A 117,136-nucleotide genomic window follows, 5' to 3' on the forward strand; every position below is an offset into this window, starting at 1 on the left:
TTTAATATTGTTATGGAATATTCAACTGAGCCTAAATATTTTAATATTGTTATGGAATATTTAACTGAGCCTAAATATTTTAATATTGTTATGGAATATTTAACTGAGTCTAAATACTTTAATATTGTTATGGAATATTTAACTGAGCTTAAATATTTTAATATTGTTATGGAATATTTAACTGAGCCTGAATTGCATGCAGCAGTGATAGTGAGTTTGGTCCTGGAGGTGGCACCCATGAGGTCTTCACAAGCATCCCTTCCCAGCCCATATTTGATGACCACAAGCCTGATGAGCGCGACCGCAACGAAGCCTTGGACGACTACAACCGTATCACTGAGAGTGAGTGTGAATGCCTCAACTCAAACTTGTTTTCAACCGTATCACTGAGAGTGAGTGTGAATGCCTCAACTCAAACTTGTTTTCAACCGTATTACTGAGAGTGAGTGTGAATGCCTCAACTCAAACTTGTTTTCAACCGTATTTTGTATTTTTGTAACTTGTTTTCAACCGTTTTTTTTTTCAACCGTAAATTTTGTAAAGCCTGAGAGTGAGTGTGAATGCCTCAACTCAACTTGTGTCAGTTACCGAGAAAAATACATGTGTGAGCACTAAGATTCAAGATCCTGATTTGATTTATTTTTGAGACCACATAATGCGGTGACCATAGATTTTTCAAAAAGGTATTCATTTTAGAAACTTTTTCTCTATTTACAATTCCAAAAATTCTTCAACAATTTTTTTTGCTTCAAAAATTTTTATTTTCATTTTTTAACAGTTGATAAGATCAAGTAATGCAAATCAAGCTTCTTCCTTGGATTTGTGTTGCAGGTCATTATTTTTCAACTATACTATACCTAGTTAAAGTAGTTTTGTTGAGTGTTAATGTTTAATTTGTTGCTAACCTTTTTGTCTTATGTGCTTTTTATTTTATTTACATTAGTTCATAAAATTTGAATTTTGCTTGTTTGCAAATTTTCATTCATTATTCACTTCAATTCATTAACTTTATTATAACAAAAGTACCTATGCTTAGTTTCAGGGCGTCTCAAAATGATTTACACCTTTTTATAAAAATATATGCATCATATTCCTGAATCCACAAACAGATTTATAAATATATTCATATAAATGTCTGCATTATACCCCTATCACCTAAGTATGTTTGCAAATTTCTTTATAGGTATAAAAGCTTACATTAAATCGCTGGCTCCTGACACAGGCTTGTCTGAGTACACGGAGCCATCTCTGAGCTCTACACAGACGCCTGTGAGCACATACGACGAGCGGCGGCGTCTCAACAGAGAGGAATACGTCGCGAAAGTCATGCAGAGGAACAGGGGCAGCGTGTCTGGTGTGTTATACGTATTTAAGTTTCGTGTAATAAATATATCCTTGGTATTTGTTTCTGTCGTAGCAGTCCCAGTCTCTGATGGATCGCCGCCTCTAATTATTATCGCTCATCCGCCCTCATTTGGGCCAGCTGATGCACGATGCTGTTGCTTGCTTCTCGCCGCTATACTAAATTCTTCTCTTATTTTAAGTCAGCCAGAGTGAAGGCACTCTAATTGCTTGTTATTTTTTGTTGAAACGAAATTAATCTATGAATTGTGTTAAAAATCTAAATAAAATTGATACCGTTCGAGATTGCAAACGTGCGAAGTCGTCAATATGTATGTAATCTCCTAACAGAAAGTGCTAAATATGATCAATCAATCTAGTGTTAGGTTCTATTTATTTAGTATTTAATAATGCAGTAGTAGTTATAATTTCGCAACACGTCTATTTCAAACTGCTGCACAATTAGGTTAATTCCTAAGGCTATTGACTTATCTGCTATCTTGTTGCCATGAGTTCTCCTAATTATTGGTTTCATTATATAATGAAATTAACAAACTCGAAAACTACAATAATTATATTAATTGACCTGTTGAAGCTATGACGGTTTTACTTATTACTAACGAGTATAATTATATTGAAAATTATCATTTATTCATGCAGAGCTTCGTCAAGAGCTTCCCAGACCCCCCATCAGCAGCGGTTCAACCTCCGTCAGCAGCGGTTCTACCCCAGTCGCTCGTAGGAACCAATATGGCGACTTGGTCTATGATGAATGAAGAACAACATCTCTGATGTCTTTAGTTAACAAATATTTGTAGCGAGGAATCTGTGGGAGAGAACAAGGAGTCTTTTCACTTCACAACGTATAGACATTGTATGTAATATCAAAAGAAATGTTGCGACTTAACCTCCCTGATGCGATATACATTTGTATGTCTATTCTGCTTATCTGGACTACAAACCAATTTTGCAGGGAAAAATTCAAGACAGAACGTGGTTTGGGGCATTTTTTCCGAGTGCATTACATTTATCTCCAACTGTACGTAATGGTAACCGACGCACACGTGTTAAAATCTTCATAATTTTAATTATGCACCAATTAGCTGGTATTATCTGGTGAGAAAATGTCGCCTTACTGCCCCTGGATACTCTGGGGCCGTACTGTCGAGACGAGCTTAAGCGCCTGCAGCGGCCAATTTCTCAATTTCTTCAATGAAATTGCGGCGAATTTCAGCGGTGTGATTAGTAACTTTAGGTTGAATAGCGGTCGTTGATTGGCTGCTGGATTTACAAAATTCCTAACTGATTTTAATAGGAACATTAAGTGGACCTCAATTGTTTTGTAATCTGTCGCCAAGTGATATGAAGTTACTTCTATTCACTCGGTTGCTTCCTCAATTTCATTCGTTTCTTGTATCTCTGAACATTATGAAGACTGCTATTTATGGCTCCAAATTTTTGTGTCCGTGATATATAGAATCAAAATGAATAATTTTCCATTCAATGCTAACACATAATATTTTAAGTAAAGAGTTTTAATAAATTTTAAATTCTTCGAGCTCATGTTTATTAGGAGCTATTTGATACAAATTTGTAACATTTACATCTAGAAAGTGTATCTTCCTTTATCTTGGGTAATCCAAATTTTTATTAATGTTTTGAATTTATTTATTTTATATTCTTTCAAAATTATTATTTTCTGCTTAATTGTTGCGTCCGAATAAACAAACCTGGAACTGGTCACTTGACGTATAATTCTAGGTTGTATTCCGAGTATCTGCATGTCAATTTCTTGACCAATCGCTGTGATATCTCACTTCCATGTATCCGGCAGCAGAATAACATACTATCAATGCAGTTCAAAGACGTGAGACACATGCACATCCTTTACGTGTCTCGCGTGTCTTATTCAAATAAATATGTGAAACCAATTTAGAGCCGTTGAAGAAATTTGTAATTTCGCGTAGTTCAAATTTCAAGATAGTATGGAACTTGTTGGGGACATAGGCAATGATTTTTCTTTGATTCTTAGCAATAAAGTATAGAGACCTCTGTATAATTATCAGTGTGGGAGACTAGACATGCCTTATGTTGCGGCATATCCCTTATATAATGGCATGTTTATGCATTACGACATGTTTTTACATGTCTCACGGCATGTTTTTACGTGCCTTATGTAGTGGCATCTATTTACATGCCTTATGTTACGGCATATTCCTTATGTAACGGCATGTTGTGCCATTACTTACTTATGTTGTGGCATGTTATTACATGCCTTGTGCTGCGGTTGTCATCTTCTCCTTAAATGTTGTGATAATACCAACCATTGTAAATACAAAATAATAATGAAAATAACAACGCATATTTCCCCTGGATCTGAACACAAGAGTAATTACTGACTCAAATTGCGTGTGTGTAGAAGGGTTTCGCTCTGGGTTGACGGAAAAAGTTCCTTTTCACGCAATTCTGTGATATTTACCGTAGATTTTTAACAAACTTGTTGCAATACTCGTCGTAATTTGATGCAATAAACTTTTTTCGTCTGTAAAGACAGATATGCTAATACCTGTTTTAAGGGTATGAAGCACCTGTTTTGAGGGTATGAAACACCTGTTTTGAGGGTATGAAGCACCTGTTTTGAGGGTATGAAGCACCTGTTTGANCTTGTTGATCACGAAAAGCATAGACTTGGAATCTCGCGATCTAGCTTGGATCATGATCGATGTTAGAACTTTAACCCAAGTTTTTTGTGATAAACTTGATCACTTGAATAAGCTTGTTGATCACGAAAAGCATAGACTTGGACTCTCGTGATCTAGTTTCGATCATGATCAAAGTTGGAACTTCAACCTAAGTTTTTTGTGATAAACTTGATCACTTACATTAGCTTGTTGATCACGAAAAGCATAGACTTGGAATCTCGCGATCTAGCCTGGATCATGATCGATGTTAGAACTTTAACCCAAGTTTTTTTTTGTGTCAAAACCCTTCAGCGAGTTGATCACAAAAAAGATAGACTTAAGATTATTGTGATCTAGCTTCGATTGTGACCGAAGTTGGAACTTCAACCTAAGTTTTTCGTGATAAACCCTTCAGCTTATTGATTACGAAAAGGATAGACTTAGGATTATTGTGATCGAATTTCGATCATGAGCAAAGTTTGCACTTATCCTAAGTTTTTTGTGATAAACCCTTCAGTGAGTTGATTACGAAAAGGATAGACTTAGGATTATTGTGATCTAGCTTCGATCATGATCAAAGTTGGAACTTCAACCTAAGTTTTTTGTGATAAACCCTTCAGTGAGTTGATCACGAAAAGGATAGACTTAGGATTATTGTGATCTAGATTAGATTGTGACCGAAGCTGGCAGTTGTTTTAGTGACTCATCAGTCTGAGGTTCCCAAGTTGTAACCGTGACCGTAAGGCTCTGTTCAGTGAAGCAGAAGTTTTCAGCTACAAACTTTACTTGTTTGAAGTATCATACTAAATAGGGTAAAGGGATCGATACTAGGAGCTACTTGAATGAAACTATAATAATAAATAATAGCGGTTTCAGCGTTTATTAGGCCGTAGGCCTGTCGCCGATTCTTAACATCGCAGAACAATCGCAGCATTTTGAGGTCTCGAACTCGCAACGCACTGCTACAATTCTGCTGTGCTTAACCGCCCGGCCTCCTTGCCGATTCTGACCAGAAACTGGCGCACGTACAGAGCTGGGATCGAACCCGCGCCTCTCTAGTGCGTCAATCTTGGTACTCTGAACTTTAACCACTGGGCCACCCTGCCCATTCGATGGGCAGTCTTACTTGATTTACGATGGGCAGTCTTGAATTATATGTCAGTCTTACTTGGTATTAAACGTAAAATCGAAGTCGGTATCAAGGCTATTGCCGAAAAAATGTATCATTACTCACTGCAGTGAGTGACAGAGAGCGCATTTTCTCGTTGCCGAGTATCATGGATACTCGGCAACGTGAAGTCACAGACGGACGGCCGGACATGACGAGCACAATATCGTTTTTTTCATAAATGAGAAAATACGCTAAAAAGAGTTATGCGACATTTTTTTAATAAAAAGCGATGAGACACATGATCAGTTGATCTACTTTTCTGTCATTCATGCATTAGATATAGCAGCTCAAGTTGTAATTATATGTTAGTCTTCTCCTATATTGAAACCTGAACCATGATGTTTCTGGCTCACTTAACCATGCGACACCTCATCCTGGCGTGCATTACCTCCATATTGTTCTACATCTGTTGTCATCTCATCTACTTCTCCTGTCAAAACCAAGTGAGTTATTACATTCCTATTATGTTGTATCTTGTAATTTTTATTTATATTTATTTAATATCTAAACATTACTCGACACTTGATTACTCTTACTTCGATTGTCTGTTTTTTTAATATATTAGCAATGATCGGGCTGGGAAAGAAATACCGATAATTGTTCATTAAATTTTCTTACATGTTTGGTAAGCTGGGCTCCGCGTTTGTTCGTTTGGAATATATTAGCCTTTATATGGGTAGAAAAGAAACCCTGATAATTCTTCATCAAGTCTCCCCTAAAGCGCCATTTTTTTGCTCCCTTGTTAAGCTGGGCTCCGCGTTTTTCAGTTTGGAATAAATTAGCCTCTAATTAGGTAGAAAATAAACCCTGATAATTATTTATCTAGTCTTCCCTAAAGCGCCATTTTTCGCACGCTTGGTAAGTTGAGCTCAGCGTTTGTCGGTTAGGATAAATTAAGCCTTTAATTAGCCTTTATATGGGTAGAAAAGAAACCCTAATAATTCTTCCTAATAACTTAATTACTTCTAAAAATTCTTCTAATAACTTCTAATAACTAGAAATTCTTCTAATAACTTAAAGCGCCATTTTTTCGCACGGTTGTTAAGCTGAGCTCGGCGTTTGTCGACAACGAAGACAACGAAGTTCTCCGCTCGGCGCCTGACGACCTCGACATCGCAACCCGCGGCTACTCGCACCCTGGCTGCCCCTGCATCAGGTATGATGCGGTTATGTTATTATACGTATTAGTTATAGAAGTTACAACTGATTATATATCATAACTTATTGAATTGTTATTAAATGATTATACATCATAACTGAGTGTATTGTTACTAAATGCATCATAACTTGATCCATCATTACTAAATACATCATAACCTGATACATCACCGGTCTCAGGTTCGGTTACGACCTAGCAGCTCTTAACAAGACTCGGGACTTAGCGTTGCGAGACCGACGCTCTCAGCCGCCCTGGTTCCTCGGCCGCTACCCGGAGACCTTCACGTCCACCTGCTCCCACTACTCCAGCCAGCGCGGCGTGGGGCAGAAGGTCTTGTCATACTCGTACTACGTGCCCACGGGAGTAGCACGAGAAGGTGATGTTCTTACGTTAATTAGTGATAAAAGGTGATGTTCTTACGTTAGTTAGTGATAAAAGGTGATATTATTGAGTTGGTTTGTACTAGAACGTCGTGTCCTACTCGTACTATGTGCCCAAGGAAGTAGCTCAAGAAGGGGATGTTCCTACGTTAATTCTGCTAGAAGGTGATCTTATTACGTCGGCAGAGAGGCCGACAATATTGTAAAACTGCCGCCAATTTTTAAATTATAACTTAATTTTGAATAGAAATGTTTGTTCGAGTAAATAATTTTATTGGTTTAAAATAAATAATAAAAGATGTATTAATAACAATTTATTACATCTTCCGCATATTCCATAATTTGTCCGTCGTTTGTATCGCTCTAAAGATAATAACGAGCGCTATTAAGCGATAATTTGCAATAAAAATCATAATTATTTTACTGCCACATTAATTAATATAATTCTGATGCAGATTCTGAAGGCACTAAGCGGTTCCTGAAGCAGATGTATCCTCGCGCCCGTAGGATCGCCCTCGTGTATCCTGGTCAGTCCTGATCACAACTACGGGAAACGAGCTCATTAAATAATTTGGAGGCCTACAAATATAGGTATTTATAGGCTTAGGCTTGGGTCATATTTTCCATCGAAAAATTTCAAATACATACATGGGCTTGAGTTATTTCCTTTACTTGATTATCAAATTAAAAGCTCGGGATTTAAGTCCTGACGATAACGCAGACTTCGCCTTTGAACTTCAGTAAAAATGATATATTTTATTATTCTTATGCATTCACTTATTATATTTTATACAATTGGCTTCGTAGAAATCTTGGGGTTTTAGCGTGATAGAAAATAACCAAAGCCGTCATATCCATTTTTCCATTTTAAGAAAAAAATCACATATGCTCTCAAAAATTAAATTTTGTTTTTTTAAGATTGTTCAATTGTATCAATATTAAATTATGCCACATATTTATCATTGGTAATAATCTCAATAATTAACACATTATTATTTATTTTAAGCATAACTGTTTTACAGGCTGGCTGATGCGCGTGTATCACAACGTGTCCACTGATGACGTCCTCTCAACGCGTTATATTTGCAAACTCTTCTGTGACATGACTCATGTCGACTTATGTCATGTCAAGGATCTGCCAACGCTTGGTGAGACTCATGTCGACTTATGTCATGTCAAGGACCTGCCAACGCTTGGTGAGACAACGCTTGGTGAGACCCATGTCGACTTATGTCATGTCAAGGACCTGCCAACGCTTGGTGAGACTCATGTCGACTTATGTCATGTCAAGGACCTGCCGTCATTCTATGAGTTGCCGTCACTTTATCGCACAGGCCATGAAATTTTATATTTCCTAATATACTCTTAGCTCTCCCTGAATAATATGGTTTAGGAAATGACTGCGTGAAATCTTCATGATTCTTCATGAAGAATCGTGATTCTTGTAAAGAATTTGATAGTACCTACCGATATCCTAATTATGCACACAGCGCCTTATTTTCACGTCTCCTATTCATTTCATCTAGCATCCTACTTATGCACCTAGTGCGTTTCTTATATAAGTATATTTATAAATTCGCGCGTTATGTGTTAGTAACAGCACTGTTGTTAATGTTTGAAGTTTTTCTCTTTAGGTATTAATTTAGTTGAATAAGTTAGTTTATAATTAATAATTTGGTTGAATAATTGGTAATAATTTAGTTGAATAAAGCCAAATGCTGTTTTAAACCTTAACGATATTTGCAAAACTTCTTCCCATATTTCCCCTAGCAACGTATGCAAGAGTTTGTTGTGCCTACAGGTGACCTAGAGGCTCGGATGCCTGTAGGCAGAACCTGGCGCTTCTCTGTACTCGGTGACCCCACAGTCAGCTGGTTCATGTCACGAGACCTGGACAGGTGAGATACATGGACATGACAGGTGAGATACGTGGACATGGCAGGTGAGATGCGTGGACATGACAGGTGAGATACGTAAACATGACAGGTGAGATACGTGGACATGACGGGTGAGATACGTGGACATGACAGGTGAGATACGTGGACATGACAGGTGAGATACGTGGACATGACTGGTGAGATACGTGGACATGACAGGTGAGATACGTGGACATGACAGGTGAGATACGTGGACATGAAAGGTGAGATACGTGGACATGACAGGTGAGATATGTGGACATGACAGGTGAGATACGTGGACATGACGGGTGAGATACGTAAATTCAAAATTATAGCTAAAAGTAAATTTTATTATCTGATTTTACATGCAATATGATAAGTGTCACATCTTCATATATAATATTTATTTATAACTATTATATTGGGTCACAGCAAGATCCTTGACTGCGAGGTTTCCAATTTTACATGCAACATGAGGTGAGATACATAAATCCACAAGGTTATTTACAACCAAATTATAGTTTCTGATTTTACATGCAATATGATAAGTGTCACATCTTCATATATAATATTTATTCACTAATATTATATTGGGTGACAGCAAGATCCTGGACCGGGAGGTGGAGGCAGTGAGGCAGTGGAGGAGGTCTGGTCGCGGCTACCACGTCATGCGGGACCATCCCCACCACAAGGCTGCGGTCCTTGCAGGTGCCTTTATTACCTTTATCATTCATATTATTATTGTATATTTGTAATAATAGTATTGTTATTGTATATATAATAAGGTAGAATTGTAGGTGCCTTCATACCTTCATCATTCACATTGTTATGATATATTTGTAATAATAGTATTGTTATGGTATGTGTATTAACATAAAATCGTTTTAGTATTTTGTATAATAATTGTATTCTTTTGGTATATATAATAACAGAATAATTATAGTATTTTATAATAATAGTATTGTTATTATATAAATAACACCGTAGTAAAATAAAATTATATAGATAAACATAGTTTTAGTATAATATATTGTTATAGCTTTATCTTGCTAGCTCAATTCAGCCACTATTCTGCATAATTTGTTCCATAAATAACAATACTATTATTTATTAACAATACAATAACAATACTATTATTACAAATATACATCTTCCTTCTATTCATCGCTTCCGGTGATTTATTCCACGACTTATGCACAAGACAAAGTATTGTGTAGTTAAATTGATTATATTTGTATCAGACTCATTTTCTTAAATGTAGAATTTGTTGCTCTTGGGCACAAAGTGCTCTTACATTTCTTTATAGTTCTATAATCATTATGATAATACAATACAATTGTCACTAATCTCGTCAGTTATTTTTTCCGTATATCGCATCGTGTTGATACCCTTGATGATGAAAAATGTTAACTTATTTAACAAGATCAACGAAGAATTAACGGTTTATTGACAGGAAAGATAAACAATTTATTTGCTTCAATAATGAAAATTATATTAAAAATTACCAAATTTACGGTAGAAATGATAAATATTATTATACATCATAGTAATGTATATTATAATAATATACATTATTTTATATTATTTAATATTATAATGTATATTATATTATACATTATTATACAAGTTTATGGTACAAGTAAATAAATATTAATAAATAACTGGCGACCGTCAGGGCTGTGGGGTGCCCACAACAAATACCCTGCCAAGATGGCGGCCGCGCGCGACGCCATCTTTGCTGCTCCTGTGAACCTGACGGAGAAATACGACCAGATCCTCCTGCAGCAGCACCTCTGGCCCCTCATGCAGGTACTGCTGGCCCCTCATGCAGGTACTGCTGGCCCCTCATGCAGGTACTGCTGGTCCCTCATGCAGGTACTGCTGCTGGCCCCTCATGCAGGTACTGCTGGCCCCTCATGCAGGTACTGCTGGTCCCTCATGCAGGTACTGCTGNCGTGCCAGGGTGACCTGGTGGAGCACGACTCGTATCACTGTGAAGATTCCAGCTATAACCTTAACTCTGTTTTCATGATACCGTGCCAGGGTGACCTGGTGGAGCACGACTCGTATCACTGTGAAGATTCCAGCTATAACCTTAACTCTGTTTTCATGATACCGTGCCAGGGTGACCTGGTGGAGCACGACTCGTATAACTGTGAAGATTCCAGCTATAACCTTAACTCTGTTTTCATGATACCGTGCCAGGGTGACCTGGTGGAGCACGACTCGTATCACTGTGAAGATCACCCCGGCAGCATACCGTTCCCGACGCAGCGGCAGGAGTGGCAGTACTGCGGCTGGGGGGCGTACAAGGCGGTCGAGCGCAACGTGGTCTTCAGGACGCGCTGTCCCAAGGCCTGCCGTCCTAAGGACCATCCGCGTTGGATATGGTGCTAGCCGTTATAGTGTTATAGAATATAATAGAAGTGTCGGCACTGAAGAAATAGGCCCATGACCTGTTGCCGATTCTTGAATTTTTCGTGACTTGATTCACAAGGGATCCGGCCTTTGGAACCCGATCTTTCCATAATTGAGGATTGATTATGATGCATTTATTTAGAAGTAATGGTTTAAGGATAATTTATGTGACATTTTTACGAGATGAATTATTTAAATGCATCGCATCCGCGTGTTCCGCGTTGCCCCAAACCATGTGGAGTTTCCAATACGATATTTTTTTCTCCTGGTGATAGCAAAAGTGACAGAAAGAACCGTGTCGCTTCATTTGCAAAATTTAAGTTGTATTAGTGTGCGATGTTCATGACATAATTTGATAATAATAAATATTTCTTTGATAAAAATTGCTTATTATTCGTCAAGTTGATTACTTGATTCGGTATCAATTTTTCATGCACGCAATTCATTCTGATATTTCTCCACAATTTATTTGCAAGTCCCGTTTCATTAGACAATGCAGGTTTTTATTATAGCAGCACTCGCTCTGTCCTCTTAGCGTAGCGAATATAAAGGCAGATTTGGCTCGTCCATATCTCTAATCTTATCGCATTGATCGCGCCGGGGGCTTTAGTTTTATCGAACCCTCTCACTAAAGCGCATATTTACCCTTGTTTTTTTAGCTTTATCGCGATCGCGAAAACAAATATCTATCACCTACCGTATTATCAACTTCTGCAGTTACTTTCCGCATCGTACATGATAAAAATAAATGATACATTTACGTTTTAAGTAAATAAATAAATATATAAATACGTGATTTCGTTTTATTAATAAGCTTTTATTTGCTGAATGGATTAATTTTGCTCACATCTAGTCATCTTAATACTAGTCGCTCCCACTGAAACTTACGCCAGGGAGAAAATGCGTATTCCTAGCATACGCATTAATCAGGTACGCATGCATATAAATTATATTATTCAAGTATGCCTGAAGTCGTTAATTCAATGACTACTTTGTCATTATCAAATAATAAGTATATCAATATTTATATTAATAACGTTTTTATTTGCAATTCAAATGATGGAAATAACAGGAATGACTCGCACATGTTGAAACACTCGCGTGTTCACTTTTTAACACTAGTGTTTGCAAACACAAATGATTACAAATAATGATTTGTGTGTTGACAGCTGAGATTAATTGGACGGATCAATTATGATTATTCAAGAATTTGAAACACACTGCTACTGCAGCGCAGTGGTTGCGGCACCGATATGAGATAACTTGCAATTTCAGGCTATTACTGTTTATAACTAATCGATTATAAACGATTTCATACGATTAGTGTTTATAACTAATCGATTATAAACGATTTCATACGATTAGTGTTTATAACATTTCATACGATTATTGTTTATAACGAATCGATTGTAAAAGATTTCATACGATTACTGTTTATAACGAATCGATTAGAAACGATTTCATACGATTACTGTTTATAACGAATCGATTAGAAACGATTTCATACGATAATTGTTTATAACGAATCGATCATAAATGATTTAAGACTATTCCTGTTGATTTTAACGAGGTATGTGTGCAGTTAACTTGGGAATTTCTACACACTCTTGATACTTGCATTGACTCGAGATATCTAGGGTAGTCTGTGATGTTATATTTCCCTCATCTCCATCTTCTTTGACAGCTAGCATTCAATAGTCGCTTAAATGAACCGAGGTAGATTATGTGATTTGATGAGTGACCGGCGATTGATTGTTTTGTGAGGAACAAAAGCTTTATAGTTTTGGTTATGAGCGTCCCCAATTGCTTTGACTTATGTTGCCCTGTCGCAATAAATTTGTATTAAAAATAGTCAATTCTATTTGCAATTTTAATTAACCGGTGTTTGACAAAAATAATGTAAAATGATTCGTCTTGTTAGACACTAAAATCTAAAGTTTCGAATATGCAAAACTAACTCTTCTACAAACTCGTGTGATGTCACAGTTCATCCTACAATATAGTAGACGCGGAAAACTTGTCATTATCCTTTCAATTTGAGGTGAAGCATTTGGGCCTTGCCAGGAATTATTTATAATCACTTTAATCTTGCCGATTTACATCTGTCACATGTTATCAGCTTCGAGAGAAGGTAACAGCCATGAGGTTCCACTTGTACCCATCAAGCTCCTCTTACGTCGAGATAAGATTTAGGCGAGGGACTGAGACTAGTACTAACTGAAGCAAACGACTTGTCTTGAGGGGGCACTTATTCCTGTTCTAGTCAAATTTTGGTGTGGATTAGGATTCTCTGATTTAAATCGAGTCAATCATGTGAATTTTAAGGGTTTCAAAAGAATTGTTGTATCGGGAAATTTTTCTTAGTGAAAGAGTATAACTTTATAAATTATTTCACAATTTTATGTTTTCTTCAACTTCACCAGCAGGACTCGCGACCGCAAAAATTTGTTTGGAGGTATTATGCACACAGTCTGTAGGGGCGAGTTTCAAACGAACAGCAAACGAATTTGATAAATTTATTTAAAAACATGAATAGAAATAGACACGTAGATGCATCATAGTGCAATAATTCTTTATTATCTAGCTGCTGTTTATGAATCGGCTTCTGTGTGCACCCTTACCACCATCTTCGCCGACACCTCATCACGCCGCTGCGGAGGCGGCAAGTCTTTGGCAGCTACCGACCTCTGCTATGCTGGCTTGCTGTCACAACCTATTTCAAGCCTAACCCAATTTAACAGCATGACTCAAGAAATGATTAAAAATCGTGGGTACACATAAGAAATTTACATAGACAGTCTCATATTGATGATATTAATGTATAGTAAGCCTCATGCAGCAAGGAAAATTTCCGGGCCGTGCACAAAGCGATGATGTCGTGCTCAATGGAAGCTCTCAATGCTTATATATCAAAATAAACCCACAAATTAAATGTCGATCAATTTTTCTCAATAAATGGAGGCATTGATCATTATAAATGTAATTTAAATACTGAAAATAATAGGAGCAATCGACCAACTTCCATAGCTTAGATCGAGGTGGTCAACCATAAAAAAATTCCCTAGGGATGAGCTATCGGTTATATACTGCATTTTAATATCATATATTTTATGAATGAAGTCAATAATTTGAATTCAACTTTACTTCTGAGCTAGAATTCGGAGTTAATTTTTCTCAAGGTAACAGTTCTATTTCCGTAGGTAATTCTGCCTCATCCCGGGAATGTTTTGGGTTGCGAGTTGGCTGCTAGCCCAGTGCTGTGCCGCTCGTCGCCTATGCAGGGTGGATCTTACGCTTTGTGTGTGTTGTGATCGCGTCTTCCCGCCGCATCTAGTGTTACTTAATTCGAATAAAATATGCAACATACGACCACGACAACTACCGTGGAATATACTGACGGTGAAACAGTCTACATGGAGCAAGAAGATGAATGGGAGCGGGAGGGACTCCTCGACCCTGCATGGGAAAAACAACAGAAAAAGGTGCGTGGCTTCAGTTTTTCCTAGGCTACCATGCCATTGAAATTGGAAAACGTGTAGTGTGGCTTAAAAACCAGAACAAATTTTAGTTTTTGCTTTCCATCTCCAGATATTGTGTGTGAATTCACATTAGAGATGGCACGAGTTCATTAGTCTTTCCGTGATAAAGCGTTCACTCAATTTGATTGAAGTTTTAATTTGGAACTTAATTTGCAATATTACCTTCCATGGTCAGGAAGATGTGCCAGGTGCGCGGGAATTTATTTTGTCATTTTAACGACCTGCGCAGTGCGCTGTACTACGTTGGTAAAAAAATGCGCCATGTGCCGTACTTTAGAAAGCTAAAATAGTTCTACTATTTTAGTTGACAATATACGCGAGTATATTGACTACGCGAGTCGAACTGACAATAATAAAATGTAACTTTGTAAGACATGTCCGGGTTACTTCTGACTCTTCCGGTTGTCCGCCTTGTCGGATACGGAACGTATGGTAATCGTAAACTGCGGCTGTTATACATACGAAATGTAAACAGACGGTGTTCAGTGTTGCCATATGACTTTGGAGAAAATGTCTTCTAAACTAAAGATGGCCAGGATTGCTCAAACACGTGCGCGAAGATAATCAATTTTCATTACATTGCGCCAACTGTGCACAGCAATAGCTTAAAAAAAGTGAAAATGCGCGGGAAAATTCACCAAAAACATACATCATCCTGAGCATGGATTACCTTCGTACACTGATACAGTAGGCCTAGCCTAGCTGCCTAATACTAATGCATCACTAGCAGCAGACACTACAATGTTAGTGTACCTAGTTACTATATTTAGATTCTGTACTCATTAACTCAAAACTCATAGGGCCCAATATTTCAAATTTTCATTGAGGATGTCAAGATCTTGCTATGAAAGAAAGCCAACACAGTCATGAATTGTTCAGAACTTCAGTTCAAGTTCTTGCAAATTTTGACTGCTGAGTGCTGACACAGTGTGGACTGTGGAATATTTTGGTTGCTGCCGCAGGCCGCTGCTTACACAAGCTTGAACATTTTGACTGCTACCGCCTATCACGCTGATACCATCAAAAATATTATGCTTGTGTAAATATATTTTCAAAATATTCTGTAGAGTGAATTTTTATGTTGGTGGTTTTGGATATTATCTCATTGTTATGCTATTTTAAACAATAGCTAATCATTTTATAAATTAGTTGAAACTTGAAAGAGTATGGGTATGCATTAAATCACTTTAGGCATGGGTGATGTTGGCACAGTCGGCCCGTCGGGCGTCGGGAGATGAATTTTGTCTAGTAATTCATTTTGGCTTTTGAATGCTTTGATTAAAAATTATTTCCTACAGATGATTAACATTTTAAAGTGTTGTATGTCAATTAAATATGTCTAAATCTCACATAATTGTTACATTTCAAGGTTCACCTTTCATTAAAAATGCTTTTTATAAAGTTGTCCTTTGAATTTTTACATTACCGTATAAGTTTTTAATCTCTAATTGCTATGTCCTAGAAAATGCATGCAACATGTCTAGCCTAGATCAGACATAGCATAGATATTTCAGAGAAGCATAGATATTTAGTTCAAATTGTGTGAATCTTCTATCATATTAAACTATACTACTTATATTTACTTGAGATGGATGGGATCTAGGATAAAATCCTTCATGACTCAATCTCAATCATCAATGAATTAAGTTAATGAATTCACTTGAGAAGAGACTTAGCTATTGAGTGCATTTAATTTCTTGTAAAAATCCAAAATAATAGTGTCCCTTTCTGGCATGATCATGGGCGTTCATAATGTGAGCATAAGCTTACTTAATCACCAACCACATTGTTATCTAAAAACAATCACTTTGTTCTGAGTTAGCAGTTAGCATATCAGTGCATCCTTGTGCATTGTTTGCTGATTGTTTATCTTCTCAGTGATGTATATACAGGATGTGCTAGGGCACGCACATTCTGATAGAGACACAAGATATGGCACCAAGTGGGCTCTATTTTCTGTGCTAATCTTCTAGAAATAGACTCTTTTTTAGCAATCTGTAAAAAATATTATTATTTAGGATGATAGGTACATAATTCTTGTAGCTGGTGTCTTGTCATAAGTACATAATTAAGTAGATAAAAAAAATACTTCTGTAAGAATTGTGACTCAAGGCAAGGTCTGGAATTATTTCTTGATACAACTTTTTGTCTCATCAAGGAGAACAAGATATGGTTCTCATTGTTCAGGATACCAGGATCTACTTTTATGTCATCCTTGTATGGTACATGTGATCACACTGGATGAGAATAAAATAGGATGATGATTATCATATGAGTATTTATATTTCACTAGTGTCTGTAGACTAATCATTTCATAATGATGGGGTTGGTCAATGAGGCGTTATTTTTTGGTGACTAGATTTATTCTCCATTTATGGATAGGTAGCAGCAATATTATAAAAACTTTGTTAAATAACAAATAAGTTTTCATGTAACATATTGCTTGTCATAATTGAGAAAAACTGTAGTCTACGGTTCTCAGTGCATTCCGATTGTAGCTGAAATTAGTCATTTTATTATGTTACACAACCGTTGTTAGCAAACCAACACTCCATACTATCGAGCCCAAGGTGTTTCATGTGTGCAATCACTTGCATTCATTTCTGATATGGAACGCAAGTGTGTGTTTCCGATAGCTTATTTCCGATCCCTAACGCGTCCGGCGCGGCGGCTTGACCCAAGAAGGCGCGTGATGCAAGATGCCGTTTCCTACTCTGAACTCTCCGCATTTTTGGTTCTTCCTATTGGTGTGTTAGTCCTACATCGCATAAAGCCTACGCAAATCCGGCTGGTATAATCAGGACCTCAGAAATCACTCCAGTTTGTATACAATCTTGAAATGAAAATGCGTGTTGCTATTAATTGAAATTGAAAATACTGTGTAAAATTTGGTAAGATTTTACATTAAATGACATGCACGAACTAAAACTGAGGAATCTTTATACATATGTTTAGTGCTGAATAAAGCAAACAATGTTATTAGTAGGTATATCTGATGTTCAAACACCCCATATAATATGCATACTATTTAATTGGGTGTCAGAAGCACCCAATTCTGCAGATTACAACGACCGTTCTGTTCTGCAGTATCTTTCCTAATCTCCTGAGCCATTTCGCTTGCGGCGTCGTTTTGTATTTATGACCGTAATCGTCAACTGTGAAGAGTAAAGTGAAAGTGTCGGTTCGTTTAGTTTCGTTAGGACTTCTTATTAGCTCTCTTGCGTCACGATAAGAAGAAACTCAGAGCCGCTATCAGGCGCTCATGTAACCACTTCCTTCCTCCGTGCCGCTGCAGTCGGCAGAGCTCGGCCCAGCTAGGATGCTCGTGACGTTGCGCTCGAGTCTTAACCTTTCACTTGCCCCGAGACCAAAGAAGTTGTCGACTGGTCCACATGAAAATTTTGTATGAAATGTTAATGGAAATGTTGATGGGATTTCTTTCGGTGTGGCAGCGCCGTTATCTGAAATGAGCAGTTGATTTGCGCTAACTGAGTCATAATGTTTCACTATAAGACCGAAAACAGAGAAGTTGTCAGCTGTTCCATAAGAAAATTTAAGTAGATCATTGTGGAAACATCAATATATGTATTACTGTCTGTTTGAAAGTGCTGCCATCTGAAATATGCGGTTGATATTTGCCTTAGATCTGTTCACACCGTAATATTGCTGTAATCCTCAGTTAATCGCTCACTGCAAGCTTCATGCTCCTCCATCTCCCCAAGAGTTTGTCGCGGCACGTAGCCGTTGATATTACCTTGTAGTGCCACGCTGCCGACCTTCGTAATCATGGGCACTAAAACTTTCATATCACACTCATTTAGAAGTTTGGTTTTGACAATTTCTTCATTTAAAATACCCTAAGTCTCTTGTTTCGTCTATATTATGTAAGCAAAAGCAGCACTACCTACCTACTATCTTTTCTTAATCACCTGTCAACCAGTTTCTCACTAGCAAGCACCTCGACTGTTTTTTTTTTTTAGTGATACGCGCACGAGCCGTTAATTTTTCATTAACACTACGCGGTCACTTTTTTTCACTGGGGCTGTTTTTGTTTTCATACTAGCATGAACACGGGCCCGTCATTTTTTTTCACAATTAAGCACATACGCGTTCCTTCCTTTTTGCCTGGGCCGTACCCGTATTTTTAAAATTCCAGTACGTACACGGGCCCCTTTTGTTTTTCATTAGCACGTACACGGGCTCGTTTTATTTGTCATTGGAACGTATATATACGTACGGGCTCGTTTTATTTTTCATTATCACGCATACGGGCTCGTTTTATTTTTCATTGGGACGCATATATACGTACGGGCTCGTTTTATTTTTCATTAGCATACATACGGGCTCGTTTTATTTTTCATTGGCACGCATAAATACGAGCTCGTTTTATTTATCATTAGCACGCATTCGGACTCGTTTTATTTATCATCATCACGCACACGGTCTCAGTTTCTAGCATGCACGACACGGCCGCTGTAAGCGTCACTCTGCCCTCGAGTGCTCGCGCTGCCCTCGATGTGTGTAACGGTGATGCGTTTTTTGCTTCCTCCGTGATTAATGATTCAAAATCCGTGATCACTTAAAGGAAAAGTTGATGAGTTTCAAGTTTTACGTCGAATCTAATATTCAGAATCCGTGATCACTTAAAGGAAAAGTTGATGAGTTTCAAGTTTTACTTCGAATCTATATTCAGAATCCGTGATCACTTATGTAAACGAAAAGTCGATACGTTATTACGTTTCAAGTTTTACGTCGAATCTTATATTCAGAAGTCGTGATCACTTATATAAATGAAAATGATCACTTATATAAATGAAAAGTTTTTACGTTTCAAGTTTTACGTCGAATCTAATATTCAGAATCCGTGATCACATACATAAATGAAAAGTTGAAACTTTTAGAGTTCTATTTATGTCGAATCTAATAGCACTAGTTTTTGTGAGGCGTTCTGTATATGGCTTTGTTGAGCTTCTTTAGTCTGAGTTGTCGGTGGAAACGTATTCGAAGGTACGAGATATGTTACGAAATACATTTACAAAAATTATTGCTCTGTGTATATTTCGAACCCTTTTATATTCTCATGTTTTGATAACGGAATGACTTGTAATATCTCTTCGTTGAAGCGGTTTTGCGTAAAATATTCGTGATGAAAAAAAAATGTGCGAAATAGAATATTTGAACTTCTCTCTTTTATTGATTACCCTTCCGCTTCAAAAATATTGATAGAGACTTATATTTTCAGGATAATGAATATTCGAGTTCAGTTATTAATAGTTATTAATGCCAAGCATTCGTGTCACGAATTGGTTTTTAGAAGCTTTTTTGATGTATCAAATATTGATTATTGGAGTTCAGCCTTGCATTTGTTATTTTATGTAATTTAATCTTTACTAAATATCCCTTGATCTGCCCAATGAATTAAAATGCTGTCAAGAGACCGCGTAGGTTGGATCTGCAGTCGATCCCAGCGTGAAGAATACCAGTGCATAAATAATAAAGTCTGTTCCGCCTTTTTCATATCGCAAAAATAACTTAATCTGCTGGGCATTCGGGTGGTTATTGCGTGAAATATCATCGTAATACGGGAAATAACTGTCGATTATAAGGCTACAACATGGAATTTCCTGCTTTGCCTTGAATGGTAACAACTGGAATAACCTGGACTGCTTAAAAAAAGGACTGCTCAACAGTCGCAACGGGAATAATTTGCTACTGATAAACTTGCATAGAACTGAGGAATATGTTCGTCCAGAGAAGAAAAATCTGTTGCTTATAGAACCCATGATAGTGTAAACCGGAGTGACCTCGCCTGCCTCGAATATGACTGTGCAATGGTCTCAGCTGTCATGTACTGTCGCTGATGAGGCTAACGTAAAACAGGAATAAAATGATGCTAATAAGGCCGCTTATAGTCCCATAGAAAAAATCTGCTGCCGATGAGACCGCTGATAGTCCCACAGGAATAACCTGCTGCCGATGAGACCGCTGATAGTCCCACAGGAATAACCTGCTGCTGATGAGACCGCTGATAGTCCCACAGGAATAACCTGCTGCCGATGAGACCGCTGATAGTCCCACAGGAATAACCTGCTGCCGATGAGACCGCTGATAGTCCCACAGGAATAACCTGCTGCCGATGAGACCGCTGATAGTCCCACAGGAATAACCTGCTGCTGATGAGACCGCTGATAGTTCCAATAGGAATTACATGCTGCTGATGAGACCGCTGATAGTTCCAATAGGAATTACATGCTGCTGATGAGACCGCTGATAGTTCCAATAGGAATTATCGCTGCTGATGACTCTCCGGTTAAGGCTAGCCCGGAAAAGGACACAGAGCTGGCTTTAAAACGCCTCAGCAATTCACAGTTAGCAGTTAATAATGTGACGGCAAGGCCATCCGAGACGAGTCTATTGTTTGCAGACGTGTTGAGGTCGTCACGATATTGACAGGCACTTGATAAGCCATCATCGCTTAGTTCCGCTTTGCACTCACACCGATCGAGGAAACGGTATCAGCATAACCCGGAAAACCAGTTTAGTTTAGTTATTAGTTACCAGATTTTGCAGTAAACCAGCTGGCGTTTTTAGTCCTTTAACCGTTGTCGTTTGTTAATTTACTTGAGAATTTCATTACAGTATCTTTCACGTAATGTATCATGAAATTCGCGTTAAAATTTTCACTAACTGTATATTCGGAAAGTCAGTTTTTCTGCAAATTTTTTCGTGGCTCAGCATCTACTGTTGCAGTTTTTCCAAATATTTTTTAAGTTCTTTCGTAATGAGCAAATCTCAGCCATCTGATCTGTACAACATGGTCGTTGATGTGGGTAATTCGACTTTATATATGGTACTTCTTGGTGGTAATTATTAAGCTCTCATGACGTGTCTCTAAACAAAATATAAATAAGATATTTATCATCTTTGATGACGTGTTGACGGGATGCAAATTTGTGATCCTCACGTATGAACTTGCACATCACTGATAACACCAATGACTTTTTTTTCGTTGTTAGCACCGGATAAGGCTATTTATTGATCCGATGTAGGAGATATATTTAAGAATATAATTTGGATCATTCGCATATGTTAAGAAAATATTGGTTTCAATTCAGTCAACCTACACAAAGAATACAAATTGTTCATACGATCTAGGTTGTTATATTGACCTGATATACACGCATGCAAGAACCACCGATCGAACGAGCGTCCGGCGCTAAGTTGTGATGAACCATCATTGTGTGAACGATAATTAAATGACTCGCAACAGACCTTCACTGTTGATATGAGGTCAGCTTGTTTGTTGCTTCACTATTTGTCGCTCCAAAAACGCGTGCAATTTGCTGCAATGAACCACAGCTTATTAACCTGTTCGTAGGTATGTCAGCTACTGCGTGATGTAGCTACTGTGTCAGCTACTGGTGGAATTGAGGCGCAGTTAATTAATATTTTCAAAAATATTTATTAATTTAATATTTCGGTAATGTAACACGAAAAAGTGCACTAGGCCTAATATTCTCAACAAATTAATGCCTCGAGTTATTCGTCTGAATTCTGGAGTTTTGAAGTTACATAAAACCAAAACCATTCATTTTGGTTTCGTGTAATAACAACACAAAATTGCCCAGAGACCATAAGTTTTGTCTGAACTTGTAAGAGTTAATAAATAATTATATATGGTTTTATTTGAGGTTTTCGTAAGGATTATGATGAGTTTTGTTGGGTTTTGGTTTGTGTGGAGAGCAGCACTCTGCTGTGTGTGGCAGCGCTGCGCGGTGTTCGTTAAAATAGAACCTGGCTGCTGCCACCTCGACTAGCGCATTCCTCCTCTCCCTACTCACTTTCTTGTCTTCTTTTACACGTGAAACTGAAATTTAATCAATTTTCTTAATTTATGACCATTTATTACACTTTATTGGGCATCTCTTGTTGGAAATCAAGATGGAAGCGGAAGTGTTGGAAAAATGTTCATCTACATTTTACCAGGGCAGTTGTACGAATGTAACCATTGTTGATGATATTCTCTGCATAAAAAGATTTTAATGATATTCTCTATATGAAATAAAGGCCTTCCTAATTCTTCTGGTGAAATATTGTATCGATGAATTTCTTGAATTTGGTCTTTACAGAATTTTTTTATCAGGCTAAAACCATTATTCATCTTTATTTTGGTTTGTTATTTTTTATAACGTTCTTTTATGTGCTTCAATCATACTAACACAATAATCTGAAAGTTTTCATCTGGCATTTTTAGATTTTTATTATTCGTATTTTACGTACCTACTTTTAATTTGCTCGAACATGGTCAAATTTTTAGTTATTTTCTAAAGGGGAATTAGGATTATCAGTACGTATGTGCTGTATTTTGATTCATAGAAGTAGTCCTGTATAGCAAACGCCGTTTGCAAATGCAACCTTCTTAAAGCAATCTCGTGTGAAAAATAATCTGATTCTCCCTTATATTATGAAGTCGTTTTTCTTAAAAATCAACGTTATTTGAGACCTCGTATTTCCATTGATTATTTCTTATCTTCTTGCCTTGCACGGAATATTCTGAATCGCCGCTCATTTCGTATATTTTCGTGCATTTTTTAGTTTCTTATATATTTAATTTGGTTACGTTTCAGAAAAAACGTTGGCGTTAATTTGTTACTTCGAGAAAACATCTGATCACGTTGTTGTGCCTATACATATATTTAATTTGCGTATAGTTACTTACGTAACTTCCTCAGTTATTGCCTGAGAAGAACAACTATATATATCAAGTAAATGATAACCATTTACGAATAATCGACATGGTTACCGTTTTTACGGTCGTTTCTTAAAATATAACGACCCCGGAAGTTAATTTTTTTAAATGAGTGTCTGAAAAGCATTGTAATCGGGCATGTGCCGAGTGTCACGAAGCAGAGTAGCGCTCTGCTAAAACCAGCTCGAGACGAAAGGCTGGACTGCAGCCAAATCTGCTGCTTCTGATATCTTTTCTAACCTATGCTGCTGTTGTTTCATCAATTGAGATACGAGTAGCCTTCATCGATAGAGTATTGATCTATGTTGTGGTGCACCAATGCTGCTACTGTCCTGTGTAATCGAGATACAAGTAATCTTCATTGATTGAGTACATGATCTATGTTGTGTCGCACCAATGCTGCTACTGTCCTGTATAATCGAGATACAAGGAACCTTCATCGATAGAGAATTAATCTAGGTATGTTGTGTCGTACTTATGCTGTTCTACTGTTCTATATAATTAAGATACTAGCACCCTTCATCACTAGGGACTCCTGCATGTCAGGATATTGTATTAGCTACTTTTGTCTGAATATTGATGCTTTCCCTAAACCTTAATTAACATTCTATCAGACTATGTTTAATTTCGGGAGTACGATTTAAATATATATATTTTGTCGTTATTTCACAAGGTTCATTCGTCATCCACCTGTAGACCAGTGTGTAGTTTTTTAAATAGTTCGAGCAAGCCTCGGGGAGGATAAGCTGCCGCGTTTCGCAGAAAAAATCTGCCTTTCGGGAGGGGCTGCACTTATGGCCTGATTGTTTCCCGCAAAAAAAAAATATAGACTAGCCTTCCTGCAGTTCTGAGTGCTGGATATAAGAACCACTCATCCTATCTAATACATACCTTTTTTTCTTATTAGTTGATGTGACAAGTTGAAGTGGTCATTAGAGTATAGAGCTCAACTGCTGTTTAATTTCTTTGAATGGTGAATGTGTGAAGTACACTTGCAAAAACTTTTAGCTATACGTTCGTTCTTTACTGTTCTATTCATATAAATGTAGTTTTTTTGTAGTAAGTTTGCCAACCAGTATTTTCAATTCGAATAATTTGAGATGTGTTCAGTCGATAAAACTGAATTAACTATCGTTGAACTTTGCGGATTCTTGGCTTCATTGTTGCTTTGAATGGTCATCTATATTATATATTATGTGTTAAATAATTTTGTAGCCATCATGTTGGGCTGGCAAAACAATGTATTTCCGATGGTCAATGTAGGAATATCAGAACATTTGTACAGTGACAAAAACAATCTTTCAGAGATGAGGAGTGCATAATTATTTCATTTTTCGAATTCTACGACAGTTTCATATTGGTTGTGTCGCCAATCAATGCGAAGTGTACATGAAATCTTCAAAGGGCCTCTGTTCAAGATATTTGGTTTTTGCAGGTAAAGTATTAAACTTCTTGAACACAAAAATCTGAAATCATGTGGCTAATTTTCATGTATAAATTTTATCATCGTTAGGTACTGGAAATGAGTTACGATAATTTTAACGACAGTTGTTAATTGAAAATATGTGAATCAGGCACATTCAACTCAGCAGAATATGCCCAAATTAAAACTAAGTACCTCTATTTCCGTTGTGTCTTGGTGTAAAACGAGTCCCTTCACCTACAGTCGTATAATAAGCGGATGTTTGGGTGTCTTTTCTAGTTTTTAAATTGCCTCATTAGTAATGTAAATACGCTAATGGAGCTAAAACGCTCTTAAAAGGGCGCCCTTCACTCCCCCCTTCCCGATGTGTAAAGAGCGGATGTTTGGGCGATATCTGGCGTTGAGACGCAGAGCAATGTTTGTGTACAGACTTGTGTGACCACCCGGTCGTCTGGGGAACCTGTGTACCTCCAGCAGGAACAAGCTGTCCTGTCAACACTTGCTCAGACTTTACTCACCATGCAGTTACCTTTTTTTCTGGTATACATATCCAGAATTTATTGCCTAAATTATGGCAAAATTTTCTCTGATCTTAATTAATCTTAATTAATAACTGATCTTAATTTATATGATAATCGTTGCTTTAATATTTACGTCTGTGATTTGTTTGTTAAGGCATAAGAATGTTTGCGGAGATGGCTCATGATTTCGAAGCGGAAATGGGTGATCAAGTCGACTCCAATTTCTTCCGTATTTGTTTATCGGGTGGAGGGATTCGTGTTCTATGGCATCCACAAACATCCACAGAAGCGTATAAACTAGTGCTTATGTCTACCAATGGTTTTAGGGCGCCTCGATCACCAAGAAGTTATGGTTTCCCGATGTCGAGCAGGAATTGGGTGGCAAGCTTCCTAAAAAGCGTGGACATCCTAAGAGCTCAAACTTCTATTGCTTTGGCCAGAATAATGCCGTATGATACCGTCAGCACGCAGCACAGATACCGACACACATGGTGCCGTATGATGGCCCGTATTTACGGTAATCACTTGGTAGATAAGCGGCGCTCAGTGCAGCACAACGTCGCGTCTGTTACCGGCTTATCGCACAGCGTGCGTGCGGTGCGTTTGCCCACGCATCTCTGTGTTGCTGTATATGCTGTGGTGATTTTCCTCTGCTGTTTCTGTTCTCCCGTCTTTTTACTGCCATCTTTGCTACTAATTTTTTCTTGCCGTTTTTGCTAAGTTTTACCTATCCGTCTTTGCTGCTAAATTACCTAACCGGCTTTGCTGCTAAATTTTACCTAACCGTCTTTGCTGCTAAATTTATGTTGCGTGTCAACTTCTGTTTTCCTGTCTTCTTTTGTGACCTCTACTTTACCGCTGCTCTTTAACACGTTTTGCTTACAGTGTTTTCTCTACTGTTTTCAAAGAGTTTCTCTGATTCTTTGTTTCTTCTTAAATATTTTAGGTAGATTTTCCTTGCCTAATTTTTATTTTTGTTCGCTCAATGCAAGACAAAAACGTCCACGTTAGAATGAGACTTGTTTTATGATTTGCCTCTCTTTGAACATCGACCACGAAGCTTATACCTGTGCGTGTATTCTTTTATAATTTTACTCCGAAGGGACAAAAAAAATCGAAGGAGAGAGCTTTGCAATAGAATGCAAGCTTTTTTCTTAGCAGAGTTGCATCATTCTTGCAAAATTTTGTCTTATAAATATCATGAATTATTAATCGGTATAAGCGAAGCATGCCTGGGACTACATTACCCATTACCCACACTCAGACTCAGTCACTCTAGCATGATGTTCACGTCATTTACCCTGTTATTGTCGTGCAAATCAAGCGATGCACAAGTCAGTATAAATGTACCCCTAAATAAAATAAAAGATCCCTGTGTTGTATTGCTCGCGACTACTTGCCCAACTTTAACTCAATTATGTGTGTTCATATAAGAGGTGCGTGAACAGTTCATCATTGATACGATGCACCGCACGGGATTGAAGCTTCCGTGCATTTATTTGCTTCCTCATAAATACGTTCGGACGCGAACGTATTCAAGGTATATATATTTTATAATGAAGTGGACCATCAACCACTCTATACGAACCAGTCAGGTTCAAACATCGCCTTCTGATTTGGGTTCCTGCTTTTTAAAGATACTTGGAAGGAATTTCTTTTTGCGGATAATGTATTACTTTACGAATGAATTTTTTTGCGGTTAAAGTAGTACTTTACGAATTACTTTTTTACGAGTAAGGAATTACTTTACGAATTATTTCTTCGCGTCTTGTGTAGGTTATGGTAACGTAAGGTACGGCTATAAGACCTGATAAGTAAGACCTGCTCCGTGAGGTTGGTTGCGTGTATACCTCATCGCCATGTAGCTCTTGCATGGCAGTTACGAGAGCCTCAACGGTCGCCACGGCGCGGCCGTTATAACGCATAACCAAGCCATGCTCGAGGTCATGCTTCACTGCTCTGCCGTGTCTTGCTTGTCTCCTTCACTTCCCTGGCGCATGCTCTTGCTACACCAAACTTCAAAAACTATTTACATGTTATATATAGTAAGTACTCAAGCTCATATTTTTAGCATGAAGTCTACATATCGTTGTATCATTGTATCGACTTCAGTCCTTAACAGGTCTCTTACAGTTGCTCTCATTCTTTACATATTATGAGCTTGGCCTTCTCAATAGATGACGTTTACACCAACATCTTATCTTTGTATTATTGATGTTCCCCGCGGTGATTTTTGGTACATTTTGTGCACTGAAGACATCGATATTTTGATAGTCCTTGACATTGAATTTGTCTTCTTCTTTGTTTGAACTCTTACATTGCTCCTCAAATTATTATAGAATTATGTCTATACAATTCAGAGTCAAGCTTTTGGATCTCTACAGTGAAGGCTGGATAAAATAAGATTAATGGCTTAAATGGATTTCCAATAATATAGTTGCCTAAATTGCCCATTAAACTTTTAAAGGTCCGCAATTTCCGACAATAAGGGCAGCTAAATATGTACGAGTCTATTGAAATGGCTTAATATGTAAAAGTATCATGAACTGTTGGTTTAGGAAAAATTGGATAAGGAAACGTAAAGTATTCATTTAGTGTTTGACGGCGTTGATTGAAATACCTATGTAATAGTGTACTGAACTGTCAATTAGGGAAAAGTTGAATAAGGAAACGTAAAGTATTCATAAAGCGTTTAACGGCGTTGATTAAAATATGTAATAGTATACTGAACTGTCAGTAAGGGAAAAACTGAAAAAAGGAAACTTGAAGAATTGATTTGTTAAGGAAAGATGTTAACGGCAAGCTCCACCTTGGCCTGCTTGTGTTGAGCTCTGCGACACCTGTTGCACCGCTGCTCTCATTCCGACCACTGCCTCTGCTCGCGTCTCAGTCTAGTTTTCTTATTGGCTTAGTGCTTAGAATATTTGCATGTTGGCAGCAAGTGCGGTTAACTGGAAAATTTATTGTTTGTGGGACATTGGTATTGATTTTTTTCTATTTCAAAACAGCGCGCTTCTTCATGTTGAAGAAGAAAGCCGTTACTTGATTTCGTGGACACGAACGTTGATAAAAAGATACCATTCCCTTATCTGGAATTTATGCTCTTCACTATGTCTGAAATTTTGTATTCTATGTTACCAGGATATAAGTTCAGAAATTAATGTTAGCTTGATTCTTCCATGTATTTTATTTTCGCTCAAGCAAACTCCTTAAGGCGTTCAGATTCTTAGTAGTAAAATTGGGAATCAAATAAGTATATGAGATGCATTATCACACTTGCTTTGTCCACTAGTTTTGCTCATTATCCACTTGCTTTGTTTTGCTTTGTCCACTAGTTACATTAATGACGATCTGCTCATAATGATGATCAGCGATATTCTCTCTAACTGAACTGAACCTGCTGATTGAAGTCAATAATTTGCCTCGCCTCTCCTAAATGTCATGAAGGAAGCTCTCTTGATGCTTGAATACAACGCATGGCTTGAGCGACTGACCTTGGAGCGGCAACACGGCGCGTTATTGTCAACAAGAATCAAACTCAACTCTCCATGTTTAGTGATTAAGTTGTAGAATCTTGTATATTTGATATTGCCGCCTTATTTGTATTGAACTGAACACTTCAATACAGCGTATGAATTGTATTGCATTGAATTCAACGTTTGTATGTAATTGATACCACAATTCAACGCAGAGTGTTGAATTTGCGGTTAAGGTCTATTATGTTACTTTATAATGAAGTTACTTACTTTACTGCTTAGTTACTGATGTACGTTACTTGCTATACGTATAGTAATAGTTATTATACGTCGTGTACGCTTACATTGGTTTGACTTTAAGTGTTCATTGGCTTTTTCCTTGAAGATTCTAAAACATTATTCAATGTTTTTCTTTACAAAGTTCAAGTTAGGAAAAATTTATTTGTAAATGCAATCTAATTATAGCATAATAGTGAATCTGTGTAGAAAATAAAGCAAGGATTTCATTATAGTTCGGAGCGTTCGTTGTGCCCGATGCTCTTTGTTATCGTTCTCGATGCGCCCATTGAGTTTCTTTTGTTTATTATTTGTGTGGATGCCGGACGTGTATCGTCCTGAGCCAATATATCCTTTAATATAACCCAATATAAATGAAGCCTTTCTCTCTCCTCAATGAACGTCTCGAGTTTTTGCTTGGTCGTTGCTACTCAACTTTTCCTGTTTAGTTTTCGAGTGTTTTTAGATTAAGGTGAAGCTTCAAGTTGATGTGTAAACTAAGCTGTGATTACGAGTTTTTTCACAACATACGTGTAGTAATGTATGTATAGTTCAGTATAGGTTTAATGATCGTTGAGAAAAGTAGTTGCGCACGATTCATTTATATATCGGCTTAGAAATAGGTTGGTTTTCACTACAAGTCGACTATTTATTCGAGCAACTGTAAATTTCAGAGTTAATGTTACTTGATAAAATGAAATCAAAAGCTAGGCTTGAGGTTCTCCTGTGAATGAATTTTGACGTAATTCCCTAAATTCTTCACTTGCAGTCAACCAATTGCTATCTATGGTGCTGTGCTTGTGTCTTTAGTGGCGAAAGTTCGTTGCTCTTCATCTGTCTGTCTTTCTTGACTGGAACTTGCATGTTTTTCCTCAGACTTTGACTAGTGGAGCGATTCTCTACCGGTGTTCTTCTCAACCGTCCTTTTCGTCTTGAAAAAATGTCTTTATATAGGCGCTTTACTTGATCCTTTTGGTGCACGCCATTTTACTTCCTCCAACACGCTTTGATCGACTTTTATATTATTAACGATAAAATGACAGATTTGGTTAACCATCGAATGAACTCGTGCATGACTGTAAACCTTTTCGGGATTAGAATGATGATGATCCGTAATAATGTCAAAATGATAGTATTTACTCGTCGCTTGAAAACTGGAAAATCCCGTTATTTTTTTTTATACAGGCAATTACGGAATGCTTAGTTTAATAGATACATATATTTTCAATTATATTTTTTGTCATTAACTAATGCTGAGTAAAATGGTACGGTATGGAGTCACTGTCGGAGCATATACCATGAGCAAGTACAGGCTGGAACGTAAGTGTGTATGACATGCAGTGGCTGTTGAGACTGTACCGGCATGCACGTGCATGTGTTGGCTGGTCACCTGCGGCGATATATTCACTCCTCAGCGACCCTAGCTCCGTGTAGCAGCGACTGGTGCTCTATAAACCGGTCTCTTGCCGCTGCTCTCGTTCTTTACATATGATTATGAGCTTGGCCTTCTCAAGAGATGTCGTTTCTATGCAGTGAGAATAATATGGAGAAAAGATATCAACAACCGCTACTGCCGCCAGATTATCTGTTTTGAGATACGAGCTTGAGATATTCATGTTATTTAACCTATGCTGCTGCACTTTTACGCACATATCCTTGATGCTAATTCACCCACCGGCACCTGTGCGAATCGAGTGAAAATCACCAAAAAGAATGATGAAGGTCGAGTGTGACCGACTTATCGGATTTAGCTCCTTTACGTTGCTCCTTATGTTCAATTTAATGCTTGCTTTTTGTCTTTTTTCTTGAAAGTGCTTTCTCCCATCGGTTCGCTGGTTTCATATCGCCGTTAAACATTTTCCCTTAGAAATACTAAATAAATTTACTGAAGTCGTTGCTTGACTGAGCACAATTAAAGAAACTACGTACTGCATTACTTGGTCAGCTTTTAACCGCTTGAGGATAATCTCTTCAATCAGGCAGTTTAGTTCCCTCCATATGCTCTTTGTTCTTGTGCTGATCGGTGCTGTGCGTGGCTTACATTGTTGTTGCTGAAATTCCCCATGGCTTTCTTCGGACGATTGCTTGTGAGACTCGGCGCCCGGGCGTGAAGGCGTTTACGTTGAGATACGCTGCGGTTCCTTCTTAGCTCTTTGTTCTGGCTCTCCTTGCGAACTGTCTTTGTGACGCCATAGCTTGCCATAACACATTTTAGAACTTGAACATAGCTTGCCATATTTGTGAAATGCGTTCTGATTTTCTGTCTTAAATTAGTGGATAATGAATGCATGGTAGGCAACCAATGCATAACATTTTATTATGTTGAAACAGACTTTTTACTTAAAGGCAAGATGTTGAATACGGTAATTAGCCTTTATAACTATATCTATGGAAATCCACCAATAAATTTCCTTGGTTTTAAGCCTACGACTATCAAATGTTCACAGTTGCTTACTGCGACGATTATTACTGTGGAAATGATTTGATTTTAATAATAACCGTCTTTTAAGCACTGGGCTGTGGAAAACGCCTCTGTTTGCTCCTAGGATGACAATAGAGATCCATATCACCTAAACATAATAGCTGTAACTAGCGTTCAACCTTCAGCTCGATAGTTTAATGATAGATACCTGCGCGTGATATATAGCTATGGTTGTTTCCTTGTCAAGTCCCGTTAACCCTTTAGTGGGCTACAACCAAAAAAAGCCATTCTCGTGCCTTGCTTTGGCTATAAGGATATATAAAGCTATATATACGTATATAAGGCTATAGGTATACGTTACCACTCTTCTATCGATCACAAATCGCCTGCCAATTGTTCCTTGCACCGCCGCTGTCACGCTTATGAATTAAAATTTGGGCACATAAAGAAGAGTCATGGTTCACACTCTCCTATATTGGCGTTATAAACTTCAATTAATGTCAGTTTTCTGGACGATTTTGGAATGTATTGAAGGTAGATAGTTCTTTTATAATTAGGCTCAGAAGATTACACGATTCCGATTACAGTGAGCGTCCATGTTTTATAAATTGATTCAGTGCGATTTACACCTTCAGTATGCTAAAAAAAAAAGTCTATATAAACAACGATATCTTAGAATTGATTATATATCCTCGAACAAGCATCAGAAATTCGAAGCTCTTTAAATTTCTGTCTGCCCACTATAAAGTTAATTGATTAGCAATCGCTAACTGCTACGTAGTCGAGCTAAGATTGTTGCATTCACTCGCGGTGCGCGACTTCTGCCTTGTCATCGCCTATATATATAGACCCATGATGTCCTGATCCAAATTTCCTATTGAAAAGTACGAATATATATCGCGAGGAGAAATTATTGGGACAAATATGAACATAATATTGAGCTACTACTGCATATAATTTTTTAACAATATAAAGAAAAATGGAATGACTTCGGTATATAAACGCGCAGATTACAAACTCGTACATATAATTAAATATGTGCGAGAAAAATTTTGTTCTGCAAAAGCCACAACTCGCTCCATGTTCATTGATTAGATACGAATTCTTTGCTGGAGCACAATTAATGGTTTGACTTCAACATATTTCTTTTGGTGATTTGGAAAAAAATGAATAAACTTGCATTATGAAGTTTTGCTGTTTAAATCGTGTTGGCTCCTACATTTTTTTGCATGAGACACGAGTGTGTATGAAATTACGTGTGTGACAATTGGGACTTGATTCCCTTCTGACCGCCAAGCGATCCCTTGGTGTGACAACCGATTTTTAGGCTGAGGTAACTGTAAAAATTCAATTAAATTAATTATGGGCATAATTTTTAGCAGATCTTTATTAAAATTTATCTCTTTTCTTTATATTATGAGTGTTTTATGTTCTCGATCATTCATTCATAGATGAATGGGCGAGGAGTCATCTATGCAGCCGCATATAACGCGCGAGTTTATTTATTCACCTTCACATTCAACTTGATTAATTTTTCGTTTTAGCTTCGATTATTCATAAGCCTGAACACTTCAAGTCCAGTTATCTTTAATTTAAACTTTTGTTTCAGGTGGGTTTCGTTGATCCTATAAGGATGATTGGAACTTCTGCTTTCAATTTTCATGGTAAGTTTTCGGATCATTTATATATTGCAAGCTGAAAAATTTTACATTCAAGAGTGACGCTTTTGAAGAGAATTTTCTGGTCACTGAACGCTCTGGGTGCGGAAAGCATAATTTGCTGAACTTTCTTCTGGCATGACGAATGCACGGAACGTGACTTCGTGGTTTGTTGTCACGTGTAAGTGTACACGTCACCTGCACTTCGCTTGTTATATGCAGATCAGGGTTACTTTACTGTATTTTCCACGAACGCCTGAACTTATAATGGAATTCCACAATTTTATCTGCCTCAAAATTCCTTAAAGAAGTTCAACATTATAGGAAAAATTATATTTTGCGAGAACCAAATTTGAGTATACCGTACTACGCATATTGCTTGGTAATTGAACGATGATGGAACGCCGATTATCCACGGCTGGACCATTTTATATGGAGTAATTTCTTTTACGGTAATTGCTGTTTGTGACGCCTATTTTTCTGTTTTGTTCTATAACTGCTCTCGATGTTTTTATATCGAATTTTCGCAAAAGCACGTTCAGCCTTCGATATTTGTATGGATGAAGCCGCTCATCCGTCGTGCACTCCAGAGAAACCAGCTCATGCTTTATAATTGCAGTAGGAAGTTGCGATCGCGCGTGCGGCTTTCCCTTAATAACTGCCAAGCATCTTTCAATTTCTTCGTAATTAGCTCCTTTCGCTTGCTGTGCAAGATCTGCACGTCTTCACTCGTTGCGTGGTCTGTGAGCAACGTCTAGCATTTAATCGTAACTAATTTTGTTTCGTTTGTACAGTTTTCGTTGTGGGCGGAGTATTTTAACTGCAAATTATGTACAATTAACTGTAGTACCTGCACTGTTAAAAAAAATTACCGTTAACGGTATTACCGGCGTTTCAGTGGCCGGTCGGCACGTGAAAAGAAACACCGTGTCGCCGTTTTATTCTAATTTACACTCGAAATCCGTAAAACATCTGATAAAAACGGCGAAACAGTTTATTTTCACTGGGCGACCGGCCACTACAATGCCAGTGGGACCGTTTTTTCACAGTTTTTTCCTAACAGTGTGGGGCTACTTATTAGTGATTCTTTGAGTTTATTTTTCGCATTCATCGCCTCAAATGATCACGGCAGAGGCTCACCGTGTTATGCCCATCACTAATGGTATACGAATGCTTTGGTAGACGAGAAATTTTCAGTCAATAATTAATTTTTTGCTTCACAAAAGTACACACGATCATTATTAGCGCAATGATTGAAACAAAATGCTTCTAATGTTACATGTTGGCAGTACAAATAGAGTGGTACACGACGAGTAACTGTTGGTACGCGATGACTGTACGAAGCTTTCAGGTTGTCCTCGATCCGAACAAGTTAAAGCTTTAGTGCCCAATAACGCTTCATTATGCAATTCTTCACTAATTTCCCCACTTACAATAACTTACAATATCTCAGGGGTATATGATGAGTATAGTACTAATCTCGAAATTTCTGAAGTAGTTGTATTCTACCGACCAATTTAATTCCAAATAACCTGGATTGCCATTGACTGAGGTGTTCTAGCTTCCTAGCTCACGTATCATTCCCTGCATTGCATGCGTTGAATGCGTATATAAGAGCCTTTACGCCAGGGCGTTGACAGTTGCTAACGGTAAATGCTTGCCAGAGCTCATTCCTATACGCACTTGTATATATCATCGATGGCCGCTCAAAGGCCGACTGTTAGACGTCCAAGATACAACCGTCCATATTACAACCTTACACTATGCACATACATGGATTGGGTCTGAATCTAACCATTGTCACCTGCTCCCACGTTTTTAGTGTGAATCATTGTTTTGTATTGGCTACTCACCCTTGAAAAAATATAATGGCTCCATTTTTGTGGCGTATCGCATATATAAGTTATCCCTTCACTGTGCTGATTGCTTCATTAGTTTCATCAGGCATTGCATGGTTATTATAACTTCATTTCTGCTCGTAATACTAAAGTTAGTTTCGAATCAAGAATTTGAGTGACTGTGAAATTTGATCAATCGTGTAAATATGATGGAAAAATAATAGTAACTGAAATGCACGACTTCTAATGTACTACCAGCATTGGTTCTCACTCACCTGAGTTGTGGTACTCAAGAGAGTACTGCAGTACAGCAGAGTACTGTCGTACAGCAGAGTACTGCAGTACAGCAGAGTACTGCAGTACAGCAGAGTACTGCCGTACAGCAGAGTACTGCAGTACAGCAGAGTACTGCAGTACAGCAGAGTANACACTTCAACACTTACAATAACAGACAGAAAAATGGCCTATATTCCATCGGAGCGGCCAGACTCATTATATAATGACGCTTCATTATGCATTTCTTTATTAATCTTCACACTTCAACACTTACAATAACAGACAGGAAAATGGCCTATATTCCATCGGAGTGGCCAGACTCATTACCTATATAATGACGCTTCATTACGCACTTATTTATGACTCTACACACTTCAACAACTTGATATGGGCCTTTTCTTCGCATTTACTTATTCCTTCACCTAATGATATTCAGTTTAAATATTTCGTTTCGCAATTTAGTTTAGTTGCTTAAGTTTCATTCAATTTATTGTTCAATTAACCACGCTTTTTTTAGCTGAACGATGTCTTATCGATAAGTTATAGAATCTAGCTGTGTCATTGGTGGCATAAAGTTGAATTGATCACTCGTGGTATGTTTGTGGCCTTATTAATACATAATATTATTATTACAATCTTATTATTAATACAATCTTATCTTATTAATACATGAAACTACTCGACGGTAATGGTTATTTATGAATTTATTTGGCCCAAAATCGCTCTATGTTGTCACCCAGTTTATATATGCACGGGTGTAACTGACTGCTGTCAGTGGACAAAATAAATTAAATGTTCTTACCCGCCGACTTAAACTTAACTTCTTACTTAAATATACTGACTGCGGACGCGGTCGTCGTGTTCCATGCATGCATTCTGCTCTACTTAACTGTCGGCGGTCACGTCGCTTTACGCTGACCAACTTGCCGGCTGTTCTTCCTAGAAAGAATCACATTTAAATCTCATAGGAAAAACCGCTCCGTTATTATATATGCATGCTTTAGTCCTTTCTTGCTTCCTAGTGCACTTCCACGTTCGTCATTTACAAATATTTTGATTGTGTTGTTTTTTTTCGATGGGAAGTTTTAAAGAAGTTAGCACGAATCGTTACAATTCTTTGATTGGATCTGGAAAAATGTATAATTAATGACCTGATTTCCACCCAAATTATCATCGAAATGTGTCGCGATGTGCGGGTGTGTTTATATATGTTGGGAAAATCTGGATTGCCTAATAGACATTTGTCTAACTATATATTCTGGCGTCCAGTAATTTAAAATATAGAAACATATACTTATCGGACCAAGTCATTACTCGTACTGAACTATCTTAATTCTCTCTAATCTTAATCACAAAAGGCGGATGCGATGACTAACCACTATATAGGCGTGTTGCAACTCCGTAGCTCGCGATAGGAATAAATATTTTGCTTAGACTTGCGGCTAGATTAATTCTAGCGTGAAAATTCCGATGTGATGACTATCCCCTATCCGTCCTAAAGCCAGAATATTGAGAGGTCTTGCTACATAAGGATGACGTGCTAAGTTGATCTTGGGTTTCATTGATTTTTTGAAAGCTATATAGGCTTGCTCCCGGCAGATGGCGTTCCAAATACGTTGATTACAAGCTTATTGAAAAAAACCTTGATTACGAGATGATTTTGAAAAAAAAAAAACATGATTACCAGATGATTTCGAAAAAAAACAACGTTAATAGCAGAGTTGATTTCGAGAAAACATCGTACTGTACAAGTTCATTTCGTTGGAACACGTACTGTAGATTACGAGTTTATTTCGTTAAAAAACATTGATTACGAGTTTATTTCGTTACAAAAACTTTGATTACGAGTTGATTTCGTTTAAAAAAAACGTTGATTACGAGTTGATTTCGTTTCAAAAAGGTTGATTTCTTTGAAAAAACGTATAATCGACGTTATTTCAACGTCAGATGCATGCCTGATTGATTACTTTTGATGTGAGGTCGCCGAACGGCGGTCGAGGAGCGGCTAGTTAACATCTGAATCTCCGCTTCTCCGGTGCCGGATATTCAGATGATTTCTGATTCGTGTGCTGGAAAATCGGCTTAGGAATGCTCCTCTAAACAAATTGAACGTACGTGTGTTCCGGGATAGTATTTTTCTTTTATTTGGTTTCGATGTCAATTGAATTTTGACTTTGTTCTTTATCTTTTTTCATTCCATGTTCTTTATTGTAGTTGCAATTTATTGGCTATGATGTTTTGTTTGTTTTCTGATAATTATTGAGTCATTCGAATTATTGTAGTAATTTGTATTGTTACCTTTTGTTTTGTTTGGATGAATCCTTTACATCATAACTCTGAACATTGGTGAGATAGTTACCTACGTGATAAATATGTTATTTTACCGTGTGCCTTAAATGTGGCCTTATGGATTATTATTCATGGTAATTGAATTATTTTACCGGTGTTAATTAAATTTAAATTACCAGAATTAAAGCATCTTGTTTACAATCGTTATACTCGAAGTGCGCGCACTCGGAACTCGCCTTCTCTGTTATTTTGTCTGCATTAAACCCTTATATCTGTCCTGCGTTCTCAGCACATGTTCTTAAAAGGTTTCAGTGCTCATTATCAAATGTTGCGTAATGAGCGATTGCATTTTACAAGCGAGTTTTTCAGTAACTTCATATGATGATCGTCGCTAATAGCATTGTATTCTAATCAAGCCTAACAATGCGTTTGTATCAAATTCATCTATAATTCACACGATAAACTATCTATAAATAATATAATATTAACGATAAACTATCTATCTATTCACACGATAAACTAATTGTCTTGTTTACCATGCAGAACTAGGGTGGGAAGTTATACCCCATATTCTACAGCCTACCTCCATCACCCCATGGCAGACGCGCCATCTGGCGTTGTGTACAAGGGGCCGTGGGTATAACGTGACAATCGATATTTATTCGTTCAATGGCTATGAGTTACTACGCGTGACATACGCGACGCACTCGAGGCTTCCATTCTGCTCGTTGCTTTGTTTTTTGAAGCCACAATATCGTTTGAACGTTCACGACATCGAATGTTTCGTTCATTTATTCATTGCATGTGCTGCTTCGTTTCTCCTCGTACAAATAATAATGGTACATTGATTAAGCCGCGAAGCTTCGTTGCAAAAATTTACGTCACCGATGTTTACGACGTAAATCTTGAACTCAGTTAAACTTGAACATAAAAGCTTAATTCTCAGCGTATCTCCCAATAGGTGTTGATATTTCTATGCGATTATCACATCAGGTTAAATTTCAAGCGTGTTGAATTTATTGAGTTACTAAACATGTTAGTTTGTCAGGTCAGTCAGTAACTTGTGACGAAACATTAGTGCAAGATATGAATCGTTGTAATGAATGCACTTATTAAGCAACGAGACTGGTTTACTTTCGACATTCTGGATTTGAATAACGAGTAACTTTGTCAAAGAATGAGTTTTGTCCGTAACGCCGAACTAAAAGTTCGCAAAACGATATCATAATCTTGTTAAGATCATACACGAAGCAGTAAATAATCGAGTGATCATCTGTCATGCATGGATTCCTCTAGCATTTGCAAACTCAACTCAGACCTCTCATAGAATTGTGTTACACAACTGGAACATCGTGCAACGTTGCCGTCTCCGTGTGTCGTTGCTACAACCCCGGTGGGGGCACAATGGTATGACGTATACGGTGGTTCGTCACCCTCTAATGCACAATACTGGGGCAGCCTGCGTTGCGCTATAACAGTCCCAGGGTCGCCAGCGTCTCTCCGACTTCCACATTTGCGACCGCAAATGTGGAAATACGTTCGTCTTTGTGGCCACTGCTCCAAATTTTGATATGTTCAATTTAGACAAGGATGCATCAAATGCGGGCTTTGTTTTAAACATTTTAAGTTGTTTGCAAAATAATTTTACAAGTTATTTCAACTATTGATATTATGCTATCTATAAAATTTCGTGGCTCGAAAAGTGACTAATTTTTTCGGGAACGGCCACAATTGACGGTTATTGTAATCATTGTTCTTTCCTTGTTGTTTCCTATAAAAATGTGGCTGAATTTTATTCAATTGCATGGCATTCACTAATAAGACTCGCTATCAACCAGAAATTCTTTGTTTTTGTTTGTCTCATTAGTCTTGACAAATATTCAACCCTTAGATTACGTTATCTAATTATTTCGGGTGCCTACTAAATTAAAATAATCATCAGGTTCTTATGGTTACACCTTCTAAGTTAGCGTAAATCAACTCATCCATGGAATCCTATGCATGACTCACCACTACACGTACAGCCATAACACCTGTCTGCCGGAGATATAAGCAACCAATTGATCAATACTGCAGGTGTACTAGCGTATCTGTGACCCAGAGTGTTAGACGTGTTCCGTCACCACGCATGTCGGAATAATATATCAGTCAAGGTGTCTTTGGTAGAGCAGGTTTTAAAGTTTCTTGTATTCGTAATGGGTCGCATAAGATTTTGTAGAAACTAAGCAGTGCAGTTGAAATTTAGCGACACCATGCGAGAAACCTTGAATAATGAAATCACATTGCTGACCGAAATTTTACTGTTTGATAATTTTTTTCACTCGTGTAACATAGCTGCTGGACCTTTAATTTGTGCTCTTAATTGCTACTACTGTCTCTTCGAGTCCCATTTATCTCTAATTTTGGTGTACAAATTCATTGTTGCATCTTCTCATCATACTTTGTCGGATAGATACAGAGATGAATGATCATTATGTTTATCTTAATGCAGAGTTCTAAGATCACATGTATATCATGGGTGTACGGCAAGGTTACACGCGAGCTTGTGAGAGATAACCCAGTACGGGTTCAAATTAGATCAGCAGGAGGCTTGATGTAGCGTGTCATTAGGCTGCATTGTCTCTCTGTGTATTGCTGAGGGTATCCAGCACCAACAGGTACACAGGTGTTACTACACCCTGTGTGCGCGAGGTCACTTTCACTTGCGTGAGAACAGGACCAACACACCCACCCCTTCTCTTTCGCTACTCTCTCTTTTGGACTATATTTCATTTGTATTTTTGTGTACTACTTCGAATGTTTAGTGTTTTGTTTGTATTTGGTGTCTGCCTCTCGATTCACTTTTCGATCGAAGTCGTTTTATGCCCTGTCTCGGTTGGTTGAGTTATTAAGTATAACTATAAGTCATATCTTCAATCTTCTATAAGTCCTATCTTTACTTGTTTTTACGTGATCTTTGTTTATAACCTAGTTTCTAGTTGTATTGTGTACATTTTCGCTAATATATAATACTTCTTTATTCCTGAACAACTCTTCCTGAATCCAGATTTTTCGGAACCTTTTTTTAATCTTCGTTTGTAGAGACTAAACTTTTTTGGCTAGTAAACGTTTGGAAGTCTGTCTTTTTCTCTATTTACTTTGCTTTCATTAACCATTAATTTGTCTTTGGCATGAAGTGATACTCGCTTAATTTAATGTATTTGCTCAAATGTCATTTCCTCACTGCCGCTTGGGCCTCGTTTGTTTGGTTTTATATTTTTCTCTCAGTGTCTTTCCCTTGACCCCAGTTTGACCTATGATGACTTGATGTGTGTAACTTTAACATCAGTACCTGGAAATATCTCCTTCAGTTACGTTGAAACGTTAACTTTAATACCGAATGAATGACAAGGAGCCATAATTGCCGAGTTCTCCTGCAGTGTGCTTAACCTTACATGACCTGCGTGATCGCACATCTGGAATCAGAAAAACGGAGACGATCCCAACTGGCAAAAGTGAAATCTTCTTTGTCATTGTTGGCTGAAAGTTAGCAGGGATGATAATACATCCTTGGTTGGGCGGCTGCTCGCTGTCACCAGGCAACATTTCCGTGCATTATAGGATAAAAAGTATCTGCTTTCCAAAAGGCCTTCCTATACCGGAATACGTGACTATGGGTACGCACACAGTGAAAGCAGGTTTGCCCGCGCGGGCAACCTGCTCCAACCTGCCACAAGAATGAACATAGGATAATAATGTAAGTGTTCACAGTGAAAACCTGTACGAATAGGCTTCTGTATTCTATGGTTTCAGGCGCCAGCCTGAGCAGGTAACCAGCACGCTGGTAACCTGCTTCCACTGTGTGCGCACCCTTATAGTCTGGATTTAGAGAGACTGGAGCTAGATTTCGGAATTCCATTAAGATGTGGTACATTTTTGTAGGATTTTCTTTATTTTAAATTTAATATGTTTTCATTTAAATGTAATTAAATTAATAAAATTTAATATTTTCGTGAATTTGCTATTCAGGCAAAGAAATGACATTAATATGTTAAAATGTAACTCTGTGATATCCATCCCGTTGATACTAAGCGTTTGATAATTCCGGATTGAGACATGCCATGTGTTTGGGAGCGTGACACGACTGGGCCGAGGGTTCCAGAGCAAAAATAGCGGGCATACGTACACTTAAAAACTGAAGCCCTCATATTTCCATGATAGTTCGTTACTTGGACACTTGCACAAGACAAGCAATCTCATAAATTTCGTCCAAGTCTTGGTTTCGTCTCCTCGTTTATTTGGGAACTGAAAATATGTTATTTTAGGCCAAGTTTCTTTAAGCTGCCCTTCCATGCTGTGTATTTTAGATGTGTCGTAGAAATCCGTGGTCCAAGTAGGTGTTCTCATTCAGTATAATGAATTTCAGTGCGTGGAATTCATAGAAAAAGATGCCAGCATTCGTACAAAATGAAGCTGATATAGATCCGCAAAAAAAATTACTTCTCTGAATGTCATACTATGTCAGAAATATAGGTGATGCATACATATGAAACAGGTGGGTGGTTGTGATACAGAGATTTTCAGAAGATGTTCACAGATGCATAGCACCGATGATGATGATGTTTCCAAACAAGAAATACATTATTCTTTTGTGTGAATGGAAGAAGAATGGAGATAGTCGTGATGAGGATGATTTAAGTGATGGTGGTGGTGGTGGTGGGGGTGGTGGGTTTGATGGTAGTGATAGTGACAGTGGTGATGGTAGTAATGGTGGTGGTTGTTGTGATGGCGGTAGAAATGATGGTGATTGTGATGGTAGTGATGATGATGATGGTAGTGATGGTGTAGCCATGGTATAGTGCTGGGGGTCAGGTTACAGCTGCAGTTGACACCTAACAAGGCAAGCGGTAGCACCTGTGACGCTCGCCTCTCCCATGCAGCAGCTGCTACTGCCTTACCTACTCCGCTGGCTTCGTTCTCCTAAGCCAAAACTAACATCCGCAGCAATGCACCTTATCTTATCTTTTCGTTTTACTCCGAAAATTGTTGTCTTTTCGCCTAATTCTGTTATACTTTTAAACCATCTTAATAATAATAATAATAATAATAATAATCATCTATAATAGCTACCTCTTCATGACCAATACTGTACTTCGTCCGGTGCTATTTTTTGTGTCTTTATCACGTAACTTTCAATATAATTTTGTCAGCTTTATGTAGGATTATGCTATGACACTTCAGCAGCCTAATGCTCACATTCGAAGAGAAATTTATCCTCCCGTTATATTACGCATGCCCATAGAATTCTACGCTCGATTTGCTCCATGAAAAAAATTTGTAATGGTATAACCGTTGAACATTGTTTACTCCAAGTATTCGCATCAGAAATGTTGGAAATAATGAAATATTTGAATGGTAACTGTTTCTGGAAATATGAAGGGCGAACTTTTTCCTATTATCATAATAACTAGCAATAAAAGTTTTATAATTCAGCGGTTATGTAAAAACGTAGGGCCGTATAGGCCCCTTAATTGTTATCAATCAGAGCGCCCCAATACATATTTTGTATATCTCAATTGAAATGGATAACATTTGAAAGTGTGAATTAATAATGTTGTATTGTATTACACGTCCATATTATATCAAACACTACACCGGCTCTTTGAAATTTGGAAGTGAGATAATATTGTTGATAAATTTGAAACAAATTTCATTCTTACCTGGCATGATAATGTGGAAGAAACTCAATCTTCATACAAATTTACAACACGTTTAATTTTAGTTGATACGAAGAATATGGAAATGTTAATGTTCCGATAGTTAATCTTCTTGCACTGAAAAAGCAGCTCGAATCTGATAACGAAGAAAAAAATTAAATTTCCATATAATGGCAACTTATATACCGTAAACTGGGGTAACTTAGACCACTTTTTTTTTTAAAATGATGCCATTTTTTTACTAGATAAGTTAAACTTAAATTGAAACATTCAAAATACAGATCTATACTCTAGCTTCACTCACCATAAATTGCTGGCTCCTGCCTCTCATAGTTTTGATGTAATTTCAAAAAAAATCGATGGTCTTTTTTACCCCAGCTCTGGGGGTATCTTAGACCGGGTGGTAAAATCAATTATATTTTTGGTAAAATAACTCCAAGTAACTCCAGGTTTTGGTGCATTGTAGTAGAACTCTTCTAATTACATATGCAAATGAAAAACTTGAGGAAAGTTTCATAGTTTACAAATGGGGGGTCCCGCCCCCCAGGTGGTCTAAGTTCCCCCAAACTGGGGAACTCTGACCACCTAATGGCAGCCCTGACAGGGTAAAAAATTGGAGGGGGTACTCTGAGAGGCTTTAAAAAGCAGCTTATTTCATGGGTCACATTTTTAATTTTTTAACCTATTAGATATGCAAACTTTTTAAATCTTTCTATTGTGTTACGTAGCCTCAGTATTAGGCCTTTAATGCCCATTGACAGAATTTTTCTATGTCAAATAGTTTTTGAGTTTTGGGGGTTTTTGTTAAAAAAAACAAAAGTGGTCTAAGTTACCCCGGGAGTCTAAGTTACCCCAGTTTACGGTATGCATACATGCGGGCCACATTATGTATATATTCTGTGGAGCCGTTCAATGCCCATGCCTGCTCTATAATCACTTCCTTGTGAAATAATCACTACACTTCTCGTGCTAAACGTTTGCTCACTCGCTGCAATTCCCGTAAACTCTTCTCACAATTTTGTGGCATTGAACTCGTGGAATTCGGCACATTCTAGTGCGATTGTTATCTCTCTTGAATCGCTCCTTACCCATTTGATGATGTTCAATGCTGTAGGTATACACTCGCAAAAATTGAGCGATACTTTTTCTTCATTACGATGCACTTTTTGTCATTGTGCGAGCCATCCCGATTCAATTTTGCACCCACATCGATGTGCCACACATAAGGGCACATAAGTGCTACAAGCAGAAAGTGTGTCACTATTTGGACAACATGACCTGTTCTTTTTTCAGTGTAATTCATGAGCTATGTTAGTGTTACGTGGGATCGCGCCGTGGCTCATCATACACGAGGCAACCCTGCCGCTTGTCTTTCCGTGTTGCGTGAGAGAAATGTTAAAGTTATACAGCTTAATATTCTCAAGATCCTCACACCTGGAATAAACTGTGGAAAATGACACCGATAAATTGTCTTGGTAACGGTTTGTAACTATAGAATGAACGAATGACATGATTCATATGAACGGATGTGTTGGTAAAATGTTGCGGATTGTGTGTGTGTGTTTTTTTAGTAAGACTTTGAACACCAAGACCATTTTTCTTAATTTTGTGTGCATAGAGTGACTAGAAAATTATGTTAAATTCGGTAGTAATATTTTTTGTTCCATATGGCTGAGATTGGTGTTCTCTATGATTACCAAAAAAATTAAAAATTGATTTTAAAAGTTGCCCCCATCAGCACTATAGGAATGTAGACTTAATTACGGTTTGAATAAACATATCTGAATCTGCAAATGAAATATTGATTAATGTGTATGAACAATCAAATTCAAACTGTTTCTGTATTTTGCTTAACATTTACGATTCTAACCGCATTCTTAGACATTGTATGCATGGCCTTATTCTTTCCTCGATACTATATAACGCAGCTCCTTACCCTTTATAAACTAAAAAATATTCCACTAAAAAAGAGTTCACTTCCCTGCAGAAGCTCTTTGACCTCTGGGATTCTGATAAGCGGTCGTTTTTACGTCGCCCCAGCAAAGTGAACGTGAATATCTCATCACTTACTCTTTCACCTCTGCAATGAAGCTTTTACTTCCTATTGCTCGAACGGCCTCCGTCTCGTTGAACGGTTACTGTCGTAAATTAATCCCAAGCTATAGACGGAGATACCATAACGATGTGACCGACTACTCAGCCTTTTTTATTAGTACCGACGCTAGTATAGATTGTAACTTTGCCCGCTTTTTTGTAGTTAACTGACGCTTATTCGAGAGAGTCTATTCATCTTTTCTCGTATGTGCCGACTAGCTTTCTTCCGAATTATTGCTCGACGAAGAAACTGTATGTTCGCTTTGCACCTCATGCCCTTGTTATTTTTACACTAATTCTGGCTTCTCCGGTTTTGGATGCATTTTTCGGGCATTTTTAAGTACAACATATGTTATTTTTACGCTAATTCCGGTTTTTCAGGTTTTTGGATGCATTTTTCGGTATTTGTAAGTACAACATTCAGTAAACGGCGCAATGCGAGCATTTTTCCCTATGATATTTCGCGACGCTGTAAAGGCCGCCAAATGTCAAGAGGGCCAAAAAGGTTGCCGTCTTCCAGGACCCCTGCAGCCAGCGCTCGTACATGCAGGCGGGATAAATGAACTATAAACTGACCCTTGCACTCACACAAATGAATGGGTTGTTGTGTCCGAATAGTGACGCACTTACCTATATACAAATGAATGGGTATAGTGTCCGAATAGTGACGCACTTACCTATACACAAATGAATGGGTATAGTGTCCGAATAGTGACGCACTTACCTATACACAAATGAATGGGTATAGTGTCCGAATAGTGACGCACTTACCTATACACAAATGAATGGGTATAGTGTCCGAATAGTGACGCACTTACCTATACACGAATGAATGGGTATAGTGCCCAAATAGTGACGCACTTACCTATACACGAATGAATGGGTATAGTGCCCAAATAGTGACGCACTTACCTATACCCGCTTACTTGTAAAGAGCGGCTGTAAGACTTACTGAGCCAACTGAGTCAAGATGACACACGCATGGTGAAATCGGTCCCGTTATTTAGAAAAAGTCTCGCTTATTTCCCTGTGTGTGCGTCCGCCATGCTTGAGCTCCATACAATCCGTTGTTCCTTGCCTGCTCTCTGACACCTGGTGGAAATATAGCGAGTGAATACTTAGATTTAAATTGTGTATGTCATCTTTTATATTATTGAAATGGAGGCTGTACATTAAATTTATTTAAGGACGTTTCGTGGTTAAATTCTTTTTTGTTATTAAAATGGAAGCTATACAATATATTTATTTGAAGTCACTTTACGCGAAAAAGGATTTTTAAACTTTTCTAGAAGTGAAGTGGACTTGCATATCTTTCTGATTGTTCTGCATGTGGTAAAGATGAATCAAGCGCCAAGTTAGTTTTTGTGGTAACGAGAAAGACAACTTAATCGCTTCCCATTTCATTTTATTTAAATTGAATTTCGTCATTAGTAATACGTCTCTGAAAATATAATTTATATTATTTATTATGATATAAAGTTTTTCTTGATTTCTAAGTTTTTCCTTGCCTTCCCATTTCATTTTATTTAAATTAAATTTCGTCATAAGTAATACGTCTATGAAAATATACTTTGTGTTTTTTATTTAGTCAAATTAAGTTTTTCTTTTTTCTAAACTAAATTTTTTCCCTGTTCGTCATCGCTGAACCATTTTCTCACTCACAGTTTCATCACTAAATTAGCGCTGAGTAAAGTGAGTCCTCACTGAACCGTTTTTTCACTCACAGTTTCATCACTAAATTAGCGCTGAGTAAAGTGAGTCATCACTGAACCGTATTTTCACTCACAGTTTCATCACTAAATTAGTAGTGAGTAAAGTGAAGGTCGCTGACATGTGCTGTGCTTCATCAGTGCGTAGGTGTAGCAGGTCTCAGTGCAAATATTTACGGCGGTGTAAACCTAACAACATCAAAGAAATTGCCAACTTTATACTGCTTTTTAGGTCACGACCTGATTTATGTCCCACACATGATAGTTTATGCTTCTATAACTAAGCCGATTAGTCGGTTTTGCAATAACAATTAATGAATAACTAGTTTTTTGTGCCGTGAAAAATACCTATACAATATTTCTACTATAACGAAGTATATTAAGGATTCTTTAACGCACGTGCACCTCGGGATTGGGAGGGGATCTCGAAGTGGGCAGTGAGGGGGGCTGAGATTTTAAAGTGGGCAGTGAATGGGGCTGGGATTTTAAAGTGGGGAGTGAATGGGGGCCGAGATTTTAAAGTGGGCAGTGAATGGAGCTGAGATTTTAAAGTGGGCAGTGAATGGGGCTCAGATTTTAAAGTGGGCAGTGAATGGGGATGAGATTTTAAAGTGGGCAGTGAGGGGGGGCTGAGGGGGGGGCTGAGATTTTAAAGTGGGCAGTGAGGGGGGCTGAGATTTTAAAGTGGGCAGTGAGGGGCTGAGGTCTCGAAGGGAGCAGAGGGGAGTGAGATCTCAGCGCAGTTGCCGTTGCTGCTGTACACGCAGGCTCCCCCGCGAGGCTAAAATAGCGCCTTCGCCGCGCCACCTTCTCTGTATACCGCGCGCCAGCCTCGTCTTGCTGCTGCAACGCTGCAACTCTTGGTTGCAACGCTGCAACTCTTGGTTGCAACGCTGCAACTCTTGGTTGCAACGGTGAACTGCAACGCTGCAACACATCAGCCAGGTGAACGGCAACGCTGCAACACAGTTCACCTGGCTGATGAAAAACTACGAAGTTACAACACTTGTTGATAGTCGCAAGTGCAGGTGTTGCTACAAGCCATTTTCGCTACTTCACCTCTTCATTGGTTAATTTTCAAATGTATGCCATACTCGATCTGTACAATGCGTCCTCTGGCTTCATTCATATACTGAATGCCTCGAACTACACTGTTGATAAGAACTACTAATTTTTATACTTATTACTTACATCTTGTTTCATTACTTATAATAATAATAATAATAGCGGTTTCAGCGTTTATTAGGCCGTAGGCCTGTCGCCGATTCTTAACATCGCAGAATATTCACAGCATTTTGAGGTCTCGAACTCGCAACGCACTGCTACAATTCTGCTGTGCTTAACCGCCCGGCCTCCTTGCCGATTAATACTTATACATTTCTTATTGAAGAGAAGCAACCAATGTGAAACTTTTTCTGTGTTATACTTAATGTAGCATTTATTTCTTATGACTGAAGTTAGTCATGTATTCTCTCTCATTAAGACAGTCCTTATCTATTGCTATTTGCTTGTTTCTCTTTAACTTATAAGATCCTTCCATCCTTGATGATCAAATGAGAATATTTCAGTTAGTCTGTTCGTTGACCTTGTTGTGAAGAGCAATCTGTCCTATTACCATTTTATTCAGACGTTCATGTGGAGCCTTGGTGCTCAGTAAGAAAATTTGTTGTAATTAGTGAATAAATTTTATATCATCTTTTAAATTAGTGAATAAATTGTATTCATATTTGTAACTAGTGACGAGATTTTATTGATGTTGTGTTACGCGTTGTTATAATGTAAACTTGTTATTGTTTTGCAGACGTTCACGGCGTGGTGCAGTTTGTTGTAATTAGTGAATAAATTTTATTCATCTTTTTAATTAGTAAATACATTGTATTCATCTTTGTAATAAGTGAAGAGATTGTATTAATGTTGTGTCATATTGTATTGTGTTGCAGACGTTCACGGCGTGGTGCAACTCGCACCTGCGCAAAGCAGGCACCCTCATCGAGAGCATAGACGAGGAGTTCCGCAATGGCCTCAAGCTCATGCTGCTGCTCGAGGTATGTGTACTTACAATCTTTATGGATTATTCCCTTATTTTGGTCGTATATAAGGACTTATTATATTTATTCAGGTCTTATATATCGAAAGTCTGCTTACATCGTAACTTCACCGAGAATTCGGCGTTCTCTTAGGCTTTAAATTATTGGATTATTCTCTATTCTGGATAAATGGAACTATATTTCATAATAAGCATTTGCTATGTACTTGGTACAAAGTTTACATATCGTTCACGTATGGTCAAATCGTTCCCAATTTTTCTTTAATTATTGTGGATGATTTGGTAAATTGGTATTTGGGATAAACGTAACCAGCCTTGCTTCAATATACTTCTTGAAAATTTGCCGAGTACCCACCATTTATAAATTGATTATGTATATCAAGTGTGGCAAAATCATCTGCATTTTTCTTAATTCTGCCGTTTGTAGTTTATGCAATGATGACTTGTAGTGTTAACTTTGCCCTCGAACGGATTTAGCCTTTATTTTGAGCATAGACTCTTCTTGTGGTATTGTATTAGAAGCGATCATACAAATAATGGTGAAAATCAATCCATACGTTCTTGACGCAATGAAAATCATAATACCAAGTGCAGTAAATTACTAGTATTTTTGAAGGTATCCTAGCTGAGATGTCCTTTTGAATTGATATTTACATCGTTCTTCCCAGTAATATTTTGAAATCATGTATTTGCTCGTGAAAATATGATTGAATTTCAAAGACTCGATCGTAATTGAAGAGTTTCTTTTAGATTTCATTTACGCTATTCTGTTTTATCTCTAATTTATTCCGTGATTCGCCGACTTCATGTTTCGTTTACTTTTGCATCAGATTTTTTGCGTTTCAAGTGCCTCGTATTCCACATTGATTTTGTTGAACATGTTTCTGATGTTTCGTGTTTCACGTTGCACATCCATCACATTTGCGATAAATACAATTTGAGATGAATACTATTTAAGATCCATCGTATTTAAGATCCATCCTATTTGATATACATCCTATTCGAGCTACTTCCTATTTGCTATATATCCTATTTGCTATACATCCTATTCGATATGCATTCTATTTGCTATATATCCTATTTGTTGTACATGCTATTCGATATGCATTCTATTTGCTATATATCCTATTTGCTATACATCCTATTGATATATGGTACATCTTATTCGAGCTACACCTTATTGGAGCAACATGCTAATAGCTAAGCTTGACGTGGCAGGTTATCTCGGGCGAGACGCTGCCTAAGCCTGACCGCGGTAAGATGAGGTTCCACAAGATCGCTAACGTCAACAAAGCCCTCGACTTCATCGCCAGCAAGGGCGTCAAGCTCGTCTCCATTGGTGCTGAGGGTAAGAACAACGATTAAATTATGATGTAAACTTTAAATATAAGCGGGACATTGCTTGTCCCAATATTAAACAGTTTAATTATCATGTGAACATTTGAATATTAGCGGGATCTTGCTTGTCCCAACATTAAATAACTTAATTATCATGCAAACATTAAAATATGTGCGGGATCTTGCTTGTCCCAACATTAAATAACTTAATTATCATGCAAACATTAAAATATATACGGGATCCTGCACAAACAATATACTACCTAGACGAACGGTGCAATTTTTAATTTGGCTACTTGGTTTCATTCGAGATTTAACTTTCGGAGGAGAGTGTTTGCGTGATGAGTTATCGAACCCGAATGTTCAATAACTCATTTCATAAATTATAATACAGACCTTGAACTTTTACTAAATGATATTAAAAAATGATTACTAGAAATATTTTACATCGGACAAAAATATATTGAGAAATTTGCCATCTCCTCTTTTTAAGGTCGATTGAAATAATCGCATTCTGCACCTTGCCGCCAAAAAAATTACTCTTAATTCAGCCAGATGCCTTGCACAGAGATCACGACAAAAACTGTTTATAAAGCTGAGAAATAATTTATCAACGTCGCCGTTCAGAGATCGTGGACGGTTACAAAAAATTACACTTAATTTAGCTAGATGCCTTGCACAGAGATCACGACAAAAATTGTATATAAACTGAGAAATAATTTTTTAACCTCGTGGTCCAGAGATCGTGGACGGTAACCTGAAGATGACGCTGGGCATGATCTGGACGATCATCCTGCGCTTCGCTATCCAGGACATCAGCGTCGAGGAGATGACGGCCAAGGAGGGACTGCTGCTCTGGTGCCAGCGCAAGACTGCGCCTTACAAGAATGTTAACGTCCAGAACTTCCACACTTCATTCAAGGTATAATAAATCTCTTAACATGTGGTTTTTTAAGAGATAATTATCTCCTACGTATTTGTTTGAAAACCATATCCGTATATGACTTCATAAGATTTAAAGGGTATGTCTTCTCACCTTTATTTACTGACAATAACTTCGTGATCAAACCTTTATATACCTGTAACATTGACGACAGTAAATTCTCGTCTATCACTGTCTCCATAAATGAATTTATTTATTTGTAGGCCAAGTACTTCATCATTCAAGTTATGAGTGATATAATTTAATGAGTGGCATCACTGTTTTTCTATTTGGAAACTGTTAGTAGAGATACAGCGTAGTAGCAAAAACTAAACATCACACGTTCACTTTTTTTATTCGAGTTGTTTCAAAAAATGCCAAAGAACTTTTTAAATCCTACATGCAAGATTACAAACAAGAAACCTGTTGGCCTGGTTGTGTAGTGATTGTATTCCAAGCTTATAATATTTATCCAAAATTGAATGATGATGATGTTCTGTTCAGCATGATAGCATTCTGAATTTATACAACATTTATTAAAAACTCAACACTGATGCCTTTGTTCAGGACGGTCTTGCGTTCTGAGCTAACAATATTTACTAAAAACTCAACACTGATGTCTTTGTACAGCTAACAATATTTTCTAAAAACTCAACACTGATGTCTTTGTACAGCTAACAATATTTTCTAAAAACTCAACACTGATGTCTTTGTACAGCTAACAATATTCACAAAAAACTCATCACTGATGCCTTTGTCCAGGACGGTCTTGCGTTCTGCGCTCTGATCCACCGTCACCGCCCCGACCTGCTGGATTACTCGCAGTTGTCCAAAGACGATCCTCTGCACAACCTCAACCTGGCCTTTGACATCGCTGAGAAACATCTCGATATTCCTCGCATGTTGGACGCTGAAGGTACGTGATCAACATTATTACATTTATGTCGATATATTCGGCATTTTAAACATCACAATCAGACGAATGAGTGAGACTTTGTACAAATTGCCATCTACTTTTTTGTCCTTTGTGGGTCGAGTCGAGTCGTGTCGAGTACTGCACTCCTGTGGATTTCTACAGCATTTTCAACATCACAATCAGACAAATGAGTGAGACTTTGTACAAATAGTGATCTAATTTTGTCCTTTGTAGGTCCTAGTTGAGCCCACTTGAAGAATCCTGAAGCTGATCCTGACTATCAGTGTCATATGCGAAAAGCGAGTCACTATTCAGAGCAAGTGACACATACATTTTTCTGAGAATACTTATCAAATATTGCCATCAGCGCGCCTGAATCGCATGTGAATTGTCCAGAAATAAGTGTTGGAGCCACACTGCTAAAACTAGGACGTATTTAGAAATTAATATTTACGTATGCCTAGTTTAATTCAGTTTCTCTCTCGCCGCGCATTTAGCAGCCTCAGTTTCCGACGGAGCTTGGGTTTTTTGTAAACTGCTCTCAAAATTTTAATTTGTTCATTGTTCACTCACCATGTGGTCAATATACGAGGCTAAAACCGCATGCACCCTGTGAGAATTTTTTTTTGTATGTACACAAGCTGTTCCGCCGCCTGATCTTATATAATTTATTTTGTTCAAAAAGAATCTACCCTCACTGAGCGTGGCTGTGTTCCAGATGTGATCCATGGCGATCAATCGTCATACACTGGGATTTTTCTACGTAAATAATGCATATAACTCATCGATTTATTATTATTAGTTTTGTATCTTTTCTACAGCTGGAATTTGTTTAGAAAAGGAGAATACATGTATCAATCTGTCCTTCAAGGAGATACTGAACTATTACTACTTCTAAGTTTTTTAACTTAATCAGGTTTCAGTGAATTCTGTCCTTATTCCATTTATTCTCTCGGCATCTGGTAACTTACATCTATTGCTAAGCACTCATTCGATTTTATAAACGAACTTTTATTTTCACGTGGTATCTCTTCTGCTCCGCTACACGGTGCTCATCGTGCACGCCATTGTTACTTTCATTTATCACGAATTTTTACTGCTGTATATTTTTCTGTCTGATTTGCTTTTGGTTCGTTGGCTTCTGTGGAAAACTCGCGGTATCAAGTCCCTGTACTCGATATCATTACGGTACTCTTAGTCTTGTACGTTTTCAAATTGTGACCTGACCATCTTCGCTAGTCATCTTCCAAATTCTCTACTTCATTTTTTATGTAGCTAATTATAACTATATTTTCTCTTTTTTATCACTTCTTTATCTCATTCACTCAATTCTCTGTAACCTGTGGTGCTGCCTGTATGGCTTGGGTGTACGTGTTCTCTCTGACCTGCTGTTCAGATCTGGTCAACTGCCCCAAGGCGGACGAGCGCGCAGTCATGACCTACGTGTCATGCTTCTACCACGCTTTCCAGGGCGCGCAGCAGGTAATTAATACCTGTCTTCATAACCTCTCGTCTCTGCTCCAGTGTTGGTTTAATAACCTCTCGTCTCTGCTCCAGTGGTTACTTTTTGCCGCAACCGCTCTCACGTTTTAATAACCCTTCGTTTCTTCTTCTGTGTTGATTTATTTGATAACCTATCGTCTATGCTCCGGTCTTGTTTCATAACCCCTCATCTCTGGCAGTGTTGATTTAATAACCCCTCGTCTCTAGTGCAGTGTTGATTTAATAACCCCTCTTCTCTAGTGCAGTGTTGATTTAATAACCCCTCGTCTCTGCTGCAGTGTTGATTTAATAACCCCTCATCTCTGCTGCAGTGTTGATTTAATAACCCCTCATCTCTGCTGCAGTGTTGATTTAATAACCTCTCGTCTCTGCTGCCGTGTTGATTTAATAACCTCTCGTCTCTGCTGCAGTGTTGATTTAATAACCCTTCGTCTCTGCTGCAGTGTTGATTTAATAACCCCTCGCCTCTGCTGCAGTGTTGATTTAATAACCCCTCGTCTCTGCTGCAGTGTTGATTTAATAACTTCTCGTCTCTGCTGCAGTGTTGATTTAATAACCAGCAGTGTTGATTTAATAATACCTCGTCTCTGCTGCAGTGTTGATTTAATAACCTCTCGTCTCTGGCAGTGTTGATTTAATAATACCTCGTCTCTGGCAGTGTTGATTTAATAACCCCTCGTCTCTGGCAGTGTTGATTTAATAACCCCTCGTCTCTGCTGCAGTGTTGATTTAATAACCCCTCGTCTCTGCTGCAGTTCTAATTATTAACCACATTCAACAGCATCCCGTTTAATCCATCGCGTATCTTCCAAGTCATTGTTTATAACCATCTCGATGTTTTCTTACCTTGTGCAGCATCCCTTGCAGTGAGTGTTTTATCATGCCATGTCAAATCATAGTTTATCTTACTTATTTTTTCACTTTAATTTGTTTCATAACAAAGTTGTTTTAACTTGATACCGCAAAGTGCTGTGTAGTCAAATGTTTTGTACAGAGTGTCACGGAAGAATAAATTTTCTCATGTGTTCACTCATTGATATTTGTTCGTATTTCTCATTAACAGCTTGCATCGGCAATATATATATGTATATATATACTACTGATTTTTTTGTCAATTCTCTTACATTTTTCCTAACTGGCGCGCTTGTTTTCATAGTAATTGTAAACAAGTTTGGCCTGAAATTCCGGAGTTTCTTTATAGCAGCGGGGATCCCTAGTGAGCCGTTCACCAACGGTAGTCTTTCAAGTTTTTCAGTGATTTAGCCCTCATTATTATTTGATTGTTTTAATTGAAAAATGGCTCAGATGCTGTTTTGAATTACATTCAATTGAAATTAGTTACTTGTAAAATTAATTACTAGTCATCGTGTTAACAATAAAATTTGCTTCATCACGCCCTACTGAATGAAACTAGCGGTCAATTTACTGCCAAGTGGCTGCTACAACGATTGTCTGCTTGCTAATGAGAATGCAACTTTATTTATTTATAGCTTCAATCATTTATGGTATTAATAATCATCTTAATTTGAAAGTTAACAAGCATCCTAATTAACTTTCTTTCAAAAACTAGCAAAATTTTACAATATCGGTCCAGTTCTCCATGATGGTATCATATTTACTGGAATTATTCACTTGGTTCCAGTCAATTTAAGTCCAAATAATAACCACTGTATGCCTTTATAGGTTCACCCGTTCAATGTTCTCGTTTGTTACTAATTTTGGTTTGCTATAACATTCAGAATGTCTTATCGGCTTCGTTGACATAGTCGATGTTTTTAATTTCATTGCATTTTATAGTAACTGAGCTGGCTGTTGTTAACATGGAACCCGATCGCACTAGCATGTTTACCGAGACTTGTTTGCTCACTAACCGAGTGTGTGTGCAGATATTTCTGAAGGAGTTCCCGATGAGAGAGCCGTGATGACCTACGTATCGTCTTATTATCACACATTTTCTGGACTTCAGAAGGTACGTTCTTGATAAACTCGCAATTGAAACATTTATGCTCAGCTTACTCATCACTGATTGCAATTAGTAGACGAAACAAATAAATTGCATTTATTCGTAATATTGAAAAACTTGCAATTAAGACATCTAATGCACAGTTGACTTATCACTGAGCGCACTTAGTGAACGAAACAAATACATTGCATTTATTTGTAATCATTTCTGGATTACAGAAGTTACTTTTCTCGGATACATCGAGTTTATTCGCCACTTTTGGAGCATTCATCCATGCAAAATTGCTATTTTTGAAACGAATACTCATTTACTTCAAAGCCAAATATTAGGTAGCAGGAGAAATACATATTGGATAAATTATTTACTGGTCAAACGTACTAGGTAAAGCGTTGCGCATTCCCCCAATTTTTGTGTGCGCGGGTGATACGAGAGTGTAATTCATAGAGCATGGTTTCCTACGCAGCTGATGATGAATAGGTACCAAAGAGTCGGTTTTAATCGAGCTGAAGTTATTTCAGTATATCCCCCGCCTGACCTTACTTGTACCTTATTTGTACTCGGTTAATTATAAATTAGCATCAACCCACCCGCCTGCCTTCATATTATCTCAACTATTACTAAAATATATCTTTAATTAATATTCAATAATTATTGTTATTAATATTATTTAATATTATCTCATTTCTCACTAAAGTGTGTTTTAAATAATATTATTTAATAATTGTTGTTGATATTATTTAATATTGCCTCAACTCTTACTAAAGTATGTCTTAAATGTTCAGGCTGAAATGGCCGCGAACCGCATCTGCAAGGTGCTGAAGGTGAACCAAGAGAACGAACGCCTCATGGAAGAATACGAGCGCCTTACTTCTGACCTGCTCGAGTGGATCAGGCGTACGCTGCCTTGGCTGCAGGCGCGCCAGTCCGACAACACCCTCGCCGACCTCCAGAAGAAGCTCGAGGAATACAGGCTCTACCGCCGCAACCACAAGCCTCCTAGAGTTGAACAGAAAGCCAGGCTCGAGACCAACTTCAACACCCTTCAGGTGTGGCCAGTTGCTCGCTAAGTTTTCAATTATTCCAACCTTGTAGTATTTTACGGTTGCGGTTAACCGCCGCAACCACAAGCCTCCTAGAGTTGAACAGAAAGCAAGGCTCGAGACCAAGTTCAACACCCTTCAGGTATGGCCAGTTGCTCGCCTAGTTTTTAGTTATTCCAACATTGTAGTATTTTTCCGTTGCGGTTAACCGCCGCAATCTTATCTAAAGTCTTACAGGGCTTGTATAAGTTAAAGGATTAATTTCAACAGAAAGCCAGGCTCGAGACCAACTTGAATACCCTTCAGGTGTGGCCAGTCGCTCGCCTAGTTTTCAATTATTCCAACATTGTAGTATTTTTACCGTTGCGGTTAACCGCTTTAATCTCAAGCCTTACAGGGCTTGTAAAAGTTAGATGATTAATTCGATCTTTTTATTGAATTTTAACGCCTTCCTCTAATTACTCCCACTTTATGTCGTCTAGCAATATTCGTGGTGAGAGTTCTATGATCAATACCGCTTTTATTTTCCGGCAAGATTGTTATCATTGTTACTTGCATGAAACATATCTAATCCTAACGAGGTAGCATTGTTACAGGTTAGCATCAGCATCCATTGTGCAAGATGGACATGAATTATCAGCAGGTATTTCATAAAATTAAATCTATTTCTTGATCTAATCACAGACGAAGTTGCGCTTGAGCAATCGCCCCGCCTACCTTCCATCCGAGGGCAAGAGCGTCCAGGACATCGCCAACGCCTGGAAGAACTTGGAGGGCTGTGAGAAGACCTTCGAGGAATGGCTGCTTGCTGAGATGATGAGGTCCGGGCTCTTAGTAAATTAACTGAGATGATGATGCTCTTATTAAATCATTCCTTCAATCATTCACGAAATAATCTTCATTTACTAAATAATCATATATCATTCACGAAATAATCATCAATTATTCACACGTTCAATCATCATTTTCTATTTTAAATACACGGGGAAGTCTTAATGAGCTGATGAGGTCCGAGCTCTTGTTAAATTAACGGAGTCTTTCTTTCAATCATTCACTAAATCATCATCAGTCATTCACTCTCTCAGTCATTCTTTTCTATTTCAAATACATGAAGAAGTCTTGCTGAGATGATGAAGTCTAGGCTCTTATTAAATTAACGCAATCATTCTTTCAATCATTCAATAAATCATCTTCAATCATTCACATTGTAAATCATTCACAAAATCATCATCAATCATTCACACTGTCAATCATTATTTTCTATTTCAAATGCTCGTAGAAGAAAGTCAAGCGAAGGACTGAGATGAACATTATTCTAGCACATAGGACGTGCTGGAATGATGTTATTACCTCCAGTCAGTTTCAATATGAAGAGCAAATAGTGTTACTGCAGGAAAGGTTATTTGTATTCGTTACAATTTTATGCGTTTAAAGTGAAAAGTATTGTCGCCCGGTGCGTTTAAAGAAATCGTATTAAAAGAAATGAAATCAGAGAGTCTGAAATAAAATTACTCCCAAAGTGTAGGTAGTTCTTTTTGGCTTTCTTAAAAAATTTTATTTCTCGTTTAAAAGTTTACTTTTATAGTTATTGTGTACCTGCAGACTGGAGCGTCTCGAGCATTTGGCTAAGAAGTTCAACCACAAGGCTGACATCCACGAGTCGTGGACGGCCGGCAAGGAAGAGATGCTCATGAGCCAGGACTTCCGTCACAGCAAACTCAACGAACTTAAAGCCTTGAAGAAAAAACACGAGGCTTTTGAGTCTGATCTTGCCGCTCACCAGGTAACTCTGCAAAATTAAACTCAATTAACTTGCCTTCAATCAACAGCAGTAATGTTGTTCAATTTGTAAATTTGGTGTCTCTTAAAGACATAGAATCAGAGTGTACTTCTATTGGCTTGAATTTTTGCAAATCTCGTGTAGCTTCGTATTTGGTTGGGATTTCGCTATCGATCATTTTTTTTTGTTGGTTGCTAATGGGAACATGAAGCTAACACCGTGAAAGTCGTGAAAGTAATTGGTGTAATAATATAATAAATAAATAATAAAATAATGAATTCTTGAATGTAATTGGAGTTATTTTTGCCATAGGACCGTGTAGAGCAGATAGCTGCGATAGCGCAGGAGCTGAACGCTCTTGACTACTACGACTGCGCGACGATCAACGCTCGCTGCCAGGCCATCTGCGACCAGTGGGACCGTCTCGGCAGCCAGACCACGCAGCGCAGGAACGCCCTCGAGGAGACCGAGAAACTTCTTGAGAAAATCGATCAGCTTCATCTTGAGTTCGCCAAGCGAGCCGCGGTCTGTACAATAATTTATTCGATTTCTTTTGTGTGATTTAACTAAGAATTGGCGTTTCCAAGAAAGCCGCGGTTAGGACAAGGATTTAATAGCCTTTTTTCTCAGATTGAATGAAGCTTCTGAGTTGCCAAGCAAGCTGCGGTCAGAACAATAATTTATTCGATTTTTTTTCTGTGAGATTTAACCAAGAATTTGCGTTTCCAAACAAGCCGCGGTCAGTAAGGGGATTCATACAATTTCTTTAATGAGATTTGACAATCTATATTGTGGTGGAATTTTACTGGTTTTGTTCGTCATTGATACTTTGAAATGTTTTCAGTACATGTGGTACTATAATAATTGTATGGTCTCGGTGTACCTGACTTTTATGACGTCGTGCAGCCGTTCAACAACTGGCTGGACGGCGCCTGTGAGGACCTCGTGGACATGTTCATTGTGCACACCATCGAGGAGATCCAGGGGCTCATCGACGCTCACAACCAGTTCAAGGTGGGCGAGCTTATATTTCGTCTTCTAAATGTTCTTTTATAAATTTTATGATGGTATTTGCAATTTCGTATATAATTTCGGGGTTCGGGAGCTACATTTTATAATAGTAACAATTGAGGAAATCCAGGGGCTCATTGACGCCCACAACCAGTTCAAGGTGGGCGAGCTTAGATTTCTCGTTTAAATGTTTTTTTTTGATTTTATGATGGTAATTTTTGCAAATCTTGCTATTCCGTGCATGATCTTGAGCTTCGGTAGCGACATTTTATAATATTAACAATCGAGGAAAAACAAGAGCTTATCGACGCTCACAATCAGGTTCAAGGTGGGCGAGCTAATCAGTTTTCTTAGACCACACGTCATCTTTAGCACAATTTTACTGTGTTAGGCTTCAGGCCAAACTTATTTAAAAATGCAAACAAATTTAATGCGGAAATATGTACCTGAATTTATCATTCATGCATATTATTCATAGGAAGCGCGTTGATTTAAAGAATTGTGGTATTTATGTAGTCCGGTCGAGTTGTGTGTGTGTGCTGCATTTAAATATACCTATTCATCGCGCTCATGAATTATTATGTTGGTCTCGTGAAACGTTAAGAAGTTGATTATAAATAATTTCATTTCAGTGAGTTTTCAAATTGTGATTTACAAATCGCGGATAAAAATGCCTTATTTTCGTACATTTATTATTCTAGTTCATCTCGTCTTCTACTATAGTTGCATTGCTCCTGTATTTTTTAAAAAGTAATGAAATTCTCATGCATATTTTTGTATTCTTTACGTGTCTTTGGTATAGAAATGGATAAACCTACTTTTTTGTATTATATTACTGAACGAATCTGTTTCAGGCGACGCTGGGTGAGGCAGACAAGGAGTTCCAGGCGATCATGTCCCTAGTGACGGAGGTGCAGGCCATCGCTCAGAAGTACCAGATCCCTGGCGGTCTGGACAACGCCTACACTACACTCACTGCTCAGGTAAACTCTACGTCGTCTCTACTCTTCAATAAAAACGTCGCCTCTACCGTTCAATAGAAACGTCGTCTCTACCGTTCAATAAAAACGTTAATCTATACCGTTCAATAGAAACGTCATCTCTATCGTTCAAAAAAACGTTAATCTATACCGTTCAATAAAGACCAGCCAGCTCGGAATATATAACTCGAATAATGTATATGCAGAATATAACTTGAGAAATATCTCCATCGTACAACATTCATATTGAATATTAGAATTAGATTTTAAAACTAATTATTGGATTTAAATGGTCTGTTAATAGATACAGTTCTTTGTTTTCAGAGTGCATGAAAGTTTGCGTTAACACTTGTTAAATAAATTTTGTAAATACACTGAAATAAATAGTTACAGCTATTTGCCTTCAGTGAAGTTAGGATAAAAAATACTTGATGACATCTCAATGTATTTTTTACCGTGTCTTATCCTATTCGTTTATGTGAAAAAATGCGTCAAGTAATAATTTAGACCTTGAGTTAGTCTACAACAAGCAAATCTTTGGATAATATTTGCACAAACGGTGTAATGTTCTCTAGAAATTATAAAGTGAACAGTATTAAACATTTAATGTTTTTAAGTAATGCTCAGAGTTTGTGTCCAACTTTCATAACTTGCTGGTGCCAATACGATCCTTACCAATTACCAAAATCGTAATTGCAGTAATTCCTTTCCTTATTGACGCTATATATATTCTATTAATGTTCGTTTTGAAACTAGTTAATGTTTCTCAGTAGTGAGACACCGTCTGTGATAACAATCTTGTGCGCTCTTCTTAACAAGCTTACGGAAGACGTTGAGTTTAGCTTCGAGGTATTGTGTCCTCTCATTCTCTCTGCTTGGCTTCCTTCAAGCTATCAATGTTCTTATTACTCTTATAGTGCTCAATGAATCAATCTTGTGCAAGAATGAATTGAAATTCGCTTAGGAATTTCAATCGCAATATTCCTAGAACTCTTTTTTTGTGCTAAATGAATCAATTTTCTGCAAGATTTAATCGAAATTCACGGTAGAATTTCAGTCACAATATTCCTAGAACTCTTAGTGCTCAATGAATTAATCTTCTACAAGAATGAATTGAAATTCGCCTAGGAATTTCAATCGCAATATTCCTAGAATTATTAGTGCTAAATGAATCAATTTTCTGCAAGAATTAATCGAAATTCACTTGAGAATTTCAGTCACAATACTCCTAGAACTCTTAGTGCTAAATGGTCAGTCTTTTGCAAGAACGCTTTCAAATTCACTTGAAACTTTGTTAGCAGTATTTTCATTTATGAAACTATACTTTCAATGATAATTCTCAAACATTTATGTTCTTATTATATGTAACAAGATTTAGTCTGGCTTAACATGCTAGTTTACAACTAACTAGATCAGATTACAACTAGTCACTGAAACATCGGGAGTGATCATATTTTGTTCGATGTGGAATTTGTTTATTCAACCAAATATTCGTCAGTATTTCTGCCTTAGTTATAACACGTTAACACGTAAGTAAATCGCTGTCTAAGTTTTTGCCCTTTCCTCATTTTCTCTTTTTTTAATGGCTCTCGTATATTGTAGTTAATTGCGTAATTTTCAGAGGCAGATGTTATTTTTAGCTGTCAATACGTACAAGCTTGAAGTGTCTCATGCTTCAACTTTCAAGACTCATTTGTTACATCTCTTTCCGTCCGCTATCGCAGCAAGGAAAAGCTTCCTTAATAGGTTTCAATTTCTTTTCAACTCTCCACTACCAAATTTTCTTCTCGTCTTGAAATGTTGGACGTTTCTTTCGTTGTGTGTGTATGGATGCCCGCGAAAAGAAGTCAATTTCTTTATTATTTCTTAATGTGGAAGTTCAGGAGGAGCATGGTCTTTGCGCAGCGCTGTGTTGACGTGTCGGTGTTGCATGTGCTCGCACATACAGGAGACCTGCGTCACTATAGTGTTGAGAGATATTCAAACTTATTTAATGATTATGTACACTTGATGCTTATGAGATTCATGTCACTATTCATAGAAATTAAATTTAATAAAATGGAGGGAAATTATTTGATAGGTTCAATATGAACTCATTCTTAAAAGTGATGTTTATTAGTACCAACTGAACTGTTCAGTGGCTGCCAACAATATACCATCTTATCTTAGGCCACATTTTCCAAAACAAACTTTAGGATTTTGTGTTATTTTTCTTGTCTTATTTCCTTTAAAGAAATTACCTTTAAAGATATTTTATTTACATAAGTAAGCTCATAATAATAATTTACGTATGCTTTACATTATTGCGAGTTACTTAAAACTAGTAAATAGGCCTTTCTCATCTTCTCAGTTGGCTCTTCGACTTTATTTTATGCACAAACGGTCTCGACCGTTCTTGTTTTATTGTCCTTTCGCTGTTTTTTTCTTATCATATTCTCTATATGGTCTGGTGCTCAATCATTTTAAATTTACGGTCATTTTGCAGTATATGTCACTTTTTTCATCACATTTTCTCTATCATGTGGTGTTTATCTGGCTTTGTTGTGGTGCAGGTGATCTCGGGCAAGTGGGGCGACGTGAAGAAGCTGGTACCCGCACGCGACAACACGCTGCAGGCAGAGCTCAAGAAGCAGCAGAACAACGAGAACCTCCGACGCACCTTCGCAGAGAAGGCAAACGGCGTCGGTCCTTGGATCGAGAAACAGATGGACGCTGTCGCCGCCATCGGTGAGACCTCACTGCCGTTCACGGACTCTTCTTTTTTCTTCCTATTCTCAGGCTGCTGCTAATTACTTGATTTTCTGCATTTCCGGGGGAAATTGACAATTTAAATCGACTGCGAGCTTGATTGTGACTGAATTTTACCAACACTATACATGAATGGCAATGAAGCTTGCTTATTTACCGTTAAAAGATTTGGCTCTCGGATTTGGATATCTTGCACAACAACTTCCTATTTATTTTCTCCTGGAATCTAAAGCATAATTTGAGAATTAGGGACTGAATTTATATTTATCACGTTGATTTGGTACTAATTCGTGCCCCGTTTCGTGTCAGGAATGGGCATGCACGGTTCGGTGCTGGAAGACCAGCTCAACAGGCTTAAGGAGTACGAGAACGCCGTGGTGTCCAACAAGGCCATCATGGAGGAGATGGAGAAGATCCACCAGGCTGTGCAGGAGGCTATGATCTTCGAGAATAGGTAGGATCTCAGTCATGGAATATCCTCCAGTCTGTACAGGAGGCTATGATCTTCGAGAATAGGTTAGGTAGGACCTCAGTCTTAGGAGAACCTCCAGGCTGTACAGGAGACCATGATAGAAGAACTACTTTGCGTCCACCGCTGTTGCTTCAAAATAAAAATTTTGTGCGACCAGAGTTTAATCCTGATTACAGTGGAGAATTTTACCCTGAATACAATGGAGACGTTGATGCGCAGGTACACCCAGTACACCATGGAGACGCTGCGCGTGGGCTGGGAGCAGCTGCTGACGTCCATCAACCGCACCATCAACGAGGTCGAGAACCAGATCCTCACCAGGGACTCGAAGGGCATCTCTCAGGAGCAGCTCAACGAGTTCCGCAGCTCCTTCAACCACTTCGATAAGAACAGGTCAGGGTCGTGCTTGAGTTTATTTTTGATTTTTATTCTATTATTAAAAAGTGTTCCGTCAGGAGAACAATTGTGTGAAATGTCATAATTGTCGTAAATTATTGTTCAGTTTCTGTAGGGTTGTTGGGAAGACCTGTTTTGAGTCAAGCTGCATCTCAGGACCTTTAATCAGAATGATAATGAGAGTGATTTTACTCCAATCACGGGATGCATCCCATCAAGATATATTTTTGTCACTAAGCTGCTAGGTATCCTAATAAGTTGATAAGCTCGTAATTTCCCTTTGCTTTCGCTCATGTCCTTGATATACTGCTTGTTAAACTCTTCCTACTAGATCATAGTTTATGCAGCTTCATTTATATGATTTCTATGCAAACTTTTTTATATGAGGGAGAATTACGGTGCCCTTTCTTCCATAAAACCCTAATTTTACAGGACCGGCAAACTTAACCCTGACGAGTTCAAGTCCTGCCTCATTTCACTGGGCTACTCTATCGGCAAGGACCACCAGGGAGAAATCGACTTCCAGCGCATTATGTCCATAGTGGATCCCAACAGCTCCGGCTACACGCAGTTCGATGCCTTCCTTGACTTCATGACCAGAGAGAACGTCGACTCTGACACCGCCGAACAAGTTATCGACTCGTTCAGGATTCTGGCTGGCGATAAGGTCAGTTAGCAATTATCAAAACTTAATGTGTGTGAAATGTTCACAATATTAATGTGATAATCCGCTGTTCTTCAAAGACTTTGCAAGTTTAAGTTTAATCCCTTTAGTTTTACTGCCGTGAATTTTGAATTATTATACTTATTTTTAAGCTCGTAAATGTCTTCTTCAATTCATTCTTTTGTTTCAGATTCGTTTCGTGAATTGAAGGTATTTTTTGCGTTTCTTGCCTCTGGATACATACTTTTTACCTCGAATTTTCCTTGAAACGACGGTTTTGTAATGTAATAGTGCATTCCTTAATTGTAAATTAATTATTTGTGCAGCCTTACATCCTGCCTGAGGAGCTGCAACGAGAACTGCCCCCCGACCAGGCCGAGTACTGCATCCAGCGTATGCAGCCCTACACAGGGGGCGACGCCCCAAGAGAAGCCCTCGACTACATGTCCTTCTCCACATCCCTGTACGGCGAGAGCGACTTGTAAACAACGTCGTGTCGTCCGGCAAACTCAACTCGTTGTCTTCCGTCGTGGCTAGAGCACAATCATACCGCCTGTGGGACGTGGCCAGCAGATATCTTTTAGGCATTCATCAGTCGTCGAGAAATGAATTGACGCATTTGATCGCATTGACTTTGGGAATGAAAGTTACTAATCTGGAAGAGATGCAAAGTCACTGCATTGTGATAAAGAAATCAACAAGAAATATTTTAATTGGCTCTTACTTCGCAACGGCAAATTAATAAGAGTTGCTTGAAATTTACATGAACAAAACAAGAATCTAATGAAGTTTGACTGCTCGGTGATTTAAGAGCTGAACTACTAATTGCCTGTCGCGAGGCATCTGCTGTGCTGCTTCTGCTAACTTACCAATTGACTGCCATTCGAGTGTGATTCTCTCTCATATAATGAAGAGTTGTGACTTCTTTCTATACTCTAGAGAGTTATAATTGTTCACTGCTTTCGGGATCATGGTTTTTAGATTTCATTTATCTTGCCATTTTCAAACGATGTCATTGAAATTGGTAGTTTGTAAAATCTTCCTTTTTTGCGGGGGTGGGGAATATGTATTTATTTGATACCATATCGAAAAACTAATCATGATATTTACTCAGGTGCTGAGATATTTGATTATTTTTTGTTCTGTCTCGAGAAAATTGTTATGAAAATTTGATATTGAGAATTGCACAAATCATGTGCTTGTTATGTGGCGGAGCAATAACAAAAGATGCGATCAATTGTTCGCCGTTATGGTGAGTGGATAAGAAGCCTCAGTAGATTATGTTGATAGGTTCCTATTGTTGATTACAAGTCAAGTCTATTTTGAACGAGTACATTTGAATTGAAATCGTATTTTTATACCAAGTACTTTTGGTAGACCTCTGGGCCAATAACTACTGTCTAAGAGTTGCTATTGTTCATTCAGGCCCATAAGTTTTGAAAGTTATTATATAGCAAAGTAGCAATAGTCGAGGCAAACAGTTTCATTTCTCCACTCATGCTGCTATACTTCGGTTTAGATTTTTTATATTGGGAAAAAATTCCCAGCTCTTTTCGTAACCATCTAGAGTTTGCGAGCATTTTGCACAGGTCAGTCTGTCATCTTCGTACGATGCGTGTATGTTGGGCCGTCTGAACATGAACGATCGAAACATGGATAAGATTATACCATTACTTCTTCTTCCATGAAATTCATCCGAAAAATAGCCTAAGAAGATGTGCTTTCTTGTGTTTCTCTCGTTTAATTGTGTGTGTATTGCAGCTCAAGACGTCTTATGTGGCCTATCTCTATTGTCCATCTTTTTGCTCCTCGATTGGATTTTTGTTATGTACCGTGAATGAATGCAGCTCTCATTTGTGTTTGTATTCGCGCTTCGTTTTATTTCGTTCGTTTTCCAATTGCATCGCTATTATCTGAAGTTCATCGTTAATTACGCCCACGGTATTAGTAAGGTCACGAACAAGTCTCTGACTGAGTTTTACTGCTTAAGAAATACAGGATCAAAATTTCCAGTATTGGAGGCGTTAAATTCTGAATTCTATCGTGCATGCTAAGTTCAACTGTTGCTTACACCCAATGCACACGCTGTCAATATGAAACTTGATCTACTGCCATCTAGTCCAATTTGCGCGACTTGTAGGGCTGTCACGCAATGAATTTCCGCTGGTGTATTTCGCGAGTGCCTGCGTCCTGTGTAAATTTTCTTTATTGTGTCTCGTAATACGTACATGTGTGTACCTTCATGTCTCCTCTGTATTCTGTGTACAGTTTTCTTTTGTTGCAGAGGGAGACGCTCTCTCATCAACTTTTCAAGCTCGTCTCTCTACTTTTGCTCCTTATCTCACCTCGCTTCTTATTAGTAGTCGCTTCTTCGTACTGTTATTGATTAAGTTAAGAGTGTCAGCATGCATGAAGATAAGAGGAAGAGGTCTGCCTTGAGGTGCCCTTCATATCACTTGACTGTAAGTCGTTCATATCATACGAGGTCTTCTATTTAGCGAAGATTTGAAGCCTGGTTAGAATCGATACGCCGGTGATCATGCACAAAATGTCAAATTATATGTAGTGCGGTGATTTACGTTGCTTTAGTTGCAGCTGCTTGTACTCGTTTCAGACAAAATAATGAACACAATAAAACTCCCATAACAGTGGATCTCTAATTCTTTCTTCCTACTTCTCTCATGTTCTACAGGAATCTTGAGGCTGTACTTGGTCTTTTTTATGGCAAGAGTAAGCTTTTTTTGTAAGCTACATCCACTGTTTTTCCTAAGATTTTGTAAGAATTCGACTCTCGATTGAATAAAACCACATCGAGTTACGTGTATTAGACAATGATTGCGATGATCAACAAATGTTTCTTGGTGGATTTATATGCCGACGTTTGAGGCAAAGAAATTTTGAACTATTTATAGTAACATTAATCGAATTTATCATTTCTATTCCTGAGTAATAAAAATTTACAGATAATTCAACTCGTTTATGTACATAAATCAGGTTAAAGTTCAAGAATATGCTTGAAAATAACTATTATGACTAGAATAACATTTGTATCTTTGTAACAAACGAAGACAACCTCTTTATGAAAGTCTAAACATAGCGCGTGAAATCAATTCAGAAGCGGAATCACGTTATTATTAAATGAATCCATATTTATTATTATAAATCAATTGACATGACACTGATATTGTAAATCATAACACCAAGTCTAGTTATACCGCATCCCATGCTTCAATTGAGTGAATTAAGAACGCTGCAAGAAATACAAGAAGTATCAGCAGTACAAATAAGCTAAAACATTTTATAAATACAGGTAATAATGTTAATTTTGCGTAAATGATAATTTTGCCCAAGCAACCGTGAGATGTGCTATTATGAAAACAGCGTAAATTTATTTAACCTAGACGAGCGAAGTACTCACTGATAATGAATCTAATTTAATCAACCATGTGAAATTAAAAGTACGCAGGCATATCAGGTTGGCGGCGAGCAGCAACAGGAGGATTAAAAAATCATGCTTGTTTGTAGTGCACCGAAGGAAGATCCCTGAGTTTCTGAGCAGCCTGCTCCGCAGTGAGATCTCGCTGCGCCTGGGCAAGCAGTTCGTAGCCCACCATGTGCTTCTTCACTGTTGCAGATCTCAGCAGAGGCGGCAGGAACATTCCGTGAAACGTCCAATGTTCGTTGGGGTCTTGCAGATGATCTCCAGTTGGTGCGCCTTCAACCGTGAGAACAAGATTAGCACCTAGTCGCCCGATTCATTTTTGGGTTTTGTTTACATTTTTGAATGCGAGGAATCGGCATGATCATTTTTATCACATTATATATTATACTGATAGATGAACACAGTTAAACAGTATTATATAAAATGAGAATGAAAATTGAGTGTTTTTTAATAGTCGAATCATTGTAAATCGTGATAATTATTGTTGAAAACCTTACGAACTTTGAGGATATGCAACGAGGCAATAGTGGTAGACTACTGACTTATTCTAGTTAAAATTATCATATTGCATTTGCCGATTTGCGTGCGAAACTAACTTACCATGCCACCCCATGGAGTACGGGAAGGAGCATGAGAAAAGATTGTCGTATCTCGTCGTGATTTGACGTATAATGTCGGCGAGAGAGTCGCGCTGCTCGGGAGTGAGATCTGTGAACCGCCTTACGTGCTCCTTTGGTAGCACCATAGTCTCGTACGGCCACACTGCCCAGTACGGCACCAGTACCAGCCACGAGTCGTTGCTGCATACAATGCGCTCCTAAGCAAGAAATCATTATTAATTTCTACAGCAAATAATCATTTTTAGGTTTCTGGGTAAAGAATCATCTTTAGATGCGATCAACTTCTACCAATCTCTAAGCAACTGGATTTTAAACTTTGTTTTCAAGAACAGTCTCCTGTTAAATACCCCAATCTTGTGATGTGGAGTAATGCGATTTTCCATTATCGAAAATAAACTTAAGCGCTGCTACAGAAAAAGCATATTATTGCAGTGAAATTTGAAATAATGCAGGAAAAGATCTGTGTTTGGAAACACAAAATGAGCTGCATTCGTTGATTGATCAAAATAGGAACAAATAATTAAAAACATAGAGCTTAAATCTAAAAATTAATTTTCACCAACGAGAAATATTAATTGAAAGTTATTTCATAAGGTAGATTATGTGTACCTGTTTTTCGAGTTCCTTGTGGACGTAATCCATGAGCATCGGACGGCCATGCTGTTCAAAATACTGCTTCTGCTTTTCATGCTTGATTCGAGCTTCATTTGGGATAAATGATGACGCCCAAATCTAAGAGGAGTAATTTTAAACTAAAATGCAAGAATATTAACATGAAAATAACAGAAAAATACTATGAACCGGCGAGATTCTTAGAATATTACTGTGGTATGACTCGCAGTTATATTTACGAACGGGTAAATATCTTTACATGTGAACAAATTAAAAAAACTTCTAATAGAGACCATAGACATAGTTATCTACCTGACAATGCGGGTGAGGATTCGAGCACCCCATCATTGCTCCCTTATTTTCAAAAATTTGAACCCAATTGAATTTCGGGCCCAAAACTTCCATTTCTGAAATCCATCTGAAAAAAAAATTTTTTTCAGTGTTATAAAATCTTGTTATAATATTGATATACCGTAGTTCTGTTTGATCTCTCTTAAGGAGTAAAAATTACCGGTATTTGAAAGAAAATGTAAGTTTGGGAGTAATTTAATTACTATTTTAAAATTAATAACATCATAAATGTAAATTTATTGCCATACGAATACTGAACAAAATTATTACCTGTCAACAACATTGCGAACCTCGCTTTGAGTCATGAGAGGCAGCGTCAAATCAGACCGTGGATGGAAGCACATGACCTGAGTATAGGTTAAAATATAAAGCACGTAAACCGCGAAAAAATGGGCAAGTAGGAACAAGTTTTTACGTATAAACTTGCTCAGAATAGGATTGGATTTACAGTATTGACGATTCCTTCGTAATAGAAATAAGCTGCCAAAATCGAAGTATCAATAAAAATAAAACTTAATAGGAATAGGCACATTTGCTATACCTATAGGTAGTCATCTGATACATCAAAATAACTTAGCCAACAAGTTAAGGCACGGCGATTGCAATTCGTGAACGCGAGTGAAATTTTAAATTACGTGAACTAACCTTGCAACACCCTTTTGCTGGAGCCGCTTGGAAGAGTGGATCTTCGCTTGCTGGAGGCTCAGGAACGTCTTCCAGTAGAGCAGGAAAATCATTTGTGAAGACAAACGTAGACTCATAATCCGGATTTACCTACGGTACATGAAACATGGATATTATTTCTATGATAATATATCTTCGAGCTTTAAATAATAAAGTCTGTACAACGACAATAATGCAATGCCAGGCAAATACAACTAACACATATTTAAATTTGGATTATATGTTGTACTCAGATGTCGATAATTTGCTACAGAATTATTTCGCACCATGTTTGTTCAATACATTTGCTATTTTCATCCTAAATATTAGTATTTAGCTCCAATTTAAATATGCATTATTTAACGCACCTGTCCATTTGGTCTCGTAACCCTAGGACATAAAGGATTTTGGGGGTCATGAGAGGGTAGGATATCTTCGGCTGGTTTTTCAACTTGTCCGCTCCACGGCCGTTTCATACGATGAGGCGATACAAGAACCCACTCGTCTCGCAGTGGGTTGTAACGCACGTGCTGGTGCTCTGAAAAGTACATCTTTCGTTTGTACCGTGCAACAAACTGGATAAAATCACATTTTGTGCACGAGCCTACAAATTTCCCAATAGGTCAACTAACTTTATCTTTTATTTACGATGGGAAAAGACAATATCATGTTAAATACTCCAACACCAATAATTAACGCTTTTTCTTATATCATTCATTCACATACCACTTGCTTGAAATGTCATAGCTCAGCTGCACTGTTTCCTCGTCTTGTCGCGGCATTTGACTGCTGATCCGGCTCAGTCAGTACCGTTTCACGATTGTTATCTCTCGTCCGTGAAAAAACGTTGGTGCTTTCATACGCGGAAAAATTAGTTTAGATTAGATAGGAGTTTCGTTTAAAGTTTTCATTCTCGTGTACGATACACCTTTGGGGCGGGGGGTCTAGGGTTACTACTTACTAGTACGGTAGATTTGATTCGTAGAAAGACAGACGCCGTGCGGCAGACTGGCAGTGGTTTCTTTCTGCCACTACTGCCAGTGCAGTCCTGACTCAATTCAGGTTGTGCTTGGCATCCCGCGGAAATACTAGCATGATAACTTGATAAGAAATGCTAGTTATAATGTTATAGTCACATAGCTCACATTTAAGTACTTCAAGAATCAATACCTAGTTCATTTCATGGCCAGAGACGAAATAATCGACACTGATTCTTCAATTGGATTTGTAATTTTGTATAGTACTATGAGTATGACAGACTAAGAATTTGTGGTTTGTCTGTTCGAGAACTCAGATCGTTCCCCAATCCCCAACCCTGCTCAGCGTCAGCAGTCTTCAGCTCAGCACTCAGTTTTCAACTTCTCTGTAGTCGGTAATTAGTGACAGATTGTACTAGGCCTACTCACTAGGTACTCAGTGTGGTACTAGGCCAAAAGGCTAGGTACTAATCTATAACTATGGGTAGGTATAACTTTGTAAGAAGCTTCATGAAAATCTCACTATCAATCTTAGTCCCCTTACTCACAGTCTCACCTTAAATCCTCATTCCTCAATCACCTAATTTTTCACCTTACTAATCATAATCACCTTACACTTTACAGTAAGATTAATTTATATCAAATCACTTAAGTAGCTTTAATTTTTTACTTAATTAATCTCTAGTTTTTATATTTTAATATGATATTATAGCCTAGTTTAGGTAGTAGGCATAGTGGCAAAGCAGAGAGTTTTTTAGACTCTCCCTCAAGGGTATTATTGCAGATTAAGTACATCCAAAAAAAAGGGTGTTTTTTTTTTTTAATTATATGTTTTTTGGGGTGTAGATTATGAATCTGAAATCCATTTTTGGCGGTCGGCATCGGAAAACCGATTTTTTTCGCGACTTACTAACATGGGGGTTACAAGCTTGGAACGATCTGTGTGTGTCCAATTCAAGTTGTGACGGAATTAGTTTTCATGTGTCTAAATCCATTTCTCAACTCAATCATCTATTAATTTATTTACCACTTGAAATCAGCGAATACAAGTATACTTAAAGGATTTCTAATATATTCACAGACATATTTAAAAGTCTCAAACCATAATATTCTTCCTATACAAACAGTTATTCACTTTTTGGTAGAGCAAGGTCAACTGTCAAATTTGACACATTTTTTGATGATCTCACTGGGTAGCGTGCATTGTCTCTCTTTGGATCTCAATATTTTCCCGCTAGATGGCCAAGACCTAGTGTTTTGGCAGTAGTTTGACGCACAAATGTATGACGTCACCATTTCAACCATCAACAAATGCATGGAACTAAAACAAAGCTTGATATAAAGGAAAAACTAAAGAGGTGACAGAATTACCCACGATGTCGGAATATACCGCGTTTACCCTATTTTCATTTTTGTCACGTGTCAAACAGTCAATGTCATTTGACTCATGTCCATGGTTGATGGTTTTTCTTTAAATTGATTGTCCAGATTTGAGAGTGCAAAAAAATTTTTTTCCCCTCTCTTATTTGACATTATTTGTCATAGACATGCTTTGGTTTTTGTTTGCCTATATTGGAATTTGGATATTAAATGACTTGGGCTGCGGGCTGAACATAATTTAGAGTTTGGACAGTAGCTAACTAACTTCTATTTTATGCCACTTTCGTTGCCTTGGGCTTGGTGCTTGCCACTGCTTGGCCTGTTGGCCTTCAATAGAAATTATCTGAACTTTTTACATTACACTCATCATCAAAACATTGTGATTGTGGTGGCAAATAGCAATTAGGTATGTGGGGACTGGGGAGTGGGGATTGTACCCTACAAAAAACAAATCAATATTCTAACAAATATAATAAATTTTTTTTACAAGCTACCTTCAGCATGTTGAGTCTGTAGTCACAGACTTGCAGTGGCACAGTGCACTGAGTGCAGTATATCAATATCTGCTTTTTGGGAACTGTGGTGTCATGCTGTTGACTGTCAAGTCATAATATCATGCTGTCATATCAATGTGAAAATATGTCATAATGTCATGTTTACATGTTGTGATGTTGACTGCCATAATGTCACTCAGTCACTGTTGTGATGCTAGGATAGGAATATCTTGCTAATTTAATAATGCTAAATAATTTATGGGAGCCTTAGTTGAGATTTATATACTGGATTATATGAACCTCTGTTTTCTTGTAGAAATCTCTTTCTAGTAGGCTAATTCAGGTTCAAAACTCCGTTGATAAATTTAACAATCTTAGTTCCTTGAATTTTTTGTGGAATGTCAGTCTTTTGATGATGTCAGTCTGAGATGGAATGTCAGATGATGAAGCTCAGCCTTTTTACTATCATTAATTAGATCCTGTTACTGCTGCAGGATAATGGAGAGCAAAACTTTGAGCCCATTTGTTTACTGGGCTCAAACAGAAAAAGAAATCACTCTCAAAATTGATTTGAGAAATGTCAAGGTGGGATTATTTTCTTATTGATACAATATAAATAAAAATGTGTTACTCCCCAAAACATACTAATGTCTATTTTTCAAATAAGTTGTTACTTGTTAATAAATAATAAATTACTTTATAATCTGGATATTGACATTTCTTAACATGTTTAATTGTGACAATTCAAATATATAAAAATATATTTTTATTACATACATACTCGAAGTTTGAGTACAAAATATATATTTTATATATATTTTGTATTTATATATTTATTTTGTATTTGTAATATTTTTTTTATATAAACAAATATATTTTTCAAATTTGTGATTTTTGACTGGAGCAAACTATCTTTAACATGTTAATGCTTCACTATCATCCATTTTGAAATTCCAGTCTCCTGATATTGATGTCCAAGACCATGTCATCTACTTCAATGCTGTGGGAGTTGGCAACCAAGGCCAGAATACATATGGTTTCCAGTTAGATCTCATGTATGCAGTTGACCCAGAGGTTAGTGATCTGAATTATTGGGCTTTGATAACATCAATGCCCAGGACTTATCAAGTTATCAATTACCATAGTAACAAACAAGAGACCTTCGTTGCTTGTTAATGCTCTACTCCCAGATTTTATAATATATCTTTATGTATGATTATGCTGATATTGATGATACTTGACTGATATACTCATTAGGCTCAGAAAATGAAGAGGTAACTAAACAGTATCTTGTTTGCTACCACATTTAACAAGTGCTTGATGGAAATTTGTTTTTCTTGATATTTTTCTAATATTTTAATATAATTGGTAAAATGTTTGAACATGTTACAGTTTTTCTACTTTGAAATGTGTATCATGAACCATATAGGTATTAAAAGTATGAAAGGAAGGACTGTTAACCTAATAATCATAATTTGATTACTTAGTTTTTTATTCCAAGTCTAATGTTGTGTGAATTTTGCAGGCCACCATTGAAAAAGTCACACCCCGCAATGTTGAGTTGAGGCTCACTAAGCAGGATCCAAAGTTTTGGCCAAGATTATTGCATGAAAATCTAAAACCCGCATGGCTGAAGGTGAGCAAGCCAAGATTTTAGGTGTTCCAAATGTTTTAGGTGTTTTTTACAATTGTTTGCAAAACATTTTCATGATTTATTCAGTCACAAAGTCTTCAATTTAATGTTTAATTTTAGTGATGAATAATCATCTTTTTCCTAAAATTAAAATTGATAAAAATGCAATGAAATTTTTGTTGAACTACTGTTCATTATCTGTATTTTCCAGATTGATTTTGATAAATGGATGCATGAAGAAGATTTGCAAGACGAAGCTCGTGATATTCTGGAAGATTTCCCAGGCCTTTATAATAAGATGAAGGCCTCTGAGACTGGCAGTGTTCTCAAACGTGAGTGTATTGTGGCAGCAACAATTTGAGAAATTTGAATAATTTCAATTAAATTCATCATTGTAGGTACAAATTATTAGAGAATATTAAATATTATATAAGAATATTATGTACAAATTGTGAGAGAATATTGATAATTGGTGGATGTTTGTAAATGTAAAGATTGTTTGAGCTTCATTAACGCTTTTGCGAGCAAGCATTGGAATATCTAGAAATTAAAATTTCAGAAAATTTTTCAAGAAAGTAAGAAGTGTTACTATACAAAATATTTATTTGTATGTATTTTTAAAAAATTTGCATATTGGAGGCCTAAATCACACTTGAAAAATTTATTGAATGTGGGCACAACACAAAATATTTTCATTATAATAAAGATTTAGTTGTGCAAATGAAAAAAAAAAAATTTAATTTAGTTCAATTCAATCATATTACTTTAAATAATTAAATGTGTATTGTTGCTTGCACCTTTTAAAACTAATGCAGAGAGAGCGTCAATTTCATCATTGTCAAAACTTTCGATTAAATTCTCATATTTCAATGTTTGGGCATGGTAGGTGGTGATGCTATGCATGGAACAGTGGTCAGATAATTAGTGATTGACTGAGGCATTATAAAGACGACTCAAAAACAAACAGGAAGCTGTGGTGAGTCTCTTTGTGAGGCGGTTCCAAGTGACCATAAATGGTAACTTGCCTGTGAAGAGGTGAATTAGGTATAAAACAAATTTATCCTAAAATTGGCAATTACCATAACTTACCAAAGAAATCTTATCATTTTAGCTGCTTAGATGATTGATATCATCTTCCTCAAAAGAAGTACCTAGCTTTATTCATATTTATTATGAATCGTTATGCTCAATTTTTGGTGATTTAATATTTTTGCTATTAAAAAACACCCTCTTAATGGCGTGGATAAATATTAACCTGTAATAAAAGCTATTATTTGCATATAATTATTTTCCACATTAAATTATTCCACATTACAATTGATATATTTCTTTCACAAGCAGCAGAAAGTCTGAAGAAGGTCTACTTATTCCTGTACAACTTGTGGCTTTTTGTTGGCTTCCTATACATCGTCGTGGTGCTTCTGATGCGGTACGCGAGTTTTGGTGCTGGTAAGTTTGTACCTGCTCGTCTTGAAGACTTGCTGGATATCAAATATTGTTTATTAAATTTGAATTACAGTGTGGGAATATGTTTAGGTTGCAAGTGTTGAATTTTTTAGATGGTTATCAAGCTGTATTGAAAACAAGTTTAATTATTTGCTCATATTTTAAATGGATAATTTTTTCAGAGTCCTTGGAAGGAAGCTATAAAGCAGTTGGCTGGATGATGCACCTGTGCTTCCTGACACAGTTTCTAGAGATTCTTCACCCAATTGTTGGCTACACTAAAGGATCTCCTTTTGAAGCAATAATGCAGGTTTGTTGATGAATGCATTGACTACGATTTGTACTGTAATCGTCTAAATTACTGTCAACGTTTTGATATTGGTTGACAAATTTTATATTTTGTTTTATTGTTATGGGTTTACATTTGGCTGTTTAAACTGATAAGTATATATTGAAAATTTTCTCATTGATTCTATTCTTAACGCTAATGATAATTTTACCATTTGGTGCTCTTCTCAATAAACTTTAGTACTATTAGGCCACGATAAAAATGAATTATTTTGTTCAATTCCTAAGAATTATCTGGTCAGAAATATTATTGATGAAAGACATGAAAGTTGTCAGGAGTAGTAATGTATAGGTTATTGATTTTCTTTCAATCCTCTATTGGCGGTTTGGATGGCTAGATATTTCAGCAAAATTAATGGTAAAAAAATCAATGCTGATTATTTGGTAAATAATGGAACCTTTTAACTTCAGAAATATTCTATAAAACTTTATGTGTTTATGTGTTATTATGTAATACCTATCTTAAACAGATATCATTGAAGACCTGAAAAGTGTTCTATTGATTATCTTCCTATAAAGAAGACTGATTAAAGAATTATATTTTGAAATTTATTCTCTGGTCTTCAATGAATTCAGCTTAAGGAAACAAACTCTGTCATATTATAATAATACCTAACTTATTTCACATATCCCTGTAGGTTTGTGGGAGAGGCGTAGTATTTTTTTGCCTTATTGAAGCTGAACCTCGGATGCAGACAAAGCCTGTTGTTTTCTTCCTCTTCTTCGTCTGGTCAATCATCGAGGTGGTCAGGTGAATTATCCTCTATTACCGTCATACATGCTAAGTATATATTAACTCTCCCATCGGCTTATACAAGTTCAAGTTACCATTAAGAAATTAGAAAAATTTGCAATTCCCTGAATATTTGCACTTTAATATTTGCACTTCCTTTAATATTTGCACTTGAATATTTGCATTTCCTTTAATATTTACACTTCCTTTAATATTTGCACTTGAATATTTGCACTTCGTTTAATATTTGTACTTGAATATTTGCACTTCCTTTAATATTTGCACTTTCAGGAATATTTGCACTTCTTTGAATATTAGCACTTCTAACTCACAGGAATTACATTTTTTCATTTTGATCCCATTGTCATTCCCGTTATTCCAAACCAATTTACAATCAAGCCTCAATTTATTATTCAAACACTTACTCAAGTTTACTTATGTTTTACTTCCCTTCTTAAAAAATGAATTTTCAGTATGTTATATACTGATGTACGATAAGGAGCTTGGATACGCTACCCAACAACCCCTATACACTGGTGGTGCTAGGCTTCTTACCCGCAACACTCACAATCAAACTTAGGAGGACAAATGTCTATAAAATAACTGTCTTCTCCATTATTAGATGTAACTTCAGTCATCATCCGGTAGCTAACATATTTTCGTCCCAATAATTTTATAATTTTTTATACTTGTCTTGAACCTGATAAAAAAGTAAGAGTTACTTTTTTAAAAGTAAGAGTTACTTTTTTAAAAGTAAGAAATGTACTTGTCTGAATTCAATAAATTCAAATAAATGAATGCAGTATTCAACTAGAGACCTAAATGAACATTTTGAATTCCGTGTCCTTTCCATAAAATAGTTTATACTTTTTTTTTTATTAATTAGGTGAATGAACTAAGGAATGAATTGAATGTTTAGTCAACTGATTCACCCATCAAATGTAAGAAAGAAAATTTGGGTTTTTGTTTTTGAAAATTTTCAGTTTTTAACTTTCCTAACTGAGCAAGAATCATTTTCAGTTTGAGAGTTATCCGATGAATATGCTTTAAAAATAATATAACTCTTACAATGTTGGAAGATGAATAAGTAACGAACGAGGATGAAATGATAAAATTAATAATAGGTAAATATTATGAATTATATTATTCTTGAAAGGAATCTTGTTGCATATTCATGCACAGAAAAATAGTTGCTGCGTAATGTTCTACCTACAATTCAAGACGTTCCTGATTCAGAGTTCGGACAGGTTTCCTTAAATGTCATTTCGTTGACACCCGCTAGATTTATACATACATACAATTGAAATTATTATAAATTGAGAAATAATATAATTAATAATAATAAAAAAATTTATGAAAAATATGTTATTATTAAAAAATTTCCCTAACTGGAAAAATACTTGTTATAGTAATTGTGGCATTGATGTCTTCTAATGCGTGTCCAGGTATCCGTTCTATATGCTACGAGTTTACAATATGGAGCTTGGGCTGCTGACCTGGCTGCGGTACAGCTTGTGGATCCCGCTCTACCCCGTGGGCTTTATGTGTGAGGGAATTGTTATCCTCAGGTAAGTTTAGTGTTGAATAGTGCACTGAAATTGTAGTAAGTAGTATAAGATAGCAGAGTAAGCCTGTTTAAACACGGGTGGTTAATGACCAGAGAATTCATTGAGTTAAATTTTCAAGATCGAACAATATTGTTCTATCTTGAAAGTTTAAATCAATTAATTCTCTGGTCATCAACCACCCGTGTTGAAACTGTAGTGTAAACGTGGTGATGAATGACCTCGATCAGTCGGTGCCACGCATAAGAATTTTTGTTCACCTGTAAGCTTTATGTGAAAAAATATGATAAAAGATTCTATAAAGTTCTACTACTAAAAGCGTTAATGATAATAAAGCATTTGCAATTTGTCATTCCTAATAGGTTGGACGCTTCAAAGCTGCTGTCATGCATCTTCCTTACGTCATATTGTTTAGTTCACAGATACATCGTATATATAAACATTTAGTTGAAACGTGTGTGACTTATTTAGTTCTAGTATTTACCATACCATCATTTCATAATGAACAACAATTTTATTTGTAGGAGCATCCCATATGTGGAAGAGACCGAGCGCTTCTCCGTAGCCTTGCCGAATTCGTGGAACTTTGCCTTCCATTTCCCATCGCTGTTACGAATTTACCTCCTCTTTTTCTTCCTGCCTGGTAAGTAGCCGCTCTCATTCTGTGCAATTTTTTTCCTGTGCAAAATAATCATGTTCTCATTCTCTGCAATTATAATCCTATACAAAATAATCATGTTTTCATTCTCTGCAATTATATTCCTATACAAAATAATCATGTTTTCATTCTCTGCAATTATATTCTTATACAGAATAATCATGTTTTCATTCTCTGCAATTATATTCCTACACAGAATAATGACGAGGAACTTAGGTTTATTCGCGCCAATTCAACCTTTGCTCCTTATTTATCCTTCTGTTATTTGGAATAACCATGATAGTGTGATATATATTTTTATTTTTACTAACAATGATATTGTTTCTTATTATTCTGAGACGGTGGCTTCGCCGATAGGTTATATTCTTGTTGATTATTCACTAAAAAATGTATTTTTCCATGTCATTTGTCAAGACCTACATGATTGCCCGACTAGAGTCAGTCACATTTGAACCAAAATGAATATTTTGTTTAGACTGATCGTTGATTTCACTAGGGAGATGACAGGATCTATCAATGGACATAACCAAGATATACAAACTCTTAATAGTCTATCTTCCACCTCTTATTTGCTTAGTTATTGCTAGGATTGCAAACAATTTGTGTTGTTAGTCGAATAAATATGATTTTACTTTGCAGCAATGTATAAGATGATGAACCACATGTACAACCAGCGTCTCAAGAAGTTCTCCAGAAGATCCACGGCTGATTGAAAATTTTCAACTGTGCTTCAAAATCTCAAATTTAGCCACATTATTCATTTAGAAACAGTCTTTTCTCTACTGTTCAGATTATGAATGTATTTTGTTTCTTTGTGTCATTTTCTCCAATTCCAGGTATAGTTAATTCAACTCAATATTTTTAAGGGTAGCGGTGATCTGCGTAGATCGACCTATTGAACGGTCACATAGACTTCTAGTGCTAGAGATTTATTATTTTAGAAGCAACACCTCTCAAAATTTTATGTTTTATTCTCATGCCTCCTAGTCTTGCGTTCTGATATCAAGTTGTTCAAAGTGTTCTTGTTAGCTAATTCAGTATTTCAGGAATAATCTCAATTTAGCTTTCCTTCAGATATATGTGATCATAGTCATCCAATTGACATATCTGAAAACTATGTTCAATTGGATGACATCAAAAGTGAAGCTGATGTCGTAGCCCAACTAATATGTTGTTTGATCGCTTCACAGCGATTGTTGAGTGCGTGTCGATCTCTGAATTTGTTCATTCTCAATAAGTTTCAATGCAGGCTTAGCTTTTAAATGAGAAAAAGAATTAATTTTCTGGTTTGCTGCGTTCCGCCTGAGGTGTCAAGTTTTTTTCTGACAAATTTTTGCGAGCGGTTAGTTACTATGGGGTTATATGTGTTCTTTCTACGACTAAGGCTGCTCCGAGCCTTTTGGTGATAAAATACCATTTCAAGAAAAGTGTATGTACTGCCAGGTACCACAGCCTACCATTCTGCGCCATATTAGATGCTAGAGTCAATTATTAGTAGCATTTTAGCTCTCAATGTGTTAATAATGAGCGTACTAAGTCAGTGAAGTATTTGAATTTAACATTGGACCACTTGGACAAGGTTAATGACAACAGCTGTAAGTAGCAAGATTATCTTTTTGTAGGCAGTGAGTATTTCTGGGAGGGAATAATACCTAATAATCATTCCCAACTCAGCAATTGTTCGCTTACCACTTGCAGAGCCCCTGTGCTTACACATATAGATTAGAAACAACTGTTTTATTCTCTTGGATTATTTCGCACTTTTATGGTGAGCTTACCATGGTCGCACTTGTTAGCCAAATGGTTTTGATGTGGGGTCAAATGTTGGACTTCTAGTTTTGTAAATACAAGGCAAACTTTATGTGTAATAAATTCCTTAAAATGATTTGTTTTGTCGTTGTTTTTTACATGTGTGGTCATTTATCTTGTTTTTTTTTTTTTGTTTATTCTTGTTGCTATATGCACTTATCGGTCACCAATTATGCATTTGTAATGTTGTAGGTTATTTTACTTCACGCGTTAATATTTATTGTGAAATTCCAACGCCAGATTTAGTTTTCGCCTTTTGAAGCCTTAATTTAAGTAATTTAATTATTTGAATGAATGAGTTTCACTAATATTCTCGATTTTATGCCAAAAACGTGTAAATTTTTTTATAAGAAATACCTACGCAATACCTCATTGTGTAATGTTGGAAAACACTGTCGAAAAAATTCAATTTTTACATATATTCGAAATTTGTAAGCTTTCAGTTATAAAAGATATTCCGAAATCTCTAAAGTACTAATGTCGTTTGATTATCCTTTGATGAACTGCAACAACTTTTTGAGGATTGTTGACTAGCTAACCAAGTTGTTTTAATGGATTTATAGATACATGGTGTCAGCTCGGTTGTAGTGATGGGTAGCGAGGTTCAATTCAATCTCTCTTGTAGGGTAATTGCCTTTCTTATGTAAGCTACCATGATTAGAATTAAAAATGCATTTTCGCTCCTCATAATGTTCTCCTTATTTCTATAATTTGCACGATGCATATATGAGGCTTGCTTTGAGAGTGTGCAATTACTTTGTCTAATGGGAAGCATTCATTTATCTACATTAGGTCCTGGAGTATAAGAGAACGAATTTAGCGCGACTCTTGATAATGTAATCGGACTTGGTTCAAAATTTTATAGACAGTTTGAGCGTAGCGCGTGGTGAATTATATACTCTGGGTAAAAGAGGAATTTCTTTTTGTTCGTCAGATTACACCCGATGATAATTATTATTCATTGCTATGCTATGTATCGAAGTCTGATGTACAAGTTATTATTCCTCGTCGTAGAGAAGAACCCTAATTTTTTTAATCTGCGGGCAATGACGGTACAGCATTGGATAGTTATGCTATTAATGACTTGAATGAATAATTATAATATTTCATCGCAACTGTCATTCAAAATGAGTCCGTTTTGTTAGGAATAGTGTGTAACTAAAATTAAATGAATGTATAAATCTAGCATGTGTCAACGAACTGACATTTATGGAAACCTGTCTGAATCGTGAACGTCTTGAACTGTAGAACATTACGCAGCAACTTTTTTTCTGTGAGAACCATTTCATGGCGAAGAATATGCAACAAGGTTCCTTTCAAGAATGATATCTGCAACGCCGTAAATAAATATTCAAGTGATAGTAGTTCTGTTGAAATTGCAGATGATATAGAAATTAAAATTTTACTATTTAGGGAAATCTGTGTTTCCTAGCTAACTTCTAAACTCGACAGTGCTTGACTACGAATTTAAGTTAAATAGGAACTGTCATCGGTGTTTGCAGCCATATTGCAATTCCGATTCAGTGTAAAGATCCTTTCTATCTTGCTTCCTAGCTTTCTTTGTTTATTATTTAACTATAGAGTGTTAATTTTTGATAGATTGTATCCGCAAAATCCAACCCATATCTACTTCACACCGATCAAATTTCGGCTCTTTAAATTTTCAACTACCTATCAAATAACGATTCTCTTGTCATAGTGTCACGTTGTCTTAAATTCTTGAGAGCAATAACAAATGTAGATTTTTAAACTTCAGAATACGTTCGCACTCTACATTGCTAATATCCTAGAATCGTCAAGTTTCCTTGAAGTGAACATTAAGAAATTTGTGGGTACGAGTTGTATAGTGCGACGATTGGGCTACCGACACCGTAACGAGACAACTGATCAATTTTCATAGGACTGCCGATATTCGGGGTTTGGTTTTTACCAAACTCGTTTAACTTGGAGGTAAGCTCGTTAAATTAAGATCTCTAATGTGCCCTATATCTTTAATTAAATTTATTTGGGTGAAAGCGAGAAGGTGAGAGCATCAAACCCTCAGTTTTGTTAATTTTTTATTTCCTTGAAAATAGCTGAAACTTTCCGGTGAACGCTTGGGAAGCGCACTGACATTGCCGGGTCTCGGTTTCCACATTTATAGCTATTTTGCGATTAGTTTTGCGTGGTTTCAAAGTCTTAACATTGCAGCCGGCTTCGTTGCCCAGATAGGCTATGAAATTTATAAGGCAAAAAACAATCTCACTTTGGTCGAATCGTATTTATTGCTAATCCATAAAGATTCGGTACTTATTTATTTGCATTAAGGCAGAATTTATTTGAATTCCACATAGGCTATCAAGTTATGTAACGGATTCAAACCTTCCCTCTCTCCAATTATTTGTTCCCTTTTAATTTTGGACGTATACTTGTAAATGAAGAATACTCGACTCAGGATCAGGAAGCATCATCACTCAAACAAGCTCTGTTGGTTAGGCTTAAAAATCCTTAGATGCTTAATTAAAAACTGCCTGTACATCTCTTTTGTAGCTGGAATGATTCAATATGATTCATTTTGTGCCCGCTTAAGTATTTTGTGAGATTGATTGCGAATTCTTCAAATGAGTGACATAAGTTAAATTTGAAGTGTTAGTACACTGGCAAGATTAAATATTTTTATATGAATTCTTTCATCAGTTTTTTTATAGCAAGTTTACATTCCAGATTTGCAATTAACTTAGCAGCCAATGCTTCTTTTTGATCATGAAAAGGGAGTACAGAACAGCGTCGACATTTAGTTCAACCCTGATTTGACTGAATTGTGATGTCTGCTTACTATGCAAGCTTTCCTGGTTAGAATTCATTCAAGTAATCGTAAATTTGCTCATAAAAATGCTTTTAATTTTTTTAAATAGAACAATCTTGAAATATTTCTCTTCTGGCCAATTGAAGACGTCGGATTGGTCACGAACAAATTTAAATTCATCTACAGCAGTAACGGTAATGACCTAGTAAGAACTTTTGTTCTCGATTTTCGTTGGGATCAAGCTAAGGTTGAGCCTCAGTTCCACAAATTCTCGCATCAAATAATTTGTACTCAATAACTAAGATTGCATTAAAAAAATTCTCATTATGTTCATTTGACTTCGGTTATTTGGTTTCATGTTCTTCCTTGAAATTCCATCAAGCTTCAGAAACGACTGAAATGGCGGCCCTGAGTTATTTTATTTGTGAAATTGTCGAGTTCACATTCTTTAATATGCAACAAGAACTTAAAATAATTCATAAAAGTTTCATTACTGTCTTTTATAAGCGCAACCTTCTTAAGTCGACTAAATATTTCACAATTAAAAAGTTTTAGTTTAATGTATGTATCTAATGCCTATGAACTCGCTCAATATCTTAGTAATTTCCTTTATCTCTTAGCCTTACTTCAGTATAGACGAGGCTAGTCCAGTCCAATATTATAATCAGACTTTCAAGTCTCACTTTACTCTCATGATGAAGTTCTAACACTCCTCTATATCATCACACCTAATACTAAAAATTAATAAATTAATTTTAAAATAATTATGGAACATTAAGTATTACTATATCCAATAACTCAACTCCCTATGAGAATAAATAAAGGGCTTTATTCTTCTGCAGAGTCGAAGCGAGAATGCTTTTCGGCCAATAAGAAGACAGCATTTTCCCGCTTTTACTTGAGCTCCGAGAGTGAACCCCGTTATAGCGATTACTGGTAAAGAAGGCGCTTGCCAACTGGCGCCAAGTGAGGTTTGTGAGGCCGGTGCTTTATATCGGGGTAGCCGAACAGCAAGCGCGCATCAACGGACTCAGAGCGTCTACGCGTCTGGTTCAGTGAAGGTGTGTAGTCTTGTCAGCCAGTGATACGTGAGCCTTTTAAACTTCGCTTTTACTGAATAATACAGCCAACATGCCTCGTGGAAGACCAAGAGGTGGAGCAGGCGCCACTAAGATTAAAGGCGCCATGAGTGCGTACGCGTGTTTTGTTAAAACGTGCAGAGAAGAACACAAAAAATTGCATCCGGATGAAAACGTACAATTCGGCGAATTTGCTGCTCAGTGCTCCCAGAGATGGAAGACGATGTCCGATAAAGAGAAAGAAAAATTCCACGAGATGTCCGTGGAAGACAAGGGAAGATTCGCTGAACAGATGAAGGATTACGTACCACCACCTGGCACACCAAGAGGCAGAAGGCGCCGTCGCGGAGCTAAGAAGGAAAGGGATCCGAACAAGCCCAAACGTGCGTTGTCAGCATTCTTCTATTACGCTAAAGACGAGCGCGCTAAGGTTCGGGCCTCAAATCCAGATTTTTCAGTTGGAGAAGTTGCAAAAGAGCTTGGACGACAGTGGAATGAGCTGACGGAGGCCCAGAAGGCGCCTTACGAGAAGGCTGCTGAGGAAGACAGAGCGCGCTACGGCCGGGACATGAAGGTTTACCGATCAGGCGACATGCCGCCAATGAAGAAAATGAAGTCCAGCAACGGCCACCCCGAAGCTGGAGCTTTCGACGATGAGGGCGAAGATTTCGATGAAGATGACGATGATGAAGAAGGTGATGAGTGAAATCACTAATTGTGATTTGTACAAATTCTTCATCCATTTATGTGAAATATAAATTGCTAAGTATGTTGTGAAGTGAGGTTTTGCAAGTGTTAAAAATACTTGCTTCAGGACCACTCTCTCAAGGATAAGCTATTATGTTCTAGATTTTAGTGGCTTGACTACTAGCTTGGATACTTACTTTGTTAGCTAAGCTTGAAAGGAATTTGGTAATAGATTGAAAGTGGGCTTTTGAAGCTGATGTTCTGTATATTTATACGAGTGTGTATGACTGTAGGCAGAATTGTTAGGCTGTGTAGTTTTTACTTTTTATTAGGCTTAAGAGCCTGTGTTTCCATAAATCTTGTTCAAATTTCACTTTCATTGGAATAACTTACTTGGTATCCTTGCAATGTGATTTGGTAGATTTCTTCTTGATTATTTTTTGATTTACTATGACAGAAAATTTCTTACTGCTTTTGTTTGTAAAATGGTAAGACCCAGCCTGATATTACTTTTTCCATGTGCACAAGAAAATTTTTTTGCACCACTTGATAGGTCCTAGGCCTACCTCATGCATTCATGTTAATCATAGTAGGTACCTAGATGAATTTCACTGTTTGATTCTGCTGAGATATTAAAGTAAAAATTAGTAAATGAAAATCTTAGCAAAGTCTGTGACTTATTTAGGAGTTCACTGATGTTAATATTATGCAAGGAGAAAAATTTTGTGTCTTGAAGCTTACCAAAACATAATTTTCTTTTTTACTTTTTGGCCTTGGTTAAACTACCTGTAGGATAAATTTATTGTCCAGTTTCTTTGGTACTACAATAGTATTGCGCCTTGTGAAATTCATTCATTGTATTCATTGCTGTTGTGTTTTTATGACAAGTAAATAGACTCAAAATTGTTCAATTTCTGATAAATGAAGACACGCTCATTATGATTATTTCAGTAGGATTTGTACTCCAAATTTGGCAATTTGGCACCTTGTGTAAGCTCTAGCATGACATAAATAAATAATTTTTAGGAAGTGCGTGTAGCCAACACACTCGAGATGCTGTTAATAATCATTAGTCTTGTGTTCACAAGTATCTAGAAGTAATATCTGACTTCTGTCTAGGTATAAGTTAACCCTCAGACAGTTTAATCATTTTCATGTGTATAGGCCATTATGGAAAGCTTGCTTTTCTGTACTAATTTGGTCCCATATTTCTACAAAAAATGTCTAAATTATGTTATTTTGAGCCTGACTTCATTATTGGCTTCCTTATCTGCTACTTCATTGATGGACCTGGTTACTGACGTAAAATTTTCTGTATTGTATTCTCTTTAGTTTCTACATGTGTTGGTCATCTCCGCTAGAAAATCTTGATCCCTCAAGAATTTTTGAATGGATTCCTCTTACTTTCATTTATAATACTATAAGTATATTTTGAGTAAACGGTAATCATTTTTCAATTGCATTTTATTAAACATCCTCTTTGTTCTAAACACCCATATTTTAGGAGTTGAGCAATGCTGTCATACAGAGCAATTTTTAACGTCTACTTCGTATACGTTTCATTCTTGAAGAAGTATTTACCCTCTACCACCGTATGTCATTCTCTGGGAACATAACTTTCAACTTAAATTATACGGAAACTATTGAGTGTAGCAACCTGAGGACGTTTGTACGCAACAGAGAACATTTTAAAGTTGTACGTGGCGGCAACCATCAGTGCAAGTCATTTTGCGCTCACTAGAACGTATCCTTTTTGGGAAGGAGGCTTGTGACTGACAATATTGCTCCGGTTACTCGGGTCAAGCGGTAGAGGGTTAATAACGAGTTTTTTTAAAAATTAACGAGTTAATTTTTTACATGTTATTTTGGCCAGGAAAACGCATTGAAATTTGCCTCTGGATTTACAGTATGCTCCTGATTTTGTATACAAAATAATTTAACATCTAGATTCTGTCTAGAGTATTGTTAAATGAAGTTCTATGGTGGTGGCAGTTCAAGCTTTGTTACGAAGTTTTTCATTTTTCATGCAGTACTTTGAAGCATTTTATAACATAAATTTGAAGCTAATATTTCTCAAATTCGCGTGACGCGCTTATATACATTTGGATTATTATCTAGAAGTCGTGTTCTATCACGTAAATGAATTGATTGACTTCATTAGGTTAAAATTTGTTTCGCATGAACGAGGGCTACCTCTGGCTTGTATGAAGAGGTGAGGGAGGAGCGCTCAAGAGGAGGAGGTGGTAGTGTGCTAAGTGTGGATACTGATCGAGCTCTTGGATGGGAGGGCGGTGTCCAGCTCGAAGCGGAATTGAAAAGCAGGTAGAAATTCCTATCCTTACATTTGGTTGTGGATTCTTCCCGTGCGTGCGAAGATGCGATTTTAACCTTGCTCATAAAAGTCGCCATATCCATTTGCTTATTAATTTAACATTTGAGTTATTTATGGCATTGTTCTAATTTGAATTTATCAGCCCTATGATTGAGTCGTAGCTACGTAACGCTTTACCTTAAATGTTCTCTTAGCATTGGAACAGAAGTAATGACTTCACCTGTGAAAACGTCAAATCCAACTATAGTGTGAAAAATCTCGTTCTGTTGGGAGAGCCGAAAATGGTGGTTCTCCTTCTAGATTTGAATGCTGATGTGCAAGTGGTGGAAATATTTTTACTAATATTTCAACGTTGATCAAGTCGCTCAATAAATCATTTATTAGAAACCGCTCGAGTATGACGCTAGTTTTCTGCGTCCGTGGAGGCAACTGAGACCACTTCATTATAACGTGTGCATCGCGGGAGGGTTTACTGAGCTATTTTAATGATTTCGCTGCAGATGTACGTTCGTGTTGAGGATTTCGTGTTAAATTGAAAAGGTGTCTTCTGTTTTTGGTGGAATAATTTCAACAAAGTGACAAAAAGTTCACTCTATATTAGTACTTTTCGCTTGCGATTTCGTATTATTATACCAAAATATCGAGTAGTGAATTGGAAAATAACCGAACATGTTCTGAATATATCTTAAATTGTTTATACTTTTTTGATAACTAATAATTAGTCAGGCTACGCTTCGCAATCAATTCACCTGAAAGATAAAATCAAATTTACGCTTATTCGTGAGTATAATCTATAATCATACAGATCTTTGAGTATAATGGAGAAAACTTTGAACTGGCCATGAATTACCGAGCTGCGAGGCTGCGCTTGAGAGTAAAGGAACGGTTCGATACGGAGGCAGCTGCTGCGTCTGAATAACGAAGCTTTGGTAAGTAATCGTTGACGGTCCAGCCTCGGTGCGTTTACCGTTTCTTTCAGCTGCCGCGTTGAGTCATCACTGTTCCGCCTCGGTGTGTGATTTGGGCGCCAAATTTACGAGGCCTGCATCATTCAAAGTATTCTTAGGTTAGCAGTGTACTACTCGGATTCAACGAATCTAATTTCTTCTATTAAACCTCCGTAACTAACATGAGAAACAAACTATGTGGACAGTAGTCAGTTCATAAATTTTCAATGGATTGATAATTATGGAAGTGAATGAACGGATTTTGAAAAACCAAGATTGCTTCGAACAATTACCGAGCAGTACTAAAAAACCCTTTGGGTAAATTTCTTTTGTTCGCATTTTTAATGAAGTTCCTCTGTAAAAACTTGATTTCCTTGAATTGCGCATTAATTACATTTTTTCCACATGTTAATCTATAGCAAGGTCGCCACTAAACATTCAATTCGAGTGGTTTGCGCAAACGAACGAACTACTCATAACAGTATTGCTCTTGCGGGGCGTTAGTTTTCACACGGCATGTGAGTGATGCGACTAGAGAAGGGGAAGGCAATCGGCGGCTAGGGTATTTCTTGCGTGCTAACAGGGAATGAAAAGCTCGATCTGCGGTTGTTAGGTGATGTTCTATGCTGGCTGAACTGTGGTGCGGAAACAGAAGAAAAAGGGCGGAAAGTATTTTTTATGCGACTCAGAGTACCAGGTGTCGCAGGTTGGCACTTGAGGGTGAGCATTTTATCCAAGGTCTCTTGTTTTGTTACGGAAATTATTCGTTACGTGTGCTAAAAATTCTTGATTTATTGATGGCAGTTATCAATTCACACATCTTGCATAATAACCGATTTTTTGGTGTAGAATTTATTTTACTGATACTGCGATAAACTCGTAATAGCTTTCATTGGAGAGAATAAAAAGCTCTAAAATTCAGTACAACCATTCCCAATCATATTTTGTGGCAATCTTCCTAGAAAAACTTTTCAATTGCTAGCTTTGCAAAATAAATACTGATTATTCAACAAACTCCATTTATCAGAATGACCTCAGTTTAGCAAACTAACCATTTTTGGTCTGTAGCATTCAAAATGATATTAAATTTGATTTTCATTCTAAACGGATTTACGCAGGCTTGCTGATAATCAGCCCCAGACCAAGTCATACTGCATTGAAATTTACTTCATGGTGAAAGTTGCATCAAATTTGTGTATAATCCATTCACGTAATTGCATTGACAAGCAACTAGTTGGATTTTTGTATAATGTATCGAAAAATTTATGTTCCATCGTCAGTGGGTCATAGAATTTCGAGCACATCGTTTTAAATTACGTCAAACGATCGGACCTATGTTTAGAGCTTAAATTTATCACTGAATAAAAAAAAGGACTGCGGACACCTAATGCAAAAAACCTAGATGTTATATGCATTTTATTACGAAGCTTTACAACTCGTTCAATCTTTGCATTAGATGAATTCCTTAATGAACACTGATTTAGGCACTTTACCGGCTTGATCATTATCAACTAGAGTTGTGGTTGACGCATCTGATGAGGTGAGAGCTTGTAAAATTTAGAACGGAAAATGCTGCAACCAACCCTGCATAACTTGTTTCACTAATTGAAACATTATTTGGTGATGGCCGTTACAATTTGCTGCAAAGAAAATTATTTTTTTTTTGAACACTCTTGCAAGTATCGATAACGTGCAAAAGACGTTACAGTTATGATCTCAATAACGACAAAAAAACCATAACCGCTTGCATTAGTGTGACTGCGAGGTTCTATTATACCGTAGTCTTAGGATAGATTTCCGTCAAAGTTAATAAGTATTACTTTAACTAACATCTTGTGATTATCCTAATGCATCCAGCTATACGGTTTCCTGATGTCATAAAAATACATTTTGTCGTCACAGCATACCAAGAAACTGATACAATTACTGCATTCCGTCCGGAAGGCAAAACGATGAGCGACAATGCTCCAAAAATTATGCTTCCCAATGTAATTTAAATGGGATGTGAAGTGAATGGCGGAGTTTCGCATCGGATTTTATCTGCTGATATTAAGAAAACTCGCATAACCTACATGCCAATAAACATAAATTAGCAACATAGTTACTTTTCTTGCACATGCGAGACTTCATGCTTGTTATGCTATAAATTCAAGTGAGAAGCTTATCGAGTCTCTCATAATAATAACATACTAACTTAATTCAACCAATAACTTTCAATTAATTCACTCAAATCATAGACGTCGGTGAGGCTGCGGGTAACACCAGATGCAAAAATCAAAAGGCTTTTATTTGCTGTACGTACAACTTACCGTGATTCTTTACTAGAAGTACTTTGGTAACACAGATTCAGTAGTTCAACTATCTCAAAACAGAATTTCATTTATTCAAACAAATGTATTTGATGAAATGAAAAAAATGACAACTAAGGATGGCAAATGAAAAAGTTATTATAAAAAACTCAATATTATCTCGGGAAAAATAACTAACCTAAAGTTTGAAACTAAAAGCTAAAAAGCAGACAAACTATAAACTGAGAAACAAACAAATAGAAAAGACGTTGGTTCATCCTGGAAGAACTAAGTATTTGAACCGCACGTCATCGTCCTTTTGAATCTATTTACAGGAACTTCCGAGTCAATCGTACGATTTATTGTAAATCATTTACTTAACTTTATTGAACTAAAAAAAAGTTAGACATTATAGAAAATGCAGAGGCTTAAAAAGTGCCCTATTAAGATGGTTAAAAACTTGAAGCCTTTTTATTTCGTATGGGCTCATTAATAAATGGCAGTTTAATCCAGTGATACGCTCTTTCCTACTGATCAAAATAAAATTGTTGAATGGTGGGAAAAACAACAAATTACGAACGGAAGACTAAATCTTCGCATTCCAGAGAGTGAGTAAAGTGAGAGCGGCGGATAAAGGATCTTCGAACTCGTACGATGCACTGCTGGAGAGAGCATAGTAAGGAACAAGCGCCGGGCATTGATGAGGTCCAAGCACATTTGGCTTGGTGAATTTTCGGCCACGTTCACGGGCATGGACTTTCCTCAACATGATGGAATAGATTTTAACAGCATCATTTTTGACAGCTTCGCTAACTGCCATCTGAAAATCAAAGAAAACTAATGAGTTACCTTTGCTGCTTCGAATACGAATGATTATTCGAGATTGGTCAGCATACAAAAAGAAAGAACTCTAAATTTGGAATTTCTCTATTTTGCAGATCTTAGTGAACACCTCTTATAACATAACGAGGCTAAAAGATCAAATACATGTATAATAATTACCTTAAATTGACTGCACAGGGAAAGGAGGTATAGGGCAGTGCAGCTTTTAGTGAAGAGAAGTAGATTTTTTTCGTGATAGATGGACATGAGATGCACCAGTACTTCTATTATACCCGGTACCTGTTAGAGACAGCATAAGTTAGTGACTTTAATTTTAGTACGTCTCAATTACTTCTATTTAAATTGCAATAAAGTTAGAAAGTAGAAAATAATCTAGAACTGAATTAATTGAAAACGCACATGGAAAAAAGAGCATTTATAGTTTATTGATACTGGCGTTACCTTGTACCATTCAAGTCGTCGACAAGCAAGGTGATCTTGGCGTTTACAATCCAAGTAAATTTCATTAGGAAAAAAAGATTAACATTAAAAACAGCGGAACTAATACAAAAATGAATATTTAATACGACTGTTAATTGCCGATACAAAATATCAGGATATACAGATTAACAGAAATATCAATGCCCAAACAGAAAAAGCCCGAAACAATACCTTGGCAACGCTGTCAAAAGTCTGGTCACACTTGATGAGGTTGAGGAAGATATTGAGGACATATGTGAGGATCTGCATATAAGGCAAGGACCGGTTACATTCGTTCACCAATCTCAGGAGGTGCGGCAAGGAACCTTCAGATACAACACTGCAGCAGCACACAGAAGACCAACGCGTACTGGCCTCTGAAAATTCAAAAGGTGATGGAATTAATCATGGAATTTGCTTAGCGTTGTGGCATCATAAGGACAAATTGAAATAATTCGAACGTGAAAATGTATAGAAATTGTACCAAGCCGGAAGATTGCATTTTATATAAATGAATTTGCCCGCATAGAGCAACTAGAAATAAATACTTTGGTCGCATGAAGATTGCTGAAGAAATAGTGTTAAAATACAAATAGAAAAATCTTGTCCTAGTGTATCTGAAAGGCGAAATAAAAAGTTGGCATATTAGCCTTACTAATAATCATACCGAGAGATATAACAGCTTGCAGAATCATTTTTAGGTCCCGGTATTTAAACAGGTACGTGATGGCACATTTCGTTTTATGACCAATGCATTTCTGGTTTTGTGCACGGGAGTTCGCGTCGTCAAGGCGCTTGCGCACTACAGTCAGACGTCTTTGCTGAGGAGCTTCTAACTTCAGAAATGAAGGCTTTGTGCCCAATGGGATGTGACGAACAAGGTAGCCGCGCCAGTGAGCTTGGATCACCACAGCTGCGCAAGTGCGTCGAATCTGAGAGAAATATTGATAAATTATTCAATAGGATAGAAAAGAGTATGAAAAAGAAAACAGTACGAAAGTCAAATACAAAGTAATCAGATAGTTTGAGGTTTGGTGGGACAAAACTTGAAGATATATTATATGGCTCATACTTTTATTTTAAAGAGGGAATACCACGTCCATTATAGGTAAGGAATTGCTCTTCGTTTGAATTGAGTTGGCGATCATGCATAAAAAGTTGCAACCAAGTTCCACTTAAGCCACAAATTAATATCAAAAGTGATAAATTTCGAAATTAAATAAAACAAATTGATGATAAGCATCTGAAAAATTGAAGCACTGCAATTTTTCTTAAATTGATCATCAATACGGGATGAAAAACATTGGAGATGAAACATGTACAAATTACACGTAACCATTAAGTATTTTACCGATTACTTTAAGACAGAAATGTATTGATTTAACGTGGATTATCAATGCAAATTTTTAAATCATTCTTCAAACCGAAGTTCATGCATGAATTTGAGCTAATCTGATAAGATACAGACGTGAGATCGCCGGGCAATCAGGATTCGTCGCCACCACCGTTGCAGCAGCTGAACTTTCGGGAGATTCGCTAGGCCGCATTTTAGAGCACTCCGAAGCCGCCACCAACGCTGCGCAAGGAATAATTGAGGCTAAACACGGAGTATGGACGTAAATAAAATTTTGTGCAAGATAAACATTAAAATAAAAAACTAGCAGTATAGATAAAGTTAATCATTCCCACTTGAAAATACAAGACACAAAATAAAAGCGGCGGAGGAAGTAGAAAATTTGGATCTCTAAAATTCATCATGTCAGAGATGATGATAATTTTGTAGTGGATAACAGACCTGTATTCTCCGAGCAGCAGATTTTCGTCGACATTGCTGTATAGCAGAGGCTACTAGATTTTGACGGTTAACCTCCTCTTGCTCTTGAAGACACCGACGCCGGGCACTAAATCCGCGATAGTACCGCTGGATGCAATATACACAAACGATATCAAGCAGTTATTATGGTAACTGTTTTTAAAACCAACCTGATTAGTAGCTCCAATCCAAATATCAGGATATTTGTTCTATGGAGTAAGATATGAATTATTCGTGAAAAGGAGTTGTTAATTATAAGAGCAAACTGAGAAAACGACGTTTAAACTTCAAATGCAATGATGTGGTTCATTTTGAGCAAGTGATTCGGGGGGTACCTATTCAACGATCTTTCTTCAGAGATGACAACAAATAATATAAGCAGCATAAAATATTAAACGCAGCATAAAATAATAAAAGCAGCATAAAATAATAAAAGCATCAGAAAATAATAAAAGCAGCATAAAATAATAAAAGCAGCATAAAATAATAAAAGCAGCAATGCATTCGCCATTCACTTGACAAGATTCACTTCTACACCTCGCTATTCTGGCTAACATATTACAGTGCAAACTTTATATATACCTGAATAGTCCTGGCAGCTCTTTCTCTGCGGACAAGCATCCTGGCCGCTCGAGCTCGCCAGGCAGTCTGCAGAATAACTGCGGCTCTGCGCATGTAGATGAAGTTCTCTCGACAACGCAAGGCAGCGATCGCTCGGCGCCAGTGCTGCTGTAGTATATACGCTGCTTCAGCGCGGCGTAGCAGCCACTGACGATGTAATTGAGCACGATACCATCTCTGTAAAATTTCCAGTAATTAAACTCTGACGTCCATACAAAATTGAATCTTATCACCGAATAAAGGTATTTTTTAACCATATTGCATATCACTTTTATGAAAGAAATAAACGATACTGAAATCAACCAAATTTAACATGCTTCAAACAGGAAAATTTTCAATAAGTTGGCGGCGATAATATTGGGCAGGGGTCAGGTCTCACTTGAATTTTCAGAGCAGCCGAAAATCTTTTGTGCCTCATTTCTCGATAAACACGACGTACCAAGGCACCTCTCCAAGCTGCTTGAAGAAATACTACAGCTCTTCTCTTAGCAAGATAATTCAGTCGGTCTTGTTTCATCAACAAATTCATTCTATACCGTTTTTGAATGATCAAAACCGCACTTCTAAATGCCAAGAACTTGCTACGTGCCAAATGACATTTCACTGCCCTTTGCACTATCACAATTGATTTGAGGGTGCGTTGATATGAGCGGCGAAGTAGGAATCCTCGCACAGTGCGTTGGATGAGTAAAGCAGATGACTGGCGTAATGCCGCTTCCTTGGCTAGAGCTTGTGAAGCGATCAGTTGTTCATGTTTTCGGACTTCGAGTATTTTTCGGTAACGTTTTTGGATGATGGTTGCAGCAGTAGTCAGCTGTTGCATGCGTCGCCTCGCAATAATCGTTCGACAGCGAGCCTGGAGAAGTACGATTCTAGATCTTATCAACACGAATTCATTTCGAACTCGCCTTGAGAATGAATAGTTTCTGTAGTATCTTTGAATGCAAATGGCCGCTCTACGTTTGGCTTTAAAGATGCACATACACTGACGCATTCGCCAAGTGCTTTGAACGAATACGGACGCTTCAACCAGTTTCAAGAACTTTTTTCTAGCAAGCACGGCTCTAAACCAGGACTGAATTACAACTGATGCTGATTTCCGAGTGAGGTAAAGTTGACGACACTTTTTTGCTTTTCGAGTAGCTCTGTACCACCGCTGGATGAGGACAGCTGCCTGTAGAGTGAGAACACACTTTCGGGCAAGGCAACATCTCCTCCAGTACATCTGGACCGTCAACGCAGCATACCGTAGTTTCTTGATGTTACGTCTGACCTTCCATCCACGGAAGGCAGCTTGTAGTGTGACGGCGGCGCACCGTTTCGCGTCGTACTCAAGCTTGGCGGCTTGCGTTTGTTTTGCTCCACGATACCACCTTTGAACTGTACATGCTGCCGCTACCGTATTTCTGTAAAGCTGCCGTTGTTGGTGACCACGAACCTGCGCAAAACCATACGTTTATTAACAATGAACAGAATACTCGCTGCAACATTGAAATTGCCAAGATCAATAGTTTAAAGATAGTCGTTTCAGTTAGTTCAGGACAGGATATAAGAATCAAACATAGAAAATCAATATAATCATCGAGGTCAAACGAAAAGTTTCCTTATGCCAGGAATAGTGGGTCAAGACAGTATTAAATGAATTATATTTTACCTGAGCCTGGATGAGAATAGCCGAACGCTTCTTAACCAAAAAGGTCATCCTTTCACGTCGTTGCAGTAAGCAAGCTCTCCATCTTTTCTGAACGCAGATAGATGCATTTCGGAGCATGGTAAACTTTCGATTGGCTTGGACCATCTTAAACCAGCATTGAACAGTGATAGCCGAGTGCCTGATGAGTAGAAAACGTTTCCGCGTTTCCAGCATCTTCACATGAGCTCTGAAATGTCTTTGGATAATAATGGCCGATGTACGAAGTTTCTGGTAACGTCTGAAGGTCAAATGACGCCTCACGAGAGACTGGATGACGAGGGCAGCGATCCTTTTCTTTAAAAAATCCTCGCGAATTTGTCGAGTCAACATCAACGCCCTGTAAGAAGTTTGGATGACTTGTGTAGATAATTTGAGCCGAAGGTAAAGTCGACGGCAAAGTATCATTCGCCACTGGCTTTGAAGACAAATGACCGCACTTCTTTTCTGTACGAAATACTGTCGTAGAGCCCGGCCGAGTAAGATATTTCTGAACCACTTTTGTACTACGAGAGCTGCTCGACGTTTTAGTAGGAAGTTCTTTTTCTGGCGCCACATTTGGACATTCTTTTGCAGAACAACACAAGCATTCTTTTTCAAGTTGAAATCCCTTCTACAGAGTATCATCTTCCACTGCTTTTGAACAACAACACAAGATTTACGTAGCCGCAAGAACGTCCGTCTTTCAGATCGTAAAAGAAGAATACGGCGATAAGCTCTTTGTATCATTATTGCAGCACCTTGAATTTTGAGGAAGGATCTTCTAGCAGAAATCATTCTGCAGTTTTTCTGTAACACAACAACAGCAATTTTCTTCAGCTGTAGATTGCGACGGCTCAGATAGCCGCGATAGTGCTTTTGGATTGTCAGCACGGCTTCTCTGGATTGAATGAAACGTTTGCGATCAAGGGAACCTGCGGCATAGGCCCGCACATATTTCTGAATTCGAATTACAGAAAGTTTCATTAAACAATATTGTTTACGTGCTATGTAAGCGCGCCAACATGCTTGAATTATGATGGTAGATGAACGTTTTTGCAAATAGTCGGCACGAACTCTACGTGCAACGTTCATCGCTCTGAACCTTCTTTGGATGATAAAGCAGGCCTTCTTCTCGTTTTGATACCTCCGCCGGCATTGAAATGCGCGCCAGTTGCTTTGCAATTTAATACACGCAGATTTTTCACGAAGAAATTGACGTCTTTGATGCTCTGTCATTTTATAGGACTTGTAAAAATTTTGGATACAAATGACAGAGGTGCGAACTTGTACGAATTTTTGTCGTTGCCGCCACATCCTGAAGCCACTTTGTATCACAATAACTGCACGAAGTTCTGCTTTTAATTTTTGTCTGCACTGATAACCTCTGAAATGCTTCTGGATAGTTATAGCTGAACGCTTCATCGTTAAGAATTTCGATCTTTGAGCTTTGGCAGTAAGCCACGATCTAGTTGCGCATTGCAGTACAGCAGTAGCTTTCTGACGCTGCTTGTAAACCTCACGGGCAAGTCGCATTCGCGTCATAGACTGTATCAGAATCACAGCCTTTCGAGTAGACAAATACTCCATTCTGCATTTTTTCATTTGAACTGTAGCACGCAAACGGCATTGAATAAGAGTAACCGCTTGCAGGGTTCTTTTGTAATTCTGCTGTGCTAAGTGTCGTCTTAGATGCGATTGGAGGGTTATCACTGACGACCGTTCCACCAAAAACTTTTTTCGGATCACCTGGCCACAAGTGCGTGCCCTCCAGTGTTTTTGTAACGTAACGGCAGCGCTTTGCATGAGAAGATATCTCTTTCTGCAATAATATCGCCTGAAGCTTGTCTGAAGAACCAAACAAACTTGTTTCTGCACGAGGAACTGATGTCTAAGCATACGAGTTTTGAGGAGACCTCGGAAGCGTTCTTGAATTTTGGTGACAGCTTTCAAAATGATGAGATACTGTCTTCGGTGTATAACCATACGCCAATTCTTTTGCATAGTTATAGCAGCACATTTCAGTTGCTTGAACTTTTTCCGCTGGATGTAACAACGCCAGAATTTTTGCAAGCAAATTGTAGCACGCTTATGTTCCAAGTATTGACGTCTGACTTCTCTTCCAAGCAGCCAAGCTTTGATTTTGCGTTGCAAGGCAAGAACCGTGTGAGAAAGCTTTTTAAATTGTTGTCGCGCGAGATAACCTCTTAAATAGGCTTGAATCACAGTAGCACTTTTTACCATCGATTTAAACAGTTTTCTTATTCGATAGCCGCGAAATACTTTTTGTATAATAATGGCGCATTTTTTTATGAGGTAATACTTGGCAAATTGATGTTTCATCAAAATGGCAGCACGAACACGGTTTTGGAGGATGACCGCCGCAGATTTCAACGACAAGAAGCGTTTCCTGAGAAGGTAAGTCTTCCATCGACGCTGGATTTTCACCACTTCTGCTCTGATTTTCAAGTACTTCCGGCGTTCTAAGAATCTCCGACAATTTGACTGAACACAGACGGCAGCATTTCTGAGAGACAAATAGTCACTCCTATTTTTACGTGCTAAAATAATTTGCTTACGCCATCGCTGAATGCGGATAGTTGACATGATTATTTCACGGTAGCGTCGCCTTGCGGACAACATACGATACCACGATGAAATGATCGTTGCAGCGGCACGACAGTCAAGGAAACGACGTCTAAGAACATGGGAACGCCAAGCAGATTGCAAAATAACAACGGACTTCTTTTTCTCAACAAACGTCTTTCTGTGGTTTCTGGTAACGAGCAAGCTCCTCCAGCGCCGCTGTATCTGTACAGTTGCGCGCACTATGGAGAGATATTCACGATGTTGCCTCAGTGATCTGAAATGTGCTTGAATGGTGACAGCAGCACTTTTCAATTTCAAGAATCGTTTCCTCTGCTGCCAACCTCTTACCGCTGACTGAATAATAATAGCGACGGTTTTCAGTTGCAGATACTGAGCTCTGACTTCCTTTGCTTTTGCTGCCCTTCTCCAATATCGTTGAATGACGACGGCAGCCTTCTGAATGGCGATGAATTTACGCCTTGCAATTTTCATCCGAAAGAAACTTTGCAATTTCACAACAGCGGAGACAATTAGCCGATATTTCTTTGAAGCCTGGTAAGTTCTGAACAGGGCCTGAATTTTAATAGCACTGTCTCTGTACTTCAAGTAAGATTGTCTTTGTCGGTAGGTCCGCCAATAATTCTGAATAATACGAGCAGCTTGATACTTGGCGATGTATCGCGAGACAACGTATCGGCGCCATGAGGATTGGATCACAAGCGCAGCGTAGTTCTGAAATATCAAATTAATGTCATATTTTCTTCAGTGGTGAGTAAATGTATAAACTTTAATTAACCAAAGATCAGATGGGAAATCTAAATACTTCAAGTAAATCACGTCTTTTAAAAAAAGCCAGATTCAACTTTAAAAAAATTTGAAGAAATTTTATTTCGATGTTCTTAATAACCCTGATACAAAACGTAATTATCAATGGTATTGATCAATTATCAAACACAGCAAAATAATAATCAGCTCAATATTTATAAATTTTACGAAACCCTCAACAACGGAAGAATACATACAAGATGTATACACACGATCTAATCATCTCAAGCTGGTATCGGTGAGCAGCTATATTGAAATATCTGACATCAAACCTTGAATACAGAAAAAATTTAAATACAAGTACTTGAGGTATAACGCAGTCGAATTCCAAGGTTTCAGGTCATGATAATAATACTGTATATGATATTACTGTTCATTGTTCAAAGTTAGAATCGTACCTCAATACTCTCATCATTGTGTTGGTTCTCCTTCCATTAGACGGTTTAATTTGTCAACAGACAAACTGGAGCAGAATACTAAATCATAGGTGTGATTCTCGCTGCACGATAATCGTTACCGGTATTTATTTACTATCTATAGTAGTTACGATGCACTAACCTGCTCGCGAAGATGCTTCTCCTGTCTAAGTTGTGTCAGCAGTTTCTGAGCCTGTCGGCGACGCCAGTGTTTCTGTAGCACCACAGCAGCTCTAGTGTAATTCTTATGATGTAGTTTGCGTACCACTTGACGCCACCATCGTTGTATCACGCCACACGCCGAGGCTTCCATCTGCACTCAAATGTTTTCAAGAATTATTTTTTCGTAGCTAGTTTCGTAGCTAGTAACGAAGAATTTCGTTAGTCTAAAGGATCCTATCAAATCAGTTTTAAAATAAGATATAGATTCAATTTATTGTCACACATTTGCTTCCGATTAGCGCTTCGGTAGCAGAATAACCTCCCTGCAAAAGTCGACAATAGGAATAGTGATCGAGCACTCCTTAAGAACTTGCGAGTTAAGTATAATATTGGAATATTCGTAATATTTTCATAGCACTACTCATTAACTCGCTACTCTAAACTGTGGAGTGCCTTACAGAAGAACTACTTTCGCACCATTCAGGTGGTACGCGTACACTTTTAGTTTCGTGAAAGATTTTTATTAAGTGGTTTTTACTAAACACGAATTTTAACTGCCTCACACAAGAGAATACAACGTTATGCAACAACTGTCACACGTCATCCATCTGTTTTTAACGGCCTACCGTTTAATCAAACCTGGCACCTACACGAAGCGTTAATTGATAGAGCATTAAATGCAATATTATTTTCATACGAGGAAATATTAGCTAAGTGGTACTCGGCCACAAAATAATAGATTACTTGAGACCAAGTGATTCCTCAGTCAAGCGATGTGTAGTATGGAGAAAAGTACTAAGGAAGAAGGCCTTAGATAGTACGTGGTACTATCTCGGAATTAATTTGCCAATAGCAGATATTTTGAAACAAAATTTCGATGGCCGCTTATTTGACTAAATAATTTTTAGAACAAGTAATTTACGTTGCATGAAAGCTATGGCTACTGTACAGCCCAATATCAAAGGATATAGACAACAACATTAGTGTAAAGATTTTTATTTCGGGGCTGTACAGAAATACTGAATTTAAGATAACTACGCCGAAGATTTTTTTTAATAGGAAAACACAGGAAAAAATTAAATTCATATGTAGGTTGACGCAGAAAAACTTTACGGTGAAGGCAATTCAGATAAAACAAAACACCTTTTTAGGTAAAATATCGATTCGCTTACAATAGATGCGACTCTAAGCAACAACTAACTTCCGAAGTAAAAATCTAGGAACAGAAAAAAGTAAGAAAATTATATAGAAGATTTCTTGCTAACGATAATTAAAACGCGCAAACAGTTGGCAGAAAATCAGAAGCAAAAATGCACTGAAAAATGAGAAATACGATCAGTATACGAATCCATTTACAAGGGTAGACATTATGAATAATCAGGATCAGGAAAATACTAGCAGCTTAACAAAAACAAGGTTCTGTCAAGTCAAATCAGAATTTTTCTCGCAATGCAAATCATGTTTCACGCTCAGTTAATAAATAAATTTCAAGCAGCAAATCTGACTGCCTCCTGTTCATATTAAATGCTATAATGTTATTTGGAAAAAACAGATCCTTTATTTTCACCTCGCAACCTTTACTTAAAATATCTATACACTAACAAAAAATACGTCCAACGAAATTTCATCATGAGGGTAACAACTCTGATCAAGCACTTTTTCCCAAAAGCCCATACTTCACCTCAAGTCTTTCTTGTTGTTTTCTAAGGGCACGCTTTCTCCAAGCCATCTGAAGGACGCGAGCAGCCTTTATTTCTTCGCTGAGATCCAGAAGTCGGCCACATAAGTGCGCTAGGAAAGTAACCATCACCTTCTCGTCGGGTATGGTGTTCACGAGCTCACACGACCGCACCAGCAGCGGTACACCGCCAAGAGAGCACAGCTGTTGGGAGGAGAACGTAAATAAACTAATTTCACACACTCCCTAGACATGAAAAATTCCGTCATTTGTCGCAGAAAGCCATCGTGAAATATTTCCACTAAACGCAAGAGTAAGTATTCCTAATATATACAATATATTACAAGAAAATTTTAAACATTTCAGCTAATGAACTTGCTACGCACACAACAAAATTGAGATTAAACAAAATTCCATTCAGACAATTCAAGCAACGGTGCTTGGAAACTGAGAATAATGAAAGCATTCGACTGAAAAACCTTGTCAGCAAAGATGGCGTGATTGGCTTTCTCGTTGGCAAGTCGTTGATGGCGCTCGTGCTGACTAACATCGTCAGCACAGGCCATGCTGCTGAAGCTGTCATCTGCTGACACGTCGAGATCTACGCCCTGTGTGAATAAGTACATGTAGGATTAGTGATAGTTGTAAGTTTTATATTCATAGGCTTAGCTCAACCCTGGATGGTGAACTGATAATGCAAATACTTTACACATAATATAAATATGCATACATCACAAAATAGGATTTGAACTAAAAAAAGTTGAGCATTGAATCAACTAGCTTGTTCTCTTCTTAAGAGGTAAATGATGCGCGAGACCTTAAATAAGAATCAGGTTATTGAAAATAATACAACAAAATTTTGCAGATGTTTCGATACAATCTAACAATGCAAAGAACTTCGCGGATCCAAGAACAACATTTGAAAGCTTATGATAACAAAAGATAAAAGAAAAAGGTACCTTCTGAAGTTGCATGGTGTACGTGGTGCTGTCGTTGATGAGGTGAAGGGGTAGCAGTTCAGGGTGGTAGTGATGCAGAACTTGGCATAGAGCCCTACCATCGCTCAATGAGGCGGTCAAGTTGTAAACCTAGGAGCAGAAAAAAAGTTGAAAGTTTCATTACATGGCAAGAAGTTGTGGTCACACAGGTGACGACTCACAAAAAAACTGTATAAAGGGAAGATGAAGAAATTAATGTACAGATTTCAATATAGTTAAGCCAATTGAACAGGGCAGTTTTTAGCGCATTTTCTCATTTATGGAAAAAATGCACTACTGTGCTCGCCATGTCCGTCCGTCCGTCCGTCTGTCTGTCTGTCAATCCGTCTGTCCGTGACCTCAAGTTTTCGTCGACGAGAAACTTGAGTGAGTACTGCAGTGAGTACTGAGTTATATTTTTTTCATAGTTCAGCTAATTGGACAGGGCACTATAAATGAAAGAGCAGTAGACTTTTCAGCTAATTTGACCAGGTCATTTTATATGAATAAAAGGGATTCGTAAAGGGGCGGAGACACCCACAAGACAACTGCTCACCGTAAGGCCGTAGTGCGCGCAGATAAGCTGCACCCAGCGTTTGAGAAGCAACATAACGGCATCAGGACCATGGCTGTTCTCAGCGGTTATGCACGAGCTGTTCTCGACCTTCTTCTCCTCAGCCAGGAGAGAGAGGAGTTCCTGCCGACCAGTGGCCGCGACAGTGTCCATATGAGCACGGATTGCAAGCGAGCGTTGCATGTATTGAACCTCTTCCCGCAGCCGTCGAAGTGACACAATCGTCAGGAGCTTTAAAGAAAATAAAACATGACATTCGGCAAACTAATTCTTAAAGTTATAAAAAGACAAAAATTAGATTTACTTATTACTTAAGCGAGACTTAATATTTAAAATTGGGAAGAGAAAACTATATGCATGATTTTTGCCATAATTTTTGGATTGCTGATGATCACACCTGAGCATGTGAAATGATGGCCCAGAGTAAGCCTAGAGTGCTCTCTCTGTGTCCGGCGACGATCTCCGTTGGTGGGTAAATCGTGACAAGTTCTTCTGAGTTGTTCTGCTGCGTGGCCTGCAGCTGCTTAAGTGCCAGGGTCATGTTGTGAACCTTCTGCAAGCGACTCACAGCTGGCACTCGCAACTTGCTACTCAGAGAACCGACTGTGATGTTCGTCAGAATTTCCGACACACGTCTGATTCAAGGAGAAAAAAAAATTTGGCCCATGAAATTTTTTATAATTGGTAAACAAACGTCATATAATCCAAAAATGCAGTAGATGAATAAACAAAATCGGGATTGCTATTTAGAAAAAACTCACACAAGACGTATGCCACACCGCAGGTCTGTGGCGAGGTTATCAACAGAATAATCAAACTCGTCCAGAGATGTCTGTTGATGATGCACGCTGTATCCAAGATACCCGAGGTGCTTGGTAAGGTCTCCAACTCCAGACAAGAAGTGGCGAGAATATTCCAGTAGAATTTCGCGACTGGACTGCATAAATGAAGCACATAAATTAAATTATTGAAAATATAGAACAAATTATTTCATTGCACATGGCTATAAATAACTATATTACAGAAAAATTACTTAGAAAACGAGAGGCATCACAATATAGTTTAACTTCGGATCATAATTATGGCAATCAACACACCTTGAATGGTGCATCTTTTCTGAAGAGGCAGGGATCATGATCAATAAGCTTGTTGGTTTTAGCAGAGTCCAGAAAAAGTACAAGCACCAAAAATTTCTTATTAAGGAACATTTGGACAGCTTCTTCATAGCCTGGTTTATAGCTGTGAGGCACTGATGGGTGCGCAAAGCGACGCTGGATGTCCGGATTGCTCAACAGTCTGAAAAAAGTTATTACCGAAAAAGTTGATAAAAAACTAGGAAAAAACTATATTGGAACTTGTTTAAGCAACCATTGTAACTTATTTGTAGCACTATCATAACCATAAGTTCTTATTTCGCGTTGGCTTAAAACATACAACATAAAGTGACAATTCATCAGTTAAAGCGAATGTGGTTGGGAAATTTTTATGGGTTGTTCAGTAATTCTCAATCAGCGTTTGAAAGTGAAGCTCGGAGTTGGTAAAAATACCATAGAAAATTTTACCTTTACTAATGCACGGCAAACCATGCCACGTACGGTACCTGAAGATAATATATCTGGTGATGGATGTAACATCTGCGTTAGACTGCAAAATAAGCAGTTCCCCAAAGACCGTTTCAAGGCCCAAGCGCAGCCAAAGCGTGTTGTAGCAAAGCAGTAATTGCAGCAACTGCTGTTTCATGCCTGCATACAGACAACAAGAATTATGCAAATATTCCACCAAATGAATGAGCAGTTAAATCGACGTAAAAATATAGCACGTTAAACACACATCGCACGAATAAAAAAGGAAAAAATAATTTCAAATCGAGTATTTCAGTCAATATTCAATCAACTGATACGACTACGATTATGCGGAATGCCTACAAACCACAAAACAATAATTGAAAGTATAATTTGCAGATGGGTTTATTTTTAATAACAGTTGAGAAAATGTAATAATAGCGTACCAACATCCATGTGTATTTGCCGGTCTTTTCGCATGATGATCAGCTTCTTGTCAATTGCAACTTCCAATTTCGCAATAACCTGAGATACAAAATGAACATTTCTTATTATGAGATCACTTAAGCCTAGTACGAACTGATAATAAGCTAACATAAAATAGAAAAACAGAAGTTTTCTTGCAAGTTAATTTTAAAACGAGATTTTAGATACCAGACCATTAACTGATCACATCGTTGAGATAAAATTTATTCAACAAAATGAATATGATTAGTACATTTTTGGCCCTGGCAAGATAAAAAGAATTCTGTTTTTCAGAAATCATAAGTGTCAAACAAAGGCTATCAATTATTTTGATTTATAATGCAAATTTAGAGGATTAACACTACTGGAAACAAGAGAATACCTGCGAAATGGATGGCTGCTCATAGAGACGGCATGCCGCACGGCGTAGCCTGTTCAGTCGGCCTCTTGCTGTGTAGGCTTTGAGAGAAAGCACCTGAAAAAAACGTGGTTTTATCGTAGATAAACGATGATGCAGTTTGAAAAAATGTCTTTCAAAATGAGGAATAAAGTGAATTAGAATGAAAATAAAAACTTTGCTTCATGTCGCGCATTGTATAAACACAACTTATTTTTTTTTCATGTGAATACATGTTGTTGAATTGGATATCTACCTCCTTTGTAGGAGCGCGAAGCTCGTTCCCACTCTTCACAGCAGCGGCCCACAGGCCCTTGATCTCCACTACCGTTCAAATAGATCGGGATAAAAAAAAAATTTCAAAAGATCCACATAAAATTTTAAATTGGCTTATAAAATCATTCACATGAAATTACTTGTAATAACGGAATCGATTCTTATGAATGAGAACTAGGATGTAGTTTTAGGAAGCAAGATACGAGACATGGTGTCGAAAATTAACGATTTCATTTTTATTGAAAAGCTGTAACAGAAAAAAATGAACGAAAGTTTAAACTGTAACACAAAAAGGCAATAAATTTTGTAAGCTCCACTATATATACATAATATCGGCACTGACCTTTGTCAGAGGCAGCTGCCGTGTTTTCTTCTTCTGGAGGCGTAAGAACGAAGTTCAGCCACCTTGTGAATCCCGCCGTTTGTTTCTCCACCCAACGATTATCATAAAACATGTTCCTGTGGATGAAATTTATGTATAAAATCAAAATGAAAATTCCACTAAATCACATCTTGAATTCCTTGCTTCTAGGATTATCAATTAAACACAAAAATTATATATGCCAGTGATAATTGAGGAAACTTTAATAATCTAACGCTACATTACAAGGGGATAATTACAGACGAACCAAAATATTTCACGTAAAATTGTAAGATAGTTAGAATCTTTGCTTCACACTCACTCGGCAGCAAATGGATTAGGGTGATGAGCCAAAGCAGCAAGCTTCATGGATCTTGTTGACACTTTAACGGGGATGGACATCAAAGACCCGGCCTTCTTAAGCCCTCCTCGCATGGAGGTTCTGGTATAATTGCTTTCTCCAGAGGACGAAGTGCTTAAACTGAGGCCCGTAACCTCAGTAACGCTCAATGCGTCTTGCGACGCCTCGCCAAAGTTACCGGCTCGTAGGTTTAGGTTAGAACTTCCGCGTTTTAGAGGCTGGCCTGTGTGGGTAGCAGGCTTTTTAGTTATTATGGAACCGGCAATAGAACGACGCTGAGAAAGGTTTTGACGCGAAACCTGCGACACTGGTTTTGAAAACGCGGCGGAGCTGGACTGTTGCATCGATTCTTTTGAAAGCGATCGAGGAATGCATTCTTTAGACTGTGCCAAAGACAATGGTTTCTTTTGTCGGGTGTTGAGTGCTGATTCTTTTGACTGGGATTTTGTCACCGGTGGAGCTATGGTTGAACATGACAGCATGTGGTCAACTATCACACTAGAAGCCGACACTGATTTCTTCAATGGAGGTTTAGTGGACAGGTTCCCGGCTGAAAGGAAAACAATCTCAAATTTGGATACTTGACCTCACGTTCAAAAGGCGACATTAATCTTCGAAGTAAATATTAGGAGATAATTAGATGATTGTCTACGCACAACCATACGTTAAATAAATAAACCAAACATGAACATAGGGTGAGATGGAACAGTTTATTTAATTGCATAACAGTTACGAATTAGGATAAATAGTTGAATATGAACAAAATAATAAGTTTTGGAAAAATCACAAGCAACGAGTCTCTGATTGCAAAGTTCCCAAGCACACCTTTAACGGGCAGAACTACAGTATGCGGGTTAGCTTTCCTTGCGCCGCTGTTGGCTGGGCTCTTGCACTTGGAAGACACAACTGAGACTTTCCCAGCAATTGGTCGGCGTTCGCTGTTGAGTTTAAGCGCCGTCACGGTCACTCGCACTGCAGGCTTAGGCTCAAATCTGCGAACAAAGTCAAGAACCTCTAGAAAAATACGACATTGTGCGAATCGTAGTTTATTAATTGGTATCTTCACATGATAACAAATGTTGGAACAAATTTTAGGAGCATTTCAATAGGTTCGGGAATTTATATTCAAATTCAATTTGTTGCACTGTTAATTCACTTACATATCATTAGCAACTAACGTAATAACAATATCGAGGATGCATACCTGCTTCGTTTAGCTTTACTCCAGCTGGGCAGCTTAGAGGCAGGAGACATCGCCTTCCGTTTATTGGGGGGAGATATTTCAATGAACTGCAAACCACGAGTGTTTACGTTCTCTTCAGCCACTGTCGAGACATCTTCTTGTGCAACATCCACGTGAATGCGAGTTTCCACAGTGGGTTGAGATTTGTCAAAAGTTAAATTTTTGGGCACAGTAGTTCCAGATTGTCCAACAGAAAGAATCTTCTCATTTTCAACAATGGTGGTAAGAGGGCTTGTTGCAGTCACAAACGTGTTTTCAGCTTCGTTGGCGTCGGTAACGGGTTGTTTGCTTTCATTTTCAAATTCATCTGCAACAAAAAGCCGCTTGCCTGTATTGTAGCTGCGGGAAGCAGCAACTTCGCTAGACGGAGCAGCTTTAACGCCGGTAGAACATCGACGAGGATCGTTACTGGGATGAAAACTAAATTCTGATAAAGACGAACACATGAAAGTCTGATCGTTAACAGCAGGCTCTCCAGATTTAGCTTGAGTGGAGCAGAAATCAAGCTTTGGTTTAGTTATTTCAGAGTTACTGTGCGGTACAGCATGTGGCTGCTCAAAAATAGGTTCTGGAAGACATTGGTCGTGACCTGCAACTTGTTCATCTTTCCAAGGTCGGATCATGACGGGTTCGGAAGTAGTAGCTTTGTAGTCAAAATCACCATGAATATGATCACAGTTTTCCTGTTTCATTATAGCTTCGTGATCCAAGTTGACTATATCTTCCGGCAAGAGGATGGAGGTTTCTTTGGTCACTGTGTCGGTACTGAGTCTTCTTAGTTGATCTTCTAGATCAGAGAGCTCCTGCAGTGGCTCATCTGGAGACCCAAGGACATCATCTAAAAGTTTCGCATCACAGCTGTATGAACGTTCAAATCCAGTAGCATAGGAGTCGTGTCTATTCTCGAGTGAATCTGAAAACGCTTCCGACGGCTCCGAATTGATACTCGGCAAAAATTCGCCGGTTTCACGAACGTCATTTACACCAGGTTTTGTTTCCACTTGTGTGACTGTGAGATCATCTGTAACAATCCGAGAAGAATACATTCCCATTTTCGTTTTTTCTACCAAGCTCAGTTTTTGGCTATCCTCGCACGACCCTGGCCTATGAAAAGGAGATTTCGAAATCTGTGGCATAGCAGGCACGGACAAAGGACTCGTTTCAAGAGCAGGATGCGCTACATTGCCCGGTACTCCAGTTGTCGGATGATTTCCTTCAAGTGGACCATGAACACCAAGAAAGGACAGACTCAGGCTACAGTCTATGTCGCTGTCAGTTATATCTCCAGTTTCTGCAATATTGCACTTTTTAAGCAAAGAATTAATTGATTTATTATCAAGTCCAACCTCGTCATTCAAATTGTTGATTTTCACATCAAAAGGAGAGACATTAGCAATAGTTGAATTGGGGGAATCAACGTCAAGTCGATTCAAGAGGCTCATGCACGAAGCGGCTATGTTGGAGAGACTGCTTGAAGTCAAATTTTGACGAGCAACCGGAGTAGCGGGAGAAATCTTAGGCATGGGTGACTCTGCCGAGAGATAGCACGGCGAGCTTTCATCATCTTCGGGAAGGAATGCAGGTAAACGGAGAGACGCATTAGAAACGAGCTTGGCACCGGCCGTAAAAGTTGATCGTCTCAAACAGTCTGCCGAATCTTTAACGTAAGTCTCTCTTCGGAGAGGAGAGCTCTGTACATTACAAGGTGGAAGGTCTTTGCCATCGTCAATGCTTGTGAAGGTTTCAGCAGTGAAAGTTGCTCGCCTTGCATGGCCATCTGACGCCAAGGTGGGAAAGTTATTAGTTTCTTCAGGAGGAAACACGTCAGAATCTTCGTCCTGGTTGAAAATTTTAGTTTTCGACTCGGGCAAAACCGGCGATTCTTGCAAGCAATCATCTGAGCTCTCTACACATTCAGACTCATAATTGTAAGTTTCATTCTTGACAAAAGTCTGGCGTCGAGCAGGAGATGAGGTAACGGTGCACTCTGGCAGGCGCCCAGCAACAATTTTCTTGAAGATATGTTCACCTGCATTGGATGGCTGTTCTTCAGTGGAATAAAACCTTTCTTTGGTTACAATTTCTTCTTCGTGCACTACTACACAGGTTTCTATACGCTCCTCAATGTAATGAGTAGTCTCCTTCAGCCATTTTTCTGTTACTTCACTTGTATTACTGCACGTATCTTTCCACATTACATGTTTCTTTGCCCCGCCTTTCTTTAAAAAAGATGAAGAAAGTGACTTATCACTTAGTTGAACACCAATGGATTCTTCATGAAGATCTTCATTTTCATCGTGAAAGTGATATTGACCAATACCACTCTTTGTCACTTTTTGCTTGTCTGAAGGTTTTAGGCTAGGGCTATAACATTCACCAACTCTTAGAAAATTCTTGGATGTACATTGTTCGTTGTCAGTAGTGAAAGATTCATAATCTCGAGCGTAGTGAACCTCTTTGGCATGAAAACTTTCAGAATTTTCAACAAGACTCTCCTCAACTTCGTGCATTTCTCTGTTGCTGGTAACAGTGACGTTTTCATGGGAGTTAAAATATCCGAGACTGTCTTGAATTCCTTGGCTGGACTGGCGATCACATTTAGTTTTGCTGTGGCATGCAGAATTTTTGGATGCCCCCTGAAGAAGGAATCACTTAAATTACCAAACAGTATTCAAAAATAAAAAAACAAAAAGGCATATATTTATGGGATATGAAACATGAACCTTTACTGATATAACAAGGTATAAATAAGCAAACAAGCTATCAGTTATTTAGCAAATCGGCTGCTTACCATAGCTTGAGTTCCAACAGTACTGTTCTCTGAAAACTTGAAAGACTGAGGCTGCACAGTCAATTTGAATGGTACTTTTTGTTGAGAAGGCTGCACGTTAACCCAAGGTCTTGTAACACGAACACCAGGGGCAGTATTTTCTTTATTAACATCAGTTAGCTTGTTTTTAGATGCCTTCACTGTCACGACTGCAGGCTTTGCTCTGGACATGCCAGTTTCCAGGCGGGTCTGAAAGCATCGACTTCGTCAAAATAAATTCAACGAGACAAATCTGAAGGTAGATAGCAAAAGTCATTCATAATTGATCAATCTACAACAAAAAATGAAGCTAATATGAAAAATTAACCATAGATTTTACAAAACTAGCTACAAAAATAACTTTGAATTAAACAAACACCAGTCGTGATAGTCAAGCAAACAGCATGAATTGAGATTTTAAAATATCAATCATGATAAAGAAAAACGAGAGGAAGCAAAATCTTAACATCAAGTCTGTAGATGGCATATCATTCTTGCACTTGACATCTCTATGCGCCCAGGAAAATTTTTTAGCTAACAGTACTAAAATGTACAAATTTCAATATTTAGTGACAAATTTGCCATTTTTACCCTTGGGGCAACACCCAAATGTATACATACTAGAGTCAACTGAATTTAGCTGCCGAATCTCCCAGTCATAACAACACAAATCTATAGGCTAGCTGGAACAAGACAAACCTATAGGCTAGATGGAATAACACCAAATTGCCGACCCACCTTTTTCTTCTTGACCACCGGCTGAAAACAGTTGCCAAAAATAACAGTTTGAGCACGCACTCCAGCACTGGAGCGCCACTGAAGAGTTTCCCTAACAGAGCCTTCCTTTGAGGGATGCCAGCATATCTCCACGTCACAGCTCTCGGTTGGAGCTAGCACCATTGATGTCTGTGAAATTCTGAAGCCACTCTCTTCACTTGGCAGCTTTTCACACACCACCTGTGAGATGCATAAACTTTCTGCGTCAATATTAAGTATATATAATACAGATAAAGCTATGGCTGTACCGAATGACAGATTTGCAGTTGATTTTTCACTTGCAGTATTTACAACTTCACTAAAAAAGACAAGAAATTTACCACTACAACTTGCTAAGAAGCTCACATCAGATTTTTTCAATTTTATGTTTCATAGGAGATCTTGAATTGTCTTCAAAATATGTGTATTTACTTTCTCAGTACCCATACGTTTAGAGTCTTTTATAGAAACTGAAAAAGTTTCATTATACTGAAAAGAAAATAATCAAAAAGTGCACAATATATGAGAATAAAAAAACGCATGAAAAATTGACTAGAGTAATGTTTGGCTTTTTGATATATTAAGTCAATATATAAAAAAGGATGTTAGTTTTATCATGCCACAGCATTTTCAAGTGAAATTGTTTTTAAATGAAAGTAATAGATTGTTTAAGAATGAAAAACTTCAACATTAATCCTATATGGCAGGAATAATTTATTATTATTGCTTCTTCAATAGGTTTCATTTGCTGCCTTGGAAAACATCATTCACAATTGGATTCATGATAACGTACTTCCTGGGTGACATCTTTTGGATTCAAGATGCGTAGGATTCTTGTGGATTCATTTCCAAACTTTACTTTATCAAAGTCAATCTTTGGGCAGTGAGTAAAGTGGATAAGGCGAAGCACTGAAACTTCTTCCACTTTCTTTTCCCTCATAGGTTTTTGAGAGGGACTGATCTGAAAACATATGATTAAGAGTTACCTACATTATTAAAACACTGGATATTAAATAAAACTTTTTTCTTTCTAAAGAAAAGTACTGTAAGGCAACTAATATCTTGAACAATATGCAAATTGCAGGAATAATGCAACAATTTTTTGTCCACATAAGGATACTTGCACTTGATATATTCTCTCAACTCCAAAATAGCTCTAAAACAATTACTTTCAAACCCATTGGTATGAATGTGAAACATGAGTATCATAAAAAAATTGTAAAAATATTTCAGAGAAGCAACAAAAATTGTATTAATTGATATAAAATACTGAAACAATTCAAAACAATCACCAAGATCTTTACCTCAAAGAAGGCAGCCATTTTGCAGGGTTGGAGGACATTTTGTTCCTCTTTCATGGTGGAAGGATCCATAACGAGGAACCTCTGGCCACTCATGGCATTGCAGTAAATGATACAATTAAACTCCTATTCCAATCAGTATTTGATTTTCTGAACTGCACTTCAAAATTATATGTCAAGAAATGAGTTAACCAAATGCAAATCCTGAAAGAATACAAGATATTTAATAAGGTTGTTCTTTGTAATGACTAAACTAGAATTTAATGTCCATAGGTTGACCTATTTTCATGAATGGATGTATACAACTTTTAGTTTCACATGACATTACCTCTTTAGACAAGCGTTCCCAAACAGGTTTCCTACATATAATGTTAACTGAAGCTGGGTATTTGTGGTCAGGAAAGTGTTGAAGTCAGGTTTTGAGTAAATACATGTTTAAAAAACATTGAAAATGTATGTTTTCACATAGATTTCAATGCTGTTAACATTAACATTAAGAAACTTCAAAGTATCACTCTTATAATACACTTGTTACATAAATTATAATTTGGCTATATACTTCAAACAAAATGTACGGTTTACTGAAGTATCTTAACATTGATTGCTAATGTAAAGAATTATTTATGTGTTTATTCTACTAATTTATCATAGAAGTTGTAGCACCATACTTCCATGCTTCGTTACAAGTGAAATCCATCACAGAAATGAAAATTTTCAAGTAAAATGTGAAAAATGTGAATTTTCCCATTACAAGTACCGTAAAATGGGGTAACTTAGACCACTTTTTATTTTATAAATGATGCCATTTTTTTACTAGCTAAATTAAACTTGAATTGATTTCGGCAGCTACTGATCTCTGTTTGCTTTCATTCTCTTGGTCTTTTGTATTTCAGTTAAAATATTTTACAACATCTAAAACGAAAAACGTGAGGCGCATCTCCATTTAGGCATGCCTTAATTTCAATTTTGAATTCAACCACTATTTCGAATTATATCGGCAATCAAATGTTCAATGAACCATCATATTCATCATATCAAGTAGCCTAATCACCAAACAATTAAATACATATGCCCCTCACGTTTTTCGTTTTAGATGTTGTAAAATATTTTAACTGAAATACAAAAGACCAAGAGAATGAAAGCAAACAGAGATCAGTAGCTGCCGAAAAATTATTTTCTACTTTTGAGTCCACATGAAAAACGTGGTCTTTAAAAATTTTTTTTATACATTTTATTTTCTACTTTTTAGTTTTCTAAGTATTTTATTTTCTCCTTTTTAGTCCGTTGCTACAGATGAAAAACGTTGTTGCGAGCGAATTTACTTGACTCGACGTACGTATCGATGATACCAAGCGTATCATCGATATACGCAGTCTAAACACGAATATCCTCTCGAGGATGACGTGCATTAAAGGTTCCCAGCCCCTGCTTAATTGTGAGTTCCTTTAGAGTTTATAACTACTGCACAAAGGTCAGCCATCCTACATAATATTCATTTCATTTCAGTTGGCCACGCAAATGCACGAAAGAAAATTCTTTTCTGTAAGTTCTGTAGAAAATTGTATTCGAGGGGATACATTGTTGTTCCCGTATTTATCTGGGTACGCATGGCTGTAATAAAGAAAGGTTCGGTAATAAATACGCCTGGAAACGTGCAACAAATTGTTGATTATTGTATTGTTATCGGTAGCTGAGCTTCCCTAAAAGTTTCAGAGCGCTAGCTAGCGGGAAAGTTGGTGAAATATTGATTGCAAGATTTGATCATCACAGACAGAGAGACACGAAAGCGAGCTAAGAAAAACGTGGTAAAAAACGAAAAGTGGTCTAAGTTACCCCGCCGGTCTAAGTTACCCCATTTTACGGTATAAAGTATGTAATGAAGTCTATCTATGAAATCTTTTTTTACAAGTTACAACCATAAGAGAAAATAAATTTAGAATCAAATTGCTCAACAAGAATTAAAGCACATTTTAAATCTTGAATGGCAAACAAAATGTTTCTAAAAATACTTGCTTTAAGACATTGCGGATCAAATATTGTGATAAGATGGCATCATGTACATTTTGCCTTGAGTGGTGCACACTGCAATATTTGACAGCAAGCTCCCAACTCTCTTGTTGTCGTTACTGGTGATCTGTGCAGCATTGAAGGATTTTGCAACCTAGGGAACTAATATTTTACTGCTTAATTATTCATTTTTTAATTTACATTGTGAATTGCCATTCATGTATCTTATATGGAATATGTGTATATTGTATTGTATTGCTCAGCAACTTGGAGAAAATGTAAACTTTGTCATTTTCAGTACGGTACTTTGACATTTCAACACTTATAAAGTTATACTACTACAATCTAAATATGAAATTTCAAAAAAAAATCAAATTTTCTATCATTTATTAGAAATTAACTTTACATTGAATATAAAAATTTTAGGCGACAATTAGTTTCTGATCTGAAATTAAGCTTTTTAAATTCATAACTTGGGGCAGTCAGAAATCCAGTCTCCCAGTGCCAGAATCACTATACCCCTCATTCTTTGTGGGAGGGAGGGAGTTAGTGCAGAGTGCAGACTAAGACTGGGCACCCTTAACCAAGACTAATAAGTGTACAGCTAATCCTAGAATTGCACCACACATGGAGCAATACAATAGGATACTAGCATGGAAAACATCAATCTTTAGGGCCACAACTAGAGCTTTCCCCAATTTTTTTCAACTGTAAGATTCTCACTAGATTAATTACCTCCTATCTAAACAAAAGTGCACATGGTGCAATTCTATAAGTAATAAGTTATTTGAAACATGGTATTTAGAGATTTTGAACAGATCAATGTTTACAGACCAGTCCACAGAACACAAGCACAGTAGCACTACTTCAGTGACCTTGGCACCTCTCGTGACCATGAAATACCTATAATGGCTCAATAAATCAACATCAGACAACGTCGGTCAACAACAAAAGTAACAGTTTGCGTCTTGAAAGTGTAAACTTGCCTTCTTGCCCGCAAGCTGTTTTTTATTGCGGTCCTGGCCATGGAGTATGGACAACATCAACCTTATTGCTTGGGAAATCAAAACACCTTTTGTTCCACAACGTTCCATGACCTGAAATGAAATTCAATGACTTTCCAGGCCAAGAAAATGAAAAATAAAACTCCATGACGTTCCAGGTTTTCCATGACTGGTACCATAAAATGGGGTAACTTAGACCACTTTTTTTATTATAAATGATGCCATTTTTTTACTAGCTAAATTAAACTTGAATTGAAACATGCAAAATACAGGTCTATACTCTAGCTTCACTCACCATAAATTGCTGGCTCCTGCCTCTCATAGT

At 37.5% G+C, this 117,136-nt stretch overlaps 7 protein-coding genes across 8 annotated transcripts; 5 read left to right on the forward strand and 2 right to left on the reverse strand.

Annotated features, from left to right (window-relative positions):
- Positions 1-202: 202 nt before the first annotated feature.
- On the forward strand, positions 203-3,410 carry LOC108671099 (the record flags this gene model as incomplete). Its single annotated transcript, XM_018158578.2, has 3 exons — positions 203-342; positions 1,223-1,354; positions 2,002-3,410. Coding segments are annotated over 3 exons (388 nt in total), but the record flags the coding sequence as incomplete, so codon positions are not given.
- Positions 3,411-5,439: 2,029 nt separating this feature from the next.
- Positions 5,440-11,041, forward strand: LOC125178840. Its single transcript, XM_047883543.1, has 9 exons — positions 5,440-5,636; positions 6,240-6,349; positions 6,532-6,728; positions 7,188-7,259; positions 7,755-7,880; positions 8,534-8,630; positions 9,232-9,338; positions 10,306-10,439; positions 10,836-11,041. Exons 1-9 carry the CDS (start codon positions 5,529-5,531, stop codon positions 11,025-11,027), a joined length of 1,143 nt encoding a protein of 380 aa, XP_047739499.1. The 5' UTR covers positions 5,440-5,528; the 3' UTR covers positions 11,028-11,041.
- Positions 11,042-14,295: 3,254 nt separating this feature from the next.
- On the forward strand, positions 14,296-67,445 carry LOC108671102 (alpha-actinin, sarcomeric). 2 transcript variants are annotated; one of them, XM_018158580.2, is made up of 17 exons: positions 14,296-14,530; positions 48,955-49,059; positions 50,280-50,409; positions 51,140-51,321; positions 52,084-52,237; positions 53,634-53,719; positions 56,486-56,749; positions 57,428-57,564; positions 58,346-58,526; positions 58,836-59,048; positions 59,430-59,537; positions 60,389-60,517; positions 63,067-63,241; positions 63,572-63,716; positions 63,954-64,127; positions 64,563-64,797; positions 65,121-67,445. In XM_018158580.2, exons 1-17 carry the CDS (start codon positions 14,405-14,407, stop codon positions 65,277-65,279), a joined length of 2,703 nt encoding a protein of 900 aa, XP_018014069.1. In that variant the 5' UTR covers positions 14,296-14,404; the 3' UTR covers positions 65,280-67,445. The 2 variants fall into 2 exon arrangements, with proteins under 2 accessions (XP_018014069.1, XP_018014070.1); XM_018158581.2 differs by lacking the exon at positions 53,634-53,719 and adding an exon at positions 55,627-55,709.
- A 311-nt stretch (positions 67,446-67,756) lies between these two features.
- Positions 67,757-71,409, reverse strand: LOC108671103 (galactose-1-phosphate uridylyltransferase). Its single transcript, XM_018158582.2, has 8 exons — positions 71,209-71,409; positions 70,851-71,020; positions 70,465-70,593; positions 70,090-70,166; positions 69,781-69,886; positions 69,466-69,588; positions 68,837-69,053; positions 67,757-68,509 (listed from the first exon to the last, which is right to left on the reverse strand). The coding sequence occupies exons 1-8, from the start codon at positions 71,225-71,227 to the stop codon at positions 68,304-68,306; spliced, it is 1,047 nt and encodes a 348-aa protein (XP_018014071.1). The 5' UTR covers positions 71,228-71,409; the 3' UTR covers positions 67,757-68,303.
- A 2,221-nt stretch (positions 71,410-73,630) lies between these two features.
- On the forward strand, positions 73,631-81,999 carry LOC108671106 (very-long-chain (3R)-3-hydroxyacyl-CoA dehydratase 3-like). The gene is made up of 10 exons (XM_018158586.2): positions 73,631-73,918; positions 74,291-74,407; positions 74,859-74,969; positions 75,178-75,298; positions 76,308-76,415; positions 76,595-76,722; positions 77,399-77,511; positions 78,939-79,061; positions 79,583-79,701; positions 80,356-81,999. Exons 1-10 carry the CDS (start codon positions 73,832-73,834, stop codon positions 80,427-80,429), a joined length of 1,101 nt encoding a protein of 366 aa, XP_018014075.1. The 5' UTR covers positions 73,631-73,831; the 3' UTR covers positions 80,430-81,999.
- Positions 82,000-83,298: 1,299 nt separating this feature from the next.
- On the forward strand, positions 83,299-86,464 carry LOC108671105 (high mobility group protein DSP1). The gene is made up of 2 exons (XM_018158585.2): positions 83,299-83,475; positions 85,153-86,464. Exon 2 carries the CDS (start codon positions 85,442-85,444, stop codon positions 86,093-86,095), a length of 654 nt encoding a protein of 217 aa, XP_018014074.1. The 5' UTR covers positions 83,299-83,475; positions 85,153-85,441; the 3' UTR covers positions 86,096-86,464.
- Positions 86,465-91,623: 5,159 nt separating this feature from the next.
- LOC108671104 (abnormal spindle-like microcephaly-associated protein homolog) lies at positions 91,624-114,004 on the reverse strand. The gene is made up of 29 exons (XM_018158584.2): positions 113,804-114,004; positions 113,293-113,460; positions 112,482-112,700; positions 111,726-111,953; positions 108,896-111,570; positions 108,517-108,683; positions 107,653-108,241; positions 107,313-107,428; positions 106,950-107,017; positions 106,679-106,771; positions 106,278-106,356; positions 105,870-106,011; positions 105,367-105,565; positions 105,031-105,206; positions 104,667-104,904; positions 104,252-104,500; positions 103,678-103,806; positions 103,198-103,326; positions 102,722-102,922; positions 101,021-101,191; positions 97,034-100,369; positions 95,759-96,817; positions 95,341-95,556; positions 94,741-94,866; positions 94,414-94,521; positions 93,613-93,877; positions 93,138-93,322; positions 92,646-92,765; positions 91,624-92,463 (listed from the first exon to the last, which is right to left on the reverse strand). Exons 1-29 carry the CDS (start codon positions 113,894-113,896, stop codon positions 92,230-92,232), a joined length of 11,778 nt encoding a protein of 3,925 aa, XP_018014073.1. The 5' UTR covers positions 113,897-114,004; the 3' UTR covers positions 91,624-92,229.
- Positions 114,005-117,136: the final 3,132 nt, after the last annotated feature.

Source organism: Hyalella azteca, unplaced genomic scaffold (assembly GCF_000764305.2).
Source record: "Hyalella azteca isolate HAZT.00-mixed unplaced genomic scaffold, Hazt_2.0.2 contig13219, whole genome shotgun sequence".
Lineage (NCBI taxonomy): Eukaryota > Metazoa > Arthropoda > Malacostraca > Amphipoda > Hyalellidae > Hyalella > Hyalella azteca.

Bases quoted from the DNA above. Each gene is read 5' to 3' on its own strand.
- LOC108671103 (XM_018158582.2), bottom strand. The intron at 69,054-69,465 runs GTACACATAATC...TTTCTTGCTTAG, and splicing joins ACAAGGAACTCGAAAAACAG to GAGCGCATTGTATGCAGCAA. The intron at 68,510-68,836 runs GTAAGTTAGTTT...TCACGGTTGAAG, and splicing joins GTACTCCATGGGGTGGCATG to GCGCACCAACTGGAGATCAT.
- LOC108671106 (XM_018158586.2), top strand. From the start codon at position 73,832: ATGGAGAGCAAAACTTTGAGCCCATTTGTTTACTGGGCTCAAACAGAA. The intron at 74,408-74,858 runs GTTAGTGATCTG...TGAATTTTGCAG, and splicing joins TGTATGCAGTTGACCCAGAG to GCCACCATTGAAAAAGTCAC. The intron at 79,702-80,355 runs GTAAGTAGCCGC...TTTACTTTGCAG, and splicing joins CCTCTTTTTCTTCCTGCCTG to CAATGTATAAGATGATGAAC.
- LOC125178840 (XM_047883543.1), top strand. From the start codon at position 5,529: ATGATGTTTCTGGCTCACTTAACCATGCGACACCTCATCCTGGCGTGC. The intron at 7,260-7,754 runs GTCAGTCCTGAT...ACTGTTTTACAG, and splicing joins GATCGCCCTCGTGTATCCTG to GCTGGCTGATGCGCGTGTAT. The intron at 8,631-9,231 runs GTGAGATACATG...ATTGGGTGACAG, and splicing joins ATGTCACGAGACCTGGACAG to CAAGATCCTGGACCGGGAGG.
- LOC108671105 (XM_018158585.2), top strand. From the start codon at position 85,442: ATGCCTCGTGGAAGACCAAGAGGTGGAGCAGGCGCCACTAAGATTAAA.
- LOC108671102 (XM_018158580.2), top strand. From the start codon at position 14,405: ATGCAACATACGACCACGACAACTACCGTGGAATATACTGACGGTGAA. The intron at 50,410-51,139 runs GTAAGAACAACG...CTCGTGGTCCAG, and splicing joins CGTCTCCATTGGTGCTGAGG to AGATCGTGGACGGTAACCTG. The intron at 63,717-63,953 runs GTAGGATCTCAG...GTTGATGCGCAG, and splicing joins GCTATGATCTTCGAGAATAG to GTACACCCAGTACACCATGG.
- LOC108671104 (XM_018158584.2), bottom strand. From the start codon at position 113,896: ATGAGTGGCCAGAGGTTCCTCGTTATGGATCCTTCCACCATGAAAGAG. The intron at 101,192-102,721 runs GTGAAGTATGGG...ATTTGAGTGCAG, and splicing joins AACAACAAGAAAGACTTGAG to ATGGAAGCCTCGGCGTGTGG. The intron at 92,464-92,645 runs GTAATTATTATA...TTTGATTTTCAG, and splicing joins CCCTGTGCAGTCAATTTAAG to ATGGCAGTTAGCGAAGCTGT.